The sequence below is a fragment of the Ctenopharyngodon idella genome, chromosome 2 (assembly GCF_019924925.1).
Source record: "Ctenopharyngodon idella isolate HZGC_01 chromosome 2, HZGC01, whole genome shotgun sequence".
Classification (NCBI taxonomy): domain Eukaryota; kingdom Metazoa; phylum Chordata; class Actinopteri; order Cypriniformes; family Xenocyprididae; genus Ctenopharyngodon; species Ctenopharyngodon idella.
Window position 1 is genome coordinate 20,129,268 of NC_067221.1, and position 108,356 is coordinate 20,237,623.

General features: G+C 36.6%; 9 protein-coding genes and 1 long non-coding RNA gene across 14 annotated transcripts; 5 read left to right on the forward strand and 5 right to left on the reverse strand.

Annotated features, from left to right (window-relative positions):
- Nucleotides 1-305: 305 nt before the first annotated feature.
- nmur1b (neuromedin U receptor 1b) lies at nt 306-18,854 on the forward strand. Of its 2 annotated transcripts, XM_051865647.1 has the most exons (4): nt 306-442; nt 9,261-10,141; nt 15,060-15,305; nt 16,555-18,854. In XM_051865647.1, the coding sequence occupies exons 2-4, from the start codon at nt 9,280-9,282 to the stop codon at nt 16,767-16,769; spliced, it is 1,323 nt and encodes a 440-aa protein (XP_051721607.1). In that variant the 5' UTR covers nt 306-442; nt 9,261-9,279; the 3' UTR covers nt 16,770-18,854. The 2 variants fall into 2 exon arrangements, with proteins under 2 accessions (XP_051721607.1, XP_051721615.1); XM_051865655.1 differs by having other exon boundaries at nt 15,060-16,694.
- Nucleotides 18,855-20,753: 1,899 nt separating this feature from the next.
- On the reverse strand, nt 20,754-25,812 carry cpdp (CPD photolyase). 2 transcript variants are annotated; one of them, XM_051865602.1, is made up of 10 exons: nt 25,676-25,812; nt 25,227-25,576; nt 24,521-24,666; nt 24,081-24,263; nt 23,812-23,970; nt 22,518-22,716; nt 21,898-22,047; nt 21,670-21,791; nt 21,377-21,536; nt 20,755-21,079 (listed from the first exon to the last, which is right to left on the reverse strand). In XM_051865602.1, exons 2-10 carry the CDS (start codon nt 25,477-25,479, stop codon nt 20,901-20,903), a joined length of 1,551 nt encoding a protein of 516 aa, XP_051721562.1. In that variant the 5' UTR covers nt 25,480-25,576; nt 25,676-25,812; the 3' UTR covers nt 20,755-20,900. The 2 variants fall into 2 exon arrangements, with proteins under 2 accessions (XP_051721557.1, XP_051721562.1); XM_051865597.1 differs by lacking the exon at nt 25,676-25,812 and having other exon boundaries at nt 20,754-21,079; nt 25,227-25,669.
- A 237-nt stretch (nt 25,813-26,049) lies between these two features.
- Nucleotides 26,050-35,523, forward strand: LOC127497307 (UAP56-interacting factor-like). The gene is made up of 9 exons (XM_051865689.1): nt 26,050-26,279; nt 26,682-26,813; nt 27,182-27,402; nt 27,535-27,671; nt 30,398-30,470; nt 31,400-31,455; nt 32,091-32,165; nt 32,443-32,572; nt 32,905-35,523. The coding sequence occupies exons 1-9, from the start codon at nt 26,207-26,209 to the stop codon at nt 33,004-33,006; spliced, it is 999 nt and encodes a 332-aa protein (XP_051721649.1). The 5' UTR covers nt 26,050-26,206; the 3' UTR covers nt 33,007-35,523.
- LOC127497269 (TSC22 domain family protein 3-like) lies at nt 35,174-59,943 on the reverse strand. 2 transcript variants are annotated; one of them, XM_051865635.1, is made up of 4 exons: nt 57,685-58,077; nt 42,431-42,505; nt 38,072-38,123; nt 35,174-36,770 (listed from the first exon to the last, which is right to left on the reverse strand). In XM_051865635.1, exons 1-4 carry the CDS (start codon nt 57,831-57,833, stop codon nt 36,459-36,461), a joined length of 588 nt encoding a protein of 195 aa, XP_051721595.1. In that variant the 5' UTR covers nt 57,834-58,077; the 3' UTR covers nt 35,174-36,458. The 2 variants fall into 2 exon arrangements, 1 of the variants encoding a protein (XP_051721595.1); XR_007925496.1 differs by lacking the exon at nt 35,174-36,770 and having other exon boundaries at nt 57,685-59,943.
- LOC127497321 (uncharacterized) lies at nt 43,584-57,678 on the reverse strand. The gene is made up of 2 exons (XR_007925508.1): nt 49,912-57,678; nt 43,584-49,809 (listed from the first exon to the last, which is right to left on the reverse strand). It is a non-coding gene; the product is annotated as an uncharacterized LOC127497321 (long non-coding RNA).
- Nucleotides 59,944-62,366: 2,423 nt separating the features above from the next.
- Nucleotides 62,367-65,775, forward strand: pfn2a (profilin 2a). Its single transcript, XM_051865702.1, has 3 exons — nt 62,367-62,711; nt 63,815-64,007; nt 65,453-65,775. Exons 1-3 carry the CDS (start codon nt 62,583-62,585, stop codon nt 65,548-65,550), a joined length of 420 nt encoding a protein of 139 aa, XP_051721662.1. The 5' UTR covers nt 62,367-62,582; the 3' UTR covers nt 65,551-65,775.
- A 127-nt stretch (nt 65,776-65,902) lies between these two features.
- On the forward strand, nt 65,903-73,962 carry LOC127497216 (uncharacterized). 2 transcript variants are annotated; one of them, XM_051865559.1, is made up of 8 exons: nt 65,903-70,612; nt 70,850-71,026; nt 71,131-71,249; nt 71,328-71,487; nt 71,570-71,685; nt 71,763-72,505; nt 73,676-73,743; nt 73,869-73,962. In XM_051865559.1, exons 1-8 carry the CDS (start codon nt 70,309-70,311, stop codon nt 73,931-73,933), a joined length of 1,752 nt encoding a protein of 583 aa, XP_051721519.1. In that variant the 5' UTR covers nt 65,903-70,308; the 3' UTR covers nt 73,934-73,962. The 2 variants fall into 2 exon arrangements, with proteins under 2 accessions (XP_051721519.1, XP_051721511.1); XM_051865551.1 differs by having other exon boundaries at nt 71,763-73,743.
- Nucleotides 73,963-74,963: 1,001 nt separating this feature from the next.
- On the reverse strand, nt 74,964-78,971 carry ahsg2 (alpha-2-HS-glycoprotein 2). The gene is made up of 7 exons (XM_051865679.1): nt 78,676-78,971; nt 78,225-78,335; nt 78,050-78,134; nt 77,805-77,959; nt 77,621-77,725; nt 77,150-77,218; nt 74,964-75,667 (listed from the first exon to the last, which is right to left on the reverse strand). Exons 1-7 carry the CDS (start codon nt 78,883-78,885, stop codon nt 75,329-75,331), a joined length of 1,074 nt encoding a protein of 357 aa, XP_051721639.1. The 5' UTR covers nt 78,886-78,971; the 3' UTR covers nt 74,964-75,328.
- Nucleotides 78,972-79,820: 849 nt separating this feature from the next.
- LOC127497317 (protein crumbs homolog 1-like) lies at nt 79,821-94,377 on the reverse strand. The gene is made up of 8 exons (XM_051865717.1): nt 93,716-94,377; nt 92,222-93,169; nt 89,107-89,657; nt 87,828-88,007; nt 85,697-86,598; nt 85,537-85,578; nt 81,845-81,967; nt 79,821-81,234 (listed from the first exon to the last, which is right to left on the reverse strand). The coding sequence occupies exons 1-8, from the start codon at nt 93,762-93,764 to the stop codon at nt 80,982-80,984; spliced, it is 3,048 nt and encodes a 1,015-aa protein (XP_051721677.1). The 5' UTR covers nt 93,765-94,377; the 3' UTR covers nt 79,821-80,981.
- Nucleotides 94,378-94,995: 618 nt separating this feature from the next.
- Nucleotides 94,996-105,902, forward strand: zbtb41 (zinc finger and BTB domain containing 41). Its single transcript, XM_051865571.1, has 11 exons — nt 94,996-95,136; nt 96,153-97,387; nt 98,242-98,449; nt 100,631-100,700; nt 100,836-100,983; nt 101,093-101,222; nt 101,345-101,440; nt 103,391-103,497; nt 104,088-104,193; nt 104,349-104,437; nt 105,113-105,902. The coding sequence occupies exons 2-11, from the start codon at nt 96,190-96,192 to the stop codon at nt 105,721-105,723; spliced, it is 2,763 nt and encodes a 920-aa protein (XP_051721531.1). The 5' UTR covers nt 94,996-95,136; nt 96,153-96,189; the 3' UTR covers nt 105,724-105,902.
- Nucleotides 105,903-108,356: the final 2,454 nt, after the last annotated feature.

Genomic DNA, 108,356 nt, shown 5'->3' on the forward strand with positions numbered 1-108,356 from the left:
CTGGGCATAAAAATACTAAGATATGTTACTTTTCCAATTAAAAATAGATATAATATTTTAAAAAGCATTCAATAAAAAAAATAATAATAATAACTAGGGCGCGAATTAATGTAGTCTATTTTTCTTGGTTAAAAGCCAGTGAATGACTATATGTCATTATAGTGTGATTGCTTTAGTGAAATATTACACACTGACAGTTCCAGTTATAGTGCGTAGAAAAGACAGTGACGGTACTTAAAAGGTCATCCATCTCACTATAAGTAGGAGGGGACGGTGTGGAGAGAGGTGTATATGTAGTGTAATGTCAGATTACTCCACACCACCGCATCTGCTGGAAAAGGAGGGATATGTGAGGAGGAACTGAGAGGCAGGACAGTCATGAGCACCAGTCCTTTAGGAATACCCCTCTGAGAAACATCATTTTCTACAAGATTTTACTCAGGTAGATTTGCTTTTCTCCTCTCTTTTCTTTTATCTTGTCTATTCGATAATGACATTTCTAGACATTGATTTTACTGCAAAAAATATAGGTGCCACAGGCATTTTAAAAATTTTGCAATCCAAGATTCTCATTTAGGCTAAACCCTAAATCAATTAAAGCATCTAAATATTACATTGTAAATAAAAATGTTACTAATTTGACTCAGTATTAATTCTGCTTTAGACTGCAATTTTTTATTATTGTAAGCAGCTTGTTGTCATGATATTACAAATTACAAATATGGATTAACACAAAATATAAGTTGATGTTGTTTATCTTATTTGCATATTAATCCTAGTATACTGATAGATGTTTACAGTGTAAATTAGACAGATGCGATTTTCACTATAAGTGTCAACTACTGCAATTCTTATTAGATTAATGCTACATTATTTATAGATGTGATAACAATAACATTTGAACATCTGCCAACCAAAGTGTTTATCAAGACACATTTATTAACAATCAATTTATTTATAAGGTAAATAAAATGCATGTCTTTATTTAAATCATATTATTTAAAGGCCCGTTTTAAAAGATTTGTCATTGATAATTCTATGGTATTACAAATACTGTTTAATATGTTTAATAATTGTTGTGTGTATTCATCTGTTTTTTATATGAATACTAATTCATTGATGGATGTTCTGTTCTGCACTAGTTGTACTCCTACAACATAAATTTGAAAGTGACATTACGACATCTAAGAAAATAATTTAAAATGATACAAACTGAAAACAAAGGAAGAAAAAGGTTGACTTTTAATTTTTCAGCCTAGAGTCAAAAAGATTTTAAAGACTATACACTTCTCCAGCAGTGGTCCTGAAAACCTCTTTTATACAGGCTGTTTAATTGCAGTGATAACCAGAAAAACAAACATGTTTTTACAGAGTTTATTTCCATCATGAAGTAGCCACTTCTGAACAAACTAAAAGTGCATACGAACAGGAACTCTTCAGTAAATTAGATCTCCAGAAGCAGGACTGAGCACCACAGATTGAACATCTCATACTATGAATTAAAGTGTTTATTCAGTTTTGTTTGGGTCTGTTTACTGTTGTTTTAAATGAAAAGTACACAAGAGACGTAATTGTTACTGTTCAGAATATACACAATGGCTAACATGGCACAGCGGTGGCGTACACGCTGTGAAACAACAGCGTTCCTTCCAAAGACATGCGCCCCCGTGCCTCACAAGACTGGGATTTGACCCTGAGAAACTATATCGATTTGCAGTGTTTGAGGTTCACATAAACTGACTACCTCCCAATCAAATGGCAGATTTTTAGAAGTGGATAGGAAGAAGTCTGTCATTTTTACAAAATAAAACTGGCAGCTGTGGTTGCAAAAAAAAAAAAAAATCTGTAAAAAACAAGCAAAAAAAAAAAAACAGTAAAAATGTAAACAATTACAGAACAACCTGTACATTTTACAATTTAAAACTGTAGTGATTATGTGATTAGTGCCTACCTGCTCATGTAGTATATGGTAGTGATTAATCATTTTGACAGCGCTAATATATATATATATATATATATATATATATACACACAGAAAGTGGGTAAAATAATTATTATATCCCCTGCTGATTTTGTAAGTCTGACCACTTACAAAGAAATGAAGGGTCAATAATTTTATAGGTTTATTTTAGCCGATAGAGACAGAATATCAACGAAAAAATCCAGAAAAAAAACACATTATATAAAGGTTATAAATTGACTTGCATTTCAGTGAGTCAAGTCAAGTCAAGTCACCTTTATTTATATAGCGCTTTTTACAATGTAGATTGTGTCAAAGCAGCTTTACATTGATAACTGGTACATTGTTTGGCTGCACAGCATCTCTTAAAGAATAGTGTCAATGCAGGCAGATCAAAAGCACTGTTGAATATCAAATCAAGTCAAGTGTCCCCAACTAAGCAAGCCAGAGGCGACAGCGGCAAGGAACCCAAACTCCATCAGGTGACATCAGGTGGCAGACAAGTGGCAAATTGGTGTTAAAATGGAGAAAAAAACCTTGGGAGAAACCAGGCTTAGTCGGGGTGCCAGTTCTCCTCTGGCCAACAGTGCTTTGTTACAATTCAGGTTGCTATCATAAGTCCAATAGGATCGCAACATTAAAAGTATTTATTTCAGTTCCATCCAATTGAGGATCGTATTCATCACGCCGGTATGGACGGTTGTTGAGGAACTGTGTCGTGGCTGTCGTGTCGATGAGGCCTTCACAGGGGATGATCTAGTTGACTCAATCTCTGCTGATACTTCAGGGCTGCGTTGTGGTCGTGTCAAGGTGCAGGTCCTTGGTCTCACCTGGATACGGCCCGGATCCGGTTGACTACGGTGAACCTCGGGATAAACAGAAAGACTAATATTAGCGTAGATGCCATTCTTCTTCTGATGTAACGAGTACATCAGGTGTTATAGGAAGTGTTCCCGGTTCCGGCTGACCTAATTTATGCAGCCTAATAATCCTTTAACGGATTTGGAAATATAAATTGGTAATGTGTTATGTGTATGCCAGGTTAAAGAGATGCGTTTTTAGTCTAGATTTAAACTGACAGAGTGTGTCTGCTTCCCGAACAATGCTAGGAAGATTGTTCCAGAGTTTAGGTGCCAAATAGGAGAAGGATCTACCACCTGCAGTTGATTTTGATATTCTAGGTATTATCAGCTGGCCTGAATTCTGAGATCGCAATAGACGTGAAGGACTATAATGAATTAGGAGCTCGCTCAGGTACTGGGGAGCTAAACCATTTAGTGCTTTGTAAGTAATTAGCAAGATTTTAAAATCTATACGATGTTTAACAGGAAGCCAATGCAGTGTTGACAGAACTGGGCTAATATGGTCATACTTCCTGGTTCTAGTAAGAACTCTAGCTGCTGCATTTTGTACGAGCTGTAGTTTATTTATCAGGCGAGCAGAACAACCACCCAGTAGAGCGTTACAGTAATCTAGCCTTGAGGTCATGAACGCATGAACTAACTGTTCTGCATTTTTCATTGAGAGCATATGTCGTAGTTTAGATATATTTTTAAGATGGAAGAATGCGGTTTTACAGATGCTAGTAACATGGCCTTCAAATGAAAGATTGGTATCAAAAAGCACACCCAGGTTCCTAACTGACGACGAAGACTTAACAGAGCAGCCATCAAGTGTTAGACAATATTCTAGGTTATTACGTGAAGAAGTTTTTGGTCCAAAAATTAGAATCTCTGTTTTTTCTGAATTTAGTAGTAGGAAATTACTGGTCATCCAATTTTTTATATCAGCTATGCATTCCGTTAATTTTGTGAATTGGTAAGTTTCGTCAGGGCGCGAAGAAATATAGAGCTGAGTATCATCAGCGTAACAGTGAAAACTAACGCCATGCTTCCTAATGATATCTCCCAAGGGTAGCATGTACAGAGTGAACAGTAACGGTCCTAGTACTGAGCCTTGTGGTACTCCATATTGAACTTGTGATCGATATGACATGTCTTCGTTTACTACTACAAACTGATAACGGTCAGATAAGTATGATTTGAACCATGACAATGCAATTCCACTAATGCCAACATAATTTTCGAGTCTATTTAAAAGAATATTGTGATCAATAGTGTCAAATGCTGCACTAAGATCCAGTAACACTAATAGAGAGATACAACCACGATCTGATGATAAGAGCAAATCATTAGTAACTCTAATGAGAGCAGTCTCAGTACTATGGTACGGTCTAAATCCTGACTGGAAATCCTCACAGATACCATTTCTTTCTAAAAAGGAACATAGCTGTGATGATACTGCCTTTTCTAGTATTTTTGACAGAAAAGTGAGATTTGAGATCGGCCTGTAATTGACTAATTCTCTAGGATCAAGTTGTGGTTTTTTAATAAGAGGTTTAATAATAGCCAGCTTAAAAGTTTTTGGTACGTATCCTAATGATAAAGATGAATTGACGATATTGAGAAGAGGGTCTATGACCTCTGGAAGCATTTCTTTCAATAGCTTAGTCGGTATAGGGTCTAACATACATGTTGTTGATTTTGATGATTTAACAAGTTTAGACAATTCTTCCTCTCCTAAAGCAGTAAATGAATTGAATTTTTCCTCAGGGACACTACAATGCACTATCTGACACGATACTGTAGTAGACGGTTGCATGGTTATTATTTTTTCTCTAATATTATCAATCTTGCAAGTAAAGAAGTTCATAAAGTCATTACTGCTGTGCTCTTTGGAAACATCAGAAGTTGAAGCTTTATTTCTTGTTAATTTAGCCACTGTATCAAATAAATACCTAGGGTTGTGTTTATTTTCTTCTAAGAGTTTAGAAAAATAGGCAGATCTAGCAGATTTTAAGGCCTTTCTGTACTCAATCATTCTCTCTCTCCACGAAATACGAAATACTTCTAGTTTTGATTTCTTCCAGCTGCGCTCCATTTTTCTGCCTGCTAACTTTAGGGCCCGAGTGTGGTCATTGTACCATGGCATTAGATTAATTTCCTTAATCTTTTTTAAACGCAAAGGAGCAACTGAGTCTAATGTGCTGGAAAAGACAGAGGCAATAGTTTCTGTTGCAACATCGAGGTCTTCTAAGCTGTCTGGTATGCTAAGGCGATGAAAATGATCAGGAAGATTATTTATAAAGCAATCTTTAGTGGTAGAAGTGATGGTTCTACCATATTTATGGCATGGAGGCAGTTTAGCCGCCTTGACTAAATGTAGTATACACGAGACTAGATAATGATCTGAGATGTCGTCACTCTGCTGCAGAATTTCAACAGCATCAATATCGATTCCATGTGACAATATTAGATCTAAAGTATGATTACGACAATGAGTGGGTCCTGACACATGTTGTCTAACACCAATAGAGTTTAGAATATCTGCAAATGCCAATCCTAATGCGTCTTTTTTATTATCTACATGAATATTAAAATCACCAACAACAAGGACTTTATCTGCAGCTAGTACTAACTCTGATAGAAAGTCAGCAAATTCTTTGATAAAGTCTGTATTGTGTCCTGGTGGCCTGTATACAGTAGCCAGCACAAATGTCAACTTACATAATGTTACGTAAAGTACCATAGTTTCGAAGGAATTATATTTGAAAGACTTCTGACTAATACTGTAAATATTACTATAGATTACAGCAACACCTCCCCCTTTGCCTTTCTGACGGGCATTGTGTCGATAATCATAACCTTGAGGACTAGACTCATTTAAAGTAATGTAATCGTCCGGTTTTAGCCAAGTTTCTGTCAAACACAGCACATCTAGATTATTATCTTTGATAATATCATTAACAATAAGTGATTTTGAAGAAAGGGATCTAATATTTAACAACCCGAATTTTATCATTTGTTTAGCATTATTATCTCTATTTTTTATTTGTTGAACATCAATTAAATTTTTACCATTAAATGGGTTTGGAAGTTTTTTGTTTTTACTAATTCGGGGTACAGACACAGTCTCTATTTGAAAATATCTAGGTGTAAGAGTTTCTATGTGTTGAGAGTTATCTGAATTTTCTGACTTCTGTAACGTGAGGCAGCTAGCAGACGGTCGGTTTAGCCAGTCTGTCTGCTTTCTGACCTGGGCCCCAGTTTGTCATGTTTCAGTTCTAAGACTATGTGCCATATTACTAGAGAGAAGAGCAGCACCATCCCGGGAGGGATCAATACCATCTCTTTTTAACAGGTCAGGTCTGCCCCAAAAACTTTTCCAATTATCTATGAAACCTATATTATTTTGCGGACACCACTTAGACAGCCAGCCATTGAGTGATGATAATCTGCTAACTATCTCATCACTCCGACGAACAGGAAGGGGGCCAGAGCAAATTACTTCTCCTGACATTGTACTTGCAAGTTCACACACCTCTTTAATGTTAATTTTAGTGATCTCCGACTGGCGAAGTCGAACATCATTAGTGCCGACGTGAATAATAATCTTAGAGTATTTACGATTAGCATTAGCCAGCACTTTTAAATTTGCTTTGATGTCAGGTGCTCTGGCTCCTGGCAAACATGTGACTATGGTGGCTGGTGTCTCTATTTTCACGTTCCGTGTAATAGAATCGCCAATAACTAGGGCACTTTCAACAGGATTCTCAGTGGGTGTATCACTGAGTGGGGAGAACCTGTTTGATGTTCTTATTGGAACGGAAGAGTGGTGTTTTCCGCGGCTAGGCTGCCTCACCGTTACCCAAGTGCCCTGCTGCGCGGGCTCTACAGCCGGAACCGAACAATGTACAGAGTTCACTAAGCTAGTCGCATCCAAAACAGTATCTGAAGCCCTTGCATTCTTACTATCCTCGATTAAAGTTTGGATGCGTGTCTCTAATTCTGAGATTCTCTCTGTCAGCCTGACTATTTCCCTACATTTATGACATGTAAATCCCTCGTCGCTGACAGAGAGAGCTATGGTAAACATGTGGCAAATGGAACAGGTAGCAATGCTGGGAGAGGATGACATGACTCACCGTGTTTGTAGACTGATCCGACTTACCACAGCTGTTTGAAGAACGCGTTGAAAAAGGAGTGCGCGAGCGACTGTTAGCAGGTTAACAAGCTAGCGCTGCAAATGCAAATGCGTTGTAACAGCGATTTAGATTCAAATATTACAAGCTAGCGACGTCAGATTAGTGTGGTAGGCAATATTACATATAAGGTAATAAAAAAATAAGCAACAATGAATAAAAGTAAGAGATTCAAAACAAAGCTATACGGAGTTACAGACGCAAACCAATCTGAGCAGCGAGGCAGACAGGAGCAATCGAGTTAGGAGGAGCAATCGAGTAGACTACAAACTACAAACTACAAAAGCCGAGTGAGTCAAATAAGTATTTGATCCCCTACCAACCAGAAAGAATTCTGGCTCCCACAGATTGGTTATGTGCCCATGTGGAATACAGATTAGTCCTGTCACTTTAAGAAAGTACTTCGAATGTCAGCTTGATATGTGTATAAAAGACACCGGTCCAAAGAATCTGTATCTTCCATTCAAACCTCTCCACCACCATGGGCAAGACCAAAGAGCGGTTAAAGGACGTCAGGGACAAGATTGTAGACCCGCACAAGGCTGGAATGAGCAACAAGACAATCAGCAAGAAGCTTGTTAAGAAGGAGACAACTGTTGGTGTGATTATTCCCTCAGCCAGAACACTGAAGATGGGTCTTCCAGCAAGGCAACAAAGGAGTGGCTCAAAAAGAAGCATGGAGTGGCCTATAGCCAGTCCCCGGACCTTAATTCTGTAGAAAATGTGTGGAGCGAGCTGAAACTTTGAGTTGCGAAGTGTCAGCCAAGAAAGCTTAAAGGATTAGTTCACTTTCCAATTAAAATTTCCTGATAATTTACTCACCCCCATGTCATCCAAGATGTTTATGTATTTCTTTCTTCAGTCGAAAAGAAATGAAGGTTTTTGAGGAAAAACATTCAAGGATTTTTCTCCATATAGTGGACTTCAATGGTCTCCAAACGGTTGAAGGTAAAAATTACAGTTTCAGTGGAGCTTCAAAGGGCTTTAAATGATACCAGACGAGGAATAAGGGTCTTATCTAGCTTAATAGCAGTCATTTTCTAAACATTTTTTAAATGTATATGCTTTATATAAACAAATGATCGCCTTCAAGTGGTTCCGCCAAAACCACACTTCCGTGTTCTTCAAGTGCAGTTTTTTTCCTTAAAAACCTTCATTTCTTTTCGACTGAAAAAAGAAGGACATGGACATCTTAGATGACATGGGGGTGAGTAAATAATCAGGAAATTTTAATTTAAAAGTGGACTAATCCTTTAAGGATTTAGAGAGGATCTGTAAAAAGGAGTGGACCAAAATCCCTCCCGAGATGTCTGCAAACCTGATGACAAACTACAAGAAAAGTCTTACCTCATATATATATATATATATATATATATATATATATGTGTGTGTGTATATGTGTGTGTATATATATATATATATATATATATATAATGTGTGTGTGTGTGTGTGTGTTATATATTATATTTAAAGGATTAGTTCACTTTCAAATTAAAATTACCCCAAGCTTTACTCACCCTCAAGCCATCCTAGGTGTACGACTTTCTTCTTTCTGATGGACACAATCATAGCAATATTAATAAATATCCTGACGCATCCGAGCTTTATAATGGCAGTCAGCGATACCAACGAGTATGAGCTGAAGAAAGTGCCTCCATCCACATCAGTCCATCATAAACGTGTACTCCACACGGCTCTGGGGAGTTAATAAAGGCCTTCTGAAGCGAATCGATGTGTTTGTGTAAAAAAAAATATATCCATATTTAACAAGTTATGAAGTAAAATATCAATCTCCCGCCAGACCGCCTTCCATATTCAAGTTAGAAAGAAAGCGCAACACCTCTCACAGTTCAAAAAGCTTACACTACGTCCTACGCCTTCCCTAGTCAACTTACGGAAAAGACTTAACTGACGCGACGCCAGTTTTGTTTCTTCATAACTTGTTTGGCGGAAGCTTGATATTTTTTAGGATATTTATTAATATATCTCTGATTGTGTTTATCAGAAAGAAGAAAGTCATATACACCTAGGATGGCTTGAGGGTGAGTAAAGTTTGGGGTAATTTTCAATTGAAAGTGAACTAATTCTTTAATAATATATAATAAATAATGTATTAATAACATAAATATGTATATAGAGAGAGAGAGAGAGAGGTATTAATGTCTTTTAAAAAATCTTACTTGAATAAGTAATTATTATAGTATAGAATAATAATTAAAACCCCTTTAACCCTGTCTATCTTTGTTGTAACTTCTGCAGGTAATCCTCCTGGTAACCAATGATCCAGTTCAACTGCTCCTCTCCAGACTCCCTCTACGCAGCTGTGAATGCATCATGGTGCTCCACCAAAGAGGAAGAATGTCAAAACAGAACAATGAACCAGTCAGACCTTTGTCTTAGCCGCAGCGCTTACCTGGAGGAGCACCTCGGCCCTAGACGTTCACCCTTCTTTCTGCCTATGTGTGTCATCTACCTGCTCATCTTTCTAGTTGGCGTGCTGGGCAACAGTCTGACTTGTATTGTCATCGCCCGTCACCGTGTAATGCGCACAACGACAAACTACTATCTGTTCAGCTTGGCCATTTCTGACCTCCTCGTGCTGTTGCTCGGTCTCCCTCTGGAGCTTTATGATCTCTGGAGCAACTATCCTTTTCTGTTTGGCGTTGCTGGCTGCTACTTCAAAACCTGCCTGTTCGAGACTGTCTGCTTTGCCTCTGTGCTCAACGTGACCGCTTTGAGTGCAGAGCGCTACAGAGCAGTGGTGCATCCTCTGCACGCCAAACATGTGGCAACGCACGATCATGCCAAGCGTGTTATCCTCGTGTTATGGGCTGTCTCTCTGTTGTGTGCCTTGCCCAATACCAGTCTGCATGGCGTGCAGACGCTAAAGCCCCATTTTGGACTCACTTTCCCTGATTCGAGTGTGTGTACCATGGTGCACGATAGGTGGATCTACAACACGCTGGTGCAAGTGACAGCACTGCTGTTCTTCATATTGCCAATGTTGACTATCAGTGTGCTGTATGTGCTGATCGGCCTGCAGCTGCATCGGGAAAGGGAATGTTTTGATTCTAGGACTGGGATCAATCAGGGTGGGGTGAATCAGAGGGCACGTCATCGGCAAGTCACAAAAATGCTCTGTGAGTCCCGTTCCAGTGCTACCCCTGCTGTTGGGATCTGTATGCCAGTAATAAGGGTTAACAGTTAAAGTCAACATGAAACAGCATTCACAGTTTTCATAATGTGACATATTACCAAACGAAAAAGGATATTTAATGTGGAAAAAATCTATGGAACTTTAATTAGGTTTTTATATATCAAGGCCTGTTTGGATAATGAAAAGTTTTGGGATGAAGTAAGAAAGGATTGAACACTGTAAAAAGTGAAAACCTGTAATTGTTACCTTAAGGAGCTACTTATATACCTTATATAACTCCTAAATTTAGTTTTGTTGGTATAATCATTTATTCTCAACCTGGAGGCCAGGACCTACAAGGGGCATCAGCAAACTTCCAAGGCGCATCAAGATAACTTAAAATGATGTAAAATAAGACAAAACAAACATTAAAATAAGCTAAATCCATGATATTTGTTATTTAAATTTAATTTAAAAACTATTTTGAAGAACCAGAGTTTCAACAGTCTTGGAAAACCTGAATATATGAGGTAGCATAAAGTTTAAAAGTGTGATTTATAGACCTGAAAAAGCCATGTAAATTAAAGAATCAGTTCACTTTAAAATGAAAATGACCCCAAGATTTACTTACCCTCAAGCCATTCTATGTACACTATATTGTCAAATGTACTGGGACACCCCTCCAAATCATTGAATTCAGGTGTTCCAATCACTTCCATGGCCACAGGTGTATAAAATCAAGCACCTAGACATGCAGACTGCTTCTACAAACATTTGTGAAAGAATGAGTCACTCTCAGGAGCTCAGTGAATTCAAGTGTGGTACCGTGATAGGTTGCCACCTGTGCAATAAGTCAATTCGTGAAATTTCCTCACTACTAAATATTCCATGGTCAACTGTTAGTGGTATCATAACAAAGTGGAAGCAATTGGGAACAACAACAAGGCCACGTAAAATCACAGAGCGGGGTCAGCACATGCTGAGGCACACAGTGCGCAGAAGTCACCAACTTTCTGCAGAGTCAATAGCTACAGACCTCCAAACTTCGTGTGGCCTTCAGATTAGTTCAAGAACAGTGCGTAGAGAGCTTCATGGAATGGGTTTCCATGGCCGAGCAGCTGCATCCAAGCCTTACATCACCAAGTGCAATGCAAAGCGTCGGATGCAGTGGTTTAAAGCACGCCACCACTGGACTCTAGAGCAGCGGAGACGTGTTCTCTGGAGTGACGAATCATACTTCTCTCTCTGGCAATCCGATGGAGGAGTCTGGGTTTGGCAGTTGCCAGGAGAATGATTGCCTGACTGTATAGTGCCAAGTGTAAAGTTTGGTGGAGGGGGGATTATGGTGTGGGGTTGTTTTTCAGGGGTTGGGCTTGGCCCCTTAGTTCCAGTGAAAGGAACTCTTAATGCTTCAACATACCAAGACATTTTGGACAATTTCATGCTCCCAACTTTGTAGGAACAGTTTGGGGATGGCCCCTTCCTGTTCCAACATGACTGCGCACCAGTGCACAAAGGAAGGTCCATAAAGACATGGATGAGCGAGTCTGGTGTGGAGGAACTTGACTGTCCTGCACAGAGTCCTGACCTCGACCCAATAGAACACCTTTGGGAAGAATTAGAGTGGAGACTGCGAGCCAGGCCTTCTCGCCAACATCACTGCCTGACCAATGCGCTTCTAGAAGAATGGTCAAAAATTCTCATAAACACACTCCTAAACCTTGTGGAAAGCCTTCCCAGAAGAGTTGAGGTGGTTATAGCTGCAAAGGGTGGGCCAACTCCATATTAAACCCTACGGATTAAGATTGGGATGTCATTAAAGTTTATGTGTACATAAAAGCAAACGTCTTAAAACTTTTGTCAATATAGTGTATATTTGACTTTCTTTTTTTTGATGAACACAATCGGAGTTATATTAATAAACATCCCGACCAACGAGTATGAAGCTCAAGAAAGTGCTTCCATCCATCATAAACATACTCCACACGGCTCCGGGGGGTTAATAAAGGCCTTCTGAAGCAAAGCGTTGTGTTTGTGTAAGAAAAATATCCATATTTTCAAGTTATAAAGTAAGATATCTGGCTTCCGCCAGACTGCCTTCTATATTCAACTTACGAAGAAAGTGTAATGCCTCTCGCAGTTCAAAAATGCTTACGCTACGTCCTACACCTTCCGTATTACAAAAAAGGTGCGTTGCTTCAGTTACACTTTCTTCGTAAGTTGAATAAGGAAGGCGGTCTGGTGGAAGCTAGATATTTTACTTCATAACTTGTTAAATATGTTTGGTTTTTTTTTTTTTTTTACACAAATGCATCGCTTTGCTTCAGAAGGCCTTTATTAACCCCCCGGAGCCGTGTGGAGTATGTTTATGATGGATGGAAGCACTTTCTTGAGCTTCATACTCGTTGGTCCCATTCACTGCCTTTATAAAGCTCAGATACGTCAGGATATTTATTAATATAACTCCAATTGTGTTCATCAGAAAGAAGTCATATACACCTAGGATGACTTGAGGGTGAGTAAATCTTGGGGTAATTTTCATTTTAAAGTGAACTAATCCTTTAATAAAATCCTATAACACCATGGACATTTTCATACATTTTATTAATATGCATTTTTCTAGATATGCCAAGCTCTAAAATACTTTATTGGGTAGAAATTTAAAGCAAAAAATCCTCGTCCTCAATCCTTATAATCCTTTGAATATTGTTGTTGGCTTAGGAGTCAGAAAAGTTGAGAACCACTGGTATAACCAATTCAGTAAATTTAGTATTTCTTGACTTTGAATAAATTCGGTTAATTTAGATATTACCACATGAAGCACATTTTAGAGGCTAACATTAAAGTGTCCTTGGTGACATCATCCCAAAAAGAAAATCATTTCAGAGGCTGAAGTTATACATTTTGGTTAAATATTAGAAAGACAAACATTTTGTTTTCTTTGGAATACTTCGCACCGATGAAATAAGCACAATAAGACCAAGAATATGTATCAAAAAGGTAGCAAAGGTCAATTTTGATTTCATGTTCATTTTAAAGCCACTTTTAACACTGGGATGAGGAACATTTTACACTTTGGATTTAGGTTAGATAATATAGCATGTCAAGACACATCAGGTTGGATGCTAATTCATTTAAATGTTCACACGATTGCTTTTGACAGATTTCTAGTCATCTTTTCCTTTAAAATGTTTAAAGTACATTTATTTTGCAATATTTCTACTGATGGATAAGCATCGCATCACATTCATCATACATACTTTTCCAGTCAATGTTATTCAGTGTTGGGGGTAACGCATTACAAGTAACATGAGTTACGAAATCAGATTACTTTTTTCAAGTAACTAGTAAAGTAACGCATTACTTTTACATTTAAAAGAAAATATCTGATTTACTTTTTCAAATAAGTAACGTAAGTTACTTTGTTTTTCCATTTATTGACTGACAGCTCTCCTGTCCCCATGTTGAGAGAAATCGTGAGTAAGATGCAGAGGCATTGTGTGCGCTGTCTAATCATGATGGTTATTGTAGATCTAGACTAAATGTGAGCATACACTTACTCCTCTCACTTGCACAAAAACAGATTCAGTATTCCTCAAAATGAATAAAAACAGTGAAATGCAAACTCTGAATATTCCGCAAACCTGCAATAACTAAATATGTAAAATAACACAAATATAGGCTATACGTATTTAAACTCATTATATTAACCAATGTCTTTGCTGCTGACTTTAGATGATCCAATGGACCATACTAATAAGCACAAACATCTTTAGATAAACATCACATTTGTGTTTCCTTTTTTGTTTTTATTGCTGAAGTAAGTGTGTTGAACGTTCTTCTCTGTGTCCCAGAATGGTAGCACAGCTGAAATATTTTTTTGAGCTGCACTGTCTACTAGCCAGGCGTGAATTTGCATTTCCTTCATCCTGAGGCTTTTTCATTACACTTTTGGTGTAAAAGGACCTTAAAATTAGCGTAAAAAAGTAGCGTAACATATTACTTTCCACACAAAGTAATCAAGCAACACAATTAGTTACTTTTTTAGGGAGTAACGCAATATTGTATCATTACTTTTAAAAGTAACTTTCCCCAACACTGATGTTATTGATATTGTAAATATGAAAAAAGAATGTTAACAAATGTACAGTGTGAAATCACAAATCCATCAGTGTGAGCAGTGAAAGATTATTAATAAGAAAGTTCCAGTGTTCGTTGTTCAAACTGAAAACTCAAGTATTCTTTTCTAAATATTATGCTAGAAAAAGAAAGAAATAGTCAAATCCTTCTCTTTAAATTATGACACATTCTTGTCCTGTGTGTAGGGTTTTACAGTTGAAGAAAGCTCATGGACCTTTGTTGAGAATAATCTTTCCTGATAAACAGAAAATACTCATCTGTGCTTTATCAGCCTCTTGTCATGTTATTGTAAATACAAAGGGGATCTGATTTAGTAATAGCGTCAGTCTACATCTGGCTTATTGTAATAGCTGTGTGGTCATCCTCAAAAACTTTCAACATATACTTTGATACTTAGATACAAACAAAATACTTCAGATCTAGTCATGAACATTAAATACTGTCAGTAGCACAGATGCGTGCCAAGAGTAACAGTTTGTCTTATAGATTTAAACACATTCTAAGTGTAGCTGGACACTTACACCACACTTAAAATGTACGAATGTCAGATTACAATATTGTGCAAACAAATGATGCTAGAGCTTTTTTCAGAATGAACGTCATTTTCCGTAGTCATTTTTGAAATGACTATTAACTGGTGTTTTGGTGATTTTTTTTTAGTGTATGTATGAAGTCAGTTCTGCTCAATATGTAATATAATATAATTTAATATAATATGGAATATTTAAAATATAATAATAAAGCATTATACTTAATACTTTCTCTTTTTTAATATTTCACAGGTGCATTGGTGATTGTGTTTGGAATCTGCTGGGCCCCCTTTCACATTGATCGTGTCATGTGGAGCTATATTGAAGACTGGACTGCAGAGAAACACCATGTCTTTGAGTATGTGCATCTTGTTTCTGGTGTCTTCTTCTACTTGAGCTCAGTGGTCAATCCCATCCTGTATAACATCATGTCTTCACGCTTCAGAGAAATGTTCCGTGAGGTGGTGTGTCAAAAAGACCATCGTCAGCTCTCAATAAGTAAGGTCACATTACGTAGTGTTGTTTCTGCCTCTTTTTCTGCCTCCAATTCTGTCTCATTTTCTGTAAAATTCAACCCTCGTGGGCTGCCAAACACTCTCTAGAAAATACAGGGTAATCTGTTCAAGTTAATTTAACCAAATGCTATATCAGTTGCACTGCAAGCACAATCTTATGTTGATTATAACCTAATGACATGAAAAGTCATGTACACTATACCGTTTAAAAGTTTGGGGCTAGATTTTTAGTTTTTGAAAGAATACGTCTTATGTTCAACAAGGCTGCATATATTTTGATCAAAAATACAGTAAAAACAGTAATATTGTGAAATGTTATTACAATTTAAAACAACTGTTTTCTATTTTAATAGTGTAATTTATTCCTGTAATGTCAAAGTTGAATTTTCAGCATCATTACTCCAGTCTTCAGTCTCACATGATCCTTCAAAAATCATTCTAATATGCTGATTTTCTGCTAAAGAAACATTTATTATTATGATTTTAATGGAGGCCAGCTAGTAGTTGCTGTGCGAGTGACTGACACTAGAGGTTGCAGCCTCCTTGTTAGAGCTTCAGACTCCCATGCCAGAGACCCAGGTTCAAGACCCGTGCAGAGCGGGGTGAGTAGGACCTGGGTGAGGGGTTACATAATCAGTGCTGAAAACAGTTGTGCTGCTTAATATTTCTGTGGAAACCATGATGCATTTTTTTCAGGATTTCAGGATAGAAAGTTCAAAAGAACAGAATTTACTTGAAATAGAAATCTTTTGTAATATTCCTTTAATGTGACTTTTGATCAATTTAATGCATCCTTGCTGAATAAAAATATGAAAAAAAAAAAAAAAAAAAACTTTCTGGCCCAAAATTTTTGAACTACTAGATTTTTCCCTATTGCCTTACTTTTGCTCTGTATACCTTAACTGACATTTGGAAAGTTTTTTTCAGTGTGCATGTCTCTTTAAAGCCTTTTTTTAAAAATACAAATGTTAAAAAAGTAATTTATACTGAGCAACTTACATTTTTCACAAGAAATTGTTAACAAAGTCAGTGCCGTAGTTTTCTGGGAAGGCTTCATATGGTGCCGCTGAGTCTCAAGTGACCTGAGTTCGAGTCTTGGCTCGTGGTCCTCTTCCTCTCTTAATGTTTCCTGTCTTTCCTCCTACTGTCCTGTCTAATAGAAGCCCAAAAATATAACTTTTAAAGAAATTGGTCAGTTAGTGCGTATATTTCTTCTCCGCCAATGAAAATAGTTCCAAAAGAAGCCAAAGCATCAAGTTTTGGTTGTCACCAAGCAACACAAAGACTGAAAGCCGGACTGGAACAACGTATACGAGTGGAGCGGAGTGAGATTGCCCATTTCCCACTGAAAAACACTGATACTCTGACTTTCAGTAAAACAGCTCCTGGCTCCAGGCAACTGTGCTCTGCTTTCGCTCAGCACTGCCACATAGCCAGTCAAATTTGAGGACTGGAATGACAGAATTTTAAGTTTCTATATGGATATAAAGGGTGTAAGCTATGCCACATTCATTAAAAACGTTAAAAAACACGATCTGGAAAAAAGACAGACTGTTGAATTTACATGAGCAAACGAGCATAAGAAATGTCTGGTAAGAGTTTTTAATGTTTTTGAAAGAAGTCTCTTATGCTCACCAAGGCTGCATTTATTTGAACAAAAATGAATTATTTGTTGTGAAATATTGTTACAACTTAAAATAATTTTTTATTATTTTTGTGTACATTTTTTCAAGGATTCTTTGATTAATACAAAGTTCAAAACTACAACATTTCTGTCATGACAACTCTCAGAGTGTTTGGCATTGTAATGGATATGACCATGTTGATATGTTTGGTCTTGGCGGAATAGATCTGCTACGCTGCTGCTGCTGTTATTGCTGCTGCTGTTGGTTATTGCTGCTGCACGGGACGTGCTACTGCCAATACATACATGACACGCTGCTGTGAGCAAGACATGCTGCTGCTGTACAATAGAGCGTATATGAATTACCCCCTGCAGATCTATACAGGTGGAGCTGGGGAAGGTGGAGGGTTTTAAGCATGCTGCAACTGCTTCAGCAAATGCTGACCAAGTATTTGAAGGTTGGCTACTGATACAGCAAGAACCAATCAGCTGTGCCCTATAGAGAATGATGTGATTGCAAACAGATTGAGTTAAGGACCTATCAGCCTGTGCCATCTAGAGTTTCATGACAGAACTATATATTTGAAATAGAAATCTTTTGCAACATTATAAATGTCTTTACTGTCATTTTTGATCATTTTAATGCATCCTTGTAAAATAATAAATCGTGTCTTGTAAAATACAGAATATGACGCAGAGTATTAACAGCAATAGTAAATCTTTAATGTTTCCAGTAACCAAGTAAGTTTGCCATCATTCTCGCCAATAAAAATCTACTTTACATTGTATTGGACTTTGGAATGTAATGATCATGGTAGATTTTGTATCATTGTGGCCATGTGATGAGGTTATATAGATCGTTTTTCATTATATAGCCTATATGTTTATATTTCTTATAGTAGTGTTCTACTATTTCTGTTCTGTAGGAATGTAGTAAATACAGTGAATGTGAAATATTCAAAATATATTCTACTAATGAATGATTTACTAAAAATGAGCTATAGATTTATTAATAGCGACAGATTGTTATTTTTGATTTCGCAGATGTTTGTATAGTGAATTGTTGTATGTGCATGAGGTAATGTGTCAAGGGTGGAATGCTGATAACTTATTGGTCACCTTCACCTGTTTATTTTTCACTCTTTATCTATATGCTTCTACACAGAGCCCAATACATCAGCTGTCAAATCCAAGGTAAAAAGTGCTTGTATTTCATTGATTATATATGGGGACTTTGACAATTGCATAATATGCTAAATATTGTTAGCTAAATATTCCAAATAGCTAAATGTAGAGGGCAAGAATCATTTGTCATTATAATAGGTTGTTGTTTGTGTTTCTGTTTTTACATGCTTTTTCATAGTTGTTTTCAATATCATTTGCCTTTTTATTAAATAAATATAAATTCACTTGTATTCCTGAGTAACAATCTATGTATATTTAAATACTTTTTAATATTTATTCAGACCTGTAAATACTCGTTTCTATTAATTTCAGTTCAACTTAATGTTGAATTTTTGTCTGAAACACTTTCAAGGAAATATGGGTAACACTTTACAATTTGTTAACATTAGCTACATTAGTTAACATGAACTAACAATGAAAATACAGCATTTGTTAATCTTTGTTAATGTTAATCTCAAAATTTACTAATTACTAAGATACAAAGCTGTATTTAATAAGTTAATGTTGTGAACTTACGTGAACATGAACATTTTTATTAACTAACATCAACAAAAGTTCATAAATTCTGTAAGAATATACTCATTTTTAGTTCGTGTTAGTTAATGCATTAACTAATTTTAACTAAAATGAGACCTTATTGTAACATGTTAAACAAAATATGTATAAAGGAAATATCAGAACTTGCATTTTAACTGCCTGCTCCATTAAAAAGAACAGAAGTCAGATGAGCTGTCATTGTCACTCCTTTATCTATTATAGTGATGATCGTATTAAAATATTGTTTACTTGGAATTTCTTTTTGACATCTGCCCTGCTGTTTTGCTCTAGGAAAAATGTGTGAAAACACTTCCTGAAAGAGTCATTGCACTCATTTTTATAACTTGCTATGAAACATATAATATCTATGTTTCTGACATTCCATCAATAGGATAATTAAATCAAGATTGCAAAAAATGTTCTAAATGGATATATTGCAAGAATGATTTATCTATTTAAAATATCTATTGTCTTATTACAAAAACCTTAATTTCAGACTAACATGCAAGAGAATGAGGTAAGACAACACAAGGCATATAATATTTTACATTCAGATTGTGGTACATCTTTAAAAGTTAAAACATATGTAGCTAATACATATTTAGAAAAATTGCTCTTCTGCTATTTTGTTAATAAAAAAGAAATATTCATTTTACTGTATATTTTGATTTTTAGTATTTTAATTAAGTAAAAAATTAGCTTTATAGATTAATTTATAGCGATAGATTGTCATTTTGATTTCGCAGATGTTTGTATAGTGAGGGTAACGTCTCTTACTCAAAAGTGGAATACTGAAATAAGATCTCTGAAACTCCAATTTATTGGACACATTCACCGGTTTACTTTAGATCTTTATATGTTTCTACACTCTGATGTGACAGAGCCCAATATAACAGCTGTCAATTCCTTTTAAGGCATCCTGTGGCCCTCTTAGAAGTTTGCTGAGGCCCCCTAGTGAGACTTATGTTGATAACCACTGTTAGAGATGCTCAATATGAGCTTGAAGACCAGGCACTGTATTGAAGCACAATATGAGAGATATTTGTAACAAAGGTTTTATTTTTTGGTGGAATGATTCTTCCACCATTACACATAAAAAGGTAGAAATACAATAGTATAATGTCTATACATTGCATTTATGAAATCTACGATGCATCACCCTAAAGTACTTCGTAACATCACATTAGGCCACAGATGTAGGTCCAATGATCCATAAAAAAAGAATATCAGAAGTACTACATGTAAACAAACACAAGACTTAAAAACAGATAGCACTTATGCCAACAAACAAAATAACAAATATAGCATCTTATTAATAAACTTCACCTTAAAGGGTTAGTTCACCCAAAAATGAAAATAATGTCATTTATCACTCACCCTCATGCCGTTCCACACCGGTAAGACCTTCGTTCATCTTTGGAACACAAATTAAGATATTTTTGTTGAAATCCGATGGCTCAGTGAGGCCTGCATAGCCAGCAATGACATTTCCTCTCTCAAGATCCATTAATGTACTAAAAACATATTTAAATCAGTTCATGTGAGTACAGTGGTTCAATATTAATATTATAAAGCGACGAGAATATTTTTGGTGCGCCAAAAAACAAACAAAATAACGACTTATATAGTGATGGCCGATTTCAAAACACTGCTTCATTAAGCTTCGGAGTGTTATGAATCTTTTGTGTCAAATCATGATTCGGATCGCGTGTCAAACCGCCAAATTGCTGAAATCACATGACTTTGGCGCTCCAAACCGCTGATTCGACACGCTGATTCATAACGCCGATTCATAACGCTCCGAAGCTTCATGAAGCAGTGTTTTGAAATCGGCCATCACTATATAAGTCGTTATTTTGTTTTTTTGGCGCACCAAAAATATTCTCGTCGCTTTATAATATTAATATTGAACAACTGTACTCACATGAACTGTTTTAAATATGTTTTTAGTACATTAATGGATCTTGAGAGAGGAAATGTCATTGCTGGCTATGCAGGCCTCACTGAGCCATCGGATTTCAACAAAAATATCTTAATTTGTGTTCCGAAGATTAACGAAGGTCTTACGGGTGTTGAACGGCATGAAGGTGAGTAATAAATGACATTATTTTCATTTTTGGGTGAACTAACCCTTTAAGGGAGAGAAAAAATGTCTGGAGAAAACCAAGTACAAGCAATGAAAACTGAACTTTTAAGCATGTCAATAGGTTTTCAGAATTTTGACAAATTAAACTACAAAGATTTCTTGATGTCTTTTTTGGAGATCTCCTTTATAGCAGCATACTTCCTCTCAAACTGTGCCACATCAAACTTCCGCTTGCAGCCAGCATAATTCATATAGCGAATTTTCCCAAAGATGGGCCTCTCTGCCCATCCCTGGTCATGGATGCCACAGACGGACCACATGCATCCTGTGAAGAATATTGAAGAACAATATAATCAAGTATAAAGACATTTTGGAAAGACTAATGACACTAATGACAACACTCAAAAAGTTTGGCTTTGTTAATGTTTTTGAAAGAAGTCTCTTCTGCTCAACAAGTCTGCATTTATTTGATCAAAAATACAGTAAAAAAAAAAACAGTAGTATTGTGAAATGTTACTACAATTTAAAATAAACTTTTCTATTCTTAGCATTAATGACTTAATTTATTCTAAGAAAATATTTGAAATGCTTAGAGCAATCAAAACATCATTATGTCTCTCACCCACATATCCATTGGGATCGCAGCCATCTAAAGATAATCGGTCATTCAGATATATAGCAATAGAGAGGGCTTCTTCAGGGGATCCAGTCCATTCCAGGATCTTCTTTGCCCAGTACATGCGCAGGAACCCATGCATCTTCCCTTCAGACAGCAGCTGACGCTACAACAGACCAGCAAACTTCATTTCAACAGATTAAAGATCAAGATTCACTGGTTTTGCCATGACAGTGAATTATAAAACAACCAAAAAAGCTACTTTAAAGTTGTTCCGTGTAAAACTGTAGTTGAGTTACCTGTGCAGCATTCCACAGCTGATCATGGGTCTTGGCGTTCTCCAACTGCTCTTTTGTGTAAAGGTACTGTCTGGTGTCCTTAGCGTGCTCCTGCAAAGTCTTCTTCGCCCAATCGTACGCACCTGTGCCGAGAGATAAAGAAATATTTAAACAAAGGCCAAGAATAAGATGGCAAATTAGCTACAATCTTGTTATCTGTGCGATTGAAGCGAGTGACACAGCACTCACCTGAAATATCATCATAGTTGTGGTTGTAGAAGCAGAAGTTGTCAGCGAGCTCCCTGCGCACCACCAGTTCCTCAGTAAAAGACGCCACAGACTCGCTGGCGTTCTTTTCTCGTTTAACCTGCCTCACGACACGCTGAGCAGACAACTGACCTTCAAGTGAAAACACATCACACATAACTATTATAACCTCTTAAAGGTGCAATGTGTACATTTTAGGTGGATTTATTGAAAGAAATACAATATAATATACATAACTATGTTTTCAGTGGTGTATAAAGATGTTACGTAATGAACCGTTATGTTTTTATTACCTTAGAATGAGCCATTTCTATCTACATACACCACAGGTCCCCTTACATGTTAAGTCACCATTTTGCGCCGACATGTTTCTACAGTAGCCCTAAACGGACAAACTGCTCAACAGAACGTTTTTGCTTGACTGGCTACTCTCTGCTGTCTTAGACAACGACATTTTTCGATATATTGCAATTCGCAACCTCACAGCTAGATGCCTCTAAAATTTACACACTGCACATTTAACTGCATCTATAAGAAATTGGAACCCATTTACTTTAATTGCATAAACAAAAGAAAAACACACAGACAGAGTGCAAACTGACCAGTGTGGAGCCAGGGGGAGAGATGGCTTAGAGCGTCACAGTTGGGATTGTTCCTGTGGGTGGCAAAGAAACGCAGTCGTTGGTCAATGAAGGACTCCAACATGGCCATGCCGGCAGAGGTGCCAGGCTGAGCCCATTCTACCTCGCCAACACTCCGGTCCACCTCAAGAGACGACAACAACTTCTCCCAGTTTACTGGCTGAAAGACAGAGGGATTTCAAAATAAAAAAGGGAAAACACCTTTATAAGTAGAACAAGGATTTACCGTCATCATGCATTTGAGAATGGCAACAATAAACAAAACACCAAATGTGCTTCATAGACTACAACAGGGATGCGATCAGCTACGGACAAAAAAAGAAGGAAAACCTGATTTTCCCCATTCAGTTTGACTATACAACAACAACAAAAACAATAACAACATACAAAAAAAAATACAGTGCTGTCAAATTGATTAATCATGATTAATCGCATCTAACACAAAGGTTTGTGTGTGTGTGTATGTATGTATATATATATATATATATATGTATATATATATATATATATATATATATATATATATATATATACACACATATATATACACACACACATATATAATTAAAACTTATGTTAGATGCGATTAATCGATTTGACAGCACTAAAAAAAAAAAAAAAATTGTTGTTAGCGTTTTAATTATTAATCATAATTTCATTATTAATAATATTATTTAAATTAGAATTACAAAATGTAATATATTTCCACTATTTATATTACCAACATATATAAATATATTACCATTCCAAAAATACTTAATTATATATTATAATTACTAATTATATTATATATTACTAATTATATTATAAATAAAAATAATAAATTGTTATTGTTGTTATTAACAATTGAATTAATAAGAAGAAGAAGAAGAAACACTAATTTTACAATATTTATTATTATTATTATTCAAAATAATATTTTTATTATTATTTAAATTATAAAAATGAAATCAATAAAGACATTCTCATTCTAATAATACTATGGTTCTGTAAAATAAAAAAAGTTATTAAATAATAATAATAATAATAATAATAATTATTATTATTATTATTCTTGTTTTTACTATTATTGTTACTACTACTACTACATGTATTTTACATTTATTAAATACATGTATTTATGTATTTGAAAGCGTAGCAATTTTTTCCTCAGATTTACGCAATTCACATGGGTCATACTTCATGTCAAAAAATACAGAAATTAATATAAATATGGAAAAATCATATCTCTGGTACAGCTAGTATGGAATCAAACCTTTGCTGTTTTAGAAGCGGAGTGTGGATGAGTGTCCACAAGTGGAATCTCTGTGAGGAATTCTGGGAGAAGTTTAGTGATTTTGCCCCGTATTGTCCTTGCTCCATATTCCAGCTTCTCAGATGCTTCCCAGCACGGCACCACATTATGTGCATCAACCTTGATTTAAAGTAGCATGAAAATGTAATGTGGTTTCAAATCAGTATGTACTGGCAGAAATTATAGTAGTGATAACACAGCATGCAAGTGCATAAAGATGACTGGCACACCTGAATGAAAGGGATATCAGACGGAAGGTGCTTCTTAACAGTCTCAATCCACTGGAGGGGGATTCTGAGAGGGTTAAAGTCAGTGACAACTGCTCCAAAGTTCCAGTTTTTAACAAAGGTTGGCAGATTTTGCTCAGGTTCTCCTGACAGCAGATGGAACTGAATATCAAGGCTTTTGCATTCCTGTAACAAGACACATTTTATTAAATTTTATTAAAATACCACACATTACATCTCTCTACTACCTAGCTGTGCAGCCCCAGCCAATCAAAAACACTGGTTTTGAAAAAGGAAGTGGTCTAATTCAGTAGCTAATTCTAACCAATAATTAACAAAAGCAGGTTTGTTTATATGCAGCATACATTTCAAACACTCCATGCCAGACCCAGACAGATGCAAATGATGTCTATAATTTAAGTCATGATATAATATATTTGTACCGTTGCCACTTCTTGCAGTCCTTTTAGCATAAAGGCGTACTGTCTGTAAGCTGCATCCAAATATCGAGGCACCAAGCAGAAGCAGATATGCAAAGGAAGTTTCTCAGCCAAGGCCAGCTGCTGAGCATAGATCAGTGCCCAGTTATCTGCAACACAAACAGCATAAGTGTATACTACCATTCAAACGTTTGCAGCAAGTATGATTTTTTTTTTTAAAGAAATTAATATTTTATTCAGCAAGGATGCATTAAACTGATCAAAAGTGACAGTAAATACATTTATCATGTCACAAAAGATTTCTATTTTAAATGAACTTCTGAAGAAGAAAAAAACGTATGGTTTACACAAAAAAAAAATACTAAGCTGCAAAACTGTTTTCAAAATAAATAAGAATTTTCTTCTTGAGCAGGAAATCATCATCTGAAGGATCATGTGACACTGAAGACTGGAGTAATGTTGCTGAAAATTCAGCTTATAATAATTACATTTTAAAATATAATAAAATAGAAACCAGTTTTTTAAAAAATTGTAATAATATTTTACTATAGCCTATTACTGTTTTTACTAGCTGCATTTTTGGTTAAATAAATGCAGCCTTCGTGAACATAAGAGAATTTCAAAAACAGACCGCTAACTTTTGAACAGTAGTGTAGCTGAATTGTAGTTAATTTGATTGAGCTACTTTCTCTTTTTCTATATATTTTACCTTGGACTCTTTGATCGCGAGACATCCAGTAGAGGACCCCATTGGAGCCCTGTTTGATTTTCTGGGTGCTTGATAAGTAGCGGAGTCGCTTTTTGTTGAACTCGCATCCCTGTGCGGCTTTCCGGAGCTCAGTCACTTCCCTCAGCAGCCAGCCGGATTCTCTCCCTCTTTCTGCTGTTAGCTTCGGCTGTTTCCCACCGGCGCTGCTCGGTGACTCTTTCTGGCGTTTCAGGCTGCGCTTGTTTACAGACATGCTGTTGTAATGTAGTAGTATTGTGTTAGGATCGCTGATGGCACGGAGGAGCAGCGCTCTTCTGCTGTATCTGATGTACAAGCACGTAGAAAACAAACTAGACATACACAGATAGACATCAGATAAAAACAGCAAGGTAATTTGCATATGTTGGACGATGCATTAGGAAAATAGAACCTAACAGAAAAAAACATACATTTGTTCCCCGAACAACTGAAACAAAAGGCAAATTCTGTAGACTTCTCTCACGTGTAGCTAGTTTTGTAACACTCAACGCTCATTGGCCAATGACTGTCAGGGGCGGGGCTTACGCGTCTGCTTACCCAACATTAATTTTGTGTTGGGTAACATTTGGTAACATTTGCGTTACGAAAATATAGATAAATATGTATATATATATATTGGTGCGTTCACGTCTTGTCGTAATTATATATATATATTCGAGAATCAAGTACTGTCATTGCCATATAGTACAAAAATACAAGTAACTTAATCAACATACTCAACATAATCAACTGAAGAAATTGAGTCCTTGGTATTTCCAGATCTAACTCCATTTCCCAAGAGCCTCAGCGTGTTGTGCTTAGGTCGGCGCAAGCGCAGAAGCTTTGAGTGCGCAATGAAAACTGGCTAGTTTGCTAGGCTCAGTTTGTTCACCAGTGTTTTTGGATCTAACGTGAAGGCAGTGTGTTTGCTTCTTCATATCTAACATAGAGCGATCTACATAATGAGCAAATCTGGTTTTCAATCGTTTGGTGGTGGAAGTACAGATGGTCTCGATAAGGTTGACATGTCTTTAGGTAATGCCACAGATAAAACTAGCCGGATGTGTTTAGCTGATATTTTACATTTTATTTATCGCTTGATTTGGGTTAAACATAGCAGCAATCCCTTGGTATCGGAATGTAATACACGTACCACCTTTATCAATGTTGTGTTGTATTGTAACGACGTTTAGTGTGATAGCTTGACTGCGATTAGCTACATATCCTGAGCATCATTTTTTAACCAGATTGCTAATTAATGTTTTTTCTATACATATTTAAGGCATGTTTTATTGAATTCACCTTCATGTATCATAATTGTGTTTTTGTTTGCTGTGCGTATTGTTATTTTTAGTGTTTAATTGAACAAACCAACACTTGTATGATGTGATTTATATAGTTTGCTTTGCTCAAATTTATTGCCTTCTTATTCTACAGATGATATAATCCGGCTGAATAAGAAACAGAAACAATTCCAGGCCCAGAAGGCAAAGTACAGACTCCCTGTTAAAGGTCGCTTCACCCAGGGGAGGAAAACTGGCTCAAGACCTGGAGTGCCATCTAAAAGAGGTCAGAATGTGATTTTTTTTTATTTTTATTATTTTTTTTTTTTTTTTTTATTGATTTATTACAGAGCCCATCTAAGTTTATAATTCTATGGAAGCTTGTTTCTGCCACGTAATAAAAAACTTCTCGCAATTGCTAGAAAAGAAGTCAGAAATGTGAGAGAAAGTCACAACTACCTTTTATTTAAATCTTTTCAGTTGAGGAAACAAGATTTTGTAATATTTCCCTCTTTTTAAAAAGTTGTTTTTTGAAAGCATGTTTTAGGATTACAAATTTGACCAAGAGCCACAATATAGCAACAAATTTACAGATATTTCAGCTTTTTATAGCATGCAAATCTGATGAGCATCTGCAACTTTTGTTTTGGCCAGCTGTAGGAGGTATTGTGAACAAACGCTTCGGTCAAAACCGCAAGCTTCCTCCCACGGTGGCCAGGCGTCGTGGGCAGGGGGTCATCACTGGTTTAGCAGCGAGAAAAAATGCCACTCTGCTTAAAGGGATTAGTCCACTCAACCGACCTGCCCAGAACAGACCTGCTCAGAACCGGCCAATGCTGAACCGGCAGATGCCAAACAATGCAGCTTTGAACCAGGTGTGGAAACTGATCTTGTACTGAAGGGCGATTATGGTAATTAGTGTGGGAATGGTCAAACTTTGGGCTTAAAAGGCGATTTTGTTGTCATACATGTGTGAATGAATTTATACTCGTTTTCACCTGTCTCAGAGATCTCAGCCATTTGTCCAGCGGCGCAACACCCAGCGGCGACAGATGCAGCTCCAGAGGAGACCAAACAGACAGATGGACTCCCACAAACCTCAGGGCTCAGTTTCTCACAGACCCTTTCGGCTTCGCAGAAAATGGTGAGATGACTTTTTTTTTTTTTTTTTTTTTTTTTAATATCTGAGATAAATTTGAAAGCTGTGTGATTGCTACAGTTGTGGTCAGAATTATTGGCACCCTTGGTAAATGTGATCAAAGATGACTATAAAAATAAGTCTGCATTGTTTATCCTTTTGATCTTTAATTCATAAAATTAGCAAAAATCTAACCTTTCATTGAAGAAAAAGAATTGAAAGTGGGGGGGAAATCACATTATAAAATAAATGTTTTTCTCCAAAACACGTTGGCCACAATTATTGGCACCCCTAGAATTTTTTATGAGTAAAATATCTCTGAAGTATATTCCCATTCATATTTACATTTTGTTTTTAGCACACCAGGGTGATCATGAACATGAAATTGTCCAACCATGGCTTCCTGTTCCACATGAGTATAAACATGAGGAAACACAAAGGCCAAATTCCCTTAATCATTCATCACAATGAGTAAAACTAAAGAATATAGTTCTGATGTGCAGCAAAAGATTGTTGAGCTTCACAAAATAGAAAGTGGCTGTAAGAAAAGCTAAAGCATTGAAAATCCCCATTTCCACTATCAGGGAAATAATTAAGAAGTTCCAATCAACTAAAGATGTCACAAATCTGCCTGGAAGAGGACATGTGTCTATATCATCCTAATGCACGGTGAGGAGGAAAGTTTGAGTGGCCAGAGACTCTCCAAGGATCACAGCTGGAGAATTGGAGAGATTAGTTGAGTCTTGAGTCTCAGAAAGCCTAAAAAAAAATGATCAAACAGCACCTACATCCCCAGAAGTTGTTCAGGAGAGTATCAAGAAAATCCTCTGCTCTCATCCAGAAACAATCTCCATCATATTCAGTTGTCAGACAAGACTGGAACTTCAAACGGGACCAGCTTCTATGGTCAGATGAAACTAAAAAAAAGAGCTTTTTGGCAGCAAACCCACCAGATGGGTTTGGTGCACACATGGATAAAAAGTACCCCATGCCCACGGTTAAATATACTGCTAGATCTTTAATGTTGTGGGCCTATTTTTCTGCTGGAGGTCCTGGACATCTTGTTCAGATACATGGTATCATGGATTCTATCTATTTGATAGATAAATCAAAGAGATAAATCAAAATCTGACCGCTTCTGTTAGAAATCTTATAATGGGCAGTGGTTGGATCTTCCATCAAGACAATGATCCAAAACAAACATCAAAACTAACACAAATGTGTCACTGAGCACAAAATGAAGCTTCTGCCATGGCCGTCCCAGTCCCCCGACCTGAACCCGAATGAAAATGAGTGGAGTGAACTGAATAGAAGAAGCACCAACATGGAGCTGGGAATCTGAAGGATCTGAAGAGATTCTGTATGAAGGAATGGTCTCTGATGTCTTGTTAGGTGTTCTCCAAACTCATCAGGCATTATAGGTGAAGACTCAGAGCTGTTATCTTGGCAAAAGGAGGTTGCAAAAAGTATTGATAATGTGATTTTTTTTTTTTTTCTTTTTTTCTTTTTTCTTTTCATTTCTTTTCCTTCAATGAAAGGTTAGATTTTTGCTAATTTTATGAATTAAAGATCAAAAGGATAAACAATGCTGATTTATTTTTACAGTCATCTTTACAGTCATATTTATCAAGGGTGCCAATAATTCTGACCACAACTATATGTGCAGTGCCTTATGAAAGCACGCGTGAAAACATGGTGCAAAAGAAACCAATATGTAGCTCATAAAAACATCATGCTTAAAGGTGCACTATGTAACCTTTTTTCTTTTTCAAAATTAATAATTTAAATAATGAGTACATACATCAATCCTTTTTCTAAAATGTGTTGATTTACCCTGATTTACTATGGTAAGCCAGTTATAAGTGTTTATATTTTAGACCTGTCAGGATGGTTTTTTGGGAAATTGCGCACATACATCACTCGCCCGTTCGTGTCTCGTCATATCTGTAAATAGAGAAAAGTTGCTCCGGCTACTATGATGCATGTATGGTGCGGGAGTGGCCTAGTGATGATGCCAGCATTTCCCTCTAGCATTTTGAGCACTGTTGAGTGCATTTATACACCTCTGATTGGCTATTGTGTTCATGCAGTGTGGTTGGTAAATAGACATCTTTGACGCTCTTCACCGAGCGCTTGCACGGATACACACAGGTGCGTTTGAACGCAGGCATCTATTAGCAGATCCTTAATATATCCACTGATAGACGGATCAGCTGAAAGACGCATGCTTTCAAACACACCCGTGTGTATCTGTGCAAGCGCTCGGTGAAGAGCGTCAGAGATGTCTGTTTACAACATGTTTTTGAAGCGTTGATCATTGTAGCCAATCGCGGACATATCTGTTGAGCGTGTGAACAATGGCCAGTCAGAGGTGTTGAAGAATCCGCTCAACAGCACTCAAAATGCTAGGGGGGAAATGTTGGTAACATTTTTAAAACTTCAGTACTGACTTGGCACCGAAATCGGTACTTTTGACAACACTGAAACGAAGAATGTCAAGTGAACGCAACCCACAATGCAAGTCATGTGATGTAATTCTAAGTAAATCAGGCTAATCAATGAGAAAAAAAAATTGGGTGGGAGTTAATATCATTGGTAACCATTTAGACTGTGAAGGGTTGAAAAATAAGAGGATTTTTTTTTTTTTTTTTTTTTTTTTTTTTTTTTCTTTCTTCAAGTTGTCTCAGTGATGTGAAAATGTTTGTCTTCTGTTGATCATCTGCTCTTTACAGGAATGTTCCATCTGCTCAACAAACACAGAGAGAAGCACGACAGGCCACCTTCCTCTTCAGAAGAGGACTTAAAGTAAGAAGCTAATTATCTTGCAGCCCAGAGATCACACAGATGCTGGCAGATGAGCAGCATAGAAGCTGTTAACTTTATCACTTGTTGTCACTAGTGCATGCATTGAAAAATTCCTTCTGGCAATTCACTGAATTTGGTTCTGATGTGACATCCTCTTCACATTTTGAAGAGCCTTTTGTTTGTTCAGTGAGTATCATCACATACATGGTTAACATGTTTAAGTGTTTAATAATATGATTGCTCTGTATTTATGCATTTATACAAATTTGTGTTCACAAAATGACATGTAGCTTTGAACACATTTTTTTGCATATGTCAGCTTAAGTTACACATTGGCTCTTGTGTCTGGGTCACACTCACATTTCTTTATAACATATTTAAATTAGAAACTGGTCCTTCCAGCTCTAAAGTTTGTATATTAGCATGTCAGCAGAAAAAACAAAAAAATATAACGCACAGGCTGACAAATCCTTCACTCCTACTTAAAGGGTTAGTTCACCCAAAAATTAAATTTCTTTCATTAATTACTCACCCTCATGTTGTCCCAAACCTGTAAGACCTTTGTTCATCTTCAGAACATAAATTAATATATTTTTGGTGAATTTGTTGAATTTTTTTTTTTTTTTTTTTTTTTTTGAGCACAAAAAGTATTCTCGTCGCTTCATAACATTAAAGTTGAACCACTGTAGTTACATGAACTGTTTTAAATATGTCTTTAGTACCTTTCTGGGCCTTGAAAGGGTGAGTAATTAATGACAGAAATTTAATTTTTGGGTGAACTAACCCTTTAAATAGTGACATTACTGACTGGATGTTCATATGAAAATGTAGTTAAAATACTAATTTTAACTATGAATTAAAACTTAAAACCAATAAATTTTGATTGTACTGATTTTAATTTTTTTTTTTATATATATTTTAATAAATAGGTTCATGCACAAGTTCAGAAGACACAGTCTGCTCAAGCCACACAGAGAACTCGCTCGTAAGTAAACCCCAAGTTTTTTTTTTTTTTTCTTTTTTTTTTTTTTTTCTTTCTATGCAATCATTTTTTTAGTGATATTGCTGCTTTAAGTTGTTAATATTATTCAAATAGGTCACTAAGATATACATTTATATTTATACATCATACCCATTTTTTTTAAAGAAATTAATACTGGATGCATTAAATTGATAAAAAGTGGCAGTAACGACGTTATGTTAAAATATTTCTATTTCAAATATACTGTATGCTGTTCCTTATAACTTCCTATTCAATCAAAGAATCCTGAGGGAGGGTGGGGGTGGATCAGTTTCCACAAACATATTAAGCAGCACTACTGTTTTCAACATTGATGCTGTTAATAATAATAATAATAATAATAATATTATTATTATTATTATTATTAATTGTTTCTTGAGCATCAAATCAGCATATTAGAATGATTTCTGAAGGATCATGTGACACTGAACACTGGAGTAATGATGCTGAAGTCACAGGAATAAATTATTAAAATAGAAAACAGTTTTAAATTGTAATATTTCACAATATTACTGTTTTTGCTGTATTGTTACTAATCAAATAAATGCAGCTAAGCATAAGTTACTTCTTTCACTGATTTCTCCCCCTTTTTCCACCAGGTGGCGCACTCCTACAAACAACAGTGGCATCCTCACTGTGTCAATAGACAACCCCACAGCTAGAACACAGCCCGAGTATGATTACATTTTATTACACCCAGATGCACAATTTCATAATGCATAAAATGCTTGTCATTCAGATATTTTATTTGTATTTTGTGTTTTTGGATTTGAAATGATACTCATAAAGATGTTCAGATAAGCTGTATATTTTCTTTAACCACATCCATTTGTTTTGTCTTGTTTTAGTTTGACAGGTTTAACCTTTGAGGCTCTTTCTGGCATGTTGTGAATGCTTTGAAGAGTTTTGAAGTGCATAACTAATGATGTTCTTTCTTTGTCTCCGCTGCAGGCCTGCTCAGTCCTGGTCGCTGCATCCCGTGACTCCTACACGTTCTTCACCTCCACCTAAAGAAGAGCCAGAGAGGAAACCTCCTAAAGGTGTCGCCCTGCAGTTTGATATCAACAGTGTTGGAAAGCAGGTAGGACACATCACAATTACATTGATTGTCAAGTCACTGAAACGTGTTTTTATATTAGATGACCATAATTCATTGCATAATAAAATTACAATTCATTTTTTTCTGAAACCAAAATGACTGATCCGGTAGTTCAAATCATTTACACGCACTTAAGAAATCTGCTTAAAATATTCCACTAAGTACTGAACTTTAATCTGTGTTTTGCTTTCCTATTTGGAGAAAAAGCAGTCTGTTCCCAAACAGCTCCTGGAAACACATTTACATCTTGTAATATCAAGATCGATTCTGGTAAACCTGATGGTCACCTTGGTTGTTCTGCTTTTCTTTATCAGACCGGAATGACCCTCAATGAGAGGTTTCGCATTCTGAAGGACCAGCGCGTGGCGGCAGCGCAGCAGAGCAGTAAAGGGGGGCGATTTGTCACTGTGGCCTAGAGCTGAACTCTGAGACACTGGTCACGTGTCTCTATTCCTGATCACACACTGAACAATAGTTCTTCAGGACAGAACAGGCAAACAAGGACTGGAGCTGAACTAACGCTGTTCATGACTCGCATTAAATATCCCTGATGGAAGAGGCTTCATCAGAAAGTGGATACGCTGTTGTTTTAGAAAAGTGAATTTTTTTTTTTACGTTTATTTTCTAAAAATCTGCTGTTCTGTCCTCACAAAACAGGTATAACTGTCCTTGAATTTCAGTTACGTTGTGTCGTCTCCTGAACTGCCCTTGATATTTGATGCCGTCCTGTTTTTTTTTTTTTTTATGTATACGTAATGCTGTTGCAGCTCAAAGAATTTAAATGATTCTGGATAAACTTTGTTTTTCATAAAGCGGTTGTATGAAGCAGAACACATTCTTTTTGTAGAGCAAAAAAAAGATTGTTTTAAGATGTTTTATAATATTTCAATTAAAAAAAATGCAACATTGTGCAACAAATGTCTAATTTGATACATCTGTTAGCAGCCAATATTGATTATATAAAACACTGTTAAATGCATTCTTGTAAGAGCCAATTTTAAAACAAATACTAATTTTTTGTACATTATGCACTAAATTCATTTCAACATTTGAAACTAAGGGTACGTTTACACGACAACGATGTACTAAAAAAAAGAATGTTTTTTTTCTTTGCGTTTTTCCGCATACAGACAATGTTATTGTCAAAAAGATCCCCGTTCACACGGATCCATGAAAACGACTAAAAATGCTGTATTATGCTCCCAGGCCAGTAGTTGGCGAAGTCACTTTGTAAAGAAGCACCTCTAGACCGTTTCAAGGAAGTAAACAATAACAATGCTACATGTCTTGTTTAGACAAATTCACGTTTTGTAGTTTACACGGAGATGATAATGGTATAGTTTTTCTTCTTGTACTTTGAAACCTGTTTTCAAAAGTTTTCAGGACCCAAAACACTGTTGTTGTGTAAATGAACGGCCAAAACGCATACGTTTTCCGTTTTTAATTAAAAATGGTGTCGTGTAAACGCCCCCTAATTGTAGTTATTTTACACTATAATTTAAAATTTTAATATTGGTTCATCTTTAAGGGGCCGTTCACATGACACCATACAACGGAAAACTTTTTGTGTGTTTTGGGCGTTCATTTACACGACAGCGGCATTTTGGGGGCCTGAAAACGCAAACTTTTGAAAACTGGTTTTTAGGGTTTTGAAAACGATACCGTTATCATCTCCGTGTAAACTACAAAAAACGCACATTTATGAAAACGTTGATGTCATGCGCATACAAATTACGTGTCTATAGGTGCATAGTGTTTTTGTTTATAAAAAAAAAAAAAAAAGTGACAGCCAACTACTGGCCTGGAAGCATAATACAGCAGTTTTCACGTATCCTTCTGAGCGGGATCATTTTGACAACGTTGTTGTCTATACTACCATTTTTAGGGCACATACGTGACAACGACATACTAAGTGTTAAGTACTTTAGGGAAAAAATACAATTACAATACAATGAACTAATAGTAAAACAGGTTAAATACTCATTTGTATCTACATTTTTTTGTTTGTTTTTTGGATCACATGAAACAAGAATATGTCCAGATCATATTTCATCTCAAAATCCAAAAGTAATGAATATTTGGGTGTGACAGAAAACGTGCTAAAAAAATGAATTCTTAAAATAATAAAAATCAGTATGTTTCTACTACCTAACAGGCTGAGGTAAGTTGCAGAAACTTTGTATCATGCTGTTTTATAGCGAGTCATACACCAACTATGAAGTAACAAATCTGATATGCCTAAACCTCTCACTTAATCATTTTGAAGATTTATATTAGAAGATTAATTCAAGTTTAACCTTCTCAGTGAATACGTGGGTATTTTTTTGTGCCTGAAATTTTATATGCTGTAGACTTAAAATAATAGGGTATACTTAAAAAAAAAGAAAAGTGGTATGTGTCATCAACCCACACATCTAGGTAAATCCATCATGTTTCCTCTCAGTATGAGGAAGTCACTGCCTACGGTGGTATGTGAGATTTAAAAGTGTGAAAATAATCATCATGGTGCATAAAGCAGAAGAGTATTACAGACAACACCCCATTTCTAACAAAATGTGCATTAATACAAATATTCCTGAGCAGTTTGGTAATTTGAATATTGCATTTATTTAAATACATTAAAATTTGCAATGTAACAAAACTATTGGCATATGAAATTCAAACACCATTTAAATGAACAAAACATGGCTCACTTCATTTTCTGTGGCTAGTGTCACACACACTAGTTCATTTTTTTTCTCCTCACCATCACCTCCATATCTCCTTCCCCCGCAGACACTATTCACAGACTACTTACAATATGAGTGCCCAATACAAATATGAGGTAAGAAAGTGGTTTGACATTTACAGATAACAGATCATGCAGAACATGCCTAAAAGCAACAAAAAAAAATTGTTGTGAGGAACAATTAAAAAAAAAAAAAAAAAAAAAAGTACATAGAGTGCATAACAAAAGAAAAAAAAAGGAAAGGAAAGGAAAAAAACAAAAATTACACAGCTTTGCATCTTTGGTTACAAAGTAGGTTGAACAATTTCACAGTTTTTTTTTTTTTTTTTTTAAATCCCCTTCCCAACCCCAAAAACACGAGACATCAGGGTAGCGGGCAGGAGAATATGGCAACTGACTTCTTTTCCAACATACTAGCAACAGAACTGAAGTTTTCTTCATCAGGGTAGATCATTGAGGATTCAGTTTAGATCTTCACCCACAAACCTGTACAAACTTGTTACGCTCTTTTTCTTTATACTATACAAAATGTACATTCACACCAGGTTCACATTCTTTATCCACAGAGAAACTTCGCTGTTAGTGTTTGAACTCTACCCATTGCTACTTTCTCACTGTTTATGGTTGCATTGATGATTGATATTGTAAGACTGCCGCTTGAATTTATGACCAATTACTGTTGGATTTAAGAATCGAAGAGGTTCCTCTCGACCTTATCATCTGTGACATTGTTCCTCTCTGAAAATAGCAGCCCTATAATAATAAATAACAAATAGTACAATTGAACTTGACAGGTGAATCGAAATCATGTGAAGTACGGTGGCTCTGAAAATAGACTCTCGCTTCTTACAACATGAAAACTGCAATGCTAAAAAATACACCGCTTTCATGGCTGGATTCTCTTTATTAAAAAAATAACTCTTCACAAACTCTCCACCTCGTCCGGGGGGGAAGGGGCCATGCGGGAGCCCCAATCGAGACCGTTGTCCACCGTGGCATGCTAGCATGTTGCGCCCGAGCAGAAATCACCTCTCCTCATGATCACCCGTCCTGATGGCCGACAGCATGCACGCTCAGCGAAGTAGTGAACAAGACAGGGTTTCTGCTGTTCTAATGATATATGCGTAATTCGCAGAGGCTTCAGGCGGAGGTGACATTGGGCTGCGGTTGTCGTGGCAGGGAGTCCATGGTCTTATTTGCGTCCAGCTGAAGGAAAGGCTGAGGTTGGGGCTGGGCCTGGCCCGGGATGGACCCAAGCTGGGAGGGAGAGTTGGATGGGTTGGAATTGGATTGGACGGTGAGTTGGGAGAGTTGCTCGCTGTTGGCTAGAGATTTGAGCACTGCGTTCTCTCGCTCCAGCACAGAGTTTCTCTCATAGAGCTCCTTTATCTGCTCCTTCAACACCTCCACCTCCTCCCGCACGGCATACATCAGATGGCTTTTCACTAAATCCTAGAACCAAAACATGACAATTTCAGCAAACAGTACAACAGCATCAGAACCCATTCAAAATTGGTCTTACTAATTTTAGTATTATTACAGAGGACCTTTTATTCCCTTTTACAAAGTCTTAATTTTTCTTTTTGGGGTCTACTAGAATAGGTTAATTCTTAAATGTTCAAAAAACACATTATTTTTCACATATTTTACATTATTGCAGCCCCTCTCTTCCCAGTCTGTTAGTAAAGCTCTGTTTAGTTTCTGTCTCTATGAAGCCCCTCTTCCCGAAAAGCACAATGATTGCTCTGATTGGTCGGCTGGACCAGTGTGCGATTAGTCAACCATTTCAAGCCCATTTCAGAAATCTCACGCCTCTTACCATAACCATGAGTTTCAACACAATACTAACGCAAATGAACCAGGCTTCGTCCTTTTGTTTTGCGTATGTAACTGAAGCATATTGTGACATGTTCGTTCCCAGAAGAAAACTCAGGACTACAGTTGAGGTGTTTCAGGGAATTCAGAAACAGTGTTTACTGATATTGGAGTGACTCCGTGCTTTGTAACTTTGCAGACCTTTTTCATGCTCAAACAGCAACATTACACACTAAGGCCGCGTGTCCACCAAAGCGTTTTTAGCCAGCTGAAAATGCTAGGTGCTCTACTGAAAACACTCTGTTAGTACTTGAGAGCGCTTCGGCAGCACAGCGTTTTTTTCCAGTTGAGACGCTTTGCTTGCTATGATACGGATATCCAAGGAAGTGTTACTAGTATCTCATTTCACAGATTTGTTTCTGTACGGTTTCTATATAAAAATGTTGATACAATGTACAATTTGCTCTGGCTCTTGTTTTAAATTATTTTGTTCTGTTATTATGCTTATTGTTGTCATCTGTTGACGTAGCACAAGCAGAATGTGGCGGTTGGCCGGTGTTGTATTTGTCCCACCCCTCCTCCACTCTGATTGGATGGCTGGGTAAAAAGTGACAGTGATGAGCATAGCGTTTTACTCAAAGTTAAACATTCTTCAACTTGAAGCGACCGGTAAAAAACGCAGAGTGCTCAGCACTTGAGTGTGAAAAGGACGCTTAGCGCCTCGTTACGCTCCGGTCGTTAAAAAAAAAAAAAAAAAAAAAAAACTCGGCACTCCCATTGAAAACAATTGGAAAAGTACACTAGCCGCTGGAAAAAACGCTTTGGTGGACACACGGCCTAAAAGTTGAAAATGTAAAAAAGCATAATAGGTCCTCTTTAAACTCTTAAAATATAAAAATATCTAAAAATTTTTATATATAAATAAATGAAAAACTTACCATCGCTTGCTCTATTTTATTATCAATGGCGACCACACTTGCTCCAGAGGCACTGCAATTGGGAAAAAAAAAAGAAAAAAGAAGAAGTCTTATTTAAAACATCTGCTGCGTAAAAACATCACAACATTTTTGCAGACATTTAAAGCCTGCACATTAAAGAATAACAAACTGCTCCTGTTGCCGCTTCCTTCTCCAAACACAGTGTTACCTTTTTTTCATGTTATATTGCGCCACATGCATGCACACACCAATCTTCCAACAAACCGCGCTAAAATTACCTGCCACGCATGGAAATCAAGCGGCTCATGGAGCAGCGGTGCATGAGTCCAGGAGAATACTGCAGCGTGCGAGTCACTCTGCCCCTCATAACGACAACTAACCATCACAAACAGCTCTAACAGAACAATAGAGTGGAGTACAGAAGAGTACAGTGCTGTGTGGGGGGCGGTGGCCTCTATCCGATACTTTTACAGGGTTTTTTGTCCAAAGCGGGTGGAGTCTAATGTTAACTCAATTTAGAAACATGCACAAGAAAATCACATCACTGAACGCTGTACTGTATACTTTACACTGGATGGATGGATGGATAAATGGATAAAAAGGTCGATCGATAGATGGATAGACAGATATGGAAGGATGATGGATGGATGGATGTTCTTCTGAGCTTTCTATACATCAAAAAATGAATTTGAATTGATTGTGAATGAATTATGAATGGTTTCTTAAGAATCAAATCAGCATATTATAATGATTTCTGAATGATCATGTGACACCGCTGTCTGGAGTAATGATGCTGGAAACTCAAATTTGCATCATGGGTATAAATTACTTTTTAAAATATATTAAAATTAGAGATGCACCGATACAAAATTTCTCTGCCGATACCGATAGCCGATTATTCAGAATGATATTGGTCGATACCGATAGTTTGTTTTTTCTTAAGGAAAAAAAAAAAAAAAATCTCTCCCAAATAATGTTGCAAACTATACAGGGAACCCTCTCATTTGGTAAACTACAATATTAGAGGTTACAATTAACAGCAGAGGTATTATATTCAGCTGCTGTTTATTTTCAGATATAATAATTACACTCAAATAAAAACTGAAATGTATAAAACTTAGTATCACATAAGGTAGTTTTCATAAGCACTTGTCTTCATGGCAAATTTACACAAACATAATTAACAGTAAATAAGCTCCTCTCTAGTGTTTTTTTTTTTATATATGTAGATAGCTAAATAACTGTGAACACTGGAAAACATTCCTGAGGTAAAAGTGACATGGTGTGACAGGTATTGTTCACAAGCTGTTTTATGACGTCTTTCTGCGGTTGAAACACAAAGTGATTACATGAGACATGATACATTCTGGTAAGTTGTACAATATATTTCAACATACCTTTGATGTTCATTCATGTTTTTTCGAGATATAACTTGTATTGAAGAGGAAGAAAAGACTCGCGCTCCGAGCTGCCGCCTGAACTGAGGCATTACAGCGATCTGACACGTCACATTTAAGAGTGCCAAAACGCCATTTATTGTTTGAATTTCATGATAAAATGTACAGAATTTGAAAGCTGAAACTTTTATTCTTATCAGAAGTAATAAAGCACAAATTTTTTTGCAATTATTGGATAGGAGGCGCTACAAATAATATTTGATGTAGGAAAAAAAAAAACGCAGACCTGGCAACCCGGGCTTGAACTACGGGTGATTCATGGGATCAAAGAGAGCCTGCTTTAACGTTACTATTTTTAAACTGTTAATGCGTTAAAATTCAACACAAGAGTGATTTTCTTCACACACAATATGTTTGAGTTGCAGTCTGAACACGTCTTTCCGCACCCTTTTGACTGACAGGAATCAGGATATAATCGGCCCTGACCATCGGCAGTTTTTAAACAATCGACCGATGGCCAAAAGTGATGATAATAGCTTTTATCGGCCGATACCGATTGTTAGCCGATACATTGGTACATCTTTAATTAAAATAGAAAATTTAGACCAGACCTGAAACTAATTTGTCTTCTTATTAATAATTTTCTTTTTCCGACTGTATATTTATACACTTTTTTTGTATTCATGCTGTGGTTGTTTTTCCTGAACCCATCTATCCGTTCATAGCACTAAAGCGGATTACGTGTACAGTCAAGACAGACAATGATGACACTGATTTAGAGACATTCTGTACTTTTCCCTACAATTTACTTGCACAGGAAAAGCAGATTAGCATCAACCATAAAAGGTCCATTTAGGAGGAAACACATTCAAGTACAAAATCATACCGACACAAATTGGGAGACTAAACTGCTCTCCATGTTGTTATGATAAATTTCACAAGCATATACACACGTACACATGCATACGCAATTGTTGAAGAATTCTACAATCTCAAAGATTAAAAAAAAAGGTAAAAGTGACAAAAAAAAAAAAAAAAAAAAACACTTTCTGGTCAGTACAGTCTTGCAGTTTCAAGCCGCACAAACACATACAAAAAGACATTTCATCTCATCCTCTCTAATGTCACTGAGTCAACATACTGACCAAAGATTATTTTAAGCAGAACCTTTGCACTTAAAGAAACATTATGTTGAGGAACTTGTTGGACTGACAAATTAGATCCAGTCTTGCAACATACCCAAGACCACAGCAATGGCTGCTGATAACCTCAAGCAAAAGTATTTAAAGGCTCTCATAAAGCTTTTGCAGGCTTGTCCATACAAACAAAGGATCGCTTGTCTTATGCAACTACTTATTCTTGTCTTTTAAAACAAGATGTTGTGAGTTGAGAATGTAAGGTTAGTGTCAAGAAACCAGACTGACTTGGAAGAGAGATCACATCAAAGTGCCACAAATAGCCATTAAATGGAGTGTCAAGTTTGACACTATCTGACAGGAAGTAGGCAAAATCAACATGAAAAACAACTAGGCATGGGCTGCATGGTCAACTGGTCGAGCGATAGTGATTTTTTTTGATGGCCGATGCCAATATCCTAGCAAGCAGGGTGGCCGATGGCAGATATAAAGCCAATATATATAGGCCTATAACACTATTTAATTAAAAAATAGTAAAAACACATGCATTACAATAGATTAAATGAAATTTGTATTTATTTGACATACTATTTACAAAATTAGAATTTGAAAATTGGTATTAAAAAAAGTTATTTAAACGATAAAAAAATAAATCTGTAAAATACACATACTTTAGATGGCAACTTCTTGATTATGTAATCATATTACAGTATTATTGACAAATAAAGAAATTGTTGAAATATGAATAAAAAGGAAGTCAACACTGTAACCAACAGGGTACTCAGTAATCTGGTAAGTCTGTGTGCATTAGGAATAATATTTTTCAAATAAACACAAGGATAACACTAATTTTTTACATATAGCACACAGTGAAAATGGCATGAATATGATATTTCGGCCAACTGGATGTAGCGCAGCATAGTTTGAAATCGAGGATTTAAAGTTTGTCGATCGTGCGTCTCCAGTGAAGCTGATCTCTCCTGTCCACATTCAATTCGCACCGATTGTTTCATAGAGTAACACGTTTTTATGCAGTCTACAAAATACAAATGCACACTTCACAAGACCTGACAGTTAGATTTGCCAAAGTATGCAAGGTTAAACGACTTCTTTAAATGATAGAAATGCATATTTGCTGAATGCTGATAGTAAATGAGAAAGTATTACAGCATTTGCCTTTCTTTTACTAATAACAGAAAAGCAAATGCTGTAATACTTTTTTGTATACCGTTTACATTCTTCGTTTAACAGTTCTGTCTAATAATTTTGGGTATGAGAGATCGGACTCTCAGTCACTGGCATTCTCAGCGCTTTCAAAATAAAAGTCAGACACATCAGCCAAACTAATTTAACCATTAAAAACTTCCAAATATCGGCCATGCCAATATATCGGTCGAACACTACTTATGATGGGCCAGGTCAGGCATTTAAGATCTTTAGCTGTGATGCATTTAATTGGAGACACTCAGGTCCAGTCAACTAGATGTTCAGAAAACTAACCAACTAGCCCAATTATGAACATTTTTGCTTTTGCACAATCCTAAAAACAAATGATCATATCATGGCATGAATCCTTAACTGCAACTCAACACTGGCTTGAGCTAATTAATTGTGTTAATGAAAAAAAGCAATGCGTTTGAAACGTAATTAAGTACCCCTTTTAGCCCACATTTATTAATATTGCAATTTGCATATGAGCATTATGGGGTTATGTTTGCGCTGAGCTCTAATGCAGAGAGCACCTTTTAAGCCTCAAAGCCATGCCTGTCCCATGCAGCACACCTCAAACATCATTTGTCACACCAGGGTCCTTCCCATTACTGTACCTATCACAGGTCATCTTTGAGTCCTTCAGCCTACTGCCAGACTGGAAAGCTTGGTAGAAAGCTGTGGAGGGATTCCTGCACTCCATCCAGCAGAAAGAGAGAAATAGAAAAGGTTACGTGAGAAATGAAAAGGTCAGGCCAAAGAGGAAATCAAAGGCGAGTTTATCTGTAGTCTGCTTAGACTGTAATAAAAACATCTCAAAGAGCAACTGAGGTAAACTGGGAAAGATAAGATATTCACTAAATATTTGCAATGGTTTTGCTACTGCAAATTAAGCAACATGGTTGCAATGATTTTAATTCGCTGTGACCATTAAGTTTCATGACCATGTCATCAGATTAGTTTGAAAATATATCCTTGTCTCGCCACTTGCAAGTATGAAGAACATTAAGATAGATGTTTTGATTGCATCTCTCATAGTCAAAAGTTGTGGGTCAGTACGTTTTTTTTTTTTTTAATACGGATGCACAATATATCGGCCGATATATGTTCATTTTTAATGTTATCGTTATCGACCCAATAAGAAAATTTGGCCAATATATTAAAGCTGATAAATAATGGATTATTTCCTTCAGCTAAGACACTTAAGATGCACACTGTTCGCCATGATGGTTTTGAATTGCATGAAATATGATTGGAATAGCTTTGAAATCTGATTTCTCATATATAGGATGTAGGGCTGTGCGATATGACGATATGTATCGTTACCACGAAATAAAATTTCTATCGTTATAGAATTTTGCTATATCATATATTTCGTAGTATGTAAATATATTGCACTTTTGACACTTCAGAGTGATGAAATGCATGAATGAGAATATAAAGAGCGGGACGTGCTTGGTGCTAAAAGAGTTATAAGCACAATGTATCCTGAAAAGGAAGTCGGTGCGGCGCTCATGCTGACTATCACACACTGACAAAGTGTGCGCATGAAACCTGCCTCTCTCAGAAGGCAATCGCGAATTACAGACGTGCTCGATGTTAAAGTATATTAAGCACAATAAGTAGGGGTGGGCGATATACTGGTAGACATGATTAGCCGGTAGAAATTTGTCAACTGTTAGAGATTTTGGACGATCGTCCAAAACTCATGCAAATTATAGAGATTGTCAACTGGTAAAGATTTTGGACGATCGTTTTTAAGCATTGCGGTTTTAAAACAAGTGGTTTTAAACCGTTTAAGTGCAATTAGCAGCGAAAGAAAACTCATTTCAGCCAGGGGCGCCGTGAAGAGTTTTAAGGGGGGTATGCAAGACAAAATTTTGGGCCCCCTTCTTCCAGATGAATAGTTTTTTTTTTTTTTTTTTTTTTTGACATTTAATAAGAGATTGAAATAATTTATTAGTTAACATTTATATTATTTCAAGTAACATCCCCCCTCCACCCTCGAAACGTGATCGATTTCAACCGATCGATTCGATCGATTAGAACGTTCAGTGCGTCACTGATAATTCAAACGTGCTTTTGCGCTTTGGCTGGCGCTTTGGCTGGCGAAGACATTTATAGTTTTTTAAATTCAAATTCCATAGGCCTACACTGGAAGCTGCATAGCTATCCTTTCAAATATATAATTTGACGAAGTGATTTATATATATATCAGATACAGATTGTGTATGAAAATGGGGAAAATGGATTTTAAAATGGAATTTACGTGATGTAAATCCAACAGATCCTCTGAAATGTGGTGGAAACTCATGGCGCATTATATCAACTAACACAGTGGCGTGCACAGGGGGGTGGGGGTGTGGGGGCTTGAGCGAAAGTGAAAGTGCCCTTTGCGGTCACATCACGGTGCCCCCGCGTTCCCATTTCTCCCCACCGAGATGCGATTTCTACCGAGGGAGAAACTCACAACCGCCACCCCCCCCGGAACGCAATTTCGGACCTGCCCTCGCGAATATATAGAGCCCATAGAATATAGAAATATCCCCAGCCAACACAAAGAAATTCGGAAATAATGATTCAAGGTTTCTCTGAAGAATAAAGTTTTTGCACCCACACAGAAGACCGCCTGCACAACAGACTTCTTGAATTGGGTCTTTCGACACATCCGCGACCAACAATCATCTCCAACTGTTTATTCTTATTTGTAAGGGGCCCATTTCGTAAGGAAAACTTCCTTTTAACGTCTTCATCCCTACTTTTTTTATTTTTTACATTTTCACTTTTGTGTTCCTGACAGGTGCTTCTTTCCATCCATCCTGTTCTTTTTTGTGCGGTTAATATGTCATGCGCTGTGTTCTGAAGTGACGAGAGAGGGTGCTCACGTTCACTTCTTACTTTCTATAATTTACAGATTTAAATTGTATTTTACTACAATATTATTAGTTAACGTGTTGGTGTATGTAAGGAAAAAAAAAAATAAAAAATAAAAAATAAAATCACACACACAAAAAATCCAAAGTCGTGATTTGGGGCCCCCCTAGCGTCCTGGGCCCTAACAGCGCCCCTGATTTCAGCATATGTTCGCGCTCTCTGAGAGACGCACGACATGAAGCTGCTGCTCATAGAGCGTGTGAGGACTGAACTGAGTGCTTTTTGAGGCCTAATTGGGCTTGAACGGTTAAATACACATACCTATGTGCCAAAGTGACCAAGTATTTGCAAGTAAACAGAGCCTTATGTCTTAAGTGAAGGTACAGTTGAGAAAGACAAGGCTCGATTGAGTTAATGGATCGGTGCAGTCAGTCTTAAAGAGACAGCATCCAAATTTACCTGCTGTCATTATTAATGTTAATCAAACAACAAAAGAGAAACTCTCTCACTGCTTGCTTTTGTAACTTTAATAAGAATAAATGTATATTTAGTTTACACAGTAAAGACTATGCATTGTTTTTTTTACCTTTGATTACTTTATACATTTTCTAGTGCTTGAAGTTTTTTCATGTAGGTCTATTTCATCTGTCTTTGTTCTATTGTAGTTTGTTTTCTTTGCTCTTTCTTTATCACAGTTTGTCTTCAGTAAGCTTGAGAGTTTTTTAGGCTAGTATTAATTTTTTAAATAAATTATTGAAATTGATGATAATTATGAAATTTCAATGATATGGAAAATTTTGATATTATAAAAATCTTATTTAAAGCAAAAATAACTATATCGTTATATATATCGTTATCGTGATATAAAATGACTCATATCCTGATATAAGATTTTGGTCATATTGCCAAGCCCTACTTTACTGTAACTAAAATGTTTTTTTAATTATTAATTTATTTAAAAAGAATATTGTACTGACCCCAAACGTTTGAACTGTAGTGTTTGTCACTAGATTTTCTCTTTCACTTTAATTAAATCGCACTATATATTTTGAAAATAATTTGCAACAATGCCCAAAGTTCCCATTTAAAGTCTTTTTAGAGCAAATACATATATATATATATAAAATCTAAAGAATAAAGAATAAAAAAAATAGACAGAATACATAGACAGAATTTCTATGTATATTGCCCAGTCATAGGTAAACAACACAGCATGTATTATAACTTAGTTTCAATGACACTTAAAGATACAATTATGAATCCTAAGCATCTAAATAAAGATTGGTCAGAGTATTAAAAAGTTGAGAAATCACTTAAGATCTTGTGATAAGTCTCAACAAGGTAGGGGACCACATTACCTCCATTTCCCCAAACTATCAGGGCCTTTTCTTTAAGAAAAAGGACAGAATGTCCTATATCAGGATGGGAGGGCTACAGCAGTTAGGCAGGAGGAGACCCTCCTCTCCAAAGCCCTCTATATAGGAATGGGAGGGGACAGGAGTAGATTTACCGCATGTGTGAATATCTGGACTCTGAGCAAACAGCTTTTCCTAGAATCCGTGGAACACTGGCTGTTCTCCGGTGGGGGCCGAGACCCCACAACCACACTCCTCCAAAGGGCTCTTTTTCTTCTTACTATGCATGTAACCTCATGGGGACAGCATATTATATCTGGATCCAATAAACATCAGGATCATTTGTTTAGAAAGCATTCGACATCACACATCTACGTGTTGATACTACAGCTTCCAGCAAATATTATCATTTTCACTGAGGTCAGTGTAGTACATTATTTATACCTCTGAAGCGGATCAGAGCAAATGCATTTGCCATTAGAACATGTGAAATGGTTTGAACAGGAAGAAAGACAAGGTGTACGAGTCAGTGTGAATCATGATGCCGACAACCAAAACAAGGCATTTCAAGTCTTTCCAACATTTAAAACGTGAGGGATGGTCACACAAGACTTACAAAAACTACTGAGCAGCCTACATAGGCAGCATATTTGGGCATCACTGGTGCACATCCAACAATTGATACACTCCTGAGACTGTTCCAGTAATTGCCTCTAAAGCAGGGGTCTCAAACTCAAATTGGCTGGGGGCCATTGCTGCGATTGACACCTCATAGGAGGGCCATTTTAACATTCAAGCACAAGAAAGCGCACAATTTCTGAGAATTTACTTTCCTTTGCATTACTTCTCATTTACTTCAAATTTCATTACTAAAATATTTTTGCCATACTTAAAAAATGTAAACAGCTGTGTCTCTATCATTGTATCTATCATACAGTACTAGTTTTTAACAGTTAGTGCAAATATTTTCCCTTACTTTATTTTAGCTTAAATAACATCAAAATCTTGCACTGAACAACACTGTAGGGGAGAGCAGGAACGAAAATACCATTTTTCACAAAAATGTACTTTTAAAATATGCTTTAGACAGCAATATATTTTTGCTGTGGTCAATAACTCACAAGTGTGGTCTATCAATACCAGGTGGTATTTTGTACAAATGTAGAACGGCTTCAGTATAATTTCACTTTGAACATAAATTGCACATTGTTACTTTCGACCCGGTCAGTTGGGACGAAAGTAACACACAGGTGGGTCAAAAGTAACACAGCAATACAAGCTAGATTTTTTGCGTTTGTCTTGTTTTTATTAGATATACCTGACTATGACCTTGTTAATATGTAACTGCAAACATATTTTGTCCTTTATCTTTGCAAAAAAAAATATTAAATTACATTTTCATTTTAAATTGAGAATTTCAGTTTCATCAAATGTTTCAAAAGTAACCCGACAGTACAAACTTTGAATTGTTTAGAATTTTTTTTTTTGGCAATGTAAAATATTTTCTCAACAGTATGAACAATATGAAAATTAAATTAAATTAGTATAATATAAATTCTCAACATAATGTAACAGTAGTCTTGTTTCCAATCCAGCTGTTTTTATGCATAAATTCAAAATATGCATAAAAACATCTGAATGGAAACACTGCAAATTCATAGATGGGTGTGGAAAAGCTAAGGTATGGCTAAAAACTAAATGTGACTATGGTAAATATAAACAGATTGAGTGAATAAAAGGTGACATACAGAAATCAGCAACAGATATGTCCAGAAACGCCCTCTCATAAACATCTGGCTGAATCAGACCCTCACTCTTGGCATATTCTGCTAGTACAATATGACATAAACATGTTTTAATAAATGCTGCAACACAGAGAAAGCCACCACATTAGTATCTGCAAAGTTAGTGCTAAAAGTTCAATGCAAATGGAGATATTGTCTTTTAAAGTTATGGCAGTTTAATGCCGACAAAAACAACCGGTTTGGACTACAACAAGCTTCTTCCCAGGTTGGTGACATCATAAACCCTACAATTAACATAAACTCTGCCCCCGGGAACACACAAAAAAGTGGGCGAGGTCATGTTGTGTGCATACAAGTCTTCTTCCTAGGGACGCTGGACTTTGGGAACAATGTTTAAAATTTATGTTTAATTCTGTTCCTGACAATTACAATGCTAATTTAGCGGTCTGTGCTGCACATTTTACAGAAGACAGCTTCCAGAATCTACACAAGTTCAATGCTGGATTTGCACAAAGACTATTACTGAAAGATGGAGCAGTTCCCACTTTAAAAGCAGAAGCTGCTGTTTATGGGCACCAACCTGTAAGTATGTTTTATTTTTTTTATAAAGTTATATAGTTTCTGGGATGTAAACAAAGACCAACGCGGTTTGGCTTCGCCAGCCAGTTAGCTAAATTCTTTTTCATACTTCTTCAACAAACGCCTACAAACACCAACAAACTTCTATGTAATCACACCAGCGAACTTCTGTTGGTGTTTGTTGGCGTTTCTGTTATCAGTGTACAGCATTGTTTCATTACGGCTTTTATGTTGTGTTTACCCACATGCTCGTTTCATGCTATAAATTAAACAATACCTTTACAAAAATGCTACTACTCAGTCATGTATTCAGCTACAGTAAAGCTTTAATCAGAACACTATGGGGCAGCAGTAACATTTACAAGTGACAGCATATCTAAACACTGACACAAATACAAACAAAAATACTTAACATTCATAAGCGCCCTTTAAAAGCCGTGCTTGCAGAGGTTCTGCTTGACCCTCTTCATCATTACTGCTATCTGGGTCTGATTCGGGCTCAAATTGATATGGCAATATTGACGCTATTATTTACATTTCCGCCATAGCAAAGACTGGAACCCGGAAGCGAGTTAGCATTTTAGGACTTCCGGTTCCATCGTCCTAAAGTCTATGGGTTTTTTGAATGGGTTTTTGCTAAATCGCCTGAAATAAGGTCTGTGGTTAACAAAGCCTCTAAATATTTTCACGTTTTGATCTATGACATAAAACACCAGTTATAACCCACTTGTGATTTTTTAAACCTTTATTGTGTCTTAAAAATGGCGGTTGCTAACAAATTGCTAAAAGGGACTTCCTTTGGCGGGGACTTTAGATGTCATGACAAACAGGACATTTGGACAGCATTTCTTATGAAAAAGTGGATAAGTATTCATACACAGCGCAGATCATAATCAGCGAGCATGTTTTTAAATAAAGTTGTTTTTTAAATAAAGTTTGAGGAAGCTTGGTGGTGGTGCCGTTGATCCGCGACCATGGTGTGCTGTAGTCCGTTTATAGCCTACTGTTAGCTTTTTATATCTGACGACTTTATTTAATAATAATAATAATAATAACAACTTTATTTTTATATAGCACCTTTAAAGTAGCTTCTCAAGGCGCTTTACATAAAACAAGCAAATGAGAATACAACACACACACAAAGCAAAACAAGTTATATATATATATATAAATAAAAAACATACATACAAAAGATAAAAATCAAGACAATCAAGAAAAAGCTACCCTAAAAAAAAGAAAAAAAAAAAAGTTTTTAAATTTAGGCTTCAAAATGTATAAATGTTGTGTTAACTTGTAAAGATTATCTTGACGGACAAAACGTGTAAGTGTCATAATCCTTTGTTAAACACAGAGCTTATTTTTTGCGATTTTCCAAAAGTCTATGGGAAAAACGCATAGGCTTTCGATCGAGGGAACCCGTGCACCGCTAACTTCCGGGTTGGCCTGCAAAAACACTTCATCCCTGAGGTACTCTATTGCGTATTTCTGAGGGAGGGGCTTCATAGAACCAGGAACTCAACAGAGCATTTTTAAGAGAAGGGAAACAGCGGTGTAGAATAAAGGTAAAATATATGAAAAATACGGCGTTTTTTTAAAAACAAAGCATTAAGACATGTTAAACTATGCCCCATAAACACAATTAAGCCTAGAGGGAAAAAAAAAAAAAAAAAAACAGTGAACCACCCCTTTAAGTGTGTGCTGTGTATTTTTTAAGCTTAGAGTATTGTGATGTTATCTCAGCAACAAACTCTAATGGCGCTTTTCCACTGCATGGTACAACTCGGCTCGGTTTGGCGCGCTTTACTTTCAGTTTGCTTTTCCACTGCAGTTTAGTATCGCTTCAAAGTGGGTGGGATTATAGACTGATAGTTATAGTTGCACCGCCTCTACTGCTGTGGGTGAGCTCCTCGTCTACCAACGAGTCTGCACCTTGTCTACTGACCACGATACAGCCATGACCATTTCTTTTTTCAAGTTGTGTGCGACGGTTGTTTAAAGCAAGTCGTTTAAAAAAAGTCGCACGAACAAATAATACTGCGGCTGTTACTGACTATTTAAATCTAGCGGGTTTGGTGTCTCCTGCTTCAAATCCAATGACGCTGGTAGTGACGATTCTCTCTGACCAATCAGTGATCTGCAGTGTTTACACGTCACATTTAAAGGGTTAGTTCGGAGCGTAATGAATCAGCGCGTCGAATCCGCAGTTCGGAGCGCCAAAGTCACGTGATTTCAGCAGTCTGGTGGTTTGACACACGATCCAAATCATGATTCGACACGCTGATTCATAACGCTCCGAATCTTCCTGAAACAGTGTTTTGAAATCAGCCATCACTAAATAAGTCGTTATTTTGTTTTTTTTGGCACACCAAAAATATTCTCGTCGCTTTATAATATTAATGTTGAACCACTGTACTCACATGAACTGATTTAAATATGTTTTTAGTACCTTTATGGATCTTGAGAGAGGAAATGTCATTGCTCCCTATGTAGGCCTCACGGAGCCATCAGATTTAAACAAAAATATCTTAATTTGTGTTCCGAAGTTCAACGAAGGTCTTACGGGTGTAAAACGGCATGAGGGTGAGTAATTAATGACAGAATTTTCATTTTTGGGTGAACTAACCCTTTAATATCGGTATGACACGCTTGGAACCTCAACCGAGGTGGTACTATTTATGCGAGTCATACCATTCTGTACCGTGCAGTGGAAAAGCGCCAAAAAGTGAGCCGTACCATGCAGTGAAAAAGCGCCATAATGGAATCAATTAGTGCACTCCACATAAGAAGTGCTATTTGTATGATACATCGGGTTGCTGCCTACACAGTGTGCTAAATCAGCCACTTATAAGTGTGAAAATTTGCATGCTTAAAAATTTAGTGTGACTGCTGCTTGCACAACATGAAAGAACAAGCTTTCATTCTTAAGACAAAACTGAGATGGGAACTCTACATGAGCAAAGGCCTACAGAAGTTCCCCCACAGGAAGTACCTGAAAAGTGTGTTCTGAAGACTGACAGATTGTGTACTGCTTTACTGTCAGCGGTATTACCTGGAACAGAGGTGTTGAGAGAAGCATGTTTTAACAGAAAGAGAGAATGCTTGCCGAATACAAAGACGCTTTGAGGTTCGAGAACACAGAGAGGCATTAGAGAGAGATGACCAGATTGGGTGAAAAAGTGCATTCTAACCTGCGCTGGTGTTGAGAGATTGAGACAGTTGCACAAATGAATCACTGTATGAAACTTGACAAATGATCTGTACTTATATACGACTAGTAGAGTAGGTCAAACAATTGTTTTGTAACTGAGCCCTGAAAGCTGAAGGTAATGTCAACTGAAGGCCGGCTATAACTTTTTAATGCTAATCTTCATATTCTATTGGTCTGTCTTACATATCTGGTTATTTGTCAGGGATGTTATATGCAAACGTGCATCATCACATCACAAAAAAGGCAAAAATGTAAGTGGTTCCACATTCTAACCAGCAGATGGGGCAAAATGTGATCTCATGTTGCACAATGAGCTAATTCATGTAAAACACATTCAGATGTTAAGACTCATAATCCCAATACTTAGAACGTCAAACAATATCACATATGGGACAAAGTAATTAATAAATGTTACTCTGCAGGCCTCAGACTACGCCTATGTTGTGAATGACTGTGTGATACTTTTAATGTTTTGTAAGTTGAACTGATTGGGTGGATTTTGCACAACATGTCCATGTCATATTTCACCCAGAATCAAAACAAACAAAGTTTGTTTGTTTTTTGTTTAAGAAAAATAAAAAAAGTGTTAAGACCATTTTAGCATTTTCAATAACAATCAAGCACATTTCATCCCATTTTACTCTCATTACCAAAATGCATCACATGATGTTGTAATTTAAAAAAAAAATTACAGTATTTTTTCATTTGTATTACAGTTAAATTACTGCATTGACTGCAGTTTAACTCCATAAAAACAGGGAATCACACACACAAAAAAGAAAACCTCTATTAAAGTAATGAGAATTGGTGCAAGAAATGTGTTTAACTGTCATGAACTGTCATATCACAATCCTACTGTTTCTATAAAAAAAAAAAAAATTCTTTGTGCAAAATACAATAGTAGTTTAAAAGTCTCTTATACTCACCAACGTTGCATTTATTTGTTCAAAAATATAGTAAAAACCGTAATATTGTGATTAGGGATGTAAGGATACATCCGGAACCGGTTGAAAATCGATTAAAACGTGACGATTCAAGTCGGTTGAGATGCTAAATGAATCGCGATACATGTTGGGGCGGGGGTTTATATGAATGTATATGTGAGGAGAGTTGACTGGGTTCAGAAAAGTTTATATGGTATTTTCTTTTCATCTTACTTCCGTACAATGCATTTTAAAGTACTTTTATAGCGCAGTTTACAGCGGTAACCTAAGCACCACCTGCTGTGAAGACAGAGTGCGTTCTCATGCAGCCCGTCTGCTGTTATGAAGTTTTATGTAGCATAATTTCACAAAGCTAAAGTCTGAACATTCTGTTTTTTGCTTCAAATGTTAAAAAGTATACAATCTAATTTAAATTAAAAACTGCTCTTGCTGCATGTATGCAGCATCTTTGTTGGGATCGTGATTAAAATGCAGTGGTTGCCTCTAATTTTAAATGGCTACAGATAGTTCAGCCTGTAATAGAGCAAATAAACATCTTGTTCATGTACTCCTATGAAGAGATTTATTTTATTTGTAGTATTTATTTTTTTATTTATTTGATTTAGGATCTGTTTTAAAATTTCAATTTAGTTTTGTTATAAAGATATTTCAATTTCACAATGAAATATGCAGCATTTTGTCTGAGAAATAATAAAAAAGACACTCTCATTTAAATCTCATTTTGTTAAAAAAAAGTGAGAAAATTGAATCGTAAAACCAGTATCATGAATCGCATCAAATCGTGAGTTGAGTGAATCGTTACATCCCTAATTGTGATGTTTTCTTTTTTAATATATTTTAAAATGTAATTTATTCCTGTGATCTGAATTTTCATTATCATTACTCCAGTCTTCACTCTTCAGTGTCACATGATCCTTCAGAAATCATTCTAATATGCTGATTTGGTGACTAGAAATAGGGCTGCACGATTAATCGTAATCGAATCGAAATCACGATTTGGCTTAGTGCGATTATGACATCGCAAAGCCTGCGATTTTTAATTATATAAATATGTACACAGCGTGTTAGTGAAGAGCTGCTCTGTGATCAGTAGTAAATGACACTCCATCTGAGAGCACTGCATTACAAAAAGCAACACGTCAAATATACAAACTTTCCAAACATGAGAAGCCTTTATGAACTTCTTTTCTAACAAAACACAACATTTAATGTGTTTTTATGTCAAACTCACTTCATAACGTCAGCTGAGTGTTTGAAATAGCATTTTGATTAGCATTGGATTATAAATATACTTTATTATTACGGAAATACCCGAGAAGGCTTGAAGAAAATATATAAACCATGTATTATTGTAGTCGTCTGTTTATTGTATTCATGTTTAATCAATCAAAGCGTTTCTACCTTCTTTTTATTCAGTCACAGCGACAGGATGATGCCCATTGGGGATTTCTTGGAACAGCGTTTGTTATATTGCGTATATTTGGAGTATCTGCTCAAGGGCGCCCTCCGGCGTCCAGTATGAAACAGACATGTTTAGCGCCAAGTAAAGCTCACTCAATCCTATTCAGGGTAAAAATAGGAAAAATAATTCCTCTCTCTAAAGAACTTTGAGGGGAACATATAATCATTATGTTTTTCTCCAGCATACATAAGTGTACAGGGTTTTTTTTTCCACAGTGGATGCATAAGGGGCACGTAGTTCATATTAAATACATGGACTCCATTTTTGATTTTGCATACCTCTTGACAAAAATAAAGAAATTATTGAGACAGATTTTTATCATAATAATATAATATTTGATAATAAATCCTTAGATCTTTCTAATGATTTATAGACATACTGCTTGCATGTTAACAGGTAACACCACATTTTGTCATACAAGTTTTAAATATTATTTGCTAATTATTATAGTTATATTTATAATTAAATACTATTGATAAATACTTTAATAATGAAAGTTATTACAACAGTAATATTTCTTATTTGGTTTAATATTTTTATTTAGCATAATGATAATAATAATAATAATAATAATAATAATAATAATAATTAGTCAAAATAATATATTAGCACAAAATTTCGGGCCAAATTGTGCAGCCCTACAAACAAGCAAAACAAGCCTGGTATTGTTTATAATTTTTTTTTTTTTTTTTTTTTTCTCATTTATTTTATAAAATCGCATTTTAAAATCGCAAATCACAATTTTAACCAGAAAAATCGCAATTAGATTTTTTTCTCCAAATTGTGCAGCCCTAACTAGAAATGCTCCTTATTATCAAGGTTATGCTACTTAATATTTTTGTTAAAATGTCAATTTTTTTCAGAATTCTTTGATGAATATAATTTAAAAGAACAGCATTTATTTAAAATAAAAATCTTTTTGTAACATTATAAATCTTTACTGCCACTTTTAATTAAGTTAATGTGTCCTTGCTGAATAAAAGTAATAATTAAAAACTTACTGACCCCAAACTTTTGAGCAGTAGTTTAATTTTCTTACATTTTATTTTGATTTTAAGATAATGACTGATGTTTAACAAAATTCCTATACATTATTTAAATCAATACTCAAAAAAAAAAAAAAAAAAAAACTGAAGCTGTGAGCTGTGCCAATCAAACCATACTGTATGTACCAAGTATAACTCTAACTGCACTAGGCAACTAAATAGAAAACAAAACAGCGTCTGCTCAATGAACAATTTTAAAATACTTTCATGAGGGAACAAAGACAAATACATGGCATCCACAAAAATGTCAGTAATTTCTGAATAGGAATGCTCGAGGAAATCACCCATCACGTTATCTGAACAACTGGCTGTCAGATGACCAAGGATACTTGTGCCCCTATACATAAAGAATGTAAATAACGCGAAAACAATGTCTTTCAAGTCATAAATGGGGCGTGATGGCTGTCTCTGCCTTTTAAAAGCGCAATAAAGGGACAAAAATTATGAAAAAAGTTAACCATGTAGAGGAGCAACCTTATCTCTAGAAGTAAAACATAGGGGAAGGTCTTCTGTTCGCTACGTGATAGGCCTTTCTATCACAGGCCCTCCTTTGCATATCAGCTACAAAAGGTGTCACCAGTTTGTGACAAGCGTCTTTACCCCGGGCTAGGCGAGTGAATGGCACGTAGGAGGCATCGTGCTGAGATCCAGCCCTTGAGTTTAGAGGCCGCTGCCTGCTCAGACTATACTTCGACTAGTACATGAGCTAAAGCCACAGAGCCATCTAAAGCACTTGACAGTTCACCATTTCCTCTCGAGTATGCCAACAAGTTGATATATTGTGTACAACTTGCAACGCTGGAACTGAAAGTCAAGCATCTAAGAGGAAGCCGAGCAGCGACACTTCTCAACTGAAACTGTGTCACCAAATATGTACTGTCCCTTTTCAATTGAGAAAGCACTGTCATTTCAGGCATGCTTGTGACATCCGGAAGCAAACAAGAAACATTTTTTGTTTGCATGCTTGTTTGAGTTCTGACAGATTGTCATACTGGTACATATTAACCATATCTTTCTGAAATATCCGTACACATACAACCTCACTGCATATTAAAAACAACTTCAACCCATGCCTTACATGTATACACTACTGTTTGGGCTCAGTAAAAATTTTTTTAAAGAAAGTAATACTTTTATTCAACAAGGACACATTAAATTGATCAAAAGTAACAGTAAAGACACAGGTGCTATAGTGTTTCAAATAAATGCTGTTCTTTTGAACTATTTATCAAAGAATCCTGAAAAAATGTATCACTGTTACCACAAAAATATCTGCAGTTCAGCACAACTTTTTCAACATCGATAATAATAATAATAATAATAATAAGAAGAAGAAGAAGAAGAAGAAGAAACATTTCTAGTCACCAAATCAGTATAGTAGAATGATTTCTGAAGGATCGTGTGATACTGAAGACTGGAGTAATGAAGCTGAAAATTCAGATTTGCATCACAGGAATAAATTACATTTTTAAATATATTCAAATAGAAAATAGTTCTTTTAAATTGTAATAATATTTCACATACAATATTACTGTACTGCATTTCTGATCAAATAAAAGCAGCCTTGGTGAGCATAAGAGACCAGCATAAGAGATTTTTTTTTAAAAAAAAATCTTACAGACCCCAAACTTTTGAATCGTAGTGTATATTAAACTAAATAACTGACTTCATTACCAACACATTAAAATCCAAAAAACTATTCAATAAAATGTTAAATCAACGATTGTAGAAATGAAAACACATGCTACCTTACCAAACAAAAATCTGGACACTCCTCATTTCATTTTTTACACATTGGGGTATCCAAAAGATAAACTGCCTACAAACGAATTTCTTTACAAACCATTTGCAAAATGTTTTTTATTGAACAGTTTTAAACCGACTTGTTAGAGTGAAAATTAAAGTTCCAGCAGCCAACGTGTAAACTTTTTTGAATAGCAGGATGCACCTTAAGAAGTTTTGTTTAAAATTTCTGTTCACTGAATAACTCATGTAATTCTATTGTTTTAATGACTTTACTATTATTCTAAAGTGTATAATAAAATTAGGTGTGTCCAAACTTTTGACTGGCAGCAGAATAGTAAGAGACGTCACAACCCTAATGAGAACAACCAAACATCCATCACACAGCACTGCATTCCTCAAAAAAACAACCATTTGCACATTGATGCTAAGAACACTGCATGGAAATTTACCAGGATGAAATGACTGCAGGCTGCTGAATATTACAGCTTGATTTAAAATCTATGCTACATTAATATACATTTGTTGACACCTTTCCCATTAATATCAAACAATCTTTGAAATCTTACTAAATCTGTGTATGCATTAAAAAACAATCTCTGGAAAATATAATAAAACTAAATCAAGGGAAAAAAAAAGAAAAAAAAGAGCAGGGTTCCCACACCTTTTGACCTAATTTCAAGATGGTTTTTAAGTTGTTTTATTATTATTTATTTTATAAAGATGGCACTCGCACAGACTAATTTCTATCTCATGAATTATTAAATTCACTACATAATAATTTGAATGAGTTTTCCAGGCCTGGAAATCACTTTGACACTTCCAGGTCTTCCATGACTGTGGGAACCCTGCATGAAAGTTAAAGTTTACGAAGTCAAAACCCTTAAATCATTCAGAACATCAATGGCACCTCACCTGTCCTCCTCCCCATCAATGGCAATGGGTATTCCGAAAAGACTGTTGACAGCCGGGTTGGATAACTGCAGGCCTTCTGTGATAAAGGGCTTCACCATGTCTTTACTGTGAACCTGTGCCGATGCATCAGGACATCCTCCGGCTCTCATCCGTCTGACTGAAGCCCGTGGCCGGAGAGCCAATGCCCCCTGCCGTCCCACTGCGAGGAACCTGGGATGGTTGGCTGTGTGCAGAGGTATTAAGGTTGGGTACTGTTGCAGATCCTGGCAGAGAAGCGAGCACACTTGAGGCTGGCACGCCGCCTACTGTGACTGTCACTGGTACTACGGGCATGTTCTGAGTGCTTTGCGCCATTGTCGACAAGCCTTGCATTACTCCTGAGGCCTGGTATTGTCCAACTGGTGGTTGCTGAATGGAGGCCATAGGGGCGATGCTGCTCAACAGCCCCACAGCAGGATGCTGCACCAGGTTTGGGACAGATGACACCGGCTGGCTCCCTAAGGGAACACCTCCAGGGATTTCTACTGTACCCAGAACCTGCATACCTCCAGCGGATGGGGTTTGAATGGTGGACGACCCCTGACTGACGGCATGTCCGACAGAAAGGCTTGCTCCGGGGTGAGCTTGGGTGACTGTAATAGGCATGTTAAGCTGGCCGTAATCAGGCTGACTGGTTGCTATCAGAGCCGGTTGGCTTTGCAGGTGGTGTGCACTATTCTGGGGCTGATAAAGCAGCGGCTGCACTTGAGGAGGAGGGATGCTGGGAGATTTCTGAAGGTGGGCGCCCGGGTGTCCTCCATCATGATGGAGACTGTGAGGGACAGCCACATGAGAGTTGCCCAGCACCGGCTGCTGAGCAGGCGGAGGCACTGGCTTATTACTAAAGGTCTCAGGTGAACCGGAACTCGGGCCGGTGAAAGATGACCCGTCGCCACCTGTGTCAGGTGCCACGTGAGCCATTACAGAGCCAACAGTGGCCCCGAGCCCACTGTCCCTATCCGCTCCGGGCTCCGTCACACTGGTGTGCCTTATACTATCCACAGTCTTGCTCATCATAGAGCCCTCCGTGTCTTTCTCATAATATTCCATACAGGTCCACCGGCCCCTCCTGAAGGGCTCTCCGGTGCCATGGTCAAGCTTAATGACCCTGAAGCGTGAACTGCAGCTGGTTATGGTCGTCACGCTTGATGAATTTGTGACTTGAGACGTGCCCGCTGCTTGAGTACTAGAGGCCTGGATGCCCTGATGACCCAGGTTGCGCTGGCCAAACCCACCGTTCAGAGGGGCGGCAGTGGATAACTGCCCCTCTGACTCACAAACATTATTCAGAGTCTCCTCCGAGGAGCTAATGTCACAAACCTCGGGCTCATAGTCAGTCCTGGACATGTCAAATATCTCGGAGGACACGTCCTCTGTCCGGGACTCATCCGGGTCGTCCAGGCTCTCGGTGTCGTCGGTCGCGCTGTTGGCCGCGACTTGAGCCTGAGTCACACTCGTGATCTGAAAGCAACTCTTCTTCTTGGCCGGCATCTTCGACATGCTTAACAGCTTTTTATGACACGGAGACCCCTTAAAGACGCCGATGACTTCACAAAACAGCAGATTGTTGCGGCACCGGACCCTAAATTTCACAGTTTTGCGCGATGATCGTGCGTCATCGTCTTCCTCTTCTCTCCTGTTGCATTGTCGACGCGTGAACGGCGGATGAAAACAACCTCCGCGAACGGTGTATGAAAGATGACGTGTCGGTTATTAATTTATCCTCATATGCTGGTGATCCGAGCTCGGTAAGGGCGGTGTGTGTAAGGCCGCTGTCGTAGATTCAGCTGCGTTCACTCCCCCTGCTGCCTCTCACTTCTCTACCTACATATAAGTATCAAACACATCCTGAACGAGCGCTTTGAAACACCGCGTCATATGGCACTACACTCGGCGACTAGATTCGGGCATACTAACAAAACAACTACGAAAACAAACGTTTAGAAATTAAAGTTTATAGCTAAGTAACTGGCAGACTTCGGAAACAGAATATCTAAAAATTTCACCTCCCGACAAGATGGCTATATAAAATCGCGATGCATGCTGGGAAATGAGCGCAACAGGCATGGCGCGTAAACGGATGGTGAATATGGCTTCCTACGCTCAAACTAGAGCAGCGGCGTAAGTTCATGTACACTTTCATTTTAAATATACGCATATTAAAACGGGAAAATAGCGGGGTTTGCGTTTCATTGGAGTAACCAATTTTTACATAAAGCATGCTCGTTTAACTCTAAATATTTCTCAAATATTTCTTCTTTTTCTTGAAAGTCAGCTTTTTGAAAGTCATTCTTGCCTACATAAAAGCTACTGCAAGTTTCAGCTGTTGTCCGGGCAAAAAAGAAATAATAATAATAAAAACGCTTTCCACTGTATGCGGTAAGTTACAATATGAACCTCTCATGAAATAAACTATTATATTTTAAATTCATATAGGCTGCTAATTATATAAAACAAATGTGAAAATCTGCCCCGACTTGGCATTTATGAGAAACACATTTGCTGTTAAAATATAGGCCTAGTTGATTCTTGCCTGAATATATTCCCTTATGTTGTTACTGTGTTCACTTATTTATCCAGCAGCTATAACAAAAATATGACGATATTTTGAAAAAATATCACAAAAAATATTCTAATTTAAGTTAGAACAGTGAAACCAGCATACAAAACCACTGTTTAAAGGCATTAGTGCAACTTGACTGTGTGACTACAGACTCTCAGTTGCTGTGGTTGTTCAGTTGTTCTAAGAAATGCATATATTCTTCTGTATATTTATTTTGAAACTATTTCCACTACCTGCTGCCATCGTACAGTGCTGATAACACTGATGAATCTTTTATATATCGAGTGGCATTGTGTAGAAGAATATCAGCTGTGACCAGTAGGGGGAGCAATTGCATCTGCACATACTCTGATTTAGCCTACTTGAACGTTCTGGAATCCTCTATTATTGACGGTGTTTTATCTTTTTCTTTCTTTTTTTTTTTTTTTTTTTGGTTCAAATAATCCAAATATATAATAATTGCGTTTTCTACATGTCAGTTGCAATATAGAAATAACAAACAGTAAATTCACGCCCATTAACCTACTTTGAGAAAAAGCAGGAAGTGCTTAAGTTCAGCAGTAAGGAGACACCCCTCTGGTGGATTTTTCAAAGATTTATTGAATGTTCAGTTCTTAAAGCTCTAGTTAAACATTCTTAAAATTGTGTTTCACAAAGTGGGTAATAAAATCAATTTGGTTATTTATATTCTCTTCAACCACATTTTGCTTGAAAGCAACTAGCCTACTAATCCAAATAATGCAACAAACTTTTTTTTATTTTTTTTTACTATGTTTTATCATAAGTTGTCTGTTGGATTTAGAGGAGTAACAGGTGATTACAATAATATTTCTTGGCGTTGTCAAATAAGTCAGTTGAGATAACAGAACCATAGGTAATGGGTGTGCCTCTCCAGTGACTGGCCTGTAAATGTCATGGTTTTGTTGTGTGACTTGTGTCATCGTTTGCCACATGATCTGTCCTGACATTAATGACAATGGTTGCCACTGCTGAATCACCACCCTGCTGAGGTGACTTTTTCACAAAAATTATATAAAAAAAAAAAAATAATTAGAAATATCATGGCTGACCGTCAAGGTTTTAGAACTACTTTCTCCATTTACTTCTACTGGACCAACAACAATGAAACAAAATAGGGCGGTGATTATAGGCCGATGTTTGACACAGTTGTATCTGTTGTTCTCTGAATCGTTAGCCCATGTTAGCTCATTGTTTAGTAAGTCTGCCATTTTAAAATAAAATGTTTCCTTTTTTTCATTCAAAATGGTTACAATGAAATGGGCTAGAGTGGAAGGAAGACAAGTTTGGTATTAAAATAATTTTAATGTGATTAACAAAATAAGTACATTTAATAAAAAAAAACCAAAAAAAAAACCCAGATTTTAATATTTTCTACTAGTGTTACACAGGGGAGCCACTGGTTTCTGTATCTCCTGTACAGCTTATTGCCTTGAACCCCTCCCTTGGAGGAAACTGCATTCCGGTCCCCTTCATCACTGGGCCACCTGTTTTTTTTGTTTTTTTTGACAAGGGTCCTTGTGTTACAACCCAACCCACCTATACTATTATACCTCTCACTGTGGTTGTGGGATATGTTGTAACATTAGCACTATTTGTACCTGCCATAAACACATTTTAGTTATTAATTGTAGATTAAAAAAACAACTTGAATTTTTAGCAGATAAATGTGTGCAAATGATATCAAAGACACACATTGTGAAAAAAACTGAGTTACAGACATTGAAGCAAAAAAAAAACTTCTAACCTATACTGTAAATATCTGTTAAATGATATAGCTTGCTGGTTACATTCTTAATAAATATCAATCTGATTACATGATATTTAACATTTACCATGTAAAAACAAATAGGCCTATGTAAAAGTAAAATTTTAATTTAGTTACAGTTTTAGTAATTTACTTGTTTTTGGGGGGGGGAGACAATTTACACACTTTATGTTAAAAACTAAGCATTGTGAAACTAATTACATCGTGATAATAAGACTGAGCTGATGCCATCACATCAGAGTGGGTCTATTTTCGTGCAGCGTCGCAGTGGCGGTGGTAAGTCGTCTGCGCGGAGGGATATAGCACGGGACTACACCCAAGCGCTGTCTCAGTTCGTCGGCTTTCTTTCCTGCCCGAGCTGAGATTTCATACAAGCCAACGAGCCGGACAGCACAGGAGACGCCAAAACCCTCAATCCGCACAACCCTCGCCAGACCTTTAGCATTTGTAGCGTTAAATCCACTCCAGTGGGTGCAGTACGTCCTATATATCCTTTCAAATTACAGAAAAATGTCTTGGCAAAGCTACGTGGATAACCTGATGGCCGATGGCAGCTGCCAGGATGCCGCCATTGTTGGCTACTCGGACGCCAAATACGTTTGGGCATCATCAGAGGGTGGTACTTTTAGCGGTATAACGGTAAGGTTTTGCTAGATTGGCACCCATTGTGCGATTAACTCTTCGTTTTAATCTAATTTGGAGTGTAATTTGTGTGTTGGGGCGAGCGGACAGATTCGGGTGTTAGCAAGCTAGTCAGCGTTAGCACGCGTGCACGGGGAGCCGGTCTCGTGCTTAGCGCAAACTAACCATTTCAAGCGTATACTATAATAAAACAAGTTATTGTTATCGTGTTTATCATTAGCAAAACGGCAATTGTACAATTAAACCTCTTTTTTTTTTCTCGTAAAAGCGAAAGAGCGGGAGGGAATTGAGGTGTTTCTACTGAATGGGTTGAGGCCCAGATGAAAGCACAGGGCTGTGGCCACGGCCTCTAGACTTCATTACTCATATCACAATGAACCACATTATGCTTATCTAAACTACCTAGTTAAACTGCAACCGCTGTAAAGCCAAACCCATCTAGTAAGTTTCCTTTGGATTTCGAAGAGTTTCATTGGAAGTGAACGAGTCTGGCTCTGATTAAATCACACATTTCCTTTTGCATTATTCAGCATTATCGATTTCTACCATATCTATGCGTTGTGCATTGTATTTTTCTTTTTTTTTTAGGTCCTTCAAGTGCATAGATTCCCTCGCTAGATCGTTAATAAGTCCGGGATTATTTCAGAGATCGGACTCGGTCTGATCAGTCTTGAGATAAGCTGCAGTCTTAGGCCATGAGAGGAGGAAGTTCAGACAGTGGCGCCTGAGCTTCAAGTTTTTCCCTACAGGAACACAAAGATGGCGTCCTGTCGCCTGTTAATACTCAGTTTTTCCCGCATCTCACTGTTAGTATTAGAATATTTTTGAGCTGGGGTTATACTATTATAATTGTCATGGTTAAAAAAAAAAAAGTGGCTCAAGCTAAATTGCATTTAAGGATACTGCTAGAGTGGGTCAGATTGGCTGCACTCATGCTATGCTAGAGATCAAATGATCCAATCAGGGTTTCTACAAGGTTCCCTTAAAGTATGGTCCCTATTTTAATTTACAGCAGAGAATGTGTAACCTGCATAATACTAAACCTTAATTGAAAAGAAGATTTTTAAAATGTCACTTTTTTTCCATGCTTAATTTTTCAGCCTGATGAAATCGATGTCATTATTGGCAAAGACCGAGAGGGCTTCTTCACCAGTGGGCTGACTTTAGGGAAAAAGAAGTGCTCTGTGATCAGAGACAGCCTTCATGTGGAAGGGGACTGGACAATGGACATCAGGACAAAGAGTCATAATGGAGAGCCAACATACAATGTTTCCATAGGCAGAGCTGGCAAAGGTAAACTATACATGTCAAGTGTTTAATTTAACCCCCAGATATTCTAGGATCACCCCTGACAAGCACTTTTATTGATTTTTATTTTGTTATGTTTCTGTGTCTGTACAAATTATTAGTATAGCTTAGCCCAGGGCAACCCTGGGAAACAAGCTGTATCTAATTCCTTGACATTTTTTACTTTTTTTTTTTTTTTTTTTTTTTTTTTTGGATCTTTTTCCTAAAGAGTGTTTTTCTATAACAATTTTAAAACAAATGACCCTTAATGCTAAGATGTGCCCACTCATACAGTCTGCCTTTGTGGTCCTCTTTTTGAATATAAGACAAACAGACATGAAGGTATAGTTTCAAGCCAGTGCAAACTTCTGTCCCCCACCCCTCCTTTTCTGAAAAAAAACACCCAAGAGCTGGATTTCAGCACTGTGCATGTACAAGCTTTTCTTGATCTAACAGTTTTCTTAAACCGTGTGTGAGATTTCTTTTTACCTTATCACTGTTTAATGAATTCAGGACTGGGCTGTCAATCATCCAGTTATGCTGTAAACACCCCACCACACCCTATTATCTCTGCCCTAGTGTATGTTAGATAAATAGTCAGGGTGCAAGTTGAGTCATATAGACGCTGATTATTTGCACAATCCTAATGTAATTAACTAAAATGTAATGTCTTTATCGGGTAGTTTTAAAGATCCGTCAGTCATAAACAAAGTTAGGTTGCTAGTATTAAAGGGATAGTTCACCCAAAAATAAAAATTTACTCACCCTTAAGTTGTTCCAAACCTGTATAAATTTCTTCTGCTGAACACAAAGATGACATTTGAAGAATATGAGTAACCAAACATTTGATGGGCCCCATCGACTTCTATAGTAGTCAAAAAGTCAGTGGGGCCCATCAACTGTTTGGTTACCCATATTCTTCAAAATGTCATCTTTTCTGTTCAGCAGAGGAAAGAAATTCATACAGGTTTGGAACAACTTGAGGGTGAGAAAATGATGACAGAATTTTCATTTTTGGGTGAACTATGCCTTTAAGCCCAGTGTGTTTAGCATGTTTCATGGACAAAATGTATGAATGCATAGTTGTGATCCCATGGAAGTCTCTGAGAGATATCTTGGCAAGGTAACTCCATTTCAAAAGGATTTAGGGTGTGTGGGGCGCGTTGAAGGTCCTTTGGAATGTGGCAGCGTCAAATTCCTCTTCCTATTTCCTCTTTCCTGTGCGCTAAAATGTGTAACTGCACAGCTCAAGCAACAAGCTTCAGACCTTCTTATCAAATACTCTGAATCACTTTCCTGTACTCAGTTGCTCTTAATGGTGAAACGCATGTGCATGCAAACACTTCTGATTGCAATTGTGATTCTCTTTCTCCTCTGTTTCATAATTGTTCCCTTTTTTCCCTAACCACTGCACTTCTCAACTTTGCCCTTCTCTATTTCTTCTCTTTCAGTCTTGGTTCTTGTAATGGGCAAAGAAGGGGTCCATGGAGGCGGATTGAATAAGAAGGCATACTCAATGGCAAAATACTTGAGGGATTCAGGGTTCTAATGTAATTAAGCTTGTTTAGTTTCACTTGAGGGACAGAAAGAAGAAAGAAGTTTGCTGTTAAGCTTTCTCCTTCAAGCAGTTAATGTCTTGAAAAAATTTAATAGCAATCATGGGAAGAATGGTGATAATATCCTATAATGTCCCCGTGTCATCGGGGGGAAAGACTTTTTTTCTTTCTTTTCTTTTTTTTTTTTTTTTTTTTTTTTCTTTTCGGTTTTGTTCATTTGTCATCTTTTTTCTTTCCTTATGTACTCCAGTGTTGGTTATAGTCATGGGAAAGGAAGGTACCCACGGAGGATCGCTCAACAAGAAAGCATTTGGCATGGCTGAGTACCTGAGGAAAGTTGGATACTAAAGCAGCCCCTTCCCATCCATCCACACAGCAGCTCACTTTAATACACCGCACCACACTACCCACCCACCCCTACCCTCATCCTTGCCCCCTTTTGTCAACTTGACAACACTACCAGAAACAGTTAGTAGATGCATTGTTGTCTCTCTCCAAATCTATCAATTTTTTTTTTTATGAAGTTTTCCTTTTGTTTAATGCTCCATGTTCTTTAGTTTTCCAAATTCTGACATCTTTTTTGTGCCACAGTAAATCAAGCATGTTGGTTTTATGAAGGTTCAGTCACAAACACTACTGTACATACCATAAATGTAAAATGAAGAATTAAAAAAAAAAAAAAAAAAAAAAATGGACGGCCCAGAATTTGTGTAAATTCACAAGTAAATGAAGTCACTACATTGTCCAATTTTTTCCTTAGGCACTGCTAATGAACCAGCTTATGATAGATTGATGCCTCTCAAGTGCTTTGAGCCCTTGCTGAGCTCTCATGGTCTTCCTTGTATACAGCATGTCCAGGATGGAAAAAGTGCATGCATATCTTTTAGGTCAATATCATCGTTTTCCAATAACTAACTACGCCGCCTTGTCTCAGCATTGAGAATGAAGTTAACCAGTCACGTAACACTTTTTCTTTTTCTTCTTTTAGTTTTTATTTCATTTTCTCGGTTTGATCCTGGATTAATTTAGTAAGCACCCCTGCCCTTGTGAACTGCACCACCCTCGCCCTAGCTACTATTATACCCTGTACCTTCTTTAGTTTGAATACCTTCTATCAAATGCTTTTGCTGTTGTATTTGGATGTGGTCTTGTAAGTCATTGGTCTAATGTTGGAATATTTTGAGTGTGGTGGCAGATCAGCATTTACAAGGTTTGGGTTAAATTGTTCCCCAAGAGCCTTTGCATCCCGGACTCTGTATGGACATTCCATCGCTACAATAGCTCAGGCACTTATAATTGTTGTTTGCCAGCTCCTGTAAAATGTTTTTTCTTTTTTGTTTGTCCTTTTGTTTTCTCTTCTTTTTTTTTTAAGACAAAGTGCTGCCATCCCAATGTACTTCTGGTTCTGTCCATTTCACTTTGGGTTCTCCAATAGGACCAATTTTTTGTTTCATCCGAAGGGATTAACAGAATTGCTCCAAACTGTTGTTGTGAAGGATGACTGCTAGCTTCATCTGTTGCTGACTTTATAACACTAAATTTTCAACACTTCCAAGTACACTATGTAACACCAAGCTCATTTTTATTAAACACTATTACTGGCTTAACAGTTTGAAATAAAAACCAAGTGTATGATAACTACCTGAGAATTTCCCTCATGAATGTCTTGAATAGATGAAATGGCAGTCGTATTGTTAACATGTCACTTCAAAATTCTTAAACGTTTTTGACTTTTAATCTTGTTATTTTCAAGAATCAAACCATTTGGAAGTCATTGCCTTGTAAACTACTTAATTGCGATGTATCAAACTGTCATAGCACGGTACAAATGCTTCATTAAATAGACAAAAAAAAATATATACTGAAGTAAACTGTGTACACTAACTTTTTCTGGGATATGGTGGTATTAGTTGGAAAAAGACCACTAGTCGAAGTCAGTTGTATTGTGGAAACTTGTTAAATAAAGCTGTGTATCCTGTGCCATAATGTAGATCTGATCTGTTGCTACTGTGAGATGGATTTTAACTGCTGCCTTGTGAGGAGTCAATTCTTCAGTGGCACCTTTGGGATATTTGGCGTAAATTCAAACTCCAGGGCTTGTGGAAAATGTACAGATTTAAAAAACATCAAATTATGTCCAGTTATCTCCCTCCTTTACGTCTGACCAGCTGATATTCAACTCAATTTGCGTGAAAGGAAAGAAAAAAAAAAACAAATGCCATGATTTAACCACCTTGTTTACAGACAGATCAAATAAACCTATTCCAACCAGAAATTTGATTTTGTTCACTTGTTTGTCTTTAAGCGTCTTTTCATAAATATGTAGTAAAATTAAGTCAACCATAGACCGTGCATGGTAGGTATCACAAAAGGGATTTGCTGCTTGATTAACATTTTTGCTAAGAAAATTTCTGTTCAATATGTGAACTGTTGATATTTAAAGTGAGCACTGAAAAGGAAAAATATTGTTTGACATTGATGAGCCTGAAGAGGTCGCTATAATCACTAAACGCAGGTCTTGTACACAACCTCAAATGGCTTGGTTTAATTTTATTGCCAGAATTAGGAACATATAATTTGGACATGCCATCTAGGACTAGCAGTGTACAACCAGTAGATTGCAATTTTTATCTAAGAATGTGTGTATGAGCCACTAATAAATAAATATATAAATTGGTGATCCTATAATTGCAGGTACATCTGGTGTCCAAAGATAAGTTGACTGGTGTAATTCCCCCCCCCCCCCCCCCCTGCTTTTTAAAAAAAAATTTTTATATTTTTAATTATTTTAATAACTTGTTACTCATTGTCAAGGATCACAAGATGTTACAGGCCATAATATATTTTCTGTCTTGTATAGCTGAAAATCATGGTTTCTTGTCCGAATTAGTCAGTGTCGAGCCTGTTACCATCAAACATTGTTACCAGAATGTATGTAACAGAATTGATTGTCATGTATGTGAGAGAGAATGTGTGTTTCCATGTGTAGAACTGTCAATTCTGTTACATACTGTCAACACTGTTACTCTACCTTGGTAACGGAGTTTGACAGTAACAGAATTGACACTGAATAATTCAGACAAGAAATCATGAGCATTTCAGCTATATAAGAAAAAAAAAATGTTTTTACACATTTATTTTAGTGTTTTTGCTTTTTCAAAGAACAAAGACAATGAGGAAAAAAGAATAGATAATTATAAGAATAAAGGATAAAAACAACCTATGACAAAACAACAGAACATTTGAGGGACAAATGCATACAAAGCCAAATTATCCTTTGACTGGACAGGTAATTCTTAAGCAGGATACAAATTCGTAAATGTTGTCATAGATGCAAACTCCTCACCTTTCAGTGAGAACTCACCTTTTTGAGATCAAAATAGGTCACCTATGGGATTTGCATAGATCCAATGAGAAAGTGTAGTACTGTACAGTGTTTCCTTCACTCTTTACTTTAAAAACTATGTCTATAATGGGTAATATTTTATGTATTTGAAGTCTGAGATGTGGCAAACAGTACAGCCAACATTGTCTTAAATATCCTGCATAGCACTGTCATTTATAACATTAGATTTTAACCAAATGTTGATTTTGGTAAAATGTTGCAACGATATGTTCATTTTTGTCATGAAAAATTACAGTTTTGGACATATAGGATAATAAAAATAAATCAAAAAATACCTTAAAGTAACTACAAATGAGCATGTAAATCAAATAACTTTTTAAAAAATTCTGTGTGACGATGCCCCCACCTCCTGCAATGTTCTCACCTTTTTTCCCCCTTACCTGTTTGCATCCCTGTTATGTACAGTCACTTAATCCTATGAATGTATATTAAAATAAAATACCTACTACTTATGACTCATAAGAATGACTGGTAACAATGATTGTGTACAATACAAAAAGAGATAAAGTGCATTATCCTGACTATTGTCAGATGTCTAATAACTTTAGGCACAACATTAAATGCATTATCAATAAATAGAGAGAGATTACACTCCATTACTAATAACTTTGGCATTAACAGGGGTCATTTCTATAAGTGCACTACATCAATTATCTTAAGATGTTCTAAAATTTGTCCCCAAATTTTATCAAATATCTCAGATTTATCATTGATAATGTATCTCAGTCTCTCAAATGCAAGCATGTTTACAAGATCTCTACCCCACATTTCAAACTTAGGCACAGAATCAGTTTACAACATTCGTAAAATCAGCCTCTTGGTAATTATGTAACATATTGTGATTTTTGACAGTGAGTAACAAATTATTAAAATAATTAAAAATATAACTATAACAAATAATTTGGAAAAAGCAGAAATAAATGACTTTGGACACCACACACATACATGGGTACGTAAGGGTACGTTTACACAACAACGATGTAGGCCTAGTAAAAGCAGAAAAGTGACCTTGCCAACTACTGGCCTGGCATGCATAATACAGCGTTTTTTTTGTTTGTTTGTTTTTTGTGGTTTTCGATGATCCGTGTGAACGGGGATTGTTTTGACAAGGTTCTTCGTCTGTACGCGAAAAACGTTAACGTTTTTAGTAAGCTAGGCTACATCGTTGACGTGTAACGTACAAACTCATCCACACGTCCCTAAGGCTACCTAACAGGTGTCTCTGATTTGATAGACGTGTACTAATTGTAGACATAAGATCTTATATATTTCAGGTGCTTGAAATAAGCCGGGTTTTTGCGACACACTACAGTGGTGTGGTGCGTATGCAAACCTGTCTTGTCGAATGGCGTTTACAGAGAAACAGATCCTAACGTGTTTTCTTTTTATTTGGCTTCTCTTTATTAAAGTTAGTGGTTTTGTGGTATTTAACGATGGGGAAAAACTTAATTCAGTGGGCCCTTTTAACAAGAATGCACGGACATTTGATCGAGGGAACGAGAAGCCGAAATCTGGAGAACAGGTTGGGCGCCTTCTCATTTGGCAAGACCAAGCTTCAAATTCTCATGGTGATGGTAGTGACCGTTTTTCTTCGGACCTCGGTTCTCAAAGTCGACCCGATGAGAACGAATACCAATCAGATGATTCAGGTAAACGATGCACCCGTGATTCACTGAATGCATTTCTAATTATTTAAATAGCTAAAAATACAGAATAAACGTTTAGCGAATATTTACCGAGAATGTTAGTTCAGGACTTTTAAGTTTAGTCATCCAGATTGGTCTTTAATTATTGTACCACCTTGCAAAGGCATTTAGTTATTGATTGCATGGTGTTAAAGTTGAACGTGTCTTTCTGTGTACCCTGTTTGTATCTATTGTCAAAAGGCTGGATGAAGTTGCAACCTCTTTGGGGACAGGTTTATGGTCTGAACACCCTGTATACTCCAACAGTAGAAAGGCTACTTGAAATGAAACCCAAAGTAGATTGTGTTGGAGATTTGATGAAACTGACAGTTCACGGACGAGAGGCTCTTTTTGGGTCCAGCTTTCTTATTGATCGAGGTTTGCTTCTCCACTGACATTGACTTTTTTTTTTTTTTTTTTCTTTTAAATACTTCAAACTTTGTTTTTTTGCTTCCCAAAAATTTAATTTTATCCTTTTGTAGGAAGCATTCCACCACTTCCGTTGTCACGGTTGCCCTCAGATTGTGGCCATAGATTTCTGAGAACATGGAGGGACTTTGTTTTCATTATACCATATGATGGATGTTACGTATCACAAGAGGTTTGCATTTATTTTTCAATGGAAATAGAATTGTTGCATGTATTATCCCTTCTGACCTTACCACTTCTTTTTTTTCAGAGAGACACTTTTATTCTTCCCTTACTTTGGTGGGGATTGCCTGTGAAAATGTCTTGTTCCTCACTAACCTCGGCACAGAGGGCTCCAACTGTCTCCTGCTACACTAATGGCATGATTGTGAGGCTGCATAGAGAAGTCTCTGAGAACCTGAAGATCAAAGGTAACAAACAGGTCCATGTTTGTTTACATAGATTGATGTGAGCTTTACAGGTCTAAATTTGGTTAATTCTTCTTAAACTTAGTAATGAATGAGTGGCAGCCTCTACTGAAAGTGTCAGCTAGATGTGGATACAGCTTGGTGTCACATGCAGAAAGTGTGGTCATCCATGCCCCGTATATGCCATGCACTGAGCCAAAGGTATGCAATATACACCACATTGTACTCATTTTAGCCAGTTTCTCATCTTGAATACACTAATCTGTTGCCTTTTACAGGATGGGATGTTCACTCTCAGCATGGCAGCGGAGAGCGAGTTTAATCTGTCCTGCCCAGCATTGTCACTTAATCTTCCTATTAGCGTGCCTGATCTAGCACCTAAAAATTATACACCTACTTCTATGCCCCATGCGCTTGTTTCATCAACACTCCCTCCCTCCACAAGTTCAACAATTCAGAAGTTGCCTACTCCTCCCCTTCCTTATTACATCCCTGGCCAGCCAATTTTTAAACCCGTTCCTCCTAGTTACTCTCCAAACGTGCCACCAACGGTTGTTCCTCAAGGTCCCAAAATTGTGGGTCCTCCAACTGCTATTACCCAGAAGCCACAAGCACCTGTTTACGTAAAACGTCCTCATACTTGGTACCCTTGGTACCCTAAGCCCAGCTTGGGTCTCACCCCTGTCCCCAGTCAAAGTACAGCTTTGCCATTTCCAAGAAAACCTTTGTTGCCTCCTACCAAGGCTCCTAAAACCCCTACCATGCCTACTATGCCCGTTGTCCCTCCTGTGCAATGGGCACCTATGTTTCCACCCAGAAATTTGGTGTATCCTTTATATCCTGGAAAACCTGGATTTGTTGCTCCCTCCTCAGCAGTCTTTCCACAAGACCCCTACTGGCCCTATTCCCAAACCCAAACCACAGGACCCTCTAAACCACATGCTCCACCAAAACCAGAGTCTGCACCACCTACACCTGCCCCTACAAGAAAGGCAGGACCACAGCGCTTCCACTATCCATGGTACAAACCCTTCCCACCACGTTATTCAGCAATGCCGCTTGTTCCTACAAAAGTCCCCCAGATTAATACAGTTCCCACCTCTGGGGCGGCTGTTTCCAATTCAACCACACAGCAATCAGTTGTTAAGGGTCCTCCAATGAGCTTACTCTTTGATTTTACCCCTAGCACTGATCCTACCCCTTCACTCTCCAAATTTCCTGAAGTTGTTAATACCCCTGCCCCCATAAAGGCTTGCCTAACTCCAAATTGTTTGTTCCATGCACATTCTTTTCACTGTCCAACTTTCTGCCCTGCCCCACCTTCAATATCCTACCACCAGCACAACCATCACTATTTTGGTCCTCCTCTTCCAATGTCTAATCTTGACATTTCTATTCTGACTAAAATTAGAGGCCAAATGTTGTCATCTCCTGTTATATCTGCAGGTTCACCCCCATTTCCCCTTGTTCAGGGCTTGAGTTATAATTATGGCCCGCTTTCTTCACAAGGTGCAACTGTACGACTAGCTTCAGATAGTACAGCAATGCAATATTTGGCAGAGAATCCCATCATTAAGGGTACCAATGCCCCTGATACTTCAAAGCTTTTGACAGGACCTACTATGTGTCCTTCCATTTTTAGGAAGTTGGAGTCAACTACTGCCTCTACACAGTCTACAATGAAACCTGCAAATGTTTCTCCTGTTATAAATCCTTTGGGGCCCTCTAATGGACCAGTTGTTGAACCTCGTGTCTATTCAAACCAAAGCCCAAAACCTGCAGTTTACCAGGCTGAGATGGGACAGAATGTTCCCCCATGGGGACAGAATGTTCCCCCGTGGGGACATCACGCACAGCCAATGCTAGTTGCTCCAAATAATTTTCCCTTTTTTGAGAAAATGTTCCATGACATTTCTTCAAAACCTACATTGCCTCCAGCTCATGACAAAAAAGGAAATATGAATTACTGGTATCAAGCTACTTATTCAAATGCTAATCCCCCTATATCTGACTCTCCCACAAAAGACTCTTTCAGTCAGTTGTCATTACCTCAGCCATCCAATAATCACAGTTCATTTGAGCCCTTAACCACACCACTTCAACCAGAGCAAATTAGTGGTGAAAACCTTTCAGTAATGAACCCTAGGTTGTATAACCCTCAAAGTGGAGAATCTGTGCTTCCTGTTTTTAGGGGCACATATTGGGTTCCTGCTGTTCAATCTAACCAGGATGCATTGCTCTCCAGCTATCACCGAGATGGTAAGTCAATCAGTTCTGTGTACAATGTATTGAATGAAATGGTACAGCATATTTAAGGGGTGTGTGTATATATATAAATATAATATATTAGTGTGTTTTTTTTTTTTTTTTTTTTTTTTTAAAAGGTCATAGGAGGCATCCATCCACAGTAGAACAAGGAATGCAGAGAGCTGGAAACTATGCTAACTAATAATAAAACTGTTTAAGTGACCGACAAAACTGTCATCGTCTCCTTTTTAAAAGAATGTCTGGTCTGCACTGGCTGTTTAGTTTGACTCATTTGAGTCTTTATTGATTAGGATAATGTAGTTTGTCTTCTTACACATTTGTTCTCTTGGTTCTTAGAAATAAGTTGAGTTTTTCATCACGTTTACTTGATTTGAGCTAAATGCAGTATGTCACAACAGTATACAGACTGTGGTTAAATTAGCATTCACTCAGAAACAAGATATGTATGTTGGGTGGGATATCCAATCCAGTTCCTATAGAATCACCTTCCAGCAGAGTTTAGCTCTAACCTTAAACCTACCAGAGCCAGCTAATCAAGGTCTTCAGGATTGGTGTTTTAGTACTTGGGGCTTTACATCCTGTGTCCATGCCACCATTACCGACATTACCAGAATTCCAAAAGTAAGCTTAATTTTGAATTTCTAGAAAAATAATTTGGTAACACTTTACAATAAGGTTTCATTAGTTAACATTAATGAGCTGTACTTCAGCAGCATTTATTAATCTTTGTTCATGTTAATTTCAACTTTTACTAATACATTATTAAAATCAAAAGTTGTATTAATATTAAAAAAATGCACTGTATTAACATGAACAGCTGTGTTTTTATTAACTAATGTTAAGATTAAATACTGTATCAAATGTATTGCTCACAATTAGTTCATGCTGGTTAATACTAATAACTAATGTTAACAAATGAAACCTTATTGTAAAGTGTTACCAATAATATACATGTACATACCTCTACTTGCCCTAGAGTGTTCAGCTGTTTTCATATTAATGAACATTTTAACTGATAATTCTAACTCTCAATCAATGAGCAACCTTTACACCATACAATCTCAAGGTAAGATTTGTGTATCAAAAATGTGAAGCACAAATTCCCTTTGGAAACACAGAATTCATAACAAATGTTAGAGAATCTCTATCCCACTTATGTCATGGTGGGATTTATTTTTCTCTGTTTTTGCACATGACAATTTTCAAATTAGTAATATGAATATGCTGTTTATTCAAATTGCTTTCAAATTAGAAATTTGACTTTACAATTCTTAGCCAGTATTATATGACAGTGACATTCAAAGGTTTTCTCTTAATGCAGGATATTTAATGACATCCTGTCAAGGTAAACATTTTATTACAGCACCACAGTAAAACAGGCACATCCTTGATTTCTTTCTTTACAAGAAAGCTAGTTTTGTTTATACATGTACCTGTTTTCTTATAAAACATTTACTCCTGACTGATTGCAGTTATGTTTGGTGGCAATCTCAGAATTCAACAGGACAAGTCTGGAGACCTAAACAAGTGGGACTTAATCTTTTCTATACGGATTGGTTCATGAAATGGGAACAAGTTAGAAATGTTTCTTTTTTCCTGGACAGATTGGGACAAGAAGAATTGGGTCTGAAAGAATGGATGTTTTTTCTGGCACTACTGTTGCATCTACTGCTGCTACTTCTGGTGCAGAAACCTCCCTCTTTACAACAGGAGCTTCCTTTGGCACAACCACTACCTCAGCTGATTCAACAGATTCTGCAGAGATCAGGCCGCTTGCCGCAGGGTCATGAAGTGCTGTTAGCTTGTGATGTCTGAGGCCATGAATGGCGGGGTTGTGGTGAGGTCCAAAGGTGTGTGCATGCAGAAGTTGTTGGACTTGCACTGTGGCGTTGCTTGCTGGGTCCACAGCTTGGCTCTATCATGAATTTACAAAAAAAATGTCTCTTTAATTTCTTCGAATCTCTGCTTCGGTTTAATCTGAGTTTCAAGTTGAAGGTAGTGTGTAATTTCTGTGCCACTACTGGTGCGGAGCCATACAGCATACTGACTTTGAGTTGGGACTGAGAGATGAGGGGAAGTGTTTGAAATCTAATTTCATTTTTGCAATTCAGTTTGGTGTTGCAATTCTGTTTGTGGCACATAAATTATACACTTCACTTTTGTTTTTGTTTTTTTTTCCTGTGTAAAATTAAATGGTATAATTGACAAAAAAATAAATAAAATAAATGCAGCTTAATGTGATTTTCAATTAAAGAAATAGTTCACTTTCAAATAAAAATTTCCTGATAATTTACTCACCCCCATGTCATCTAAGATGTCCATGTCCTTCTTTCTTCAGTCGAAAAGAAATTAAGGTTTTTAATGAAAACATTCCAGGATTATTCTCCTTATAGTGGACTTCAATGGTCTCCAAACGGTTGAAGGTCAAAATTACAGTTTCAGTGCAGCTCCAAAGGGCTTTAAACGATAACAGACGAGGAATAAGGGTCTTATCTAGCGAAACGATCGGTCATTTTCTAAAAAAAAAAAAAAAAAAAAAAAATCAAAATGTATATGCTTTATAGGCACAAATGATCGCATCACAAGTGCTTCCACCAGAACTCGATTCGGTATTCTTCAAAAAGCTTACGCTAAATATTCTACGCCTTCCCTATTCAACTTACGAAAAAAACGGAACTGGCGCCACGTTCGTTACGTAAGTTGAATAGGGAAGGTGTAGGACATACAGCGTAAGCTTTTTGAAGAATACCGAATCGAGTTCTGGTGGAAGCACTTGTGATGCGATCATTTGTGCCTATAAAGCATATACATTTTGATTTTTTTTTTAGAAAATGACCGATCGTTTCGCTAGATAAGACCCTTATTCCTCGTCTGGTATCGTTTAAAGTCCTTTGGAGTTGCACTGAAACTATCATTTTTACCTTCAACCGTTTAGAGACCATTGAAGTCCACTATAAGGAGAAAAATCCTGGAATGTTTTCATCAAAAACCTTAATTTCTTTTGGACTGAAGAAAGAAGGACATGAACATCTTGGATGACATGGGGGTGAGTAAATTATCAGGAAATGTTTATTTGAAAGTGGACTAATCTTTTAACATTCATTTAACTTGTCCTAATCATTTCTGTCATGTCTACAATAAGAACTCTTTACTAAAACTTTACATTTTTCTTATATTTTCTATAATTTTAGTTAAAGAAAATATAAAATAAATAGAAATTATATTATATAAAAATAGAAGCTAATTCAAATATCTATAAAAAAAAAAATAGTATCTCAATTGTACTAAAATCACACTGGATTAAAGGCAGCCATTACATTTTCAAGTTTTGTGGGTTGAAATGTTTTACAGTGTAAGTCCACATTGTGTTAATGTAAAATAACAAAGAGATATTTACTGGGCTGAAGATTTTGCAGTCAACATCATTCAGATTGGCAGAACCTTCAGCTAGACAGAAGCCATGAATCTAAAAATAGTCACAAATATGGATTAGACACTTTGAAGTCAACATGAAAGACTGTTCAACCCATTTTGCTTCTGTAATCTGATGTGATTTCTGAGCAAAACAGGATATTCAACAAGAAAAAAATGTAGGACGAGACTTTTATCCACGGGATTTGGCTGGATCATGAAAAGTGAGCATAAAGAATGAAGGCAGGCAGCTGGATGGAGTGGGGTTTGAAAAGAGGGCTTGGCGAAATCAAAGTCACTTCAAAGGTGGAGCACCAGTGTCTTATGCACAATAGATCAGGAAAGGGCGTTAAGAAGGTTAATAGGGTCATTTCTGGCTTTATGTTGACAAATATTTACACAGCTGAACACCAGCCAAACTCTCTCACTCTCTCTCTCGATATTTAAATATTCTTACAGCAACAGTGTAATCTGGAGGGATGCATATATCATCATCTTGACTTGTGCAGTTGGTCCCAATAATGGCATATTCTGCAAAGTACTTGTGTCCGCCGCTGACAATCTGCAAAAAGTAGAAAACAGTACCATATTGTCTATAGGGAGCTTTGTTGCGTAATAATAATTTTTGATATTCCATTTACCTGGGATGCCATTCGTCCTATTTCAAGGAGTGCAAACTTAGTGTTTAGAGAATTGTTTTTATTGAAACTATCTAAAGAGCTTTCAATGAGTTGGAGGCCATCTGTGTCATTTAAAGGAACGAGGTGAAGGCAGCCTACGCAGTAGTCCTCTGTTTCTAGATACAACAAAAAAACAAAGGGTCTTCTTTCCTAATCAGATGACAGAAATGCATTTGTTTTAACAAGGATTTTTTTTGTCCTCTTACCTGTTTCGGTTTTACACTTGAATGCCACAACAGACAGACCTTGAGTTGTATTTGTCAGAGCAAAATCACAATCTGCCTCAACAGCCTAGAAGAGGACCAGATGCTTTTAGATAAATGCGATATATGACATATTTACAAAAGTAAACATACATAAAGTTAATTAAACAGATCTCACCGTACTATGCTTTTGTCTGACTGGACACAGGCTCACTGGTGTTTTATCCAAGACGTGACATGTAGTTTCCAGCAAGTCCAACTCCAGAAGATATGTGTCGGCATGACCTGGCTACAGAGAGATAATTGAATCTTAAAACCCTGTAATAAAATGCATGCAAAACTTATTTTGAATTGTAGTGTAGATATAAAAACATTTTTACTTTTTTATGGAACAAATTTGATCAATTCTTCAGAAACGCATAACGTTTGTATTAATATCAATTTTATATAAACTATTTATATTAAACATTTCCTTAAATATCATGGAACTGCACAGGTTTCATATTCTTAAAAAAGCTCAGTGAATCAAATAATACCGTCTACATTTTTAAAGCTGATGTTTTGGACACTCACATGAATACTACAGCCACCATCACACAAGCATTGTTCATGATCATCCATTGTCTTACCCTGGAGAGGATCTTGACTTTGTCAATCTGATTCAGGGCATATTTGTAACCGTGGGTGTGCTGAGCGTTAAGGAAATCCTGTGCCACCAGAGCCGCTGCTTCAACCTCCGGGGAATCACAGGGAGGCAAGCTGAAGGTGGGCATCACTCCCTGTGCCCATGAGCCCATTACCAGGAGCCCAAGAACAGCCATTGTAACCCAGAGCTGCATTCTGAACAGCAATAACCTGAACTCCTGAAGTGAAGCCGATATGCGGATAGAAGGTGACAGGGTTTGGTTTGTTGTGTATATATATATACGCTGTACTTTAGTCTTGACCACATGGTAAATGTAAAGACATTCTGATTTCTGTTATATAAATGACACCAATGAACCATCTTTGGTTGCCAAAGTAAACGTAACTGTGCAATTTGAGTGGGTGTTCAAATTGAAGTTTGGTTTGGGGAAGCAGACGTGCTTTTAAACTTTGACCATGTCCTTGGTGATTAAACTCACATGTATGGAACCTGACTGACAGTCCAGTCAGCCTCGCATCCAGTCATTCAGGTTTTTTTTTGAATGAATCCACACCAGGTGCCATTTAAAGAAATATAATCTGAAAAATCTTCAATTTGACCCTCTTTTGCAAAAGTTTAAATGTCAGATTTCAACCATTTCTAAAAGATCCTTCTAAATGTGTTTTTGCTGTTTCTGGTGCTTATCGAACACCCAACAATGAAAAGCAAACATAACTTCATGCGAACTTGTTTTTCTGAAGTGTCTCTATTTACCTGAGTATTGCGGAAATCCAGTTCAACTACTGGTCAGCCATACGAGGAGTGAGTAGAATATTTACTAATTTGTTATTTTATGGCCAATGTTTGCCCTTCGTTTCCTTTTAAGCAAGAACTGCAAACATTTACCATAGTCTCTTTTAATCTCTTTGATATTCTGATCTAAAAAAAAATAAAAATAAAAAAAACAGCCGTTCAACAATCAACGCAGACATTTAAATGGAGTTTGAAACCTATTGTCAATCTCAAATTCATAAGCAAAACTAAAATTAAAATATACACAGCTGCTGGATAGAAAATATATTACCATAGTTTATTTAAACTAAATCACAAAAATATTGATGATCCTCTTATTTTTGCGAATAGTTTAATAGATTTGCAAAACTAAATCTTCTATATGGGGTAAAATAATGGAAAGCTGATAGGGTTACATATTTACTTCAAAAATGAAAATTAAACATCAAAATAAATTCACAAATCAGAACACCAGTTGAGAAAAAAAGCATTTAATGATGGGATTAAAAATCTGCTTTTCTTACCATCAGAATATGACAAAATAATTTAACAGTGGGCTTCATATATACTATGATTAACTGCAAACTTTTGTAGTGTTTTGTACTCTTTGAGAAGTTATGAGAAACATTTTGAGAACATTTTCAAAAATAGATATTTATGAGGAAAAGGAAGGCACATGGAAAGCCTTTTATTGTCAGATGCTATAATGTGAACAGATCTGAGTTGTTTTATATCAGTATTATTAGAGGATACCATTCTAGAATAATTTTCATTTTCTCTGAATTATTCAGAAGCTGCAGTTTATATATATCAGTTTTCTCATTGAATGATTCCTAAACTACATTTGATCTGGAAAACCAAGGTTTATGATTACCCATAATGATCTCTAATAATATTAAAACGGGAGCTATTATGACCTATATTATGATAATTGATTTTTTTAAAGTTTTATTTTTTACATATTTTACATTACTGCAGCACCTCTCTTCCAAGTCTGTCAGTAACGCTCTGTTTAGTTCCTGACTCTATGAAGCCCCTCCTTCTTAAAAAAGTGCAATGAGCTCTGAATGGTCGGCTGGATCAGTTAGTTGTGATTGGTCAGCCACTTTGAGCGTGTTTCAGAAATGTTACGCCCCTTATCATAACCGTGAGTTTCAACGCACTACTAACTCAACTCGTCCAGGCCTCGTCCCCTTTACTTGCGTATGCCTTGGGCGGGAATTATTTAAATCAGGAATATTGTGACGTGTTCATTCCCGGAAGAAAACAATCAAGGTGTTTCAGGGAGTTCAGAAACAGTGATTATTGATATAGAAAATAACTCCCTTTGGGGTGAGTTTGTGCTTTGTAACTTTGCAGACCTTTTTCATGCTCTAACAGCAACATTACACACTAAAAGTTGAAAATGGAAAAAAAAAGCATAATAGGATCCCTTTAAAGGCCTTCGCGTATTGTGTCCATTCAACATCACCCCACATCTTCCTCAGAATCCTCAGGATGTCTGAGAAGGAATTGTTTTTAGTCATCATTGGCTGCGTTCCATTCAACCTCTGGGTCATCATCTAAACGCAAAATGAGGTATGACAACAGCTGGAAGATGTTCTGCCACAGGAGGAGGAACACATAAACGTAGAAGTCACTGACATCAATCTGACAGTGATCACCTGCAAAGCTCATCTCGCACACACACTGGAACCTGTTGATCAGGTTACGGCAGAAACCTCCATTAAGGCAGGGGTCAGATGCACATTCATCCAGCTCCAGCTCGCACCTGTCAAAGAAAATCAGTCATCTCAGATGGAAAGATTGACACAGTGAAGGGCAGCACTATAAGGCCATCTTACAGCACATTACAAAATATAGGCAGAAAAACTAGATTTGCCATTAAGTCTGATTGCAGAGAGAAATAATAGCACACTTCTCATCAATGAGCTGCACTTTGAAGTGTTATTTATATCTGCAGTACAAATAGTGCAGGACTTCTTATGTGCCAGACTTTAATACTTAGGGTTAGGGATTTATTCAAGTATTACAAATAATAATAGCTTTGCTATAGCTAAGGCGGCATTGAATGCACCCATTCAAAATTCACCGCCATACAAAAGCTTGGGGTCAGTAAGATTTTTTTAAAAGTAAATAATACTTTTATTCAGCAAGGATGCATTAAATTGATGAAAAGTGACTGTAAAGATGTATAATTTTACCAAAGTTTTTTAATTCAAATAAATGCTGTTATTTTGAATTGTCCATCAAAGAATCCTGAAAAAATAAATGTATCACCGTTTTCGACAATTTTTCACGAGCACCAGACTAGAATATTAGGTTTTCACCTATTCACTGTGGTATCACACAAATGAACCTCTGTGGTTTAATATTCTTACCATTGTCCAGTGAATCCAGGTAGACATTCACAATTATCCTCTACAGAGGAGCAATTCCCACCATTGAAGCAACTATAATTCCATCTCTCATTCCCACAGAAAGACACAGGAAGCTTAGGGTATCTAGAAAAAAATGTGACAAAAGGATAAGGCTTGGTACAGACTTCATTAAGACTTAAGACAGTTCTATTAAAGGGCTAGTTCACCCAAAAATGAAATTTCTGTCATTAATTACTCCCCTCTTATGTCGTTCCACACCTGTAAGATCTTTGTTCATCTTCAGAACACAAATCAAAAAAATATTTTGATGAAAGTTTTTTGTTATCCTCCATTGAAAGCTACGAAATTGGCACATTCAAGGTCCAGAAAAGTAGTAAAAAACATTGTTAAAATAGTCAATGTGACTACAGTGGTTCAACCTTATGTTATGAAGTGACGAGAATACTTTTTGTGCACAAAAAACAAGTTTATTCAACAATTTCGTCTCTCCCCATCTCTCCTCAGCTATGCTATTTTTGTTGCAGCTTCCAGGTTCTACGTCCGAACAACGGCTCAATATTGGCCTTCACGTGAGCAGCACGAGACATGCGTGTGATGCTGACGCAGGAGCCGGCCAATAATGAGCCGGCGTTCGGACATAAACAAGGAAACGCAGCACTGCGCCAACTGCTTAACAGACTGACAGGGAAGAGGAAAAATCGTTAAAGTCATTATTTTTGTTTTGTTTTTGTGCACAAAAAGTATTCTCATCGCTTCATAACATTAAGGTTGAACCACTGTAGTCAAGTCGATGGTTTTAATAATGTCTTCAGTACCTTTCTGGACATGGAATGTACTGATTCCGTTGCTTTCAATGGGGGATAAAAAAAACCTCTCGGATTTCATCAAAATATCTTATTTTGTGTTATGAAGATGAACGAAGGTCTTACGGGTGTGGAATGACATGAGGGTGAGTAATTAATGACAGAAATGTCATTTTTGGGTGAACTAACCCTTTAAGTCTTACAGCCTGTTCACACCAAGAATAATAACTTTAAAGATAACTATAACAAAAACTATAATAGCATCCACACCAGCGCACAATATCTTTCTGTTTATTATTAGTGCATACTGCAGTTATGTTGTCTGCCTCTTTAAATGCTCGAGCTCTTTAAAGCAGGAGGGATTCTGATTGGCTGATCAATGTTTTTATCTTTCATCAACTGAAAAAAATTGTTGTGAAATTGATTCCAACAATATCGTTCCTCTGTTCTGTTATTGTTATAGTTGTGGTGTGGACTCCGCTATTCTTTTACATTAAGAGTGTTTTTAATCTATATACAGTGCCACTTGAAAGTTTGTGAACCCCTTGCAGAATCTGAAAATGTGAAAAATTTTAACAAAATAAAAGAGATAATACAAAATGCATGTTATTTTTTATTTAGTACTGTCCTGATTAAGATATTTTACATAAAAGATGTTTACATATAATTCACAAGACAAAAAAATAGCTGAATTTATTAAAATGACCCCATTCAAAAGTTTGTGAACCATTGATTCCTAATACTGTGTGTGGTTACCTGGATGATCTACGACTGTTTTTTTGTTTTGTGATGGCTGTTCATGAGTCCCTTGTTTGTTCTGAGTAGTTAAATTGCCCAGCGTTCTTCAGAAAAATCCTCCAGGTCCTGCAGATTCTTCAGATTTCAAGCATTTTTTGCATATTCCAGCAGTGACTGTATGATTTTGAGATCCATCTTTTCACACTGAGGACAATTGAGGGACTCAAACACAAATATTAAAAAAGGTTCAAACATTCACTGATGCTCCAAAAGGAAACACGATGCATTAAGAGCCGGGAGGTGAAAACTTTTTTAATTTGAAGATCAAGGTAAATTGTACTTAATTTGTCTCCGGGAAACATGTAGGTATCTTCTGTTGCTTCCAAAGGGCAGTACTAAATGAAGAAAATTGATATTTAAACAAAATAAGAAAAATTTGGACATCTTTATCCTGTTCAAAAGTTTTCACCCCTGACTCTTAATGCATTGTGTTTCCTTCTGGAGCATCAGTGAATGTTTGAACCTTTTTTAATAGCTGTGTTTGAGTCTCTCAGTTGTCCTCAGTGTGAAAAGATGGATCTCAAAATCATTCAGTCACTGCTGGAAAGGGTTCAAATATGCAAAAGATGCTGGAAATCTGAAGAATCTGCAGGACCTGGAGGATTTTTCTGAAGAACAGAGCTCAGTTTAACTGCTCAGAGCAAACAAGGGACTCATGAACAACCATCACAAAACAAAACAAAAAAACAGTCATAGATCATCCAGGTAACCACACACAGTATTAAGAATCAAGGGTTCACAAACTTTTGAACGGGGTCATTTCAATAAATTCAGCTATTTTTTGTCTTGTGAATTATATGTAAACATCTTTTATGTAAAATATCTTAATCAGGACAGTACTAAAAAAATAACATGAATTTTGTATTATCTCTTTTATTTTGTTAATTTTTCACATTTTCACAGATTCTGCAAGGGGTTCACAAACTTTGAAGTGGCACTGTATCATTATTGTTATAGTTGTTATAGTTATCATTATTTATTCTCATTTCTAAAGCATAATAAAGCAAAAAGTAACAATTCTGAGCAACCAGCCTTAACAGGTAGCATACTCTAAATGTTTATTTTAAATTACACATTAAACAACCAGACATATCACTGAAATAGATGTATTAAATAGAACACATCCCCTGTAACTATGACAGTAAAAAACAGTCAGGGAAGCGGCCCGCATTTTTCTAGCCAATCATAAATGCCCTCTGCTGTCAATTACTTTGCTTGTTCGGGTTTGCTAATATTGGTTGGCAAGGGTTTTCAAACTTGTAGATGCCAAGGAAAAGGCAGCTATACATTTAAAAAATAATTTATACTGATAAGACTGATATTATAAAAAACAAACTGTCCTTTAAATTAAATAATTGCCTTTTACATAGAGTGCAACATTTGGGTTCCGGAAGTAAAAACTGATAGATTTTTTTATCTGATTGAAATGACTTCAATCTGATTGAAAAATTTATTATTAATGGTATGTTTATAGACAGACATACCATTCAGAGGTTGTTAATCGATAGTATATCATTTCATTGAAGCCATCTGTTTGCATTATTTCATCTTACTTTAAAAATAATCGTGTTTAACAGTGAACTTCATGGTGAAAAACTACATTACCCATTATGCTGTGTATAGAAGATTCCACCAATCAGAGTCGTGACAAACAAATTGCATCCAAAGAGTTCTAACCCACTCCCATGTTCTCAAAATACTTAAAAATGTGTGCGTGTGTGTGTGTGTGTGTGTATGTCTATATATATATATATATATATATATATATATATATATATGTGCCTGCATATTTTTCAACAAAAAATTAAATAATTAGTTTTATATTTCACCATCGTTTTTAATTTATGTCATTTGCTTCATGGGATTGCAGTTCTTTTCATCATTAAAGCTGTGAAGTACACAGTCTTATATTGTCTTTTCGACCGATTTTCAAATATTTTTTTCTTCAAATCAAAGTTTGTAATGTTGTGATTCATTTTGTAGCTGGTTGGCTTGGTTCATTGCATATAACGCTTCAATGAAAACGTTCTGACCTCGAAAACCCTTTGGCTTACAGCACCTTTAATACATATTATAAGAAATTAAACTCACGGAAACCTGTCGATATACCATGGAAGTTCTGGAACTCTCTCCCTGAAACAGAAATGGAATTTAACATGCAAATATCTAAGAATGTCAACATTTCAAGATATTGCTGAAGAACTCATGTGTCGAGATGCATCTCAGGGGTGAGCATGGGAAACATCTTCACCTGCAGAAAGGTCCTGTCGTGTTTCTCGGACAGAGACATGCGTAGCGTTTCAGTCCTCTTAGGCATGTTCCGCCATTGCTGCACTTGTGATGGGCGCATACGTCCACCTCCAATTCACAGCGTCGGCCGGTGTAGCCTACATCACACGAGCACTCGTATCCTGCTGACACCACTCTGCAGGCTCCGTGAACACAAGGGTTTGAGGCACAAGTGTCTAGAGTGGATTCACAGCGTTGGCCATCCCAATCAGATGGGCAATGGCACTTGAAAAGGTCGAACAGATCTTCACAAACCCCTCCATTTTGGCAAGGGTCAGGCTCACAGACATTTGATCCCCAGCAGCCAAAGTAGGGAGTCCCAGAGGTTCTCAGAAAGTGCTCTTCCTGGGGCCTGGGAAGGTTCATCTCCATGTCGCTGTAATATGGTAATGCAAGTCCACCAATCTCCACTAAACCGAGACAGCCAGCAAAGTTGCCCTCCGAATTGGGTCCCAAACCCCCCAAGATGATGTCCACATCTTCTCTCAGGAAATCCAGATCTTCTGAGGCTGTAAATGAGATGGAGGGTTTCTCCCAGTGCTCATCCAGAACCATTCTCCATCTGGATGACTGTAAGGCTAGGCTGTCCATGCTGAAGTCTGCCCTGTGCCACTGTCCATCATTAACCACATCCAGACTGGTTATATACACATAGGAGGTTTGTTTTTCTCCCTGCAGCTCTAAAACCACGTGTCTGTCTTGGATGGAAATGGTAATAAATTGAGAATCCCGCTCAGCATGTAGTAGAGTCGCATTCTGCTGCCTGGTACGGAAATGTATTGAAATGCTGCTGAGGTATCGCTTTATTTTTCCATTGCCACGATAGGTGATCATGTGGCTGTCACTTCGGAGGCTGACATTGACCTGCACCTGCAAAGTGGGCAGGAAAAAAGCATCAGTGCTCTAGTTTTTTTCTGTTATGTCTTTTTATATTTTACTTTTCAAAATTACGGTATATTAATAATATTAACATGCATACAACTCACAAACAGAAATAAAAAGAGCATCTATTTCGCCAAAGCTCTTCCATTGCAAATATATAAATATATTTAACCAGAATCCTGATTCAAATGTCTCCTTTGCATATACTTCCATATTTATGCTTCCGTATCGTATTTGCCTTCAAAAGCTGTAATGTTTCACATTTTTTTACGTAAAAGTTTACTTACTTTAAAATGGATTAAACTGCTTTCTTGCAATGTTTTGTACCAGTGTAACAGTGTTATTTTAGTATCATTAAGATACTATTATTGTATTATTACTATGATACTATTATAAAGTTTTTTCTTTTTTTAATATTTCTATATAGTTTTTAATTTTTTTTTTTCGGCTTAGTTTTATTTATTTTAGTAAATCAAGTTAAACTAAATGAGGAATGAACTAGTTGAACTCTGCAACTAGTTTATATATATATATATATATATATATATATATATATATTATTTCAGTTAATGTTTCAGTTAAAGTTTTTATGGTTTCTTATAATTCCATGGGCATATTTATAAAGAATATAATTTTTTCTAGTTATGCTAAGCTCTAAAATACTTTATTGAGCAGAAATTATGTTTATATTCACCATAAAAAATAAAAAAAAAATCTGAAAAAGTCAGAGTCTAGAGTTATAGTTTAAAATTCTTCTAGTTATATTTAGTCACATGAATTTTCCACAGCTCATCTTTAATCATCTTAAAGATGATTAAATCAAAATGGATTTATAGGATCCTATGGGTGCTAACAGTTTCAGCAGACATGAATAAACAGACCCCTTTTTTCTTTTTACCTCCAAAGTATAAGCCCTGAGCACCATATTCAATTTCTCTAAGATCATGTGTGTATGTCATTAACACGCTCCAGTGCACTGTCTCAGGGCAGACGCATATGGCATGGCAAATCCAACAAAGGATAATCTTTCAAGGCTTTCATAAATCCTCTAGTATAGCTACACATGACAATTATTAATTACATAACTGAACTGAGGATAGGTAGATAGATGCCATTGATGTATTAATGCTTAGATTGTCATCAACATTTTCCATACCGCTTTTACTCAGAAAAATAGTTCAGATAAGGACAATTGCTCTTGGAACATTTACAAATTCATACTTACATTCAAAACCCTGACTGTGGGCTTGACACATGGCGGAGGAGGGACATGGAGACAGCTCACACCACTTGACTTCCTCACAGCGTTGCCCTGCCGTATTGGGTGGGCAACTGCATGTGAAATCATCCCACATGGGGTAGCACACACCTCCATTCAAGCAGGGATTGATCTAGAAGAGATACTCACAATCATTCATTACGGTACATATTGTCATTTTAAACAATAAAGATTTATTCGCATGTTAAAGACTCTACTGCCCCTTAAATTTTTACAGAATATTTTTTGTTTTTGTATTTTTTAATAGGAGTGTTTCTCAAACTCCCCTGAGGTCTGTCTCAAACAGCAAAAGGGTCTGAAGGATCTTCCTGAATTATGAACACTGTGAATTATGTAATAATTAATAATATATGAATATTTATCAAATAATTCATAATATTTGAAGTTTACAAAATATTCAAACATAATTAGAAAGTTAAGGGAAAAAAAAGTTTGGTTCAAGCAAAGCATCATTAGTCCTGAATTGTGAAAATTCTGAATGATGCAATTATTCATAATATATGAATATTCATTTATCAAATGATTCATAATATTTGAAGTTTACAAAAATTCAAACATAATAAACATATTTAGAAAGTTCAGCAAATTTCTAAAAGCTATGGCTCAAGTAAAACATTATTCAGAATTGTGAACATTGTGAATGTTGTAAAAATTCATAATACAAGAATATTTATAAAATTATTCATAATATGAATAGAGTTGACAAAATATTCAAAACTATTAAACATAGGGTTTGGTTGGAGTCAATTATTATTCTAGAATTTTAAATATTGTGAATGGTGTGATTCATATTATTTGAATATTTATGAATGTTTTGCATATTATTAAAAGGGTTCAGATGTACACAAATTCTGGTTCAACACTGTAAATGATGTAATTATTCATCATATTTGAATATTCATCAAATCATTCATAATATATACAAAACATTCAAACAAATACAAATATTGTTGCTGATAATGCAAATCGAGAGAGTGCTGATAATTGTTTCTGCTGTGAAACTGTCTGAATATTTTTTTTTTCCATGCCTGTCCATTATTTTGGTATCACCCTAAATGGAAGATAAAACCAAAATATACTATTACTGGTCACTTTTCATTTCAATCAGATCAACCTTTCCTGTCAATTGGACATTTTCTTAGTCAGAATAAGCTGCAAACTGGACCACACTAAGGCAGTACCGTAATCATGGATCTGTAAATGTTACTTACACTGCAGGAGTCATCTCCAGTACATCCGCGTGTAACGTTCAGCAAGCTCTCGAGCCTGTAGGAGCTCACCGGGACACTGACTGGGTAGAACTGCAGGCGTCTGCTATTTATACGGGGGTCTTGGATACAGCCCTTAAAGTAGCCCCCAAAGGCTAGCGATGCACGCCGATCCGGTAAGCCTCCCACATATACTGCATCCCCAGCCTGGACCAGCACACGACGGATAGGAATGCGACCTTGACGCTTAGCAGAGATAAACAGGGATAGGGATTCTGGTTCCACAAGCACAGTTATGAGGTGAAAGTGACCATCATTGACTGCTTCCCTTCCTAGCAGGCTTTCAAAGTTGTTGATTTGAACTTTGACCTTTCCATCCTCCAACCAGACACGGAGATACTGACTGGTACTGTTGGAGAAGACCAGGAGCAGCCCCTGTGAGCGGCGTGTACGAACGAACATGGACACGGTAGTACTGTCACCTGGGCTGTCATCCACTGTGAACATGGCGTAGCTCTCCAAATCTTCATTTCCAAACCTTGCAGCTACATACTCTATAATATAAAATATATAAAACATGTGCAGTTACAATATGTAACAAACAAAGTTAAATATAACAAAATGGAATATTTCTAAATATGGAGTAATAATTATTAATATTATTCAAAATATGTAATAATAATAATTATTAATATTATTATTATTAGCAGTATGTTATTAATAATAATAATAATATCAAATCAAATATAAGAAAATTGAATATTTCTAAATATACAGTTATAATTATTAATATTATTCAAAATATATTATTGTTGTTGTTAATGATAACAATAATAATATCAAATCAAATATAACAAAATGGAATGTTTCCAAATATAGAGGAATAATTTGTCATATAATTTCAAATATAGTGCTATTGATGATGATAATAATAATGATGCTGTTAATAATAATAACCATAATAATCAAAATAAAATGTGAAAGTCAAATGTAACAAAAGAAGTATTATTATTATTATTATTTATTATTGTTGTAATAATAATAATACAAACAGTCAAATATAACAAAATTGAATATTTCTAAATATAGTCATAATTATTCACATGATTCAAATTAATATGAATATTTTTATTATCATTATTAATACTAATAATAATAACAATAATCAAAATAAAATGTGACAGTCAAATATAACATTGAATATTTCTAAATATAGTTATAATTATTCATATTATTAAAAATATTATTATTATATACATTTTAATATTTCAAATATAGTGTTGTTATTAGTATTACTATTATTCATACTAATAATAATAACAATAAACAAAATAAAATGAGACAGTCAAAAGTAGCAAAATGGAAATAATTGTTTATTGGAAATAATTATTACAACCACCACAACAATAATAAATAATAAAAATATATTTATAATAATTAATAATAAATAAATTATTACAAATATATATTTTTATTATTGCTGTTGTGGTGGTTGTAATATAATAATAAGACAAAGTCAATTTTGACTAAATGGAATGTTTCCATTAAATCAGTTTCAAATAAATCATAGATGGCTACTTTCTTGTCAGGATAAGTCTGATTTAAAGTTAGCATGGATTAAATACGCCTGTTTATATCACGTTTCTTTAATCCACAGTTCAGGTGTGGCAGTTCAGTCCTTCTGCTTTGGCATGTGTGTGAGTGTATGTCTGGGTGTTTCTGTTTTATTTAGCGCTCTAATCTCATTCTATGTCTTGAGACTAATTTTGACCCTCTGAGGGGAGCTACATTTAGATTCTTTGCTAAGCAGTGTAATGAGTGACGTTGTTGTAGAGATAAATGGTGATCAGGAAAGTTGAATATTCACTTAAAATGTTTTAAAATTGTATCTTGGTTTAAGCAGAAATAGGCTACTTTAAATAGTATTAGGATTTGTAGCTCAACCATCAGTATTTGGACACTCAAGCCACACTTAAAATGTGTAAATGTTATTGCATACATCAAAATAAATGACACAAGCACACTTTTACAGAAGTTTGGGGTGTTTTAAATCCAAACTCGGTCCTGGAGGGCCACTGTTCTGCAGAGTTTAGCTCCAACTTACCTCAACACACCTGCCTGGAAGTTTCTAATATGCCTAGTAGACCTTGATTAGTTGTTCAGGTGACTTTAATTGGGGTTGGAGCTAAACAGTGGCTCTCCAGGACCCCGGTTTTAAATGATACACTTTCAAATGAACACTTTCTGGTTTCAACATTAATGGAACAAGTTTATATGTGATGAACAACACTCTGTTAGGTCAACTGTGTGAACTTGAGGAGAACTGACTTCATTCATCCACTAAAAATCACTGCAATACCAAAAAAAACATCATTGCAAAGTGAAGTCAGTTCTGTGAAAGAAGAATCTGTTCTTTTGAATTTGCATTTTGTATCTACTTCAATGACATTTTAAAATGTGATTAAAAGAAGCCATATTTTGCCCTTTCACAAAGACTTGATTTTGTTTTGGGGATCTACTTGAATAGGTATTCATGATTGATTTTTTTAAAAAATATATATACATATTTTACATTATTGCAGCACATCTTTTCCTGTTTGTCAGTAACATTCTGTTTAGTTATTATTAAGCCCATCTGTTTAGTCCCTATGAAGCCCCCCTTCCAAAAAGTGTGCTCAGATTGGTCAGCTGGACCAGTGTGCTGTGATTGGCCAACGTTTTGGAAATGTCACACCTCTAACCATAACCGCGAGTTTGTTTCATAACACTAACGCAACTCAAACAGGCCGGAGTATGCCTTGGGCAGGAATTATTTAAATGAGGAATATTATGACGAGTACTTTCTCAGAAGAAAACTCAAGACTACAATCGAGGCGTTTAATGGAGTTCAAAAACAGTGCTTACTGATATAGAGAATAACGCCCTTTGAATTGATTTTGTGCTTTGTAACTTTGCAGACCTTTTTCATGCTCTAACAGCAATATTACACACTAAAGAAAGGTTTTTTGAGTGTCTAAATCCACAATTCTGTTCATCCTATATGAAGTCCAACCCATAGCTTTTTAGTAATAAAAACTGTAAACTAGTAAACTGGAGTAGAATTAAAAAACGATCATACCATCTAAACAGTGCTCGCCCTCATAAGGCCGATGGCATTCGCAGCTAAAACTCCTCCATCCTGCCTTGACACATCTGCCTCGGTTCTGGCATGGGTTTTCCTTGCATTGGTCCCAGTCACTGCAGTCCTGTTTCACATTAAATTGCTTAATGGGAGCCCTCGGTCCCAATCCAGGCACCACTATGCGCGAATCCAACCACACATCCCTCATACATCCCAGAAAGCTTGAAGCAGTCCCTTGCTCTTCTCTTCCACCTATGTAGAGATTCTGGATCACAGTCAACTCTGATAGACCTGAACCCAATTCGGGCTCTGCTTTATCTATCTGTACTTCCATGTTACAGGTGTCTCCAGGACAAGACGGGTCTCTAAGACTCAGCCCAAACATGCTGTTGTGCAGTGAGGCCTTCACCGTGTGCCAGCGGCCATCAGAAACCATCCCCGGGAGCTCTAGAAGAATGCTTTCGGTGTCCTGGGCTCTCTGCAACGTATGCCGTAGTCTTCCATCCACTAACTCCAGCGTAAGAAGCTGATCTTCAACTTGGCACTGGAGCAGAGTGGCCACTTCCTGCAGGGTGCGAAAACTCAGAGTGACATTCAAGGGTTCAAAAGCATTAGTGAGGATGGTCTGGACCTGCATAAATCCACTTTCTTCAAAAGAGAAGGTGGTGGATGTCTGGCACTTTGTTCCAGTGAAGCCCTCAGGGCAGATGCAGCTGTATCGATGTCGTCCTTTGTCCAGGTATGGATAGCAAGTGGCACCGTTCTGGCACCAATGACGCTCGCAGCCAAGCAGGACTACCGTGCAGTATGGACCCCCATAGAGGTGTCCATTATAGCTCTCTTGGGAACATTGACATTTGTATTGTCCATCCTGATTCACGCACACACCACCATTCATGCACGGGTTTATATCACACCCATTAATATTCTCCTCACTGGAGACTCCTGAGGCAGAGAAGAAACAGGTTTCAAGACTTTTCATTAACATAATCAACAAACATCACATTCACTCAAAACTGGAAATGTCATCATTTACTCATCCTTCATGTCGTTCCAAACCTGTATGGCTGTATTCAACCTGTTGTTTTGGACCCCATTGACTTTCATTGTGAAGACAAAACTATCATCTTTATTAGTCATTCAAGTTTGGAACGACATGAAGATGAATGATAATAAATGATAACAGAATTTTTGTTTTTGGGTGAATTTCCCCTTTAAATGTTTTTCCCCATTACACATTATGTTTCTGAGCATAACAATTTGAGTGAGAAAAAAATTATAACGACAGCATTACTGTAAAAAACAACTTTCATTTTGTTAGACAAACACTATTTTAGGTTTATTGAACTATTGAATGTAGAAAAGGTTCAATATAGTAGGCCATTTGGTATGACCAACTTAAAATAACCACAATAACCTTCTACAAAAAGTACGCACAAGCAAGTTTCTAATGTAATCCAGAACTATCCCACAAAATAAAATTGTCATTACCTGCATACAGCAACAGTATCATCCAGAAAGATATAGCCGCTCTTGACATGATTTTAGTTGTAAACAAAGTAAACAGGCAGGAGACCTAAACCAAGCTCTGAAGTGGACAGGGCAGCACCATTACCGCCAGAGACTTCCTTAGCTCGTCTTCATTCATCTGTGTTTTGGACTGACTGGCTTCTCAGTGGGTTCACTGCAAGCCTTGGGATTATGGTAATGCACTTACATGTGTAATGAACTGGTGTGAGGCCAGGGGCAGGTCCTAACGGCTAATCTGAGAGACTCACGCATCCTCACCTTATGGACTTCAAATGCAGCTCTGATAAGACAGATCTGAATGCAGTTATCAACAAATCTTAGACAGTAGAACACTACTATTATAAAGCCATAATCCAGCATTTAGATTTTAATGAAGATTATTTTAAAATTATGAGTTCCTGAACGTCCAGCGTTCCCGGTGAATACGCTCCTGTCATAAAAAGTTAGCCTACTCAAATGTATATTATGGTTTAAGGTAGGCCTACAGAATGTTATTTTGCAGCAAAAACGGTTTACCGCCACAGGCTGGATTTCTCAATGTTTTTCATTTGTATGTGAGAACAATGAAAAGAAGCTTTTAGCCTACCTGCTGCGACAAAGGTGTAATCAGAAGCGTGTTAGAAAAAAATAGCCTTGAACACCGGAGCGAGACAGAATCCTACTGGAACGTGACTGAGAAATCCAAAATTAACTCAAAGCATCCAAAGGGTGATAACTGTAAAGAAGCTAAAATATTGCTTAACATTTGGTCACTATATAGGCTTATTCCTATATAGAAAGTGTAAAATAATAAATGATGTTCGAACTTTTGACTGTTCGAAATTTTGTTAATTTAGTTTTATTTATTTGTTTATTTTACATGGATAATATAGTCTACATATTTCCATGGAACACGTCATATTCTATAAATATTAATAATTTAATAAAATATGTATATAATTAATAAATAATGACTGCATTTATACATTTTTACGTTTGTGTGCATTGTTGAACTTGAACCAGGAATTTCCATTCACCAAATAGGCAACTACATTACCCATAATGCTACGCTTCTTATGGACTACGTCGTTGCACATTCATTGTTATTAATATTATTATTATTATTTATAAATGAAAATAATACATTATTAACTTTCATTAAATTAGAAGTTTTACACAGAGGTTATTTTCGGAGGACGAATACTTTGTACATGTTAACCAATGAAACAGGAAGACGTTTCGCCTTTAGCCAATGACAAAACAGTTTGTTCAGACGTTGGAACCCTGGACGATGGAAAAAGGACACAATACGCGTCTTATAATCTTATAATTTTGTTGTTTGTATACAAAGGCAAAATAAGAGACCTCTTCAAAACACCACCGCATGTTTAATCTTTTTAAAGGTAAGACTGGAAATGAGAAACAAGTCGCTCTTCGTAGTTTGCCATGGGCCATTTTAGGGTCGTTTGTCAGCGCACTCCTGTTCTGGAGGGGCCCTGTGGGAGCATGACATAATGGGGGGCCGAAAGGGGTAGTTCACTTCAGATTTGCATTGTTCTCATTCGCAGCGGAATGTGTGTACAATGTAATGCATGCTGACCATGTTGTAATTTGTTTGTTTCGTTTGTGTCATTTCCTCACCCAGTGCAAGACTGCAAGCAAAACGTCATCATATATGGCACTGTCAATGCTTCGTTCTGTCTGAAGTTACAGACTGCATGTCACTAACTCCATATATATGTTCATTCCTGTGACATGATTCTGTTATTTAGATTAATTCAACAAATGACTGCGCTGTTAAATGCATAAGCAACATTAATGGTTTAGTCAAAATTTGCTATTGGACAAAATATGTCCCACAATTTTACTAGCTATTAGTTTTGTTGTTGTTTCCACTTTGAAATAAACCAGAAATGAACACTAGTAGGATGTACTTAACACAAACGTGCAATTTATTTGTATTTAAAATGTATAGTTTCGACATTGTTTCCATTAAAAATTTATGCAAACAATTAAATAAATAAATAATAGTATGTATTTATTTTTTAAAATAAACAATATATATACTGACGGAAGGAATAGGTTAATAAAAGGTTCTGAAATTAATACGTGTGATATGTAAAATATGGTTTTCAATAGATGGAGGCAAAACCATCATATATTCTCAATTCATTCTTAATCCAGGTGAATGATTTAGCAATATTTATAAGAAATACCATGACAATCCACTTTTTTTTTTTTGTTTATAATTTAACAGTGTTCACAAATAATCATTGTTTAAAAAAAAAAAAAAAAATCATATTCTGTGGAAAAAAGTAGGAGGTTGTACTCCAATGTAATAAAATACCTATAAATGTATTAACAGTTTAATATGTTTAAAGTACTAAAGAATCAGTGTTTGTGTAAATCTGTTTTTCAGCTCTAAAAATGGAATTTTGGTGTTGAAAACCCTAAACATGAAGAAGAAAGTCAGTCCATCCCAGCAGTCAAAAGTGAAGGATATCAGTAGCAAAGAAACACAAGAGACAGCATGTGATGGGCCAACGCCGTGTGATGCCCGGAGCGATGTTGACGTGGCCAATAAAGATTCTTCACAGGAAAAGAGGCATCTGCAAATATCCCAAAGTGATGGCTGTTTCTTGAAGTTCTTGAACGAAGACCGTCAGAAACTGCCATCATTCTGTGACATAACTGTCACGGTCAGTGGGAAGATGTATCATGCCCACAAGGTGGTTTTGGCTTTTGGCAGTGGCTATTTTCATGCCAGATTTAGTGAAAACCCCGAACTGCACCATGTTACCATTGATAACATAGAGGGCTTCATCTTTGGACACTTGCTCAACTTCCTGTACACGTCTGAATTTGAAGTTTCAGAAAGCCAGATTCCTGCTCTGGCCGAGGCTGCTTGTTTTCTGGATATGATGGAAGCTGTAAATCTTTTAGCAAAGTGGGTGACTCCAGCTCAAGCTGATCAAGAAAGTGATGTTCAGCAGGTTCCACTGGAGACCCCAGATGTCCCGAATGTCCAAACTTCAGGAGGAGCCAAGTGCTCTTTTTGCAGTCGCACATTCTGCTACAAGAAGTCTCTGGAGAATCACCTGGCCAAGACGCACAGCGCTGGTTGCCATGTTGAGGAAGAGCAAAACCTGGCAATCACATCTGCGGCCACTACCCGCAGATCTGCCCGTCAGAGGAGGACCCCTGCTAAATTTGAGAGCCAGGAGAGTGGAAATGGCAACGTCCTGTCAGGAAAACCCAGTCAAAAAACTCCAAAGGATGACGATGCCACCTTTGAGGAGGAGGAGGAAGAAGAGGATGATGAAAGTGAGGAAGAGCAACAGAATGAGCAGGAAGAGCAAAGTAGTAAGGAGGGGCGAGAAGAAACTTCCACTGCTGTGGAGATGGAGGAGGCAGAAGGCGAAGACGATGAGAAGCAAGAGGAGGAACATGTGGCTGAACTCAGTAAGGCTGGAGAGCAGGCTGAGACCCAGAAGGAGACCGAACCGAGATCCAGTCATGCTGTTGAGGAGCAAAGCCAAGTGACGGAGGTCACCGGTCATGTCTTTCCTGAGGGACTTGCTCCCGTTGTGGTCCAGAACGCTAACAAAAAGACTCTAAAATGTCCCAAATGTGACAAGACCTTTGATCGCATAGGTGAGAACTATAATGTAAAGGCTGACGGATGTAATCGGTTACTTTTTTTGTCTTATCTTTTAATTTATTTAACAATACATTAATAATGCAGTTCATACACTACCGTTCAAAAGTTGGTAAGATTTTATGTTTTAAAAGAAGTCTCTTATGCTCACCAAGGCTGCAGTGAAACAGTAATACCGTGAAATATTATTAGTTTAAAACTTAACTATATTCTTACATGTTTTAAAATGTAATTTATTCTTGTGATGCAAAGCTGAATTTTCAGCATCATTTCAGTCTTCAGTCACGTTATCCTTCAGAAATTATTCTAATATGCTGATTTGATGCTCAAGAAACACTTCTTATCATCAATTTTGAAAACAGTTGAGCTGCTTAATATTTTTGTGGAATCTGTGATATTTTTTTCACCATTTTTTGATGAATAGAAAGTTTAAAAGAACAGCATTTATTTGAAATAAACCTTTTGTAACATCATAAATGTATTTACTATCACTTTTGATAAATTTAATGTGTCCTTACAGAATAAAAGTATTAAGTTCTTTAAAAAAAAAAAAAAAATCTTACTGACCCCAAAGCTTTGAATGACAGTGTGCATACTGTGACTTGATAACACCTCTTCTATGATGAGCATGTTTTTAATTTCTATATTAAAATTTATATTTGATATTTTTGGGGCATAAAGTCAAAAATGTTAGAGCGATACAACTGTCCTGATATCATAAGGAAGGCAGCAGTTTGCTTCTTTTCTTTTATTATTATTTGAATAAAAAGATTAATGCCATTTTTGTTGTTAATGTAATGTAATGTCAAACTTTGTCTCAGTCGCTGCTTTGCTTTTCCTCATTTTGTAGGTAAATATGAGAGTCACACCAGAGTACACACAGGAGAAAAACCTTTCCAGTGTGACATCTGTCTTCAGTGCTACTCCACCAAATCAAACCTCACTGTGCACAAGAAGAAACATGACAGTGATACACCCGTCCAGAGAAAAGAGCACAAATGTCCCTTCTGCAACAAGCTTCATGCCAGCAGGAAGACTCTCAGCAGACACGTGAAGAGGTGAGTGGGAATCCCGTCGCAATCACAAATTTTACAAAAAATGACAAACAAAACACAAAAATCAAAAGAAAGAAATTATAATTTTCCATGAAGAAAATAAAGCCTATTTTATGATGATTAAGATTGTTTTTGCATTGTGACAATTTCCAAGCCACAATTTCTTCCAGAAAACTGTTGAAATTAAAACATATTTTGGTATCCACACATACAGTATATATATAATATATATATATATATATATATATATATATATATGGCTTTGATGTGCAGCTAAACAAAACAAACAAAATCTGATGAATAATATATTAAATCTTAGGTAGATTCACAGAGAAATCCTAAAATGGCCTGGACAATATTATTGGCACCTTCTAGAAGTTAAAAATGATTCATTTCAAGCAAGTGATTCTTGTTCACTTTAAAATTGAACCCTCCTGTTCAATTCCACATATTCAGCCAGTTTGAATAGAGAAAATGAATCATCCTCCTGTTTTGTGTCACTATGTGTACTGCAAAGAGAATGGACAAAAGAAAGAAAACCAGAGAATTATGTGGTCAGAAACAAGATTATAGCCAAGCATGGACAATCTCAAGGCTACAAGCACATCTCCATAGACCTCAATGTTCCTGTTTTCATCACACATAATGTTATCAAGAAGTTTAATGCTCATGGCACTGTAGCCAACCTTACTGGATGTGGCCATGAGAGAAACCTTGATGCAAGATTGCAGTGAAAAATCTCTGACCTCTGCCACACTGATTCCACAGACCACCCCAACGTTGAGAATAATGGGCATTTCAAATTATAACATATGAACGAATTACCATGGACAATTTGGAAATTGTGTGTTCTTAATTGTCATGAAAATAATGTAAAACAAAATAATCCTAATGGTCTTCAAAATGGGCATCATTTTCTTCATGTAAAGTATCATTTTGGTTTTCTGTTGATATTGAAGTGAAATGTGACTTAAATCAGCACAATATGTTAAAGAAATGGTTCATACCAACTTTTCGCAGTATATCTTCTGTGGAACACAAAGGATGATATTTTGAAGAATGCCGGTAACCAAACAGTTTCGGTTCTTCCATTATATTTTTTGACCATACACTAGAAGTCAATAGGAACAAAAACTGTTTGGTTACCGGCATTCTTCAAAATATCTTATTTTGTGTTCCACAGAAGAATGAAAGTCATACAGGTTTGTAACGACATGAGGGTGAGTAAATGAATTATCCCTTTAAGAGATGGCTGTTATGTATTCTGTGTCTACTAAATGAATAAATGCATTTCCACAATTATTAACATTGTAAACGTAGTAAATCTTTAGCTGAGGGGGTAACTATAAATATCCAGCGTTAGCGTCAGTTCTGGCAGGTCACGTCAGTCAAGCTCACATCAGCTGACTCCCAGGTGACTTACATCTACGTATAGGAATATGACGCCTATCACGGCATTCATATATAAGCTCCTCAGTATTATCAGCAGTTATTGCATTTCTCAGGAGCTAATTACCCTCCTCCATCCCTAGCTCCTCCTCTCTTCAGTCAGGATTGGCCTTATGATTCCCCTGAATCAGACTAATTCTTGAAATATGTGTACATGTTAAATTATTGACATTAATTATATCTGCATATGTTGGTTCTGTTCTGTTTACCCTAAGGCTGCTCTCCCTGCTCTTATCCATGCTAGGCTGCATGGATGCGCAGGGAGTTCTTGCCAAGAACAGAACCATACCACCAATACAAACTCTATGCATTATCAATCATATTTGACGATAGTAGTACTGACAGAATTGACATCTTTCTCTTTTCTGACTGCTGTATTCGATTTTGTCCTCTTTTGAAAAGTTGTGGAACGCTATCATGGATTTTTTCTTTTGCTACTGGAGCAAATGGGAATACAAAAAAATCACCATTTTACAAATGTACCATCTATGATGACTTCTGCTTCTGAGAATCCTGGAAATGTCAAAAGGGTCCATTTTTCTGTTTTGTTTACGTTATGTTTCCTGTTCAGTTTATTCAGCCATCTATTGGAAAAATGTCTTTTCATTTAATTTGTTTTGCAAAGTCACTTGCTGTAGTTTCCAATACATTTTTAGAACTGTTGTTTTGATAATGAAATGCTTTGTTACCTTGCCTGAGTATATGACCAAAGTCCAACACATTGTCTGCTAATAGATTTCATCCTGACCACCTCCAGGAGTTTCTCACTCAGAAGAAGAAGAAGAGTGAAGGCTGGAAATGTGACGTGAGTTATTTGCCTTATGTATTTTATGCACTACATTCAAATGGCTACAAAATGCCTTGAAGTCGACATGAAATTCTGTTAGAAAATAATTTTACAATTGCCTGTATCATTTTTTTTCCGTCGCTGTATTTGTAGATCTGTCACAAGTCCTTCAGTCGTCGCCCCCATCTGGAGGAGCATATGATCTTACATTCACAGGACAAACCCTTCAAGTGTGCCTACTGTGATGACTACTTCAAGTCACGATTTGCCCGGTTGAAGCACCAAGAAAAGTTCCATTTGGGTAAAGCTTTACCATTTTTTTATTTCTTTTTTGTGGTAATGAACAGAACCAAAAGCTTGCATTGGACCCAGAGCGTTCCTTTAATGTTGACAAAATGTCCAATATCTAGGACCCTTTCCTTGTGACATCTGTGGTCGCCAGTTTAATGACACAGGAAACCGCAAACGTCACATAGAGTGCACACATGGGGGGAAGAGGAAATGGACCTGCTTTCTATGTGGCAAATCAGTTCGAGAGAGGTAAGATGCAGCTGTTATGCTTAAAACACTGATATTACCAAAACTGTATGCCAGCTGCCATAATTGTTGGATTTTTTATTCAAAAATAAACTCTCTCAGCTAATCTTTGAACATATTTTTAGGACAACCCTCAGAGAGCATCTGAGGATCCATAGCGGGGAAAAACCTCACTTGTGCAGCATCTGCGGACAAAGTTTCCGTCACGGAAGCTCCTACAGGTTTGTGAGAGTGCGGAACTACTGTATGTAAGATACATACAAGAAACATGATTCATGATTCTGTTTTCTATTTTAAAAATGTCATTTATTCTTGTGATGCAAAGCTGAATTTTCAGCATCATTACTCTAGTCTTCAGTATCACATGATCCTTCAAAAATCATTCTAACTGATGATTTGTTGACTAGAAACATTTCTTATTATTATCACATTAAGCAGTTATGCTGCTTAATATATTTGTGGAAACCATGATAAATTTTTGATGAATAGAAAGTTCCAAATGATAGCATTTATTATGTTAAGTACTGTATAATGCATCATTGAAAAACTGTACTAACCCCAAACATTTGAACAAGATTAAAAGTAATTGGATAGAATTAGGGATGGGCATTTTTGGCAATTTTTCATTTCGATTATCGACAGGTTTCAAAAACGGTTAATCGAGTACTCGGGGGGGTGGGGCATGGCCGTCATGGAGATAATGAAAATATCTGAAGACTGTTAGGAAAATGAATGTTAAAAATAAAAATATGACATGAAAACCTGTCTATGAAAACATGAAAACTTGATTAGAACAGTGCTAGATTGATTATGATGCAGCAATGTTATTAATAATGAAGCATCTAAAAGGAATAGCTGCCTGATGTGAGTGACGCCAATAAACCGTTCTATGACACATCCTATGATATTAATCAGATAACTATAGATACATAATATAGACGTAACATTACAACTAGTATTGGCACAAAAGGATGCAAATGCCAGTGAACTTTAAGTTACGCGCTATAGCGAGAGTGAGAGAGAGTGAGAGAGAGAGAGAGAGAGAGAGAGAGAGAGCCATGTTTATGGCAGATCTGTGCTTTATTTTAATCACATTATTAACTGATTCCATAAATCGCCTGTGCGTTTTCGAAGCAATGCGAATTATGCCATTGAACAACTATGACGAAAAATGCACTGCTTCATTATTATAACATCAGTATTTTTATCTTTATTTATTTTATTTTTTTTTTAAAAAAGAAACATCTAAAAGCAATATGACCATCTCAAATAACTCAGTCAATATCGGACATTGTATTTGAGCATGAAACTAAACATTGATATGCAGCGCATTCAGCATCTTAATAAATGTTGATATCCCGACCCAACGCATCCTATAATAGATTAATCAGATGTAGCTATTACAACTTTCATCTGCAAAAGGTTTGCGAATGCAAACGTGAGCTTGACCGAAAGTGTAATTCCGATTGTGCTTTAAGAAGTGTCACTAGGCTAATATTTCAGCAATAATTTGGATTCAATTTGCACTTTCTGATCAACCAAAATGTTATTTTACAGTTTGAAAATCACTGATGATTATTGCTAAATTGATTATGAATAGAATTTAAATGATATTTTCAGCACAAGATAAAAGCTTGGCGCTGCACAGCTTGCATTGAACTTTTCATCTATCTTGTCAAAGTGAAACTAGACATCACTACGTGACTTCGAGGCCATTCTCTCTCTCTTCTCACGTCTTTGGATGCATGCTGTGGAAAGCTAAACAATCAGAGCTCAGGGCGCCACCCAAAGTGCTGCTATAATCAATCAGGAGAAAAAAGAAAAAGTACATTTCAGTCATCGTTTACATGATCGATCGTCGCTGCCACGGTCGAGTACTCGAGTACTTGGTCGCTGTTGCACATCCCTAGATAGAACATTAAAGGGTTAGTTCACCCAAAAATGAAAATTCTGTCATTAATTACTCACCCTCATGTCGTTCCACACCTGTAAGACCTTCGTTCATCTTCATAACACAAATTAAGATATTTTTGATGAAATCTGAGAGATTTCTGTCCCTCCATTGACAATATCTTAATTTCTGTTCTGAAGATGAACGAAGGTCTTACAGGTGTGGAACAACATGAGGGTGAGTATTTATTACCAGTGCTGTTGTTTTGTCTATATTTTAGGCTTCACCTTCGTGTTCATCATGAGGACAAGCGATATGAATGTGAGGAATGTGGCAAAACTTTCATTCGCCATGATCATCTAAAGAAACACAAAAAAATTCATACAGGTATTTTTCAAATTCAAGTTCAAATGGACTGTCTTTTATGTAAACCATTGCATTTTTGTTTGTGGTCTTAGAAACCACAGATATAAATTATGAATAAATGCAAGAAATTTTAACATACTATGATTTCACATGCGAAGTTAATTCAAGGTGAAATAATTTCGCCTTCTGTTTGTCAGCCATCATATCTGGAGCGCTTCAGTGATGCCTTAAATGTCTAGATGGATGACTCACTAGGATTTAAAACTGTCGACCCAAAAATGAAAATTGTATTATCATTTACTCACCCTCATGTCGTTCCACACCTGTTTGTCTTTCTTCTGTGGAACACAAAATAAGATATTTTGAAGAATTTTGGTAACCAAAGAGTTTCGGTTTCTATTGACTATAAAATATAAAATGTAAAATGGTTACCAAAATGTACATTTTTGGATGCCCCTCATTTTGGACTATCCCTTCGAGGCTAAAAACAGTCAAATCCACCTTAAAACTATTAAACTATCTATATGAGATTCTTCATCCTGCTCATGACTGCTTTATGTGCTTTATAAGTGTGTTAAAGATTATAGTCTTGTAACGTTTTTTTTGTGTAGGGGAGAGAGCGCACCAGTGTGAAGAGTGTGGAAAATGCTTCCGACGTGCCGATCACCTGACTGTCCATTATAAAAGCATTCACCTGGGAGAGAAGATCTGGCGGAGGCATGTGAACACAAACACACACACCGATTTCAGAAACAAAAAACGTTTTTGTGATGATACATGTAATCTTTGTTATGCAATACAAAATAATGGCTGCAGTTGATGTTAGTTGTGTGAGATCTGTGATTTCATGATAATGCTCTATAATTTGACAGGTATAAAGCAGTAGTGCATCAGTGTCAGGTGTGCAAGAAAGAGTTCAGGGGGAAGACCAACCTCATGTCACATTTCAGAACACATTCAGGTAAAATACACTACCATATACACTTCTGTGTGAGACAAAATTCAATTTTAAAGAGTTTTAGTATCAGTACTACATTAAACTACTATATAATGTTGAATATAATGTATAATAATGCAATGGGGGAATATTTGTGGATCCAGATAATGCCAAATATCTTATGTTACCTGTAAAAATGGCCTACATTGTTTTAAATATATCTAGTCAGTGACAGAGTGCAAGCATACATTAGTCTAAAATAATTCTGTATTTTCATCTTCAGAATCTTGAATATTTTGGTTCTGGTGTCTCCATTGTCCTGTGCATTGGGTTACCAGCAACAAGTCCAAGCCTATTCACTTCCACCCCATTGTAATACCAAATTTAGCATTTTAATCAACAGTTCATTTTTTGTTACCTTTTACCATATGTCTTGGAGTATTGCAATAATATCGTATTGTGAGTTCAGTTTCGTGAATTGAATCGTGACATGAGGGTATTGTTAGACCCCTAGTTTTTACTAAAAAACTAGGGCTGTAACGATACCTTTTTACTGTCCTTTTGATCAAAAAATGCAGCCATGGTGAACGTGAGACTTTTTTCAAACTTTTGAACGGTAATGTACATTAAATCTTTAAGGACAAATTGTGGCATTTCTGCTACACAACTTTTTCTGATCAAATATTTTGCTGTCCTCAGGTGAGAAACCCCACCGGTGTGTGATCTGTAACCAGACCTTCCGCATCAAGAAGACTTTGACCAAACACATGGTCATTCACTCAGATGTACGTCCTTTCAACTGCCCGCACTGCAGTGCTACCTTCAAGCGTAAGGACAAGCTCAAGTATCACGTGGACCACGTGCACAGCACCCGCTTGCTCGACCAGCAACAGCAGAACCTGCCTGCGCCCCCCGCTAACAAGCTGACCGAGCCGTTGCCGTCAAACGAAACGCCCAAACCATACCACAACGCATCTAAGACTGTGCTGCAGAGCGTGGCGGCTGATGTTTGCGTTCCTGTGACACTCGTCCCCGTCCAGATGACTGAGGACACTGAGCTCGCAGTGCACGGTGCACCACATGGCGTCCTTCCAGCTGTGAGCCAGCAACAGCAGACTGGCTACCAGTCCGCCAGTGACCTAGTGTTCTTAGAAAAGTACACCCTCACACCTCAGCCAACCAACATAGTGCACCCAGTGCGGCCAGACCAGATGCTGGACCCTCGAGAGCAGTCCTACTTAGGCACACTATTGGGACTGGACTCAGCTACATCTGTACAAAATATGTCTAGTGCTGAACATACTCATTAATTCACAACATACACGTTGTTCTTCACATTAATTCCTTTTGGTCCTCACTCCTCAGTCTCTTTGTGCTGTTCTTAAAGGGTTAGTTCACCCAAAAATGAAATTTCTGTCATTAATTACTCACCCTCATGTCATTCCACACCCGTAAGACCTTCATTCATCTTCGGAACACAAATGAAGATATTTTTGATGAAATCCGAGAGGTTTTTTTATCCCATAGAAAGCAACGTAATTTCCATCATTCAAGGTCCAGAAAGGTTGTTAAAATAACATTGTTAAAATAGTCAACATAACTACAGCGGTTCAACCTTAATGTTATGAAGCGACGAGAATACTTTCTGTGCGCAAAAACAAAACCAAAATAATGACTTTATTCAACAATTTCTTCTCTATGCTGTCAGACTCATACACAATGAACTTAGTGCAGCGCTTCCGTGTTTATGTCCGAATGCTGGCTCAGTATTGGCCGGCTCCAGTGTCAACATCACGCATGCGTTGTGCTGCTCACGTGAACAGCCTCGGCCAATACTGAGCTGGCGTTTGGACATAAACACGTAAGTGCTGCACTGTGTTCACTGCGTCAACTGCATACAAGACTGACAGGGTAGAGAAGAGATTGTTGAATAAAGTCGTTATTTTTGTTTTGTTTTTGCGCACAAAAAATATTCTCGTCGCTTCATAACATTAAGGTTGAACCACTGTAGTTACGTTGACTATTTTAACAATGTCTTTAATACCTTTCTGGACGTTGAATGACGGAAATTACATTGCTTTCTATGGGATAAAAAAACCTTGGATTTCATCAAAAATATCCTAATTTGTGTTCTGAAGATGAACGAAGGTCTTACAGGTGTGGAACGACATGAGGGTGAGTACTAAATGACAGAAATTTAAGAAATTTTTCTGGGTGAACTAACCCTTTAAAGGCATAGTTCACTCTAAAATGCCGCATGTATATTCTACAGAAATGCACTATTGTAATTCAAAGCAAAAAAATTTTTGGAACGACATGAGGGGGACTAAATAACGACAGAATTTTACTTTTTTTGTGTGAACTATTCATTTAATATCGAAGGAGGACAGCTAATAATGAATTGAGGATACTATCATCCACATCAGGACTATGAACTTTGACTGTAAATGCAATCTTTGTCTGTAAATCTCCAATAATTCTCTCCTTTTATAAACCGATTGTGTTCGTATATCTAACAGATAATCGCAGTGCTGGTGAGTAATTATATTCATGTCAAATCTTCTCAAGTAATTCACCATCCCTAACCAAAGTTTATGCTTGAGTTCTTGTAAATAAAGCACTCTGGAACACTGAGTTCAGGAAGTTATTTTATACTGCTTGTTCTAGTCGTTTGTATTGTGTTTTTTGTTCAGCTGTTCAGTCAAATGGTGGGATGTTGGAAAAAAGTTTTAGATAAAACAATTCTGACCTCTTTCTTTGGGAAACCAGTTTGATACGGTTTGCTGATTTGAGTTGGTATATCTGTTTAACCCTGTAATGCCTGACATAGGAAATAATAGTCTGAAAAATATTTTTTCTTTCTTTTTTCTTTTTAATAGAATAGTTTATTGAACCTTTCGACAAAATCTAAAAAAAAAAAAAAAAAAAGTTTGCATATCATATTTAATACTCCAGGCTTTTATCGGTCATATAGTAAGATTTAGTAAAAAAAAATGCAGCTCATACTTGAGGAAAAAAACCTTCAATTTTATTCACTAACTGAGCAAAAATATGCAATTTGGTGCAGTTGCTGATATTTATATGGCGAAAAAGTAAGATGATATTCTATTAGCTTGTAATGTAAATAAATGAGATCTTTATAATAGTATAGCAGATGACTTACATAAAATGCATATATATAGCTGTAACTATATCTCCCATATAATGTCTTAGTAAGATGATATTTACATGCTTAGTTTTATGATCAAAGCTCTGATAATATAGTACAATGCAATACAATGATTGAGAGATGTACAAATAGACGTTCCTCAAAAGCCTGATGTATGTTTGATACTCACATTTTGACATTTTAAATAAGATGTATGGATAATCAAGTAAACCTAAGTTGCATCAGTCCAGTAAGTGTTCATCTTGAAATATTACTAAAAATATAAATGTTATTCTTACGTTTGCTTTATAAACATAAGTAAATATTTCACAACAAAAAGAAACTTACCACAATCTGAAGTTAAACGTTGTTAGAATTATACTAAAAGGTCTTTTACTTGCTAAAAAAAAGTATAAACTATCAATCAGAAGACAGAGAGCAAGCAGTAGATTGTGTACAACAGGTTTTCAGGCAAGTTTTGATTGTTTTGATCAAAGGCCTTAAAAATTTGCACGTTAAATATTATACAGTTGGCTTTATAGGTTTAAAGAGGATTTTATAGCATTTTGTTCTTTGTCTTTCTGCAATTATCTCGTTTTAAAACAGCATTTCCTATCCACAGTTTTGACATATTCATGTCGCTCTCCATTTGTTCATTCACAATAAATTTTGTGCAGTAAATCATCTGAAGCACATGGATGAGATTACAACTAAATCTGACTGACACGAAAAGTATAACAAAATGTCACTTGCATAGTAAAGTCAGCCGTGGGCTAGAGCTAAAGTGGAACATGA

What these genes read in the sequence shown, in the direction of transcription:
- ahsg2 (XM_051865679.1), bottom strand. Translation starts at nt 78,885, where the DNA reads ATGCAGCTCTGGGTTACAATGGCTGTTCTTGGGCTCCTGGTAATGGGC. An exon ending in AAGTCAAGATCCTCTCCAGG is followed by an intron (nt 78,336 to 78,675) that starts GTAAGACAATGG and finishes ATCTCTCTGTAG; the next exon opens with CCAGGTCATGCCGACACATA. An exon ending in ACTGCAAAATCTTCAGCCCA is followed by an intron (nt 75,668 to 77,149) that starts GTAAATATCTCT and finishes AATTCATGATAG; the next exon opens with AGCCAAGCTGTGGACCCAGC.
- nmur1b (XM_051865647.1), top strand. Translation starts at nt 9,280, where the DNA reads ATGATCCAGTTCAACTGCTCCTCTCCAGACTCCCTCTACGCAGCTGTG. An exon ending in GCAAGTCACAAAAATGCTCT is followed by an intron (nt 10,142 to 15,059) that starts GTGAGTCCCGTT and finishes AATATTTCACAG; the next exon opens with GTGCATTGGTGATTGTGTTT. An exon ending in CCATCGTCAGCTCTCAATAA is followed by an intron (nt 15,306 to 16,554) that starts GTAAGGTCACAT and finishes CAATGAAAATAG; the next exon opens with TTCCAAAAGAAGCCAAAGCA.
- pfn2a (XM_051865702.1), top strand. Translation starts at nt 62,583, where the DNA reads ATGTCTTGGCAAAGCTACGTGGATAACCTGATGGCCGATGGCAGCTGC. An exon ending in GTACTTTTAGCGGTATAACG is followed by an intron (nt 62,712 to 63,814) that starts GTAAGGTTTTGC and finishes TTAATTTTTCAG; the next exon opens with CCTGATGAAATCGATGTCAT. An exon ending in CATAGGCAGAGCTGGCAAAG is followed by an intron (nt 64,008 to 65,452) that starts GTAAACTATACA and finishes CTTCTCTTTCAG; the next exon opens with TCTTGGTTCTTGTAATGGGC.
- LOC127497307 (XM_051865689.1), top strand. Translation starts at nt 26,207, where the DNA reads ATGAGCAAATCTGGTTTTCAATCGTTTGGTGGTGGAAGTACAGATGGT. An exon ending in GCCACACAGAGAACTCGCTC is followed by an intron (nt 31,456 to 32,090) that starts GTAAGTAAACCC and finishes TTTTTCCACCAG; the next exon opens with GTGGCGCACTCCTACAAACA. An exon ending in ACAGCTAGAACACAGCCCGA is followed by an intron (nt 32,166 to 32,442) that starts GTATGATTACAT and finishes TCTCCGCTGCAG; the next exon opens with GCCTGCTCAGTCCTGGTCGC.
- cpdp (XM_051865597.1), bottom strand. Translation starts at nt 25,626, where the DNA reads ATGCAAATTACCTTGCTGTTTTTATCTGATGTCTATCTGTGTATGTCT. An exon ending in CTGATATCCCTTTCATTCAG is followed by an intron (nt 23,971 to 24,080) that starts GTGTGCCAGTCA and finishes CTTTAAATCAAG; the next exon opens with GTTGATGCACATAATGTGGT. An exon ending in CCGCTTCTAAAACAGCAAAG is followed by an intron (nt 22,717 to 23,811) that starts GTTTGATTCCAT and finishes TCTGTCTTTCAG; the next exon opens with CCAGTAAACTGGGAGAAGTT.
- zbtb41 (XM_051865571.1), top strand. Translation starts at nt 96,190, where the DNA reads ATGAAGAAGAAAGTCAGTCCATCCCAGCAGTCAAAAGTGAAGGATATC. An exon ending in GTGAAGGCTGGAAATGTGAC is followed by an intron (nt 100,701 to 100,835) that starts GTGAGTTATTTG and finishes CTGTATTTGTAG; the next exon opens with ATCTGTCACAAGTCCTTCAG. An exon ending in CGTCACGGAAGCTCCTACAG is followed by an intron (nt 101,441 to 103,390) that starts GTTTGTGAGAGT and finishes TCTATATTTTAG; the next exon opens with GCTTCACCTTCGTGTTCATC.
- LOC127497269 (XM_051865635.1), bottom strand. Translation starts at nt 57,833, where the DNA reads ATGAGAGCCGGAGGATGTCCTGATGCATCGGCACAGGTTCACAGTAAA. An exon ending in TCAAAGATGACCTGTGATAG is followed by an intron (nt 38,124 to 42,430) that starts GTACAGTAATGG and finishes TCCCAATTGCAG; the next exon opens with TGCCTCTGGAGCAAGTGTGG. An exon ending in ATAAAATAGAGCAAGCGATG is followed by an intron (nt 36,771 to 38,071) that starts GTAAGTTTTTCA and finishes TTTTGGTTCTAG; the next exon opens with GATTTAGTGAAAAGCCATCT.
- LOC127497216 (XM_051865551.1), top strand. Translation starts at nt 70,309, where the DNA reads ATGGCGTTTACAGAGAAACAGATCCTAACGTGTTTTCTTTTTATTTGG. An exon ending in TGCCATGCACTGAGCCAAAG is followed by an intron (nt 71,686 to 71,762) that starts GTATGCAATATA and finishes TGCCTTTTACAG; the next exon opens with GATGGGATGTTCACTCTCAG. An exon ending in CTCCAGCTATCACCGAGATG is followed by an intron (nt 73,744 to 73,868) that starts GTAAGTCAATCA and finishes TTTTTTTAAAAG; the next exon opens with GTCATAGGAGGCATCCATCC.
- LOC127497317 (XM_051865717.1), bottom strand. Translation starts at nt 93,764, where the DNA reads ATGTCAAGAGCGGCTATATCTTTCTGGATGATACTGTTGCTGTATGCA. An exon ending in CTGGAGATGACTCCTGCAGT is followed by an intron (nt 88,008 to 89,106) that starts GTAAGTAACATT and finishes TATCTCTTCTAG; the next exon opens with ATCAATCCCTGCTTGAATGG. An exon ending in TGGTATATCGACAGGTTTCC is followed by an intron (nt 81,968 to 85,536) that starts GTGAGTTTAATT and finishes ATTTTTTTCTAG; the next exon opens with ATACCCTAAGCTTCCTGTGT.